At 39.2% G+C, this 144,179-nt stretch overlaps 1 protein-coding gene across 1 annotated transcript; it reads right to left on the reverse strand.

Moving 5' to 3' along the window:
* Positions 1-58,044: 58,044 nt before the first annotated feature.
* Positions 58,045-119,546, reverse strand: LOC308138369 (ryanodine receptor 2-like; the record flags this gene model as incomplete). Its single annotated transcript, XM_080507453.1, has 103 exons — positions 58,045-58,140; positions 59,064-59,115; positions 61,697-61,797; positions 63,055-63,119; positions 63,339-63,495; positions 65,483-65,617; positions 65,764-65,910; positions 66,202-66,262; positions 67,040-67,176; positions 68,517-68,559; positions 68,694-68,824; positions 68,962-69,158; positions 69,601-69,691; positions 69,849-69,993; positions 70,216-70,277; positions 70,444-71,687; positions 71,761-71,842; positions 72,081-72,185; positions 72,732-72,860; positions 72,985-73,073; positions 73,289-73,369; positions 73,772-73,845; positions 73,975-74,051; positions 74,614-74,693; positions 75,303-75,402; positions 75,540-75,593; positions 75,718-75,766; positions 77,000-77,130; positions 77,948-78,044; positions 78,845-78,957; positions 79,621-79,749; positions 80,904-81,062; positions 81,167-81,253; positions 81,384-81,471; positions 81,780-82,017; positions 82,110-82,430; positions 82,512-82,642; positions 83,105-83,186; positions 83,611-83,858; positions 84,279-84,339; positions 84,536-84,585; positions 84,790-84,911; positions 86,269-86,345; positions 86,692-86,807; positions 87,732-87,855; positions 87,935-88,010; positions 88,208-88,285; positions 88,386-88,523; positions 88,848-88,937; positions 89,189-89,267; positions 89,407-89,570; positions 90,929-91,069; positions 91,154-91,244; positions 91,980-92,200; positions 92,501-92,670; positions 92,879-92,999; positions 94,008-94,116; positions 94,301-94,487; positions 94,994-95,129; positions 95,452-95,555; positions 96,128-96,260; positions 96,432-96,546; positions 97,157-97,433; positions 97,714-97,854; positions 97,970-98,081; positions 98,220-98,420; positions 98,527-99,135; positions 99,221-99,434; positions 100,425-100,651; positions 100,963-101,049; positions 101,209-101,368; positions 101,590-101,750; positions 101,994-102,108; positions 102,289-102,433; positions 102,874-103,060; positions 103,225-103,433; positions 103,549-103,723; positions 104,168-104,376; positions 104,618-104,765; positions 105,584-105,743; positions 105,833-105,916; positions 106,037-106,140; positions 106,259-106,363; positions 106,463-106,682; positions 106,873-107,065; positions 107,646-107,887; positions 109,357-109,490; positions 110,712-110,830; positions 111,022-111,117; positions 111,274-111,409; positions 111,523-111,706; positions 112,609-112,730; positions 112,857-113,018; positions 113,305-113,461; positions 114,346-114,420; positions 114,512-114,608; positions 115,234-115,357; positions 116,795-116,907; positions 117,040-117,118; positions 117,214-117,288; positions 117,544-117,648; positions 117,840-117,959; positions 119,499-119,546. The coding sequence occupies 103 exons, from the start codon at positions 119,544-119,546 to the stop codon at positions 58,045-58,047; spliced, it is 14,742 nt and encodes a 4,913-aa protein (XP_080363579.1).
* Positions 119,547-144,179: the final 24,633 nt, after the last annotated feature.

The raw sequence follows: 144,179 nt of genomic DNA on the forward strand, positions 1-144,179 counted from the left end.
AGAGGTCCTTAGTCATCACCTGAATGGTCGACTTGTCATCTATCTGAGAGCCAAACAGCTCATACTGCCATGGGGAACATACTCTCACATCTGCTGCAGAATTAGAATCTCACTTTATGTTTTAATCAAGGATCTGCTAAAGTTATGTAGCTACCATTCCCCACTGGATATTATCTGTCAAAGGGAAGAATGGCATGTCTTCATGTCTAGGGAAGTGTTCATGCCTTATATAGTCTTGGTCTAGTAGCGTTGCCTGCTGCACATAGCTTTATCTAGCTGGAGGCTAAGGAAGCAGACCTTCTGAGAGCTCATTAAAACAGTCTTCAAGTCTTAAGAGACAAAATATGAATGTACTACAAAAGAATGGGCTTGCCATTAAAAATAATCAAAAGTAATGGAGGACATCCCATACCGAAAAAAAAAGAAAAAAGAAAAAGAAAAATGGAAGTAAATGCCAGCTGGGATGAATACATGAAACCGGTTGACAATGAGTGGAAGATGGTCAAAGATGAGCTTAACAATGGTATTCAGACGGTTCAAATACAGCTCGCTAAGCATTGTGTAACAAATGAGTAGCATGATGCTCTACTTTTCCTGGGCAAAATACAAATTATACCTCAAAGGTCAAGTGAGGTACCACTTCTTTACTAATAGGAAAGTTGCATGACATTTCCGTGCAAGGATGAATCTCTTTGCTGTGATTTTTTCTATTTTTTTAGTAATGCTGACATTTGCACCGGTTGCACAATGACTAAAAGAGAAATCATATAAATACCAGCAACAATTATTTTTCTAGCTCATTGTAAAATGTGTATTAACAAGATAACACCAACCTTATTTTACCTTTGTGCTCCACAATTTAGCTGATTCTGCCATGGCTATTTCAAGCCGACTTAACGAGACAATTACCATTTACAAACTTCCAATTCAACAGGGTTTGATTTGAGTCTCAGTTTGCATGGAATGCTCTCTGAATAAGATGGATTTTACGACAAAATATTAAAGTGTAATTATCCCGAGAGAACGTGAATGTACAATAGCTCATTGCCAATCTGCAGCAGCATTGTGTCATATAGTACACGTGAAGGGCACTCCTTTAAAGCAACAGATAAAAGGTCAAGCAATTATATAAGCTCCAGCTCAGTCTGAGTGTGGATTATTCTGAAGGAGGAGACTGTGTGGCGCTCATTTCCAAAAATGAATCTGTCAGGAATATGAAGGAAAACACATGTTTAATCAGCACCGTTGCCTCAGTTCCAAGAAGATGCGCTGAGCTATGTGAGAGGTAGGCGGGCAAATCACGAAACACGCCACCGGCTCCCATCAAGAAAAGTGAAATTAGAAGTGATTGTGAGCTGGAAGGCAGTAACACATTTGAACAGATCTGCATGTTGGAATTTGTAATAAGGAAAATTTCAACTGTTTTGTTCCAGATGTTTAAAAATTGATCAGTTTGCACAGACAGATTTTCTTCTGTGTTGGGTGTTTATGAAAAAAAAACAGAACTTGTGCATGTTGTCCTCATGAGGAGCGCTATCTATCCTGGTATTTGAGCGTTTGTAAGCTTTAACGTTATGTGAACTTGCAAATTGCATAATGATGTCTCTCGCGAGATAGTGATTTAATGGGAGAGTAGTCAACTCAGCAGTGCAACGAGTCAGCGAGTATTTAAATATAGAAGCAAAGAATTACAGTCATATATAATGGACAGTATTGACACATTGGTAAGCACAAGCTGATGGTATCACACATTCTCTTCAGGTATGTGGTTAAATTATTGCAAAAAGTACAAAAAAATTCCTCAGGATTGCTGCATTGGTCATATTGATATATTTTTTTACTTTCAGTTTCCTCTTTAAACTGATCAAGCAAACCAAGCCACATTCTTTGTAGGTTGTCAGTTTGCTCGCTTATCTACATCTTATCTTCAAAGTCACTGGGTGGATTAAACTCTTTAAAAGCAATAAGTAAATCAACATTAAACAAGCACTTCCCTTACAACTTGGCTAAATAGGAGCTTAGCCTAGAAATGGCTCTGTATGCATTATGCAACACTAAAACCTGTCGGCGCCAAGTGAGAAGAACCACCTGTGTAATTAGGGAGGCACATACCGTACGAGTCTACATCCTCTTCAAGTCAACAGAGAAGACTGACAGTTGCAGCACAGGAGCACTGTGGCACGCACTGAAGGCAACGACTTCAACATGATGGACTGGATTGTACGGATTAAACATAAACCAATGTGACTCTCATGACACTTCCAGTCGCAGCCTCACATTTCTCTTCCTTCTAAATGGAGGCTCTTATCTCAGCCAGCACTGGCCCAATATAAACCTACTGGCAAAGCCATTTAAATTTATTGGCCGAAAAACCTGACCGTTTACGCTACCTTGTGAGTGCAGAAAGGCGGGAACAAATATAATGGTGTGAAAAGAAAACTGCCTTTGATAAATGAATTTTGGGGTTTCAGCCAAATTCCCAGTGTTGGTCTCATTTAGGAGTTGTGAGATCTACTGGGGCATAATGAAAAAGACGTCTCAAACATCATTGAAAGCCTCGACAGTAAGAGCCTGCTTTTCTGGTATTAACTATCTAGAAAAACTTAACCTTACTTCAACCTTACGTGCTAATGCTACAAATGACTCAGTGTCTAATCACTTTCTTGTAAAGGCTTTGCAAAAGCCTCTACACCTCAGTCAACATCTTCCAAATGGATTGTTTGATGAAGTGATAGTGCGGAGGAGTGTATATTGTCTCCAGCTGTAACATCCCATGCAGGAATGTGTAGGAGCATGACAGTTTACGTGTGTATGTGAGAGAGAGAGAGCGAGAGCGAGAGCGAGAGAGAGAGAGAGAGAGAGAGAGAGCGAGACAAACACCCAGACACAAGCAGAGGGACGGACAGAAACTGACATTAAGAGTGTGTTTCTTATGCTTGAACTGGGGTTGAGATACAGCCAAGGTCATCCTCTTACTTATGACATACATGGAGCCAGACTGAGCCTCTTACTTGGACGCTCTCCATCTGCTCCAACTGATAAGATTGGCTACTTCATGAGAAGTACACAGACACCAGGGCTTTGTATTGTGTACGATGCAGAGTGATTAAACAAGCAAGCTTCTCTTGGTTCACACTAACAGAGATGGTATTCTCATTCTGACCTTCGACATGTAGTGTAGATTTCCCCTTATCCATATAACAGAGAACAGGAATAAAAACAGCTCTGTTGCAAATTGTTATTCACTATTTACGGAGACAAAAAATAAATCTCTCACTGAAAAAAAATGGAGTAGGAAAGGGAAAAAGACTGAGTGCATCTCAGCTTTTTTTTTTTTTTATCCTTCAAAAGATGTTAAAAGGAACATGTAATTACTTTGAAGTACAATGTTGAGCCCTAAGAGGAATATCAGTACTGGTTGTGACCTAACATAAAAAGTCTCCTACTGTATACCTACTTGTATACAGTATGCAGTGTAGCTATAGAACAAAGAAACATCAATTAGATTACATGAAGGAAACCAAGAACCCCATTCCAAACATGGTTGGAATGGGAAATTGATGTTAAGAGCACCATAAATGTGCACCATGCGGAGCACCCGCACTACTAAAGTACCATAATGGAGTCATCAGAAAGCATATATACGACCAGTTAAGCTTTCCTGTTGTTTTCTACATGCATGAATACATGTAGGAAAGTCAGGTTTGATGGGAGCCCATCTCAATGATGGATGGATGGATGGATGGATGGATGGATGACATTTAAGGCTCAGTAAGTGCATGCTGTGAGGTTTTGGGGATGCATAGGTTATCCTTGGCTACTTCCATTTAAAAAATTTATGAGGAGAAAAAAAATCTTTCTGGCCTATCAGTGACGACAGTGGGGGGTTTTCTGTAAGCCCTCGGTTTTGTTGTATTTTGAGAACCACATGAATTCTACAAAGGGTTGGTTAAGACCAGTGGCTGTTACCGGAGAAAAAAATATTGGTGATAAATACTAAATGGGTGCCACATTACTGTTTGAAGAGATGAGAGAGGCTTGTGCAATACTAGCAAGCAAGGTGGTATTACGAAGACAAGAAAACTGCAGTCAAGTAATGAAAAGTCATTTTCACTATATGGGAATGGCAGTTCATTTCACGCATAATTCTGCACTTAAAAATGGGACATCAAATAAACTCTGTTTCTATGCTTCGTAATAAACAGACACAAGGCTTCTCGATCAATAAACCACTTTGACCTGACCGCAGGCGCAATGTTTCCTTCATTAAACTTTCACGCCGTTATAATGAGTGAATTTTTGAGCCATCTGCTAAAATACTGTTGTTTTTTTGTAAAATGGACACACGCGCACGCGCACGCACACACACACACACACACACACACACACACACACACACACACACACACACACACACACACACACACACACACACACACACACACACACACACACACACACACACACACACACACACACACACACACACACACACACACACACACACACAGTGGCCTTGTAAAAAATTATACCCAACTTCAAACGATTGGTCAAAATCCCGGCAAGCCTCTGTGACTCCGAGTGGTTCACGGACTGATCACCTTAACCACAGATGATGATCTGAACATGTTAAATGAGCCCTGGACCGTGGAGGTGAACCAATTGGCAGGATATGAGACCAAATTGATTGGGAAACAGATGGAAGAGAAGCAGCCACTATAAAACCCACAAGGCTGTACGAGGAGGAGAGAGATGAGGGGTAGAGATGAAAACAATACAGACCTGAGTGGAAGCAGACAGCATGAAATAAAGGCCAGATAAAACTACGGGACGGGAGAGGAAAATAAAAAGTGTTTTCCATAAATCCAACAGGCCGAGAACAGAGATCTATATTTGTCACTTTAACAGCAAAAACCCTAAAACTGATGGGTTCTATTTGTTTTTCTGTCAGTGACATGTTGGAACAAGACTCAATTTTACAGCATCAAGCCTCAAGATGTTTTGAATATTGAACGTTCTTTGCAACACTGTTATTAGCCGTGTATCCTTATGTAATCTTTCGCAGAAACAAGAGAAAAACATAGAGGCCTTGAAAATGTGCCAAAGCAAAGCGTTTTCACCCGCTCACATTTGTTAAACGTCATCTCTCTAAAGACTTCCGCACGGAGACAATGTTTCTGCAGTGACAGCCAGATTTAGGACAGCTTTCAGATTTATACATTCTTTGTTTTCTAATACGTCAATGTTGAGATGGCAGATTGGTTCTCTCTGACCTTCAAAAATAAATAAAAGGATAAATAAAACACGGCATGAATACGAATAGTTGAGTGCTTCAAAGGTAGAACTCAAGATCCAGAAATAAACACAAGGGTCATCCTATGACCGAAACTGAAAAACGACCCAGTTACACAATTTTGATGTGACAGATCTCTGAAAATGTTGACTCTGAAAGGCTAAATTCAAGTTATTTCTGTTGTCAGAAGCTAATTATTATCAGTATTTTGATCAAGTTTTAATTGTAGCGCGAGTTTCCCGTTTGTGTAATGCAATGGTACATATTTACTTTTCTAATGAGGATCAGGAGTGGAGATACACGTCGAGAAGTATTTGCCCTACAAGGCATGTTTAAATGGTAGCATGCACACAAGTTTCATCGTTTTCCAGTAAATGGACTGCGAATGTTAGATAAGCTCAGATGCGAGACAGTGGATGTTTGTTTACACAAAGTTTCTTCGACTTTTCTCTCGGCTTTGTGCGTGTCTCTTTCGCAGATGACTCACTGAAGCGATACATTAGTTTACGTGAAACGAGGAGCTATTGAAATGCCTGCCAGATTAATACAAGCCCGACATTGAATAACCAGTCTGATGCTGAAAAACCTTTGTCATGATTCATTGCCATGTTAATGAATCTTCTCGCCTCAACTGGGGCGGACAAGAACACTCGGGGAACAGGTACACTCACACTCTTACTCCTGTTTATCTAACCAACTTCAATCAGTGGATAACAATATGTCTTGCATAGCCGGATATGAAAGCTTCACATAAATCTCTAGATATAGTATGAAGGTAAAGCGGCGCTCCCAAAATATACCCCACTTCACTCCCTGAGCACACCAGAAGACTTCAAACAAATAATGTTGAGCACTATTGGCTCTGTTCACGTGAAACACACAGCTGTTACACTATCAGTTAGTAATCTTAAAAGAAGAAAAAAAAAAAACAGTAAATAACTTCAGGGGCATGCCACTCCTCTGTAAATTAACTTCAAGTCTCTGCACTACGGGGTGGCGCATTGCATGTCTGCTGCTATTAACAACCTATTGATCCTGCCGACAGACAGTCTGATAATGACAGGTCTGAGCCAAGCCAAGTCAAATTACAGTCAAACGTATTCATGCAGCGTGCTTTAAATAAACAGGTCGCTCGCAAAGTGAAAAGTGCATGAGTCATCAGTGAAAGGAAGAGACTCGCGTGGGCTGTGAGTAGTTATTTGCCCGGAGTGTGAATTAAAAAATCGGAGCGCAGTCTCCACATCATTAACCCTTCAGAGCCACACTGACCTTAGATGTTCATTTGATCTCATCATGTTTTGGTGAGTGTGAAAGCGGTTCGAGGCGGGGGGGGGGGGGGGGGGGGGGGGGGGGCTTTGATGTAGAAATGCAAAATTTCTTTTATCTCTACTGGAGCATTTGAGACCGGGCCGACCGTCAAAAGAAAAAAAAAAACCCTCAATTAGAGGCACTCTGAATGTGAGCCGGCATCATAAGAGAAGGCGTGAGGCGCGGAGGTGCAAGTCACACAGGGGAAAGAAAGGAAAATAATAAATGCAACTATTAAGACAAATGGGGCCACAAACTGAGCAACACAAATAAGAGGGCAGGATTCTTAAAATGAAATCTTCTCTGCTTAACCACAAGGACACGATCATGAAAGAAGAAGAAGAAAGAAAAAAAAAACCCACACCATTGCATCAGCTTGTTTTCTGATGGTGAAATGACCAAATAGTAGCTACTGTAAATACAGGCCTGCGAGTTACTCTGAATAGGCGGTATCCAACTACTTCCATCACTCTGTGGGTAATGGAAGTTGTGCAATTATAGGATATTAAAACATTTTTGTTTGTTTTTTAGCATTTGTTCACAATTTTAATGTTTCCCTGTTTACCTCATTTTGACCAGAGCATTTTTATTTACTGTTTGTTAGAAGATTTTGATCAACTATTGCAGGCGTGTCAAACATAAAACCCGTGTGCCAAAACCGGCCCGCAAGAGATTCCATTTTGGTCCACCAAACCGCCAAACTGTAAACATTTCTAAGACAACATTGATTTTTTTTTTACAAATGTATAAAGAGTAGTGGACACAACACAACACTGAGACCTGAGCTGAAATATCAGCATGAAAGCCAGCTATTTATTGCTCAAAGTGATGTTGTCAGGGTTGTCAGTAATTTTACCAGTCCATCCCCACTAAAAATGAAATTGGCTTGTTTGTGGCCCCTGAAAAGAAAACGTGTTTGACACCCCCAAACTATTGAATTTAGGAAAACGTTGGAAACGCGGAAGTAGAGAGGAGACCAGCTTAGAGTGAAAACTCAAAAAGTAAAGTTCTTTAATACGTACTGTAAAGGTGTATTAATTGCCTTTCGATTTCAAGTTTGATCAGAGGCAATTTGGAAAACAAAAAGTGACACTCTAATAACGCAGAGCATAATCCTCAGCGGATAAATAAATTCAGCTTGCTTGGCAAATGAAGTGTATCATCTGTGCACAGAGTGAAATTCCTCAGCCCATTAAACCAGTCATCATCACAAATACCACAAAGTAGCATAAAAGAATTCGAAATCCCAAAAGCTCAAAGCTCTTAGTGTGTTCATTCAGCCAGAAATGTGTGGGTTGCTGTTACCTCCCTTATGAAGTGTACGGTACCTCAGAAAATGAGGTGGAAAGAGATGGAGGGGGGGGGCGTTAGGATGGGAGGGATGGCAGGAAGAAGAGAAGAATGTGTGGCCGATCTTTTTAGGCATCCATTTTCTGTGAACAGGACTGGCAGACCCCACTGCATTCTTTGATGACACTGAAGAGATGCACTGCAGTTGAGGTGAGGTGGGAGGAATGAGGAGAGCTGAGGAGGCGCAGAGCAGAAGTAGCGGAGGCATGACTTTTTACATTGAACCTTTTCATCTGGCTTCAGCCACCGGTCATCAGAAACGGGAGAACACCGACTTTCGAACACGGCACTTAGTTCCAATCCTGTTTAGCTCAGGTCCGTCTGAGAAAGAGGGCTATATTACTGTGTCCCAAAAGGCGCAGAAAGAATTATTCGAAGCAGAAAAGAATTCAACTGCACTGTCACAGCGCGAGTACCAACAAAAGAATCTCCTTGGTTTTCAAATACAAACGGGTCTCTGTCAAGCACGAGCTATTTGTAACCTTCCTATTGCAGGACCGCTAAGAGTCATGAAACACTTCCCTTGAAGGCTGTTAAGAAATAATCTAAGAATATAGGCAAAGGGTCAGCGCTAACAACATCAAGAGGACAAGCATGATTAAATTCATCCCCATTGGTCTCTTAAATCAGAGCTCACTGTAAAAGCCTCACATAAACAAACATACATATGAGACAAAGTCTTTTCTCACACATCAGTGAGGCTCACTGGGTGATTTTTAATATATTTGGCTCTAATTAAACATGCATAAAGCCCGAGAAGTGTTTATGTTTTCAAGGAATCACTTCAGAGAGAATCGTGTTTACCAGTGCGATGAAACACTTGTACTCAGAAGTTAGGGGAACAACATCTATGCGACATTTGTTTGCATTTTCAAAAGTTATTTGTCCAGTTTGACCTCCTCATGCGAGACAAACAGAAAGGCATAAACAGTGAGGACCTGACCCGCCGTCCTTACTCAAAGGAAGTGCAGCTCAGTTAAAAATCATAATTAAAAAAAAACAATGAAACAAGCAACTTCCTGGTACTTGATGAAAAATGCTAATTGAAAGACTGATTAAATTGTAGATTTATTTCAGAAATGCCACAAATATTTAACATAAATCGATAGATATGTTTTTTTCAATACTAGTTCTCAGTTTTCTCGTGACTTCATCATAAAAAAGTACATTTTCCTCTGAAAAACATGAGGCTGCAGTACAAGCAACATTAACTTTAACGATACACTCAGCGGAATCCACATACTCGATTCAAAGCAGCAGCAATGAGCTGTAAGGATGTTTTGTGCTCAACAACATTACAAAGCTAATCCTTCAACCTCTGATGCATTTCATTTTGCATTGAGATGCCAATAACTTTATCTGTTGGGCATGGTTTATTATTCACTGAAATGATAACGCTGCCACAAGAACTTCACTCAGTTCTCACAAATAAGTGATTTCAAATAAATCCCAGGAAATTATAATACGTTTACATAATCACACACACTTTTCAGTCTATTTAAGACATGAGTAAAGGCCTATTTTTGTAAAACGCGCCTCATATAACAGTGCTTTCCCAAACTCAAGTATTCTAAATGTGTATTTTTGAAAACCGATGATTATGTAAAAGTGAGTATTTCTGAAGAAACTGAATTAGTGATCTTATGGAGAAAGAAGGGGGCAAAGACAGGAGTGTCTGAGTTTGACCATCCAAAGCAGAGGAAAGGTAATGCAAAGTCTACACAACAAAACAAAGTACAAGAGGCTTCAGCGAAGCTGGCAGAGCTGAGGATATCGAGGTTTTCCCTGGGATCGGATTCAGTACGAGTACATTGGAGGGACAGCTCATGTTGGACAGTGTGGTCGGAGAGTGAGAGAGATGGCTTTAACTGTGTTAGTTATGGTTGTATTTAGTGAAAAGGAAGTTGAGGATTGGACTGTGAGCACTGAGGAGCTGCATGGGTGCACTAAGGAAGGATGTGCAGACAAATGGTGGGAGTAGAGAGGATACAGGAGGCCAAGAGTGCTGGAAGATAATCTGCTGTGGCAAATTCAAAAGGAAAATATGAAAAGAAGACGTTTTATTGCATCCGGCTATTTCCACCTTGTGGAAAAAGAAATAGGACGAAAGATCATAATGCATCTTCACATGGATAAAGTGGATTTAGGCGATGGATACAGTGATAGTAATACGTTGAATCTGGTCAACATATGCATGAGCTTCACTCATTTCCAATGTTCTTAATTATCTTAATGGCACATTTCACACATTTCATACTGTACAGGAAAGTCCTCATGCCATGTCAGCGGGGAAAGGCTCCAACGTCCCGTGTGGTTTGAAAGATTGATGGATGTATTCAAATAAAATACTGAGACTGCAATGTAAATTATGAGTAAGTGAAATGTTCAAATTGGATCAACAATAATAAGTTGGAAAAGCTTCTTTTTGAATATCAAAAAGTGTTGTTTTTAATTTTTAATTTTTTTTACTTTTCAACCTCAGAGAAATATTACACAATGTTGAATGGCTCGAAAGCTGTTCTAAATCCTTAAACACAGCCAGAGAAAATTGTTGTTTTGGTATATTTTGTTTCCCCGAGCTGTTATCAGGATTTGTGTGACAACCTTCTACTCCCAAGCAGCGTTATGATTTGTTTCTGCCCATACATAGCATGAAAATAACAAAGTTAAAAAAAAAATGTTTTCAGCAAGGCTACAATATTTCTAATCTTATTTAACTTCATAAATAAATATGAAATCGAAAATTCGCAAGGTATTTTTCTTCATTTGCTGGCGAGTTGACATGCACTTCTGTAAGTACTGTTAAGCAAGGTACAAAGAGGTACAGATACAAAACAAAGTGATTGTTAAATAAATATACACAGAAACTAAATATGCATATGTATAAATAAGTAATTTTCTCAAATAAATATTGTTTTACTCAAAGATTAATTTTGGTACAATTATTTACCGACAGAAAAAAATACAGTAGATGATCATGAAGCCAATTGTACTATTGTTTCTGTTTCAGAATACTAAAATTAAAAGGCAATTTTTGAGGCTAGCTATTTTAAATAGTTAAAAAAAATGTCAGTTAGATGTTTTATCTGTTTAATTCGTCATCATTTTTAATGTTTGTTATTGTTGAAAGCTTTTGCCATATGGATTTTACATCTTTCAGAGATCTTTTAATATTTTACTATTTAACCCTTCATACACACAGACAACAACAGTTTGAATACATTTGAATGTATAGTATTACAAATAAAGGCTGTATTGATAAAAAAAAAAAAACAATTAAATGGAGGCAACAAACAAAACAAAATAAAATCTACCGTCACGCTCCATCACTCACCGCAGATTAGAAAATTATTTCTTGTTCAAAGTATGACGTTACCTGCAGCACCAGTGAGCAGGAGGCTGGGGAATAATGAATCTAACAAAATTATAAGAATTCAAAACACTATCAAAATGATACGCATCAGAGAGAGAGAGAGGTATAACAGCCTCATTAACTCAACAAATAAACAAATTCATGGTTCACTGTTTGGAGAGAAAGAAATACCAAGAGGAGCTCTTGCTCCTTCATTTCTTTGTTCGTTCCCTGCTCAGCTGGATCAAGAGTTGATTCTGCTCTGAGTGACTGACGGCTACAAATGACAGCAGTGAATTAATGATTCATTATTCCAAATAGTGAACCAGTGACAAAGCAAAATAGATAATATATACACACTTCCAATACCAACCATCATATCTATCCACGACGGGAGAGTTTATAGTAATGTTAATGAGCGGGGCCACATGATTTCATATAGTGTTGTCATCAAGACAACATAATCAGACCAGAGCAGCCCAACACCAAGGCAAAACCCAGACTTTAAATGGGGCCATGACTGGTCGTAAGTCTGACAACATTAAATGTATAAAACTCAACAGCAAGAAATCCTGTTTGCACCCAAATAATCACACAAGCCATTCAACTCATAATCCATTATCATGAATGTGATCTCTTACTTGCACACCCTGAAGCAAAATCAATTTTCTATTCACTTGAATTCCCCTCACCATTCCTATCAAAGCTACAAGATATAGTTCAACTGAAGTTAAGATTCGGTTGAGTCTGGGGGATGCTCAGTGCTGGATGAGACATTATAAAATTTTGATAGACCCTGTCAAAAAATATTTCTCCAGCTGGGGATTACTACAGAGAAAACTGCACTGCTGCAGAATGGATTGTACATGCTGGCGGCTCCACTGATTCTGTGCTCCGGGACAGTTTGTGTCTGAAGAAACCAACTTTTTTTTTCTTTTCCTCTGGTTCAGAATTCATGACATGGCAATGGTAGGAATCACAGGTCTCCACCTGTGAGTCTGCAAACCTCTTATGTGTCCACACTTCACCTTGAGGCTGTAAATTCGGCACAGCAACACAGATTAGAGTCTCACTTCTTGGGGGAAGTGGTCATTCAAGTTCACAAACCTTTTATGATCTGTTCCTTCATTCTGTTCTTGAAGGGTTTGCCTCTCAATAGCTTAGTTGTGACCTAAAAGAAAAGCACCTGTAGCTCAAAAAATAAGCAGAAGTAATATAAGATTCTGGAAGCTTGTGAAATATGTTCCAATGAACTCCTATATTGGAGAGCTTGAAATCACTGGTGGCACAAGGATCGTTTCAATCATGTGGCTCGAGAGATACGAGGTTCAAAATTAATGGTCTTATTAGAACAGGACTTATGAGTAGTAGCCACTGATGTCTTGAGGTCTTACAGATGTACAGCAAACTATCTGCATATGTCATTCTGACGGATGAGGTGTGAGCGAAGATCTAATGGCCTCGCTCCTGCACTGACTGATGGCCGCTTTGAACGAGAACACGCCCACACGATAACGGTGGCGGGGATCCGTTAGTCGGAGTGAGGAATATTGTCCGGCGCGAGGTTGCAGTAAAAGCTAATCAATAGAAAGTACGCATGCAAGGCAGAGTCAAAGAAAAACTAAATGCTGTGAGCCTTTGTGCTGGACTTAATTTGAAAACTCGAATAGCCCAACCGCACTGTGTGAGTAAATAAAGTCAGTGCATATTAGGAGATGAGGGATTTCTTATTTCATTCCCCTCTAGTCCTCAGAATTATGCTACGATGAAGGGATTGATTTTCTCTCAGACATCCAGGCCTCTGAAAACCGAAGAAGTTGCAAATAGCCTAAATAAAAGAGGCCAATGGCTTTTACACTCTGAGAAAATATCCTAATATGGTCACACTTTGAAAATAGTGATTCAACAAAAACTTTGTGTCCTAATTGTGAATTATATGCATACTCGCATGTACTGTCATGTATTGCACTCTGTCTCTGCAAAAATAACGCGAGTGCAAACAACATATTTAAAGGGACAGAAACATGGCAATTATTATCTTTGAGGCATTAAATTGTTGTTGTTCGAATGGTGGAAAATGTAATGATAACAAACTTGCACAACTAAACTGAAAATGTTTATGCTTTTGCGAAAGAGATGCCTTAGAAATTTTCTCTGGTGGAGGATGTTTACTTCAGTTGTAATACAAGGACTGTCATTTTATTATCTTGTTCTGTTTCATTGAATAATTCCACAAAAGAGAAAAAGAAAAATAATTGTCCAGTCTCTCGAGACAGTAAGGCTTAATAAATAGTAACACAATGCCTTTTAGGGAGTTGATATAGATTCACTGTTCTCTACAGCCAAGCCTCTAAACACAACGTCACACTACTGTGGGTTGTTCCAGTACACATTTACACAATCTGATCAAATTTTTCAGTCAAGAAGACAAACCAACATACAATGTGGCAAAACTTGTTTAACAACTCTATACTCGACAACGTCAAAGCATGATGGTTCTAAGTTTTGCAAGGACACACATCAAAGTGTGTCAATAAAACCCTTTACCAACCTCTCTCTCATCCCTCCTCTCCCTCTACCTTTGTGCCCCCCTCGCTCTCTCTCGACCACCCCCCTCTGTCCCCCCACCTCTCTCTTCCTCAACCTTTTAGCCCTCACTCCCTCTACCTCTCTCTCCGTGCCACTGCTATCTCTCTTTTCCTTCCCCTCTCCCCCTCTGGCTACCTACTACTATAGTTGGTCCCCACTTCTCTCTCTTTCTGTCTCTGTTCCTCTCTTTCTGCCCCCTTTTCCTCTCTTTGCCCTCTCTCTCTTTCTCTCCCGCTCTCTCTACTCTCTCTCATCTCTACCTACCTCTCCCATGCACCCCCAGTAACTCTCTTTACCCCACCTCTTTGTCTCTCTCTCTCTCTCTCTCTCTCTCTCTCTCCATCTACTTCTCTCTTTCCCCCCATGAAAATGCCCATTACCTGTTAAAAGAAATAATGACAAGACAAGAAACACGGCAAGAAATAAAATAATCAGCATTGACCACAAGAGAATGGAACATAAGTGAAACACTGTGGAGACACAATGCCGACCATGTAATGGACACGTCGCTAGTACATTACTGGGCCAACACAAAAAGACAATCACTAACGCACTCACAAATTCATGCATGCAAAAGTAGAGCATACAAACTCTACAAGTACTGCTCCATTCTGTGCAGCCCAGCATTTTCCCACACAGTATGATGAAGTCACATTGGCCACTCATAGCACATAACACACACAGTGTTTTATTTCACAATTTTGCACTAAGTAGCTTCATTTACAACATCTGTCGGACAATTTGTTCAAATTAAATGACCCGACCAGAGCATATCAGCGCTTTTACAATTTTGACAGGGTTCTCATTTCACCCCTCAGCTACTCTTAGACACATTCTACAGGAAGATAAATACATTTGGGTTTAGACACCTGGCACTGCTAAGCCTAAAAAGAGTCAAAACATGTGAGTCGAGGAATTGTATCCCTCTGAAGTCTCCGGCTCTCATCAGTATTCCTGCCTTGTTAATGTTACTGTTCACTGACAAAGGATATCATGCAACAGCCAAGTGGTCTGAATCCTAACTCCACCAGTCCACTACCAATTAAAAGACATAGATTTGGCAGTAACATGACTACCTTTCCTCATTTTAGCACAGGATACAGCTCGGGAATGAACCATGGAATTAAGAAGAAGCCTAAAACACTGGATGCTGAACAATGAAAATAACCTCTGCCACATCCTGATTATGATATATGGAGAGCAATGCACCGCAGTTAAACTTGCAGCCAAAGCCAAGATGCTATAAAAGGGGTCATTACCAAAGCAAGGAAATGACTCAGACGGAGTTTCTGCTGCTCTCCGCAGAAAGGTCGATCATTGTTAACTTATTATATCACCTCAGATCCTGATATTCCGCATACAAAGAATAAACACACAGGCAGTAAAAAGGTCACAGGGTTATCCCTCTCCCTTGGTGGTTCTCACCAGCCCAGGATTAAGCAGGATGTGACTGATGTAATGATGAGAGCTTAAGGAAAATGAGGCAGATGACTACAAACTCAAACTGCCCCTGTGTGCCTGTGTTGAAAATGAGATTTAATGAGATTAATATAAAGAGCTTTAGTGAGACTAATCTGGATGGAAAAAAAAAAATAAGTGGTTAAATAAACATGAATGGCAAGGAAGGAACAAAGACTGTGGCACAGTCTGAGAAAACTTCAGGCGCTCACTCAGGGTCACTGACAACATGTAGCCTGTTTAATGAAATACCACTGCAAACATCAAGTGAGTGACAGTCAAGGAGGAACAATTCATCCTTCAAGCTCAAAGCATTTCTGTTTTGACAATCCCAGGGTATTTAGATGTGTTGATCGTTTTTTTGTTTGTTTGTTTGTTTCACTCGGTTTCAGCTGTTGGAGCTACTGAATTGTTCTAATTGTTCTGATGAATCAATTTAAAAAAAATGCAATGGGTCTTAGTGCACAATCTCCTGCTTGAGAAGACTCAAAACACTTTACATGCTTTTTCACATCATTCATCCTATTTCTTCACTCAATCACACACCAACAGCAACGTGGCATTAAGCTCCATTAGGGGCAATTTTGGGTTCGGTGCCTTGACCAAGGACACTTCAACATACAAACAATCCAAGAGAGGTGATCTAAGAGCCAACCCTGTGGTTTGGAAGATAACTGCCTCTACCAACGGGACCAAAGTCAATCCAATTCATGCGAGTGGTCTCATATAGAAGTAGTTTCTCCCAAAGAGGTGTACTTTCCTCCAAGATGATAAAAGTAGAGTTTGTAAATTATCACTGGGCGTCACACGTTTTTAATAGCTGTTAGTCCATCACTGACTTTTTGCAATGTTAGAAAACTGTAGCCAGCCAAAATTATTCCAAAGCGGTTAATTCCCACTGACGTCAGTGATTGTATTTTAATCCAGTAACATTATAAGGCTGACTTAGATGGATGGCGAGTCCATAAAAGTGGGCGATACATCGCTGTCCGCAAGAGGGGGAAGTTCACTTTTCATTTCAAATTTACATTCTGTTGTGCATCACATCTGCTATTTTAATCACAATAGAAAGACCATGGAGAGCACAGACATAACAATCTTGTCAAAGATTAATAGACTTCACTTACACTACTTCAGCAATCTCAAAGTACGTTAGTCAAAATGACTCCTAAACACAGACACACGCATCGGTGGAGACAGCTGCCCTACAGGGTGCTGACCCCGCATTGGCAGCAACTCAAGAGTTTAGAGTCTTGCCCAGGGACATTTTGGCACAAGGACGGGTGGAGCCAAGAATCAAACCAAACTTGGGATTGCAGCGCAATCTCTTCTTCCACCTACTTCACCATCAACTTCAACTCATATTTGTCCCCAATTCTAATGAAATTAAGGAATGTTACATTATTGTTGTGAGCACTGAACCAATTGCTTGTGCAATCAAACCATTTTACTCGCAATTGGATCATGGATTTTATTGGCTGACAGCTGAGTGCTGATTCTTGTGTAACACGAACGGTTTTTAAAGTTTTACGCCTCAAAAAAATGATCTATGCCAGTTTTGTGAATTAGAAACGTCATCAAGATAAAATGCAAGCTGTGAAGTGAACAATATAACACACAACTACTTGGAGCAAAGCAAACCACCGAACCATCACAACGTTGACCTGGAAGGCATGCTTCTGCCTAACTGTGTTGTAGGAAAAGGCTGCAGTAAATTATCAGAATATGTTGATCTTGAATTCACCGTGCTACATTTTGACTGTTTTTTTTGTTAGTCCCGAGTATATTCTCGACTTATTTACATTTCTACTGTGATTGTTTACACTTATAATCGGTTACTGTTTTGGGTGGTATCCACCAATAACACCTGATCAGGACTGAAAAGTAGTTGGAATTTCCAACATTCCAACATTTTATAAGGAAAAATCCACAATACTCACATACACTTGTGACAAAAAGAACGTCTGAGTTACACAGACTTACAGAAAACTAATATACAAATATACATCAAGTCCCCTAATCTATATGTTCACAACATAATTTGCTCATCATCCAAAGCACGAGCAAATTTGTTTGAAACAACACCATATCCAAGCTAAAACTAAAATGGTGCCTCAGTTTGTGCTCTTGCCAGCTGCGCTAACTGTGCCTGGGGCTTGTGGCGTCCTTCATCTTCTTCGTCCGCCACTTCATTTGAGGAGATTCAAGATGAGCTCAAGCCAGGAATCCAGACGTATAAATCTCACTGATTTAGCCATTGTATTTTCATGTTTACACAATTCTTTCAGCGGGCTAAATATTGATAAATAATATGCTTTCACAACCCCAGCGTGTTGCCTGTATATGCAATAAATATGTCCAACTTGGGTTATGATTACATTTCAAAGCAACAGAGAGGGTACAAAGCCAATAAACACTACCAACAATACCCTGCCAAAAACCTTTGCATGGAGACATGCCAAGCAATTCCATCCATCCCCTCTTACTTCTCATCCCAAAGACACGACCAAAGTTAATGTACTCTGGCTGTCAAGTCCCCCACCGCAGCTCTCCATTCCTGTAATACCTCAGGAGCTGTTGAGCTCATTCAGCAACAGGTTGGAATTGGATTGTAGGACACACAATAACACTCGTACAACTTTCACTTGACAAAGCTGCCCGATAAGGCTTGTTCCCAGTTTGTTACTGCCAGAGAGTTTTCACCACTGATAAGGACGAACACAAAACAGATGACTGGTCCCAAAACTTAGTCCAGTCATTCATTTCATTGCACCTCTAAAACAAAGCTTTCATGTTATGCCAAGTTCCACACATTCCTGCGATGAGCCTGAGATTATCAGTTTGCTAAGTGGAAGTAATCCCCGAGGAGGTGTTAAAGGTTTACACCGATCTGTCCGCCAAAAAAAAAAAAAAAAAAGTGGTAAAATAAAATAACCAACAATAACTGCTTACTTTGACATAAAAGAACATTCATCATTTAGCATCAGTAGCGGAACCAGACAGTTTTTCACAAGTTTTTTTTACTATTATTTTCATTTAAAGTTCTGGGAATCAGCAATCAAACTGTATCCTATCTGGTTTATCTTACTGTGACTCCGAAAGTTTATTTCACATTCACATGGCATGTCCGAAGGCTCAATTACAATTGTTTTTGCTTGGAACTATTCTCAGCACATTTTTCACGTTGATATTTCAATGCGCCAGTCATCAGATCCCAGTCTGAACAGGCTTGAAGTGACTTGCTGGTACAGAAAATGACTTCACAAGCAGCCAGGGCCATTTCCAGAGGTAAATGCGGAAATAACATGTCATCTTGTGTCAATCAATTTTGAAGATGTGCAAGCGGATCCATGATAAGGCTGAAAAAAGCCCACATTTTCTGTTACCTCTGTTTAGCACTGTCTGGATATTGGATTCTTCCATTGTTTTTTGAGTGATCCCTGTCTCATCTCAATGACGAAAAAAAACATCACAACCATTCATACAACAAGATTCCACATTGAAAAGCATCAAATTTGGGATCATACAAAAGCACATAGATCTGATTTGGAAAGAAATTGATTTAAGCTGATTAAACTGCCAAACAAAAATCTGCCATGGGTCAGAATTGGGCAACATTTTTGCCTGCAGTGTAATTATAGCTTAGGAGTCATAATAAGCCATTTTCATGAAGCTACATTCAGGAAGACAATAAAACCAAATTACTTCCCTTGCTTTATCCAACAGCAAGTGTTATAGGCTACTGTCGTATTAATGGTTTAAAAGGATAGTATGAAATGAGATTCTAAGCACTGTTAAAATACTAATCTATTTTTTATTTTACCATCACTTAAAAAAACACTGCTTGGGGGTATTTGTTGCTTTTCAGATTCTGAGTTCAGTTTCATTAAATAGCCATTTTACAACAAGAGCCAGAGGCTGGTTTTTTAAAAATACATGCTCTCTGGTGAAACTACTCATTTTCCTACAAAGTGTTCACAAAAGCTTCAAAATTCAGTTTGTGAATAAATATCATGCTTTCGTATTTTATCAAATCAACCAGGGTTGGGAGACTCTGAATTATTTACTTATTACAGGTACTAATCATAATAGTCAATATCGTCAATAGTCGTCAATAGTCATTTGAAATGCATTGTAACGGCTTACCTGATAAACACTGCAAGCACTATTGATTAATATATAAACCGCTACATGAAAGCAGTGGTGAAGTTATTGTAAAGGGTTAAGCCTAAAATCAAATGTTCAATTTAGTTAATAGCCTAAGAGGCTTTCACTTACTCTACATTGTTGTAATCAGTTGTTGTCTGTTTGCTGCAATAAAGAAGCACTTCAAATCCCCGTAGGAACGGTGCACATCTGTGTCTCTCTTTTCTAATTGTGGTCGCAGCTCTCAGCCAGTCCAATAGGAGTGCCGCAAAAACAATAAAGCACTGAGCCAAACGCTTCTTTAGACATTCACTGACAAGATGGCGAGATGGCGAGATGGACTAAAACTGTTTCCGTAGCCTTTTGTTGCTTTAGAGTCATGTAAATGTCAAATGCCTTGGAGGGGGTCTGAAGGTCTTGTTGGTGTGGAGAAATTATTTTCTAGAGAGTTTAGCCAGAGGGCTCGCACTACATGTTGCCTTGGCTCGGTGCAAGAGCTACAACTCCCCGTCTCTTTGTGAACTGTCAATCAGAGTCAAAGTGAGGGAAGACTCAAAGACAGCCAATGGGTCAAACTTCCTGGAAAAAAAATACTAGTTCTACATCTTATACCTGCTTCAGAGGGGGAAAAAAAGAAAGTAATCAAAATCTGAAGTTGAGAAGTTATATTAGCTTTACTTTTAGGTGCTTTATTCTAACTTTGATGTTTTGAAGGAGGTCTGGACGATACTAGCAACGCAGCGTCAGAGCAAACAAACTCAATAAAGTGGAATAACTGAACTGGTGTCATAAAAACCAGCTGTGTAAACAAGAGACTACATCCTTGCTGTATATTTGAGGGTCAATTTTTTTTTTTAACCTTGACGCACCAGTGCAGCATGTGCTAAATTCCCTAATAGTGCTATTCAGTTTTCTTTGAAAACTATTTATATTTGGCTGATATAAAAAATACAACATAGCCTTCCATGATTCCACAAGTGACCCACAGACAAGATGGAATACTTAACATTTGCCCTGCCTGTATTTGGGATGATTTTAAAGACCAGGGTTGCATTTTGTGCTGCACCATCTGTGAATATAATGATCACAAGCCCCCCCCCCCCCCCCCCCCCCCCCCCCCCCCACACACACACACACACACACACACACTTTTGTTTTCACAAAAACGTCAATATTATTGATAGTTTTCAGGCTGTTTTTGGGGAGTTGGAAAGAGTTTGCAGCTTTTCTTTTTAACAACAGGTGTCTCCGCCTAGCTGCACGGCCATGAGGGAATGTTTTCTGCAGCACAGACACTGAGCTGTCTGTGGTGGGGATGCACCTATTCTGAATCCGATTAAAAATGTACAAAGGACAAAAAAAAAAAAAAAATCCCTGATGCTTCAGCATGGCCAGGCTGCTGGGCTTGCAATTCACCAGAGACATACACGACTCACGAAAAGCACACCACATCTGAACACAGGCACAAGATTTTGAAACCACAGGACACACTGTGCGATGAGATTATAGGATTGCTGCCGTTTTGCACAGATGCTCCGACCAAACCTTATCAAAAACACAGCTGGCATCGACTCAGCAGAGATATTAGCTCCAACAGGTTGACACTGCAGCCAATCAGCACCACCAGAAATCCTCGGGGGGGGGGGGGGGGGGGGGGGGGGGGGGGGGGAATAAAAGCAGACACTCACCATTTTTAAGCACACGGCTGTGTGAATTATCTCGTAACTGTGTCTTTTATCTACTACCAGTGCTATGATCTTCCCAGCAGAGTCCATTCAGTGTCTCTGGTGCCACATGCTGTCCCTCAAGTAGCTTTTCATTAGTTATGCTCCGGCTGTGGATGGCTCGCCCTGTTTCAATTGTGTAACAGGTGTCAAATGAAAGAGTAGCAAGGGATGACAGCACACCATGCACCTAAAGCAACAGGACAAAGAGAATCAGAAAAGACAGATATGATCCATGAAGGCATGAGACTAAAGTGCTTTCGTTTTCTAAAATAGGGGCCAAATGCAATTCACGTTCCACTCGTGGTAATGTAATGAAAAATTCTTTTTTTTTTAACCTCACCTGAACCTCTGACATGATCTCGAAATGGACTCAAAAATGTGATCGAGTCTGGAGATGCATTCAAGCTGAATGCCTGGCATACAACTTGACTCACTTGACAAGCGATTCACGAGTTGCATTACGACAGCAACGGGGAGTCAGGCAGCACAAAACAACAGGCGAGAAGAAAATCAAAAGCGGTGCACCACGAGTTGGTTTTTTTAATTCTTTTTTCTTTCAATGTGAAATATTTCAACACAAAATGCTAATAAGAACTCACTGATGAAATTCGACAGATGACAGGAGCCACATCACACAGCAGCATCTAATCCAAATGTACGTAAAATAATTACCCTTCACTTTGAATTTAGTTTTAAATTAGAACCTTCTTGTTGTGACATTACTAAAATTTGCCTGTCATCATCTCAAACGGAGACCACTGTCAAAGCCACATTGTTCCGAGCAAAGTGAATAATGACAGATTGGATTGTTCAGTATGCCTGTTATAACACTCACTCAATGGTTTATTAACATAGGTCACCCAAAAGCCTTCACGAAAATATAAATTATTGTTATAGTATAAATTGTATTTTTAAATATCTATATTGTGCAACTATGCTATATTTATATTCAATAGCACGGCGTGGGCTTGCGTCATACCATTACTGAGTATGCACATTATGGTGCACAGTAGGTGGTATTCTTTAGATTCCTGCATTTTGATGAATTCAATGAAATATCCGACTGACAGACGCGATTACCACTTTGCAATCATATCTTCTAACTGCAAATTACAGTCTCCAGTGCTGCATTAATGTTGGGAAATAGCTGCCAGACAATAACTTTGATGAGCTGAAGCATTTTAACAAATTCCAAGTGTCTTTTGTAAGTATCGCAGACGACTGGCTGTCTTTTCCCTGAATTAAAAGAAAAAGTGACAATAAGTTGTATTGCTAGAAGAATGTAAGCACTGCACATGTAGCCTTTGGTGTATTTGAAATGTGATACAAAACACCAGAATGAGTAACGTTCGGAGGAAACTACTTTCAAAAAACATATTTAGTTTGTTCAGAAAGAAATGAAAGCTGCATTGTGTTTTGGCATTGTGTTTTCCATTTCATTGTTCGAAACACTTGAGAACTTGAATCATCTTTGAAAACGGTTTCATTCAAGTATTTTGGTTTCTGACTGTACTTTCCCTTCATCAACAGCAACAGGTGACCCCCTACTTGTAGGCATCTGCTCTCCAAATATGTTTTGTACAAGTGATTTTCCGGATTATTAGCTACACTGTTTTATCGTGCTGAAGCCAATTCAAACATGTCAACATAGGGTAATTGCTATCTTATTAACAACTCCAACCACTGATGCCTCCATAAAATAAGCACAGCAGTCGAACCACAGTTTACTAGGATGGCGGCCAAACCCTGGGCTCACCTTACCTCCAAATGTTTAGGCAGAGGATATTCCTGTGAGGAATCTGAGCTCTTGTGAGGACATTTTCTTGATTAATCAGGGTGCTACGGTGAGAAAAGGAAAGTGTGCCGTGTGTGAGAGTTTAATTACGGCGCAACCTCTAATGTAATCAATACTGTCTGAAACTACATTAACTCAGAATAATAAATAAGCCTGAGATGACGGCAACATTAATCGAAACGAAGACACATATAGCTAAATATCGAGATCCAGGTCGGCTCAAACATCCATCATAATTTATTCATTTCTGCATCATAATTCTCCAACATTTGAATAGGGTTATTTAATTATTTATTTATTCATTTGTTTACTCTGGCTTTGTTTCAGGGTGACAGAGTATAACTCTTCTTTACCTGGACAACTTCCCCCTGGACCGTCACATAAAGTGATGGATGCAAACTTGTTATTTAGGTGTTTGTAAAGTACAGACAGAAGGGCGACAGAGAATGAGAGCAGCTGTATATTAGACATGAATCTGAATTCCCTCGAGTGAGGTTTACTCTGTCAAGCAGGCTGAAACAAAGAGAAAGGCAGTGCGAGAGACGCAGTGACACTTGACAGAGGGGCTGAGATGGGGGGGGGGGGGGGGCAGACATAAAAAAACGGATACAAGGAGAGCATTTAAAAAGACACAAAATAAAACTTTAGTTGCGCAGTGGAGTGCATCAGTGGAAAGCATTTGCAAACTACATGGAAATACTAATTTCACTATCAGGCCTGTGGGCTTTTTACTGGTGCCACATTTATGGAGAAATTATTCAAATATGCACTGAGTGGAGAGAGTATCCAAATAAAAAAAAAAATTAAAAACACCTATGTGTAAATATCATTATCTTACGCTCGATAACTTGCGCTCGTTTTTCTCCCAAATACCTGACCTTTAAACGTCAACTCTCCAGCATTATCTTGATCTGCAGGTAGATTTCTGTGTGCTGAACGTGTACAATATCCTCAGGTAAACAGAGCAGTGTTTTCAACAGCCCTCAGGTGAGCACCTTATTGCCACCAATAAGAGATTGCTCCTGGGAGGCTTATGACAACCAGTAAACTTCAGTAAGTGATGAGTGTCACTTTAATACATGTGATATGTGGGCTATAAACTGCATCCACAGGGAAACATTACTGCAAGTACTATAGTCACAAGAGGACAAAAAAAAAAAAAAAGTCAATAACGTCTTATTTGAATTAGGTGCCAATAAAAAAATAAAAAAAATAAAATAAATGTGTATGTGTTCAACCTGAATTTACAGTCATATAAAACGTATTCCTGCTCAAAACATTGGAGATGTCAGCTGGTTATTAGGCAAATGAAATCTGTCGGTGTCTTCCCGGCACTGAATCTTTGAAGCAAAGCAGGCACCATGAGCGTGGACAACAATAGTAACTGCCCAGAATGTGCAGTACAGACAAAGACGCTAAGCACTCACCTCATAAGACTTTACCATACTCACACCCTCTGACTGGAGGAACACGTGGAGGAAAACCGCAGCGACGCATAAGCATCGCTGTTTATGGTCAGAGGTAATTGAGCGGACACTGATTGGCAGCTTTCAGTTCATCAGAAACAGCTTTCACATCAGTTGTGAGAGACGAGCAGCAGCACAGTATGCAAAGAGAGCCTCTTCTGCTGGGACATTTAAAGCCTGCGTACAGGGAATTTGTGTTATTGTTTTAATAATTGAACTGAGGCGGAAAAGTTTTTGGCCCATGTGCTGTCTAAAGATAGACGCTGTGCTTCACTCTGTTGTGGTCTGCATGGCTGTGAAAGTGGATTAAACAGGCTTTAACATCAAGACGAGCTCTAATGAAACCCAATGGGGGAGTTAGTCGGTCTGTTTGGCCAGCTGACTCCCGTAAAATACCCATCACTGTCTCCTGTTGCCTGATCTAAAAGTAGCCTGGTGGTGCCAGTCGGTGTACACAGCAGCCTGAGGGTTACACCGTTAGATTAATGCCTTTGTCTACAGCAAACATTATTCATATAACCTAATGCTCATGCGAGATTATGGTTTGGGTTTTTTGACGAGTTAAATAAAAACAAAGACGATTATTATTTCTATAAGGTGTAGCCATCAATCAGTAAGCTTCGTGCGATTGGTCAAAATTGTTTATCTTCCATTTTCTTCAATAAAACACCCATTCATCCATTTATTCATCAACTTTTTCCAAACGTGGATCAAAGGGGGATCGGGGCTAGAACCTTAAGAGCAGAATGCAACCTGGACAGGTTGTCAGTTCATCCAAGCGCTAACAGAGACAACGGCAGACACCACACAGAAAGTCTCCGAAGCCTTTAAATGGAATCTTCAGAAAAACATAGAAAATGGACATGTTGGGGATTCATGTGCAAAGCTGAAGGCAGAAATCTCCGAGAACAAAAGCAAGTTCTAACACAAGTCTGGTTGTTATTGAACCTTTTGGAAAAATTGGATGATGTGTTGAATAAATTAACTTTTCATCCTGATTTTGAAAAACTGGATCTGCCACATGACATGCCCCCAAATTAAAATGTGACCCTGAATTTCCCCGAAACAACTAATAAAATGCATGGTCAGAATCACAAAACTAAATTCTGTAATAATCATCTGTAAAGAAGTGCAAAGATGAGGTTTCTCATGATGCTTGTAAACACCATAACCAAAACATGATCAAAAACTTAAAAAATGCATAAATGCAGCTGCACTTTGGCTTTTATACAGATTACTTCAGCATGGCTATAGGTGTCAGAATCAGGTGTGATATTCCGGCTTCCAGGCTTGATCAAAGCCTAGTTTAACAGCTTATTTCTTCATTACCATAAGGGCGTACCAGTGCTATTGATCTCCAGCTCAGCAAGAAAGTACGACTGACGAATATCACCTTACACATCATCCCTCTGTGGTGACTTACTAACAGCGGGTTGACCTTGCAAAGTACTGTATTTTCTTATTTTAACGGCAGCAGTACAAGTTTGGGATGGATAAACCCCAAGTGTCGGCATCTGTGCAATCCGTCAAAGCAGCACCCACACAATACAGCAGATAAAGCTGAGGGCGAAAGCAAAGAGACTTTCCAGCCTACCTGGAGCCACTTCGACCTCCGTCATCATGTCTGCACTATCACTGTACCATCCTCACCCACAGCCCATTTGGGAAAGTCATAACAATGATCAATATGGTAGAAGTGTCCTGCAACAACAAAACCATCAATCAAAAGACAAAAGGCTGAAAAAAGATATTTGTCAGCCAATATTGACTGTGGCTCAAACAATACATCAACTCATGAAAGCTCTGCCGTCCACCTTTCTCTCTCTCCGTGTGTCTTTCTCTCATTTCAGAGCCTCCTCTGAGGAGGCAATGGAAAGTCATAATTATCCAAACACATTCCTCCTTTACTTTTAACAGACCATGCATTCGCCATAACACAGAATTTGACAGTAGTGATCCCTAACATTCGCTTTGTTGATGTGTTGATGTGAAAACAGGCTGCTGCTGCTGTTGACATGTACAACAAATCAAAATGTTAAACTACCTGGGTTTAAAGCCACGCTGAATTGTTTCTGATTCATATGCAACTACTTTACGGTATTGTCAAACTCACGCTGGAGCTTCTGTGATGAATAACTACAGCCGTGGACTAAAAGGAAAATATTTGCACCGGGGCACAGATGCCATTCCCTCTGCTTTTACTCATTAGCCAGCACAATGTCAGAACCCCCAGGTCACTGAGAGGGGACATTCCTTCACATTGCCATCTATGGGCAGCATAAATAAACTGTACACCCCAGTTCATGAAAGCCGTCCACTTGAGATACAAGGACATGATTAATTTGCGTCTCTGTCCACAGCAATGCAAAAATAAATGCTTTATATCTGCTCAGGAAAATGATGCCACTTGTGCGTCAAAGAGGGAGAATGCGCACAGCATAATCGCTTTTTCTCATACCGGTCATTAACTTTCAATTAAGAGTATCCCAAAACTGAGATTTTTTTATTTATTTATTTAGTTTTTATTTAATATAATAACTTCGGAGAAGAATCTTGCAGAAACAGACTATTTTTCTTGTTCTTCTTAAGGAGCGGCATCGGAAGGGGGCTGCGGGTTGGGCAGGGATGCTGCTGCAGGAAAAGAGCAGCAGCTTCTGTTTGCCAAACTTGCCTCTACACAGAAGCACATATAAAATAAGCTCGGGATACCACCAATAACGTATTATATTACCATTGGAGACCTCCACATGAAATACCAATATTCTGCTTTCCCTACAACTTCAAGGCGCAGCGTCGCGCAACGGAGTAAGTGGCCCCATACAGCAGCTAAAGCCGATTCTAAGAGTGGAGAGGGGAAAATAAATAGTTTGCTTGATTAAAAATTACAACAACAAAAAAAACGTACGAAAAAAAACTCTGAACTTATTCGCTCCCCTACCTCATATCAGCAGCGATGAGCGCAGTCAAACGCAGCACAAGTAATGGCAATCCAGTGAAACTTGTCGCGGCTCCGCGTTTGGCAGCGCCGCAGCAGTGAAGCAGTCCAGTCCAGTCACATCGGAAGCGCCACGGCACTCGATGACCGAGGGAAGTCGCCACCTTAGGCAGTCACCGAGCCGCAGACTGGGCGGCGATGCGAGGAGCACGGCAGGATCTCCAAGGGCGCGCGGAGTGTCGCCCAGTCACGATTGGTCAGGAGGGGGGGGGGGGGGGGGGGGGGGGCGTGACGCACCGGCAGGTGGCACCCCCGTCTCGAATGAATCCTTATTTATTCAAAGACAATAGCGCATATGAATCGGAGGAGCTCCAGATGAAGGTCCGTGACAGACGCGCAAGAACTGTCAAGGTGATCCCGCTTCCAGCTTCGTCTGGGACAGAAGTTAAGTCTGGACTCTGTCACGTCCAATGCAGTTCAGTGTTGCGCACAGTGGTCGTTTTTTTATGTGAAACATACTCCGTTCTGCGCTCTGTTGCAAGAAACTAAACACACAGAAAACAGAGAATGAACAGAGAAGTATATCATTATTTTCCCCAATAAAATGCGATGCAGCTTATGTGAATGAAAATTGTATTTGGAACAGACCTGTTGCCTAAGTCTGAGCATCACTGTGCTCAAATGGAAGAGGGAAAACGAAATGAGGTGTTTAATCATGGATATAAAAAGAAAGTCTGTTTACTTGTGGGCTTTTTTCTTTCTTTCTTCAGAATAAAGTAAGTGGAAACAGTCTGTTCTGACACTTGTCCGAGTGTAATTTGGGAAGCCAAAGCAAATGTTTTAATATTTTTCATAAACACAAATAAGGAGTGAGTGTTAATCCTGGGAGGAATGTGGAAGCCAATTACAGCTGGCTGCAGGGACTTGTGGAATGAAACCTCAGAGCTTCCTGCTCAGACTCAGAACAGAGGCTTGGACCACATTTCCCACTCGCAGCGCATGGTCTACGTCTTTATGAAAACATAGAATAATAAGAAACTTGAATAGGATATTGCACTTCCTCCGACATTCATCATACTCTCATCAGGGCAGTGTCTGCTCTCAGCCGGCTGTGCATGCTTTCCTATCAACAGCTTGTTTACATCTTGAGAGTCGTCATACATCCCTTTCCATCTGGAAGCTCGTGCATGAGGAAGTGTACATAATATTATGTCTCTTGTAAATACATAAGAAGGATTGCTGAGGCCGTTGCTGATCTGGTTAGTTAATTTCACAGAGTTCATACTGAGTGCATTATGTACTCTGCTGTGGCTGCAAGGATATTTGCTCATCTGCAGGTATTAATGGGAGCTTGCAAACATTGTAGGGACCAAGTTGCAAATGATCAACAACAAAAATCACATTTATTTCACTTTTGGTTACATTTAGGCTCAGAGCAAACATGAAAACAAAGGCTGCAAATGACATTCTGGATAATGGGGATAACTTCATAAAACAACTATTGAGTTATACATTATATCTTGAGTGGGAACAGCAGGTTAATAGAAAAACCGAAAAATGGTGTTGCGTGTCAGACACTGGAAATTAGATCTACAGTTGGTCTTGTGTCAGAGCTAAAACAAAGGAAGGCATAAATAACATAATCGTGAAGAGAAACCCATTTTGGCTCTTGCTCTGCAGTGGCCTGCAATAAACACCAACTCTGGGCTGAGTGTCAACACTCAATTTCCTGCAATGTCACACTGTCCGATTCCTCAAGAATTGCATGAACACACTGATAAAGTTACCGTAGGCCACTGGTCTACAGAGAGAGTTTTCGCTTTAAAATGGTCTCTCCCGTCCAACGCTCCCTCGACAAAAGTCACTGATTACACAGGAATAATGTAGATGGATGTTTCACCTGAACAAACCTCTGCTTTCTGCTAAAAATTCATGTTTTTCTAGAAATCACAGCAACAGAGATTCAGTTAGAGTGAATCAACTCGATAGATTCTACTTGTGCTAGCACACACGGTTCTCCGGATACACTTTCTTCTATGTAAAGTAACATTCAGTGAAAAGGAGTAAAAAGCTTTGCCCTCACATGCTGCAGGGGCAAGAGGTGCTGCGAGGTGAGCGCACGGTGGAAAAAATAAACCAAGTGTTTGTGATAGCAAGTGTGCACTCAGCCCATTAAAAATATATGATGAATGCAATGGCTCGAAGACGATGAGAAGTAGTAGGCGCTCAGTTTTTCTGAAATTAAATTCTAAATTAGAGTGCACATAACTCTTTTCTGTAAGCACATTATAAGTACATTAAATACAACAGCTTTCTGTTCATTCAAACTATGCTGTAAGTAAAGCCTGAGTGTTTCAAATATAACCACCAAGTGTAAATAAATAATAACTGTATATTTATATTTGTTTTATTTATTTATTTATTTATATTCATTATTGCTGAGGCTTGAGGCAGGAGATTTTCTGAGCTTCTCACACATAAAAAGTAAACCCAGGCTGGCCATTAGCGTACGAAAATAGCATGAAAATCAATGTGAATGATGAAACTCCGCTCTCTGTGATGGATCTCACTGGAGAATCCCAAAAGGGTGGTCATCATAACGTTAAAGACAACAGCTCTTCAAACATCAGTTCAGGTCAATACTGTTTTATAGATAAATGCACAGGCGAATCTCCTGCCTTTTATCAAATTCTTCCACATCCGCTTTCTCTATGAGGGATATTAGTTTTAGCATAACCATACAATCATTGGAAAAAATAAAAAGGTTTTGTTTTGCACGTGGGTCAATAAAATTTGTAAACATTTATATTCTGAATTTGATTATATATTTGATTAAATTATTAATCAGAATGAGAAAAAAACAAAATCAGATTTGGGGTTGGTTTCAGAAAGTTTCGACCCAATTGTACACACACTGGTAGTACTTTTGTTTGTACAGGCAATTTCATTTGTGTGACCTAAAAATTGCGATGGAGAGACCAGTTTGAGATGACTGGAGCTCTGTGACAACTCGTGTTCTCCTGTCAGAAGTAGGACAATATTTCATTTTTAGCTGCTTCCAAGTTGCCTTTCTCATGTTGGATTGCCACTAAATGAATTTCAGATTTTACACCAATTTATACTTTCAGGGATTCATTTTTTACTCAAGGTTACTGGAAGTGGTGTGTTGAATCTGAATGCAACTATACCATTTTTTTTTTTTTTTTTAATAGTTCACTTTGCTTTTTGTATGTGTGTAGACGTTTTGGTTTCTTGAAAGTCCATGTGATAACTATTTTATATACGATACAGCTGAATGTTTTGAATGAACACTAAGATTTAAATTGTACTCTGGAAGATGCTTATATAAAAGTTATGGTATGTTTGTTTCTCATACACAAGATTATTCTGGGCCATAGTCAAAGGAATCATTGGCTTAATGTTTTGTTTCTGATTTCACAGCATGAATAATTTAATTTTAGAAGATGAATACAGCTTGGATATAATGTTATGACATTTCAAATCCCCACAATGGCAAATATTTCCAGGAAACACATCTGGATTGATTAACAAATTACTACCACCAAGCACTAATTATCATATTTTCACATAACCCTTCCTTTAAAATGTGGATGAGCAGCATTTACAGATAGAAAAATTAATACTACGTTTTCACATATTTTGACAGTGTCCACTGGTGGTGATCGCATTGTCTTTGATGTTCTGGAGGGCTTTTTACGTGATAATTTTCCTTGAATAATAATCAGACGCTTACACTCTCAGGTTGAATAGTGTGTGTTCTGTCTCACTGCCCGCTTTCTCAACATGTGCAATGAGATATTATCTCCTGAATACTAATCACATGAAGAATGATGAGGGAATCATATTGCTCTTCATATTTTCTCTTGCTTTTTTTTTTCCTGACATGAATTATATCCAGTCCTGTATTTTCTTCCTTATATAGGCATCTTTTCATCAGCCTCGTCACACGAATAAAACACCTAATCCTCCCACTGCACTTAAAGAATTCTGCATTTTCATACACATTTTTATCTCTGAGCTTGATAGCCTGACTTGTCATGTCAACTGTCATCCTTGTGAGCAAGCAATTCTTTAGTGGCGCATACCAGCAAGGCCATTATCTACAATTTCTTTTACATTTGCCACGAAAGCCCCTCAACGCGCTACATAAATTATCTGAATGCAATTTTATCATCGTGGCACTATGCATGGATTCGGTTCCCGCAAACTAACTTAGACAAGCAGGAGATATCAGGGTGACATCCAGACATTGCATTGTCCAAATCTTTAAGGTGACTCATCTACGAGGAAACCTTGGGGAGGCCAATCAGGCAGTAATCGCTCAGAGGTCAACAACCTGTGGTCACAGCTTTGGCTTTGACAAAGTGTAATCACAATCAAATAGAGCCAAGTAGAGAGAAAAGGCTTCGCTCCGTCGGGAGAAGCGGTGCGTGATGACTAATGGCTGGACTCATTCAACTTTCCACTCAGCTCTGAATCAGAAGGCTGCATTACTTTAGGTTCTAATAAAAGTATAGATAAAGATGGCGTGTAACACTGCATCATGTAAAATCACTGCATTATGAAGTAATGCAACAGAACTTCATTAATTTACACTTCATTGTGTAACACTACCTTTTTGTAATAATAGTAATTTTTGTGATAAGTACCACAAATTCATTGTACAATATATCGAATAAATTCTCACATCACATATTGCAGTGATTACCACATAATGCAGGAAATATATATTTTTTCCTCTGTAAGAATGTTTATAAAAAAAAAAAAAAAAAAAAAAAATATATATATATATATATATATATATATATATATATATATATATATATATATATATATATATAATAATTCTTTATAATTCTATATAATTCTTGCATCTTAATATCAGTATCATTTGCAAAATGTGAAAATGTAACTTCACTTGGCCGAAACTACATCTTGTTTTATATCCGTTGTATTCATTGATGTAGATACTGAACAGCAACAGTTACACAAAAAATATGAGTTAATTAGCTAAAATGTATATATTCTCTCTATAAGCATTATTGGATGTTCAGGCAGAAAGATATACCATATTGTAGGATGAACATATAGACTATTAAGCTTTTCTAATAACTGATATCTGCCAGATGGTTTATGGTATCTCAGTATAACAAAATGGTATAGCAATGGAGCAAAACTCCTATAAATCAACTACTATTACTCTGTAGTGGTAAAATGACCTCTACAGTATTTTATGTGTGCTGACAGGTTGATCCTACAGAAATGAGGGGGTGAAATACAGTATATTGTTTTTAAGAAAGTCAACTTACTTATACTTCAAATGGACAGTACTTTAAAGGGGGCCTCAAAGTCAGAGTAAAACAGAAATAAATCTTTTTTTTTTTCCATTCCCATAGAAGATTTTTCCAAGTTATGGTTGCAAGGTACCAAAGCTGGTCCCACAGATCCACAAATTCACACCTACAGACAATTGAGAGATTTCTGATAACCTAAAACATATGTTTTTGGACTATGACAGAAGTATTCAGGGGGAGAACCATATAAGTATAGGGAGAACACGTAAACTGTGCACCCAAACTAGAACTAGAGATATTTTTTCTTAACTAAAACATCACCATGCAATCAGGTCAGAAATCCCAGCAGGATTTCTGTGATTGAAAAAATTGGCATACATAGAAATTGTATTTTTAAATTGCAGGAAGTCTATCTGTGCTCAGATAGTAAAAACTTCCTTCACCCATTTTAAGATGGCTGTGTATAATGAATAATTCATAGAAAACATTCTATGGTAACCACAGCATCAACAGAAAAACTAACTCATGGTAATTGGAGGGCACCAATAATAACGGGACGAGTAGAAATATTTACGTTAAGTAATTTTCTGCAGAGTAAGGTGCAGCCAGTTATTCTCAACTCAACATCAACGTCAACCAGCAAACTGCCAAATTTAATCCACTACTTCATCTCATAATTTCAAAGAAATGTTTGTTATTTATTCCCTTTTGGGAGCGTCAAAAACAGCAGAAAACAAATGAATAAATAAACTGAAAAATATTAAACGGTCCTTTTTCATATAATTTAAGCACTAGATTTCCCGAAGTTTCGAATGCATTGGAAAAAACATGTATGATGTTGCATGATCCAGTCTTTAAATATAAAACTGGTGGTCATTTCAAATAATAATCTGAACCTGAGTCAACAGGGGAACCCCTCGGTTCTGCCAAATACATGTTTCACTGCTTCATCACACTTGATTTAGATGAATGGCTTGTTATCCAGCTACTGTGGAGTTTGGTGATGGACCATCTATTTCAATCAGGAGCGTTTTAGCAGAATAACATCGAGATCAGGGGTGGGTAACTCTGGTCGAGGGACGCAGTCCTGCATGTTTTAGATGTTTCCCTGCTCAAACACACCTGAGCTCTCATGATGAGGCCCAGGAAGCTTGATAAGCAGCCACTAATTACTGTCAGCTGTGTTGATGTGAGGACACATTGAAAATGTGCAGGACTGTGGCCCTCGAGGAGCGGAGTTGCCCATCACTGATCTAGATCATAAGGTTGAGGGGGGGCCCCAAAGGAATATGGCGGGAAAACGCTGAGCTGACTCACAAATACGGATATGCATTTGAAGAGCTTTATTAGCTTCAGGAAGTTATTTGGGTGCAGACCCCAGCATGAGACTGTGAATGAAGTGAGGCTTAAGAGGCAGATGATTGGCTAAGGCGGCCACGATCTGTGACAGGGATTCGCTGCCGTGGGGGGAGTGCCTGGAGGCGAATGTTGATTGGATTATAGGCTGGAGGACCGTCTTCCCGGTTGAATTAACACTTAAGCTCCATCAACCATTACATCTTTCAAACTTTGGCAGAGGCTTTGCTCAGATTTTTTTCAATTGTCTTCCCAAATGTTGGCGTATGAAATAAAGTGGCTGATTTTGTTTCAACACAAAGAAACATGAAGCTACATGTACTTCTTCTCGCAAAAAAAAAAAAAAAAAAAAAGTTCAACCTTTAAATTATTCACATACTCTGTAGTCAGTGTTGGACTCAAGGTCGAGACAATGTGCCATCGCTGGTTCATTGGGATGCATGTTACACAGTGTCTTTCATAAAGTCTCACATATTCTCACCCTCACTGCAAGTGGATGAATAAAAAAATGACTGGAGAGCAACTTTATGGCTCCAAACAGCAACACATGTGAAGCAGTAGGTAAAGGTGACTCTGCAGTAGCACAAGTGTCACCATGAAGACCCTTGTTTCTCCACGTCCCATCTGTCATAAGTCAGAAGCTATTCAGTGGGAACACAAGTGAGATTATTGGGGAGTTTTAATTATGTCGAAGGAATAAGCTAATTAATTATCATTATCGGTGGTATGGAACATCCCTTCAGATAAAGAACCAGAATCTAATTATCTTTTGACCTCTCCGTTTCCTCCATAAGCTTCTCAGCAAGTGTACAGTCGAAACAACACACGCATACTTGAAAGTCATTCATTAATATTTTGCAGAATTTCACAGCAGAAATTTGCAACAAATCACATTCGCTGGCATTCTCTGTCCCACAATCACATAGGGGATAGGCAGAAGCTTTTCCATGCTTGAGATAACTTACAGCATGGCTCGGAGCTTTGACAGACCCAGTTGGACTAATTCCTTCTCTACCCGCAGAAACGGGGCTTCCCCCACATACAACAATGCCACGCCAAAGTGCATGAATCACTTATTTGTATCAGCATGCCATGAACACACCACTCGGTTGCCATATGCTGCTTTGTTTTTCATCCCTGAGCCCCAGCTCCACTCCTCACAAATCGCCAAGTGCACACCTGGTTAGCCAAAATGCTGATCTCCCAGTCCTCACAAAAGAAGCCCTGCGGAGGTTTTGCTGGGTACAGTTCAAAATCCAGCCACTCATGGGATGCGTGTGTGCATGTGATAAGAATTGAGTGTGACGGTGAGAAAACAAGTGATAGAAAAATGAGTATAATAACGATGAAATAAAATGCAGCGCTATTTCTGCTTTTTGAACCCTTATATGTACTGGATAATAGCTGAACCTTCAGGGCCGATGTACAAGGGCTCATCCTTTTTGTCTCCGTAACAGATTCTTGGCTTGGTTTCTCCTTTTGAATTGAACATCCAGAAGTTCATATGTGGAAAAATGCCAAAGAGATCTAAAGGTTTGGGAGAAGTAATGAAGACAAGCACAGTCAAATGAAGGGATGAAGTACCATAGTGTGTGTGTGTGTGTGTGTGTGTGTGTGTGTGTGTCTGCTTACTGTTGTCATGCGTGCCTTTAAGCAGACACATTTATTCTGTGATCTTTTTGCACTTATGAAATCAGGTTAAGCTGATAAATATCTTCCTCCTCCTCAGCTCTCCTGAAAAAAAGACCACATCTGGTCTTGGTTGTTAGATTCATATTAGCCTTTCATGCAGGTCTAATCAGAGCCATCCCCGACTGGCTTACAGGATAATGCTGGATCATATCGTGTTGATGGACTGGCATCTGGCATTCTGCTACTAGTTCATCGTGTCTCATACCTCGAGGAGAAATCTGAACTGTGAATTCAACAAAATAACAACTAAATGTGACAGTTTGGAAACAAAGCACGAAAGTTCTCAATTGCAGTATTTTGCTGTGACGGGAAGTGTATTACATGCACAAGTTAAAAACACTTAATAAAACAAAAACAAGTTGAGAAATTTAACAAAGTTTTAACATCTTGCAGCACTAAGCAAGTGCAGGGACCACTGGCAGACTAATATTGCTTAAAACAGAAGTTGTTTTCTTGACCTTCTTAGGCCCTTGGCAAAGTCTATTACTGATAGTTGAGTTAAATTTAAGATTGTTTATGAATCTTTTGCCAAATGAGTACAGGCATATCATATGTTGCATATGATATGTTTTATTGTTTAAACTATTTTTGGAATTACCAAGGAGCGATTTAGATTCCTGTAGCATTAGACCACAGGATTACCAAAGCATGCTTGTGTAACCTGAATAACCACATGCTAAATGTATCAATAATCTCAGTGAGGACCAAGAAAATAAACATCTTCTTTCTTCAATTGTGATGTGTGCAAAGTTAAACAGCCACAATCATCATCTCATCATGCAGATACCCATCAGCGTCCTCTAGAGAGTAGTGGTACCTCAATGCTTGGAAAGTCTGCTATCGAACAATCAGTGCACTGCAGCTCAAGTGCATCCGATACCTTGACGTAATACAAATTTAAAACGTGTCTCACTATAAATCTCAGATATCAACACAGCAAACAAGGCCTCAGACATTTGATTGACAGATACATCCATAAATACACTTTTGGTTAATCAAACAAATAGCATGTTCGGATCTTAATTGTCAAGCCTCGATGTAGTTTTGAGCTTCTCTTTTTGTCAAAGTAGAATTTGAAGACAGTGTGAGACATATAGGGTCTCAAACTTTATGAAAATGGAACATTTTATCTGGTTTGGGTACCAACTCAATCATGAAGGGATGGACAAAATTACAAGGCTTTCTGTGACATTTTGCAACTCATTATGTGGATATTTCAGTTTGTACCTAACAGATCAAAAGTATTTTATTTTCTCATGTGCAAAGCTACTTTGTATTCAATGTACCAAACACACACACTTGCCATCGGTATTGTTATTCAATATTAAATTATCTGAACCACACCTAATGACCGCCAGCATTGCCTCAGTCAGATAAATTATTCAATGCTGCACACAAATGTTTTCAGGCTTTCTCTATCACGTATGCATTACATCATGGTAAAATCACTGGCGGGGGAGGGGGGAGAAAAAAACTTGTCTGAAAGCATTGCTGAACCGTCTCTAACAGTAAAGTCTCATAGACAACATGCCGGTAACTCAATAAACATACATGTCAGATAAGGTCATTAAGCTGACAGATTATCACATCACCAGGGGCGATTGACAAAGACAGGTGAGCAGTACAGACAGAGAGGGAGAGAGACACAAATTCATCGCACTCTATAGTGTAGTTCCTTTTTTGTTTTTCAAAGATTCCAGTGTAGATGACACATGTCACATTTTTACTGTATTTCCCTGTAGTGAGATGAAACTGGAACAACTGAACTTTAATGTTCATATTTTTTTGAAATACAGTGTTTGAAGTGCACGAGAGCCTGAAGCTATATCTCGCCGTTGAGTTTCAAAAGGAGTTGGTGGCTCCCCACACAACCAGGGTTCACTTATTGAGCTCTGATTAGAACAAGATTTAATCTCGAGTTAATTACGAAAGATGATGAGATGCAGACCTGAAAAGCCTGCCCTCGTGCAGATTGGGCTTCATATTGTAAATTAAAAACAAGGTTTGAAGCAGACTTTGGATTGGGAGTTCGCAAGTTCGAGCCCACTGCTGACGTGTCACCACTGTGGGTCCCTGAGCAAGACCTCTGACCCTCATCAGCTCCCTGGAGCACCATAATGTGGCTGCAGCTCCGCGTCCTAGAAATAGGACTGGTCAGTGCAGGAAATAAATATAAGAATTTCGCTAAGGGAATCAATAAAGTATGATTAGTTATTTTGGATACAGACTAAACATTCAGTTCATCATTTAAAGGAGGGGTAACAAACACAAGGCCGACAGGCCAAAACAGGCCTGCAATGAAGGCCACCAAATGTAAAATGTCAAAATTCCAACAACAACAAAAACCAACATTTTTCAATTTCGGATTAAGGTTTTTATTCATTTAGCTATTACATTTTCACTGCATTTGCACCAGAAGTGGCATTAGGTTGAGATTGAAGTAATTTTTCAGTAGTAATTCATTGATTTTTTTTATGGAAATATAGGCATTCTCATCATATATACTCTGAGCCACAATAAAGAAACACTTTAAAGGTTTAATTTATTATTATTATGGCACTATTCTTCTGGCCTTGCCCACTAAAGATGAAACTGGGCGGTATGTGGCCCCTGAAAAAAAATTAGTTTGCCCCTCCCTGAGGAAGACTCGGAGAGAATGAATGCAATATTAAATTAAACTCAATGCAATCTGGTTATTGGAGAGTTACAATAGATCCAGTAGGGAAAAAAAGCTCAAATGAACTGAAGGCAACAGCTTCAAAACCTTTCTACAGGACTAAGCTCGACTGTCACAGTATGTAAAGGACTGCAACTTTTTACTTCAATTCTGTAACCTGATTGGAAACTTTGCTTGTGTACAAAGGGGAGAGTTCTTGAAAGAATGCACATTGAGCTCTGCAGGAACTGTGTGGCAGCAGGCTGGAGAGAAAGAAACTGTGGTCCATGGGATTTAAGATTGCACTTATAATTTCCTCAAATATTCTGGTTCCGTGTTTACATTTTTTTGTGTTTTTCTTTTCAAAAAGGAAAGAAAATGGTTCATTTAATGTGAATATGCAGTTTTGCTGCAGTACTAAGCTTAAGCACCTAAAACTAGCTTGAACAACCCTGATCTACTGCATAAGTGTATTTATACATCCCTGCTCCTAACGGCATACTGGGCTAAAATCACATACGTGTATGATTCTCACTCTTAAATGTACTGGACTTTAAGCTCAAACATGTGTAAGTGCAGAATAAGAGTCTGATGGTACAATCTTAAGACCCTTGACAGCGGCATATATTACAGTACTTAAGTGCAGGTATTTTCATCACTTGGCAGTCCTCACAAGTTGTGCACAGACCAAAGTCGTGGCTGCTTCAAAATAAAAATAGGTTCAAGTATACATTTCGGAATATTTGCGTGTGTGTGTGTGCACATTACTGTCACTTTGCCAGGATCCTGATGTGTTCATGATCACACTTCTGTATTACTGGCTCTGGATCGAAGGCTGCCAAGATCCAGCAACCACAGGGAGGACTGACTCAGGATGCAGCACAGGTGCAAATGACATCTGGGAGAGGGAGTCCACAATAAGCAGCATGGACAAAAAGAGACACAAAAAAATAGATCCTGTCGCCCACCTGTGCATGCATGAAAACCCAGCGGTCTTTTGTTTCTGTCAAAACTGTCAAATCAATTTGAATTGTCAGGAAAAAAATGGATACAAGGAACAGCATACCAAAGCCCCTTGTTGTAGTGGCCGCTTCCGGTTGGTTTATTTGTATATGTTTGTAGATATTAATGCATTTGTGCAAGCAGTGTTGTTATGCCATCAGCATTTCATTTGTATACTGGATGGTCCTGCGTCCATGATGCACTTGCTTGATGAACAGTAAACAGTGTGAAAGCCACAGGGGCAAACAGAAATATTTACACCGGATCGAAGAGGGCAAAGCTATGGTACACAGACTCACAGCATGGTCTTCTATTTTCCAATATAACAATAGAGTCGATATTTAGGACTATGGGAGTCCTCTTACTGGTCTGTATTAGTGGCTTTGTGCTGAACTCCATAGTAACCTTGTTGTTTGATGGCACAAATTCTTTGTTTTCACTGTTGCTCACACTGTGGAGACACTGTTGCAAATTGAAGGATGACCTTTTTCATTCATCATTTTTGGAGTGAGTTTGACAAGCAATTTGAAAGGTGCATATTTGTTTTTGTGAATATAAAGATGATTACTTGTAAAGAAACAAAACCCTGCGGTTGAGGATAGTCCCCATTGCATTGGAAGAACCAAATGCTTTTATAGTCTATGTAGACATCTGGTACATGATGAGGCATAAGGAAGAGATCAAGGTATAAACAGTTGATATGTTACAAAATATGTTATATACTGATATCAATTCAAATGGCGGCAACACATTTTCCGCAAAAATATAAAGTTTACACAAGTAAAAAGGAAAATCTGATGGCGTCAGTTTGACGTCAACAGAGTTTGATACAAATTCTGGTTTGTTTTTAAACAATGAATTTGGTGTCATGTTTTTCTGTATTGGTTTATTATCTTTGCAGATGTGATACATTTTATGGGAAGTATATTTTAAAGATTTTTTTCTGGTAGAGTAACTTTAATGTTTACTATTGCATCCCCTAATCTCTATTGAACAGGCCGTACATGCTTCAGAAGTGAGGACAACACGTTCTGGGAAAGGACTATTGTCCTGATCCTGTTTGATGTAAGAATTTAGCTGCTCAGCAAAACTGCGTCTTCTCTGGTTTGGTCCATATCAGCAGCCATGTTGTCCTACTGTGAGGGATGCAGTATGTGGACTGGCACAAAGTATTTACTTCTCTACCAAGATAGATCCCAAGTAAATTATACCGATCTGTGGTCTATTGTATTCTTACCATTTACATTTTAGACAGTCGTCACAAATAATGACAGCTGCACATTGACAATGCACAAATCGGCCCACCTGCCGAACAAAGTAAAATACTTTTTGTATTTAAAGATTCATGAACAACCCTGGAATGAGATGCTTAAGAAAAAATCTCACTGCTCAACTATCAATTTCTTTGGATTATGAACAATTTTTCAGGCTTTTTTGATTTTATAACAAAAGCTCTTTAATATTTCATTCGACAATTGTGGTATGATTATGGATTAAATACTGTAGTAAATGTTAAAATTTCATTACAATCTGTCCAAGATGCATGCCATTTTTTGGTATTTCTTTCCAAAGAACTATGTGGCACATACTACAAAATAACAAAAAATAACAAACACCACATGCCAGATAATAAAATATATACAGTTCTTGCGACTGTAAACAACGCTGAGCCAAGTTTTCAAGAACATCAAATTAAAAAACGGCTTAATTGAACAACTCCGGAATAGTTGATTGTGCTCCTTTCAGTAAACAAAACGCCATAAACAGGCGGGGTGAGATGTTTGTGTTGCTTATTAGAAAGACGGCAGAGGGTTGTGACGTGCTGACTGCTCACTCTAAATTGGACTGGGTTAGGAACCAATTAGTGCAACGTGGAACAGTTAAAACTCTCATCCCCTCCTGTGCCAATCATCATAATGTAATTTCTGCTGACAAATTAAGTCAAATTTATGGAGACAATTAAAATAAGTAAAAGCAGAAATGAGCTTTGGACCCTTTCTTTTCCCACAAGGCTTCCAATAATACGTCAATGTTTTCTTTTCCCTCTTTTTCCTTTTTCTTTTTGTAAAGTAGAATTGAAATGAATAAATCTTTCTCTCAGCCGCACTCTTTGAAACGAGTCCTTGCACTATCCTCTTAAACAGACAGGAGCAAAAGGAGCAATAGAGATGGAGACACAGTTGAGGGAATCGCAATTGGATCCAGAAAGGCTGCATTGGAGATGAGCAGCCACAGGTCAAGGTAACTGAACAATTCCAATAGTGAAGTAACTGTCTGCCTGCCTACTCTGAGGCTTATTTACACCATACAAAGGATCTAGATAAGAGACACAGTGAAGTGTGTGCGAGTGTGTGCATGTGCGGGTGTGTGTGTATGAGCGACGCGGAATAAAAGTGATAAAGAAACGGAGCAGGAAAGCAACAGATCCCATTAGAATGGAAAGCTGACAATGAAAGGCAAGTGTCCAAGACAGATAGTAAGAGCAATCAATGGATGCCTGAAAGGTGGTGTTGAATAGCCACCAGCAGATAAAGAATCATTATTTGAAGGGACAACACAGTCAACCAGACTGAGTGACTACAACTCGCAGACACTTCCTCACGATTCCAACTCCTCTCTCCTCCTCCTCTGCATAACAGAAATAAATATATAGAACACATTTTCTGAGCAATATCCTAAAAATAGGGAGAAGTGCAGCAGTAAAAAAAAAGAAAAAAAGCAGATTTGTTTCAATCACATTTTCTGCAGACAATCCATTGTGCCTGGAATTTCACTTTCCACCAGAAACACCTGCAAGTCAAAACTTTCACTTCTGTTAAGGATAGAATTTGTGCATGTTTTGGAGAGGATTTCACAATTTAAGCGAAATTGTTGAGGTAAATTGCAAATCGCTTCATTAAATATTTTTAGCAATGAATATTATCTCAACAGTGATGTACAGATCAGGTCCTATACTGCATGGCATACTAGTACTCGGCATGTATTATATGAGATCATGCGTCAGCGGCATTTACACAAGAGCGCACGAGCCATGTCATGGTTTGGAGGTTATTTAATATTAATGAGAATGAAAACATTAAGGCAGACTGTAAATGTGGGCAAGTGAGATCATATAGACATGTAGAAGAGCAAACATGCTAAATTAGGCTTTGTGAAAAAATATTTATTATGTTCTCGAGAGTGCAAATGGTAGTTTGAGACTCTGTGGGGATCAAGCCACGCTACACAGTGTCTCTTTCGGACTATGGCCAATATGCCCAAATGAATATGTACATAATGCTATTTAAAAAAAAATAAAATGGAAAAGGATTACATGGGAAATATGTGAGTTGTGACAAATTGTTACTGCCTTTTTCAAACAAATAAATAAATAATAATAATAAAAAAAAGAAGGCACACTGTAAATCTCAAGAGGAGGGGCGAAAACTGGTTCATATGACACCATCAACTTAATCATGAGTAAATGACACTGGCCTATACTGCAATTAATGATCATAGTCATGAATAACACACACTTGAAACCTTGTAATCTATGTTTTTAGTCAAATTACATTGTGTTAAATTAAATTTGTATTGTGATCGGTTAGATTTTTTTTTTTTTAACGAGACAATTCTTTGACTAAAAACTAACAGTGTTACAATCAACTACATTAAATACATTTGCAAACCTATGAATTGACCATGATAAACATATTTTACCTTCATTATCATTCATCATTATCCACTATGGAACATGAACCAGCCCTAACGCACACAGCCCGTATGGCGACTGGGTGCAAATACTCAATTTATTGAAATTACTTATACATTCAGCTTTATAATTATGGATTTGTGCAATTTTCTACTGGAACCACATCCTCCACTTGTACCATCATCATTGTCCCCTCCAACAAAGAGGTTATACAATCGCCTGCATTCATTTGTGTCTGTCTCTTAAAAAACGAATGGTCTCGCTTCAAATGACAAGTGCATTGTGGGAAATGGAGTCTGGGTATATTGGGAAGTGAAGTTTGTTTTTGTCCTGTTGCACCCCGGTGCTATAATGCAGGTGTGTGTGAAATGACTGGTGTCAATACAGTGGGTGGGAAATGAGGAATAAACGGCCACAATTCTGCAACCGGCAGCGTCTTCCCTTCTCTCTCCATCCAACTGCACATCAGCATTAGTGGCTTCTCAACTACGCTTTTGATGATGATGACTGAAGAAAGTAACAATATTGCCTTATCTTGTGTTCATTCAATTTGATGAATAAAATGCAATTGATCTGGACGTAGAATATGTGTCATTTCCTTGTGCCCGTTGGTGGAGGTCAGTAATCTCTGATTGCTCTTTTTCTAAATGTGGTGCCGTTGAAAGTATCCTCTAACAATATTACTGAACTGTTTTGGGTTTGTTTTGTTATACCATTTTGATTAGGCACTGATGCATGGAGAACTCCCACCTATTTAGGCAGAAAACTACCTAAATTGTTAATAAATCTAAATGTTTTTGTTGCACTGGTCAACTCAGGAGTAAGCTTGATTTGGCTTAATCTTAGAATTTTTCATTCTGGAGTGAATGCAGCAAAAAGTCATGTCTTGAATGAAGAAAGGGATGCGACCAGAATATAAATTTGTCAGCTGGCATGACAACATGTCTGTCCTAATCTATGAAGCCAAGGGGATTATAAGGGAGCAATGTCCCAACATTTTAACCTGACATATGCACAGACTGCAACACTCTCTTGGTCCGACACGCTCTATGTTCCTTTTCCTAACTGGAGGCAACACCTCATTCCTCATCTGTCAGGGAGAGTGTATAGAGACAGTTGGACAGACAACCAATCAGAGGACAGAACGAGCTTGCAGCTACACTTGTCTGGGAACACCAAGTCCGACGATGACAACACATTCTTATCATAGCCACACAATGTTCTCAGAGTTGTACTACATCACAAAACATTCCCACAAAAGACCAGTGGCCAAATAAACTCCAACTTTTCCCTTCCTGCTTCCAGACTGTATTCGCAGTGCTGCAAAGTTGTACTTCTCAGAACTGTAAATCCTTTCAGAAGACCACGATTGAAAAATGAGCAGCCTCAGGCAATTGGTCTAAAGACAGAAAATATCTGGATGGTTGCTTGAATTGAAACAGAACAATGCAGAGTTTGTCGAAGTGTCTCATGGCTGTCCAATGCAAAGCACATAATAGCACAGGTAAAAGAGGTCTTTTCACCCCAGAAAATTCTTTATTCAGTGGAATGTACAAAACATTTGGAATTTATGTCACATTCTTTGAGATAAGTTGGCTATCCATCAAACACTGCAGGCTTACCTGAGTTTCCTTTTGTATGCAATCTGTGAAGCGTCCTGTTCTCCTTAATCCACATGCAAATAGACAAGACTCATTCAAAAGAAGGAAAACAAAAAGTAAGAGAGCAGTAAGTGTGGCATCCATCAAGGTTCAAGCTTGAAATTTAAATTTTCCTCCATATTGACCAGCCTTTGAAGAAGGTCCTGATATGCACATATTCTGAAAATCAATGGGAAGCCTCAGAGAGCAGAAATAGTTGAACTTTTCTGAAATCTCCATATTACTGGGGGGATTAGGTGACAAACAAATCATGAAAACAACAAGAGACTTTCAGGCTAATATAACAACATATTGTCCAACTAATAATGCAAGCAGATAGAAAACTTGTGTTGTGAGTTGTGGCTGTGTTGTCATTTGTTGATTACTTTGCTTATTTGCTTCTTGCCTTGGAAAAAAAATCAGTATGTCTTGTTTAGCCCTTTAAATTTGTTTGCTTTAAATTGGCTTTGTTAGTTTTCTTAAGGAGTAGAAAGTTCAGTCCTGCTGTCCAATTACCATAACTTTCACTGTTATAATAAATATTCAGGTATTTTGTAGCTTTTCAAAGGGACAACCAGAAAATGACCACTGACTTTGAACAGAGAAGTCTACAAATGGTTATCAAAGAAATATATATCAGTCACATATATTGAGGTAATTTTTAATAGTGAGGTGATTTTAGAAGGATGTATGGAAAACAGTGTTTGCTAAACATTTGTGTATTGATGGAAATTTGCACTCTGGATTGTTGTAAGTCACATCTGCCACCCCTCTTTTGACTTTAAAGTTAGTTGGCTGTTCTCCATTAATGGTACAATTTGTTTAATAAAGCTTACATCATTCAAGAGGACATGAATTGTTTATTCCCAAAGCCTACATCCTTATCTTCCACCCACATTTGCTGTTTATGTATGCTCACCACATAATTGTAGTCGCTAACTCGGTTCAAAACAACTCTGCTGTATTGACATGAAACTATTTTATAATCGTTCTGTATACAAATATATCAAGTGGTTGAGAGATCATTGGAAAGGAGAAAAAAATGGCTACCAGAGGTAGAACTAATGACATGGTTGTATCGCGGTTAACTCTTGTTCGTGTTTTGCATGTTCCACCAGTGCAAGTTTTCTGAGGTTTACCCCACTTTTCTCCCACAGTAAAAACAACAACAACAACAAAAAAACGATTATTTTGGTGACACTAAACGACCGCTCTACCGGCCGAGCCACAGCCACCCATTAGTTATGGATGTGAGTGTGTCAACTGTCTGTGTTTTCTGTTGAGTTCCCTGCCTTTACCCAGACTCACCTGAGGAATATCTGACTTGAGTTAGAAATAACTTGATATTCATGTCATACTATTTCAAATATCCAAACTTGGCTGGCTGGCTAAAAAAGGTTTCTCTGTGTTTGTGAGAAACTCATATATTATGGTTTTACCTGAACAGTAATTATTGCTTTGAATGGCAGCACTTAACAAAGCTACTGCACATCACTCATACGTTTGAGTGTCAACTTTAATCTATTTAACAAGGACTGCATAGACTTTAATCGCTCCCTTATCATTGGCTCGACTTTGCTTTTTTTCCGCTTGAAGTCACAAAGCAGCCTGCTTTCTCCAAATAATTCATTTTTCTTGCAATCTTCTTGCACTTCTGCAAATTCTTTATAACTGTACATCAAAACTATCAGAGTCCTTGATAATCACGAGGATAAGACATTCGCTTGGTGGCTTTATTCCAAATGACTCAGTCCTGTATTTACTGGCCAATATGCAAGAAGTGATGCACAGACGGAACAAAAGCTTGTTTCTTGATTGAATAAAAATCAAAGACAGTCTGGCTTTCTTGAGGAGGAGCCATAAAAGGTACTTATTCATGGATCAGCACATCCTCGGTTAGGAGGCACAGGCAGCGTGGGATTGAAGGAGTTGGAGGAAGTATGAAGATTTATTTAGAACGCAAAATGGATTTTGCCTCGTAACAGGAGGGTCTCTTAAAATATTCCAAAATGTATGCAGCTTTACCTTGCTCTTTTGTCTAAGTAACAAAATGTTTTACAGGGAGTTGTCCAATTCATTGATTGAACCATATACTGTATTGTGGTCCCTTGAAGCCTGGCTACATTTGGAAGTGAGATACATTTTCTGTCAACAACAGAGATGCAGCGACGGCTCCATGCTGATCTTGGCTCCACTGGCCTGGAGATATGCAGTTTCACAAATGTCACCACACCCAGAATAAAAACTGCTGCCAGCTAACCAAATGATGGTTGTTTTATAATTAATGTCATCACTCTGCCATTATTGACTTGTGGGAAGCTGTATGCCACGGTCATTGGAAAATGCTCAGTTGACTCATGAGGAATATGGAAAGCTCACTAATCACATGGCTATGTCAAGTCAGATGCACACACTATTATTTTTCACACATTACTCATAGGCCTTGTTTACATGAAAACGCACCAATTGTGCAGAAACGATTTGTGTTTGCATGTGGCAACATTTTGCAAACGATGTAGCTAGCATGCCAGGCCAGAAGTTTTCACTGTTGGTTGTTTTTCTCATTAGACCACACAAACAAGCGCAGAAAACAATATGCGATAAACATTAACAGTGGAGTCCACGGACATTCATATGGATGGACGGCAAAGTTGGCTCGCTATTGCAGGAGACTCAACTACAAAACTACCAAGTCCCGGGACAATATGGACTGGGAGCCATGCCACTTTAGAGGCCGCCACATTGTGTGTCCAAAGCCTTGGTTTCCATGCAAATACAGCCACCGCTTCCAACAATGAAGGCATACTGAGTCCCACGGGTTACCTTAAACAACCCGACTTCAAAAAAAAAAAATGCCGACTCATTAAACGGAGACTACTGAATCTTGATCAAAACAGTACAAAGCTGTTCATAATAACTGGTATCAATCAGAGTGGCGCTGTCTGAGAGAAGACCGCAGCTTGATTATTATGAGGACGAAAACAGGCAAAAGGGACAGAGAGCAGTGGCAGTCATCCATCCCAATCACAAGCAAAACAATCAGCCCGTATTTATATTCAGAAACCTCCGAAGGCCACACACGCACGAGAACACACACACACACACACACACACGCACACACCTGCAGCCTCAATCAAGAGGCGGATCAGATTGCAAAAAACTACCGAGAGGGAAAACGTGTGCAGCTGAGAGCCACCGTGACTCCGACTTGTGCTCAGTGTGTTGAACTGATTTGATGAGACTATTGCTCCGTATTTGCACGGATGGACACAAATTTGGGGAAAGGCCGATGAAGCATTCATCAGCATTTTCGCTTAGTTTGATGCCTCCAAGTTAATCTGTTGACACTGAACGGACTTCAGCTCCTCTGTGCAAAAGAAATTCATGCTATTAAATGTGGAACTATTCACTTCCAATGCAATAAATTCAATGTAAAGAGACTGTGAACAAGCACGCTTTGCATATATATATATATATATATATATGTTCTACTCATTTGAGGTGCCAAGTAGTCAATGGAACCATGGAACCTGCCTGAACTGTGACATTGCGCAACTCACGAGGGATCGCCGTCAGTCAGTAACAATGTCAAGTCAATCTGTGATGGGCGACACCATCGCCATGATAACCACCAGCCTTCTGTTGGAAAGGAAAGGACATCCCGATGACCTTGAAAGAGGAGCCAGCCTATTTCTCACCGTGACCGCGTTGCATCCGATTTCCAGAAATAACCCCAGAGAGGTTTTTAAAGATCCAACAGCAACATGATGAAATAAGTCAAGGCCGAGAAACTATGCTGGCTTTTAAAAGTCAATTATTTTGTTTCTTTAAAATGTGAATTTCTAACATTTCTAACAGAGTGTCAGTCAGTTCAGTTGAGTCAGCCACATCAAAGAAAATCTGTAAAATTAACAACAAACAAAATAAATCAAAATAACTTCCAGCATGAAAATAAAAAGCTTTTCTCAAGCATGAACAAGTTGAAGGAAGCTAAATACAATTTTAGCATGATGCCATTTTTACTGGTGCCCCCCTCACTTGAAAAATTCAAATGATCCAAAATATTGTTCATCATCTTAATGAGGTAAAATTTTGTTGTAAAAGAAATTAAAAAAAAAAAAAAAAAGACTGCGCTTGAATCAACAAATATGCTGATGCTTTCATTCTTGCATAAACGATGTCTCAGCTTGGGTTCAAGTGTTGTTTTGTCTTCCACTGTTCCCAAAACAGTCTGATCCTCAGTGAATAAATTAAAAACAAGAGTTATTCATATTGGGGGAAAAAAAATCTAAGTATTTGTAATGTTTAATTTATAATTCTGCCAGCCACATTGAACCCTCCTGCAGCTGGTTTTGACGTATGCCAAGATATTTTCGGTTCAGTTCAAGACCCAGTTTACACGACAGTGTTTAAGTGGAAACATATTGTTTTTGCATTTTTATTTTAAGAAAGGTTTTGCGCTTACACGACAATATGGTTGCATTACATAAACACAACAACCACTTGTGGTTCCACATGAAAAATATTTTTTTTTACAGCATTCGTGAGCGCAGCAATCATTTTCAAAACGTTGGCGTCTCAATGCAAAACTTTTTTTGAAGCAAAAATGCAAGAACAAAGTCAATTGCTGTCGACAAGTGATATGCTGGAGCTTTTTCCCCTTTAACCACAGTCAGTGCAACTGCAGATGTCAAAATGACATGCCTCCATTGTTTTTTTCTTGACAGCTTTTAACTGGTCCACACAGGAAGAACCAGACGTTGACGTCTGTGCTTTATTGCAACACAAGGCTGAAGTATGACTGTGAGCACATGTGGGCTCCTGTTGGCAATATCTGGGTCATTTAAAGAGATAAAAAAAAAAAAAAAACAGCTGATTTGCCAGCAGTGCGGTCATTCACACACACACACTACCACATTTGCCCCTATTCAGCTGTGCTGCCATCAAAGCCAGCACCATCTGCCACCCTTCCCATAGCTTTGCCCAGGTAGGGCAGAAACATTACAGGCTTATCATTTACTCCCAGGCGGTGAGCAAACCTCTGCTTGCTGCAATGTCCCCGTGCGGTGTGTCAAACATAATGAGAATACGGGTCTTCTATTTACACAGACACTCTGGCGAAAGGACCCGTATTTTGTAAATCAGCGCTACCGTGGCGTGTTAGCTCTCAACATTTCTATGCAAACCCGAAGCTCGGGGCATAATAAAGCAGGTTGGCTTCAGCAACCGTGTGCCATCAAACAGGAGCCCCCATGTCCCGCGGCTCGGAAGCGCTCAACACCAACAGTTGGTACCAAAAAGTATGCGTTTGTTCATTTCTGTGATTCTATTTGAAGAAAAAAGAAAGCCACGATCTTAGATCAGCCAAGTGAAGTTACATCATGCTGTTGTGTTTGAGAGGCTGGACTTTGGTGCTTTATCGCCACTTCGATTTCTATCTCTCAAAAGGATTTTCAGTGTGAAAAGAGGGATTTTCAGAAGTCTTATTATATCGGCCTGATTCTTACAGTATATGGTGGAAGAGGATTGTGGTTAAACTATAATGAAAATCGACAGCTAGATATTGGGCAAAAAAAAAGCCTTTCTCAGAGGATTTGTATGGGGTAGTGGGTTTAATTTGAAAATATGCCGTGAGAATGACTATAGATAAACCATTTACAAAACAAATTATGGCACTGTTCTGTTTTACCACATGTATAAATCCTGCTTATAATTGGCCAAACAGAAGGTGGATAGTTATCCCCCCCCCCAATTTTCTTTTTTTTGTCGGTGTTTGTTGTTGTAACTCTGAAATTACTCATAGATAAAATTAAAAAATTTCCTTTTCACATCTTACATCAACCAAGCAACAGTGTTTTCAGTCTCACTCAAAGATGTCGTTTACGAGCATGCATTTGATGAATGTGTTTTAAAAGCTTTGGCCACAGCAGCTTCTATTTCTGATCACAGAGAAGTGCGCTCTGGTATAGAATGAAGATGCCTCTTCAAGGAAGAAGAGTGTCGACCTGTGACACTTTGATGAGGAGAAAACAACAAGAGAGAGTACAATTCAAGAAGATGGCTGGTACTGTGCAGTATTTAACTTTGAAATTTAAATTCATGTATTTATCTGAATTGAAGGTGTGTTATTAATGTTGTTACAAAATATCATTTGATTAATTTGGCGAGTTATGCTGCACATTGGACAAAACCTATGTTGAAATGCGTTACTGACTTAAGGTGGTTAATGGATTTTTATCAAATTACTGTATACATATACACTATGTATGTATGATCATTGTTATTTAATCAGTTCTTAAATATGTCATAGTTTGGTCAAGTGATCTTCCTGTCTGAAGACTGGCGGTTCAATTCCACATCGCATGTGCCCTTGGGCAAGTCACTAAACCTAAAGTTGCTTCCTACGGTGTGTAAGCACTTTGCAGAGCAGCTTTAAGCGTTGGTGTGTGAATGACTGTGTGCCTCTTGGTGATTGTGATGGATCATGTGAAGCAGGTTGAGATTCCTCAAGCAGTAAAATGTGCAGTGAAACTAATTTGCCAATAAGACGTTGCACAACATCCAGGGGAGAGCAGATCTTTGGTCCACGATTACTATTAGTTTTGTTTTTGGTTTTGTTTCAATTATACACATCTCGGTGCTGCCCTGTGGTGTAGTGGTTCACACTTCTGCCTCACCATGAGGTCATCCCAGATCTTTCACTGTGGAGTTTGCATATTCTGTGTCTTTCTGTCCAAAAACGTGGGTTTGAGGCCAACTGGTGATAATAAATTGGCCCCTTGTTGACTGTGATCGACTCCTAATTGGTTTAAGTAGATTACTGGATCAACAGCAATCAGCAGAAATCTTGCAGTAAAATGTCTCAAATAAATAGTCACAAGGAAAATTTTTAGAAAGCAATGAATATTTAAATATTTTTAACTTTGTAATGAAAGTTCTTACACAATGAATAAATAAGTCACTACAGTAAAAAATTCAAGTTGGATATTCCAATTGCATGATATATTAAAAAATACTACAACCACAATAAACGCCACAGTGCCCTGCAAATACCCCCAAAACATTAATATTTTTAAGAAGACTCCAGAACAGTATTAACTTTGCAAAGAGAAAAGCAGACACCATGAGATTACTGGGATGAAAAGTAAGCATGAATGATTTTTGTGTTCAAAGGAAAATTAAAACCAGTGGAGATGAACAGATGGACATACAGAAGAGAAACAAAAACTAAAAAATGGGAAAACAGTCAGATTGTATGAATTCTCACACATACAACACACATGGTTTACAGTACATGTAAATGTGTTTTCATGTAATATGTTGCAAGATAAAAATGAAATAGAACTTAAGTATTTCTAACTGGCCTAAATGCAGATAAACAAATGAAGCTGAAGCTGACACAAGGTTACCAAAGCTTCCCGTCTTCAAAAAAAAAGGGTTTTTTAAGTGATGATGTATCAATATGCTTCAGCCAAAAGTTTCTGATTTCTTCAAACTAATAAATGGGCTCAAGCAAAAGCTTCTGGAGTGTTGGTGAGTGCTTTTATGGTGTTGTGCACTCCATTAGGGAGTAGACACACACCCACGCTTCACACGCATTAACTAAAGATAACAGCTGAACAGGCAGATGTCCAGACAGCTGCAAACACAAAAAACTATTTACAACTCTTTACTTTAAACCAGGCTCGACTTGGGACACTGGCTTTAAGTCTTCAAAAACTGAAAACAGTAATAATAATAGACGAGAACAATATTGACATTCATCCAATCCAATCCACTTTTATTTATATAGCACATTTTAACAACAACGTGTTCCCAAAGTGCTGCACATGTGACTGCACATAAATAAAAAAAACACAACTAAACTAAACAGTCCAACACTAAATTCATTCATCTTACTTGGCTTGAGGCTAGATTTCCTATGTCTATGCAGCGATATTTCTGATAATTCCTCTGGCCAATAAACAAGTGCTCCTCAAACTTTGAGCTTTTGAGTAGCACGTAATTCCACTTGGCTGGAAAATGGCTCATTTCCCCCAACTGTTCAAGCTTACCTTTGGGTGAGCCAATTTGCCAGTTTCAATTATTAAAAAGCAGCACCTGTCTCCTTTCAAAATTTCAGAGGCTCAGATCACTGTGCGAACATCCCTGCAGAGACAGAAATCCACTCCATCTGCAGGTTTTAAAGTAAAATCACTGAAACGTAGTAAGATGTTGGTGCGATACAGCATTTAAAGAGGAGTGACGCAAACAGACCTTATCTGCTGGGGTATACACTCATCTCCATGCCTTTCCCTTTCTGGGGCATCATTGAGTAATTGGCTTTCTCTTGGCATGAAGTTGTCCAATCTAAATGGTAATTTGGGAAGCCGGCCTCTCCTCGCTGGTGGTAATGCTTGTTTACAAGAAGACAGTTACTCAATACGTAAAATTAGAGTTGTAATGAGAAGGCAGGGGATCTGTCTGCCTGACTGCCATGAGACAATACGTATCAGAGGTGAGAATCTGGATCACACCGTGTCATAAACCATGTTGCCGGCAGAGTGACTATGATTTCAGAAAGACAAAAAGTCTAAATTAAAATGTTATTCATCAATGATGGTGATCTCCTTGTTTACCTGTGGTTTCTTAAAGGCACTTTGGTCAAAACATGTGGAGGAAAGAGAAAATCCCTTAAGAGTCTACTGGTATAAATTTTCATTCTCTTTATATTAGCTCTGATGGATGTATCCTGTCCAATGTGCTTCCCCGCATTACACCAAAAAACAAAAGAAACCCTGCTGGGAGAGGACTGAGGACACATTAAATCTAAATGGGAGTAATGGAGTAGAGAATCATGATAAATCAACGTGTTGGGAGAGAAATGAGGCTGCACAAATACAAGTACAAGATTTTGTTATAGATTTTGGACTTTGTCAATTAATGCAAGAGAATTTGTGTCAAATAAGCTCTGTGTTGAGAAAGTAACAGGAAACATTTTGTCATTTCGACAACAAAGCACAGCTGTCAAAGCGTCTAACCTAACCCATCCAGAAGAATAATCTTCCGTCATGCCCTCTGCTCTATTATTTCCCGTTTTCTGACCTTGCAAAGTCCAAGCATCTCACGTCGTTTTTTATATCTTTAGTTTTGGAGAGCATGAAAGCACAGAGAACAAATAGAAAAATAGCAGAAACAGAGTAATGTGGTTACACAGTCTTTTTTTCCCCCCCTTCCAAAGCTCTAGGTGGTTGTCTGGTCAGCTTAAAAGTGAATTGTATCAGTAAAGGGCAGTTTATTAACGCTCCAAAGGCTGAGACAGGATTATTGGAGTTGCCTGTGTGCTCAAAGTTAAATCAGATATAAAGGTGTTGTTGGATCTTAATCTGCTGCACACAGAATTTCATACTGACAGATCTTGTGGCGTTGCCTTATTTTCACTAAAGTTATTAATGAGGTTGCATTTAATCTCTCTACAAGATGCCTCCGGTGTCAAAATGTTATAATATGCAATATCCTCATTTAAGCCCCATTTACACAGCAACGTTTCAAGTGAATTTGCATTTTTGTTTCAGAAAAGCTTTACATTTATACAGCAACATTTTGAAAACAATGTCTCTTTAAAAGTAAAAGGCAGAAATGCTGAAAATTATGTAATTAGCATGTCAGTCCACAAGTTGGGGCAGTTGGTTGTTCTTTATTTACTGAAACTACACACGTGTGCAGAGATTAAAATATGTACACAGACGACCAAGTTGGATTGCTATTATGGTGACTTTCAATGATTAAACTACAAAGTCCCGGGAAAATATGGATTGGGAGTAATGACATGAAAACAGTTATTGTCCATCTATTCATGCATATGCAGAAGAACTGTTTACGATGTTCGTGATGCCTCTGCACAGTAGCAGTATTTTCAAAAAGTTGTCTTTTCCCTCATTACTTTGGGGACTAAGTCGGAGGAATTACCAAAAAAAAAAAAGCAGTTCCAGTGGCTCTAGCATCGAAATGCAACCGAAGTTTTGCGGTTTCCCATTAAAACTTTGTGCTGTAGACGGGACCTAAGAAAGTGACAAAACCCTAATTTACGAGATGGTCTGAATAAAGTTAAGACTCAATTTCCAAGGCTGAAGTTTGCATTGTTGCAGGAACAAATAATGGTAATCATTTCAAATAGCTGTAAAAATGTAATCAGATACCTTGAAGGGCTTCTTTACAAAGCCACGATAAGAATGATAAATATTGGGGACAACACTGTGGGGGGAAAGTCAGTACAGACTGATTGTCAGTGCATGAGTAAGACTAAGAAGTTGTGTGTGCCCCTAAGAAGCCTTCCAGTACTACACAGCAGGCAGGTGTCTAGTGCCTTCCTAACAGGTAACAGAACAATTTACTTCAAGATAGAGGATGACAGTATAGATGGAAAAATAGACCACTGCCCCAGTTTAATCTCAAAGAGATGATTGCTCACTAACACACATGTAGTCCTCACACTATGTACTGGAAAAGATGAAATTGACCATATGTTCATATCACCAAATACATCATTTCATAACTAACATTTTGGTCTTGTTGCTTTCAGAGAAGGACAAAATTACATTTTTCAATTGAGCTACAAAAGCAAGCAGAGAAAGAACGGCCATGTGTTGAAATAAAATCAATAAAGAACAATTACAGAAGTGTAAAAAAAAGGACTCTTATACAAAGTTGTCACAGTTTGAAATGTGATTTAAATCAGTGGCAACGAATGAAATAAATACATTACCCTTGTGTTTGATTTACAACAGTTGGATTCAGGGTTGAGTTCACAAATAAAAAAGATTTTACACTTATAACCTGGCAATTTTGTGGGGAGTTTACATGTTCTTCTCGTGTGCAAGTCAGTTTTCTCAGTTGAAAACAAGTTGTTGGGTAAAATGTGTTTTTTAACTGGTCATAGGTGTATATTTGAGTGTGCTCTGTGGTAGACTGGTGACCTGTGGAAGTTGTACCCTGCCTTCAACCACCATAAGCCAGGATGGCCTTATTGGCCTTGAGATCTTAAGTCTGAGAAAGAGGGATGCTCGGTTTGAATTCTGCATTGGGGTAAAAGCTTATTGTTTAGTAAAAATATGCATATACAAATTCATATCCAAATGAATCTTCATTTGGATGAATGTCTTCTACCACCATAGGCTCTTGACCTGTGTCACACAATCTGTGACGACACCGTTCAGTGCAAGCAATTCCACCACTGAGCTGCGCTACACAACAAACTATATCCAGACCTGCTGGCCATCGCATTATTCAACCGCAGCATGGAAAGATCACATAGCTTAAAAGGGGGAGCTTGGCGGCAACAAGTGAACATTCATCTTATCCGCAATATCCTTTGATCCAGCAAATGTGGCCATAATTGAATGAATGGAAAAATGTGTTTAATTTGGATTGTTTAAGGAATAAAATCCTAAATGTGGTGTTCCGATAAATCAAGTGTTATGCTTCTGAAAGTGCACCCCGTGACTCATGCTGGTCTGCAATGTCAGACGGCTGCTGAGAACGGATGTGGGTTGGAAGTTATGACAGTATGATTGCTATTTATACTTGCAAGAATGGGGTTTTCAAATTAAATGGGCTTTTGATGAGTTTTTTCCTCTTTCCTTGACCACCGGTCTAAAGCTCAAGTCGCATTTTAATCAGCGATGCTCAGTGTCCTATAGCTCAGGGGCTGACAGGTATGAATGGACAACATGTACAATATCACTGAGAAACATGCCATTTGTTGGATAAAACCTTAGTTATTTTTCACTAAAACTAAAATATACCGTAATGAATCAACCAACACAGTCAACTGGGATTAACATATATGCAATTCAAATTTGCTTTATGGTGAGATTGGCGTAATATTCAGTACTAATTGTTTGGTTTTCCAAAAATATAGACATTTTCATCATGTATACTTTGTACTACAATAAAGAAAATCTTTAAAGGTTTCAATTATAGGATATTGTGGCAGTATTTTACCAGTCCAGCCCACGTAATGTGAACTCAGGCTGTATCAGGCTTCTGAACGAAAATGTGTTTGACACGCTTGGTTTAATAGCAAAAAATGACCAGGAAAAAAACAAAAAAACAACACTGCTTACAAGTTTATTTTGTATTGTCATTTGAAATGGTCTTCTTGAAACATTGTGAGAATATATCCAAGCCAGGGTTACTGGTATTGTTTTCATACAAATTGTGAGTTAAGGAAATGGCCAGCAGAAGATTTTTCAAGCGAGAATGTTGGAGCTTTCCCTGACTTTAACAGTGGCATTGCTAAAGCTTCTCTGTCCAATTTGAAAATGAGACCACTTTCTTCTTCTTTCACCACTCCAATCAGTCACAACTGCATGCTTTCAGGTCACCGCTGAAATGCAACATGAATCAGCAGAGCTGTATAAGCACAATACACGACCTTTGCATAATGAGGACAATAGCCATAGGTGGCCCTCCCATGCCTGTCACCCCGCTGATACTCAGAGCATTTACTAGAGCCCACCCTTCTGTGTCAGCCAGTGGTTTGTGTCCAATAATTCCCAAAAGACTTCTGGGCACATCAGAGGTAGTTGTCAGTCATACGGTTCAGATCAGTGATATAATTCCATTTTGACTTGCACATTGGGAGAACTGCTGGCGTCTTACAATACTGCTGATAATGAGGAGGAAAAAAAGAGACGGGAGGGAGGGGGGATAAGAAGTGGGGACAGGAGGAGAGATATCCAGCAAAGATGAACACCACAGACAAGAAGAGAGAGCCTCAAGAAACAGATGAGGGTAAAAAGAGCAAATGCCGCTGGGAGAGTGTTTATCTGGATGTTACACTGGGGGAAGGGATGGGAGGCTGTGAGTAGAAAGATTCCTCCATTTATTCCAAAAAACACACAAAACACATCCGGGCAGCAAAATGCAATGAGGCTAAATTTGAACGTCAGGCTTTGCCTGGGCGAGATAATGATGTATAAAGCAGAGAACCGTCAGATTGCACAGTATTTGTGTTGTACATTCAACAAACCACCTATTGTAGTAATTTCCGACCCACAGGTTACCAAAAACCACATTAGGTCAGTACAAAACAATCAATTCATTCTTACAAACAATTCTTGTGATTTAATAAGACATACAATGGAAATACTGGTGGTTGAGGTTATAGTCACTGCAAATTCAAATATCAATATAGTGGATTCACACAAAATGCAAGTAATTCAGTGAATACAAATGTGTTTTCTGTGTAATGATACTATCTATTGAAACTTCAGAGTGCTCAGATTTCCATTTATCCCAGCTGATCTTCGTATTGCTTACGGAAACAGTCTCCCACTGGAAAGAATTCCCAGCAACGCTCCTGGTACATTTTCCACACAAACGATTCCTGGCAAGTCAACAGAGGAGTAATTTATCCAAAGGTTGTTTCAGTTATTGAATGTATTTAACACTGAGCTCATTATATTAGTGATGTGGGAGCATTAACAGAGTCTAGAGAGAAAACCCTTTGTACTTGCTGCTTTATCAATTTTACAAAATGTCTGGGGTATGACAGTGAGAGAATCTTTACACATCCAACCATCATCAACTTAGACAAAAAAGACAGACTTAATAGAATCTAGAGAAAAGAGTGCAAAAGTTTAGGCACACCTCCTGTCATAAAGCTTTGCTGGTTATTTCATGCTGATTGACCAATCAAAACACAACATCTAAAGTGTGACGAAAAGCAGACTAGCAAACAAAAAGTATGAAAACAAGGAAGAATGTGTATTATATTTTAGATTCTTCTAATTAGCCACCTTTTGCTACTAGGTAGTTTCCCCAGATTGGTTTTCCTACAATCTAGAAGAACTTCCCAGAGGTGTTAGCTGAAGCAGCCAACACCTCAGACAATTCACAGTCCAGGGTGCAACGTCCAACTCCACAGTTCAAAGCACAACTCAACAGTTTATCGAGAATGCAACTTTACTCTCCAAATGATCCTACAAGGGGGTTATGAGCAGAAAAGGGAATTGCAATCGTAAGGGGTAAGTCTGACATGCATATTATCATGAAATGTCAGGAGTGCGCTGACTTTTTCCAGCAGGTGAAAATGCAGATTTTCTGTTAGTGAAAAAAGGTGAAGCGAAAGGTTTTCCATTATAATGGCAAACCTGGAAATTAATAGGCCAACGATAGAAGGGGAACCGTGAAAAAATACGATAAGCAACGTAAATTATATAACCGTGTTTTTTCAAGAGTTTAAAACGTACAAAGATATGCCGAGCTTTGACTTGATCATGCAATTAAAATGGGAAAACAGTATTATACCTGCCCCGTGTGTTCTGTTTCATCCTTGTTGATGAGATACATCAGAAAGAATCTGCAAGGACACAGAATAAGGAAGTTGAAAACCTCCCACACATAGTTGTATTTTACATGGAGAGTTATAAACTTGCATAAGAATTTTGCAGCAATGAAATAGAAGCTTGTGCATGAGGAATGGGATGATGAAGAAGATGATGAATATGAGTGTTGAGTAGTTCCAGCAGACACACAAAACAGAAGTAACAGCTGCAGTTTGACAGTCAGGTGTATCGTTTCATTTATCACAGAGATTGTTGATGATCGGGAGGAAGCAGGGAATCATAGTCCACAACGTGATCATTAGCAGGTGAGCCAAAAAATGTCATATGAACCAGCGTAGTGACGAGTCGAGGAAGCACCTGCCAGGATCTACAATAATTAGACTCAATAAGCCGGAGGCAATTATTGATAAGGTGAAAGTACAAAATGCAACACCACCATCAAAGCATCCATTGCGACTTCCAGTGGACGCAGAAAAGGTGATTATCACTTTTTCTGACAGGTAAAAACTTTTATGACTAATTTGTCCAAGTTTTTTTTCAGTTATTTAAAGTTTTATTACAATTGTCATAATCATGTACAAATGAGTGAGCACTTCTGGCTCCGGTATCCATGAAAACTTGCAACTAACGATGCAAAAGGGTTCAATGACCATCACAATGGTGTGTGTACTGTATATAGGCACAATGCTCTATTTCACTGCTTTCAGGTAGTTTTAAAATGGTGAAGATTTCAAAAATGGTCTCAGAGCTATAATTACGAGATGCAAGCATTCTCTAGGTATAGTTGGCTTGCACAGTTCTTGCCTCATTTTAAAATTCTATTACTTTTCATAATACTGTTTCATATGATGATGTTTGTCACTTAATCCGGTTTGTTCTTTTTTTATATGTTGGCGAAGCCCTTAAGTATTTTCATCAGGGATGCACCGATACCAGTATCAGGTCTGACACTGCACTTGTTCTCGTGAAACATCCCCGATACAACTCAGTGAGCATTACAGGACATCACGCGTCAGCAACGCAAGGTACGCTTCAAGCCTTGCCACATGCAAAATTGTTGCGGGGCTCACACACCACATGATCTGGAGCGAGAGCGTGTGTGTGCAGCGCACAGCAAGCTCGGTCCATTGGTTTAGAGTCCACAGTACACATAGTGCAGAGCGTAGTATGAATTAGGCTTCATTGCATTGCATAAGTACTCCTATTGATACTCGGCGTGGGCAAGTTGCTAAAGGTCCGTACTCATACTTGCAGGCCAACTCCTCTTTTAAAAAAGTGGTATCACTGCATCAAATAAAGCACAACGAGACTTTGTCAAAGAGTCCATATCCTTAATCATTTAAGCAATTTGACATTTATAGCATTATACCAAATTATGAAATGTTGAAATGTGATGTCAAAATGTTCATGTGTGAGTAAAAATCTGAAAGACATATTTGAATTATGAACCCATACACCACAGCATATGATTGAGGTATTTCCGTTAAAAAAAGAAGTGCAAGAAAAAGAAAATCAAACAATGACTCAGTGCTGACAACAATAGTTTATAGACACACACTTTTTAACAAGTAGATGAATGATCAACCAGTAAATCAACACTGGTGCAGATATTGGTGCAGCAATGAATATTTGTGCTTTGTTAGTTATAAAGGTTTAATGAAAGCAGAGAATGCAAGTGACTTGCATACCTCAAACGTCTGCAGGCACCAGGGGGCCTTGCTTGTGCACTGTTTTTCAAACAAGCGTTTTGTCACACAGCATGCAAACAACTTATTTTAGTGACGGTACATTTTTGTGAGGTTTTGCACAGCAAGTTGAATGATACCTTTGTGTAGATAACAATAACAAATGCAGGCCTTGTCAATAATTTTCTCATAGTATAAGGTTTCAGCTCTTCTATGAGGCTGTTGATATCATGCTGAATGGACAATAAAATGCTGAAAAGGTAAAACATGAATTTGTAGAGATATATGACCGTATATTTACACAGGATATGTATTGATATACATGTGGGATTAGATAAGCATTTATTTATAATTAATATGAAATTAATATTGGAGTAACAGCGAGTATTCAATAGCTTCTTTAACATTTCATAATGCTAATTTGTTTCTAAATCTACATATTAAAATGAAACAATTTGCTGAATGTTTTCAGCAGCTTCCTGATTAGTAATTTTTTAATATCGCTTTGTGTTGCATAACCTTGTCTCTCTTCATAACTGTAATTTCATATGTAAGTACACATATGTGAAGATTAACAATTTATGAATATCACATGAAGTTGCAAAACCATGATATAAAAATCTTCCCTTTTTGAGTCAAGAGGAGTGATAATCTTGACCAAATGATAATGAATCTATTACGCTTTGAAGAATGAACTAACGTACAAGCTTTTCTGTGCTTTAGTTTAACCTTCTGATGCTAGGTTTTGCGTTGCAAAATCCTCCTCTGTATGTAGATGTATCAGAATGAATAAGGGTGTTTTGCCTTTTCAGCAAAGTTACTTCGTAGATAGTTTTACCATTTGTTAGAACATTTCTTTTATGGCATCAAAAAACCCAGGCATGAAAGTACTATGCATGAATCAACTCACAGATAGTTGGCCAAGTTGTGCTCCTGCAGAGTGTGAGTCTCAAAGCCATGAGGGACCGTATCAAAGTACTCACTTCCTATTCCACATATGAAACATTTGGTCTGCAGAAGGAAAGATGGAGGCAACTTAATGATTCATGACAACCGGATTCAACAAAGCCGTCTTGAGAGAACAATAGAAAATAAAACAAAATAAAAACAGCCAAACCTCACGACCGGAGGCCCCTGTGACTCAAACGTGGGATTAACGTTGCTCACACCACAACATAACACATTTTTTTTTCAATGACACTTACACCCACATAAGGAAAAATAAAGCAATCTAATACTCACTTTGTAAGGAGGAGGACAAGTATTTCAGCTGAGGTTTTGCAACATTTTGTTGATACTAAATAGCCTGATGGTTACCTTTGCCCATATTTTTTTGCTGGCACAGAACCTGAAAACAGCCAAGACTCCAACGGGTGTTTTAGGTGAGCCTTCTGATGGCTCCTGAAAGTAACTATAATGGTATGAAAGTACAACCTGAACCTGACGGGCACGAGTTCTTTTTTCCAGTTCATCCTGCTCCTTGGGATTTATGGGAATTGTCCTACATTTTACATTGTTGCTCGGTCTCGTCTCTTCACCGTCGTTGATCTCAGTGTCTAAATCAAGGTAAATTTGCAACCCCGCGCAATTTGTGGAATTCTAATCATGATTGAAGGAAGCTTGCATCTTCATTTGAATTCTCTTGCTTCTTCCCTTTTGGCTTACTGAGCCCCAAATAATGGCACAAACAACACGACGCACATCAGTATGCAAGCATGAATGAAACTCGATGAAACGAGGCAGTGAAGATCATTTCTATAACTAAAACATCCAGTACACATCCGAGAGTGTACTTTCAAACAAATGATGAATTTTGTATGTGCACGAGTAACTCTTAATGATTGATTATGGGGCAAAGGGATTTTGTTTTGAACTCGGCCACTAATTATCCACAAGAAAGAGATAATGGTATCATCTTATTAGGACTAATGGTGTGTTTCCTGTGACACAAGCTGCCAAAACAACTGAATCGACTTACTAATGTGCAAACCACCAAATCTCTACACACTCTTAAGTTACAACAGGCCAAAAACTATGACTCATGTCCTTTAGTGAACTTTACTCATATCTCTTGGGCCACATAAACCAAGTTTAACAATGAATTTCTTGTGGAAAAAGAGCTTATGAGATAATTTCAGACAGCGTCAGGTACAGTACATTGTACAGCCTCAGTACCAAAGTGTGATTGAAAGAGGTTTTTCTGTTCTCATGTGTGGAAAAAACGTTTTAAATGTTTTTGTTTGTGTGAAAGACATTATAAAATCTTACCTCCATATCTTCTTTCACCTGTTCCTGTTGGTCCCGAAGCTCTCCAAACGCATCAATTATCAAACCTGGCAAAGGACAGAATGGTGTGTCTTTATGTAGTTATGCATGCGTGGTTGTGCTACACTGAGAATGACAGCCGTCACTGAAACTTAAGAACCCGGTGAGAATAAACACATACTTGGATGCTTTCCAAATCCACATGAAAAATGCATGAGCCATATTCCACTGAAATGTTGTGAATAAAATGTATGCGTGCAGAACTGCACTTGTAAAGCATGTCTCACCCTGGATGATTGCCAGCAGGATGACGATGACGAAGAAAAAAAACGTGATGTCAAATACGATTCGTTCCACCTCAAACTCGTCTCCAGCGGGATCCTCAATCTCGTCGCCGATGCCGCCGCCTGCGCGCACTCCCACATACATGTGGAACATGTAGCACTGAAAGAGAGGACGTGTTGCATTGACACTTTAAGCCCAGGAAGGCTAAACCATGGGAAGATCACCAGGCCACAGCAGCTATTTTGTGACGTTATTTCTGAAAAGGGGAGCATGTCGAATGTACGCAGTAACTTTTTCTCAACCAAAGTCATTGTAACTTAACATTCAATCTGCAAACAATCTGTTTGCTTTTATCAAGCATTGAAAAGTTTAAAACTTTGAGAATATTTAAACATTTTCAGAAAATATAGGCTTCTTTTTTTTTTATAAATAAATACATATTCATCACCTCAAACAAGGCATCCCCTCAAGGAAAGAAAAATTAACATTCAAGCTGTCAACCAAGGACTGAAAGATGCCTTTAAGTGTGGAGGAACGGTATTTCCCTCCAGGAAATTGAACAGGGGGGAAAGAAAGAACTTTCAAGGAGCCGTTATACTTTCAAGGAACATTAAAAAAACTTTGTTTTCTTTATGTTTGTTATTTCTCAACACACTTGAAAGAGATGTTTTCTGTTTATTGTTGAGGTTGGGTTTCTCCAACCAAATGTCCTGGTATCATAATAATAGTGAAGGGATTGCAGAGAACAGCCGCTAAAGTGCTGTTGAACATGAAAGGCAAACAAAAACAGAGTCCGTGTGGAAAAAGATCGAATGCATTATCCCCTGCCTTTTATAATGTGGGGGGGGGGCTTTTTTTAAAATACCATCCTCATCCATTCACCTGAATATGTGAGTGACATTGGACTGCACATTAGAATGAACATGCTGCCAAGCGTTAATTTTGTGAATGGTCCAACAAAGAGCTATATCGCTGCTTCATGGTTTTGTTTTCGCTCCATGTGTCCATCATTTTGAGAATAGCGTGGTGGCAGGGCTAAGACAAGAGGCCTCTTTCACTTCAACAATGGGGATCACTGTCAGAATCCTCCTCTATCCGCTTTCAAGTCTGCAGGCAGAAAATGAGGCGCCTGCGACTGTGCCTATGCTGGAAAGATAAACAGAGAGATCGAGAGGATACGCAGAGGCAGGAATAGTTGGAAAGACAGCTTCAACGTGTGTGTGTGTGTGTTAATATTTTTGCAGTTGAATTGTGTTTTATACAAAATTGTTCAATTTCTCACCAAAGGCACATTTTTAGGTTGGACAGTCATTAAGGGGGCAACAATAACCCTGGTTTTGGTTTCAATGTGGAGTTAGCGTGTTATCTGCATGAATCCACATGCAAAATATACAGGTTATCTGGTTGCTCTAAATTGTTCCGCGCAAATGAGTGTGAGGCCATTTGTTTCTTTATCTGGCAAAAATGTCCAGGGCATTCCCTAAAGTCACATGTAGTCATATAAGATTAACTAAGCAGTGATATTAAAAGCAGTTGTTGTTGTTGGGCAAATAGTAGATATAACTTTGGTGTCAAACCGATGGTCAAAACCAGACCAACAAACCACCATGCAAATGGTGAAAATCTTCAATAAACCATTGTTGTTTTAACTCATTTCCAACACAACACTGAGACCTGAGCTGAAGCATCAGTAATGCTGTCAGCTAGGAAGCCAGCATTAACCTCAAAGTCATGTTGTCAAGTGGAATTTGTAAAACCATGCATAATGCAACAGCTATAGGTGAAGCATTTTTGACATTCCACTGTATTGTGCACCAGAAGGCGTCATTAAAATCATCTTTATGTTGACATTGTTTACATTTACAATGTCTGTTTATATACTACAGTTTCATCGTGTATACTCTGCACCACAACAAAAGTTAAAATTTAAAGTTTATTGTGGCACTATTTTACTGGTCAAACCCACTCAAAATTAAATTGGGATGTATGCAGCCCCTGAACTAAAAATGTGTTTGACAACCCTGGTTTAAAGTACTTAAAGTAAGTCTGCAAGAAATGAATGTGGGCCAATTAAAGGGTCCTCTAAGACATGGAAAAAAAATGCGTGTCTGTTTTTTTTTTTTTTAACAATGAAGATTTAACTCACAGTGAGCATGTCATTGCACTTCATGTCTTGAATGGCACCGTCGTCGCTCTTGTTGTAAAACTTCCTGAAGAAGTTGAAGGCTACGACAGTGTAGAGATACACCACAACTGCCAAGAGCCCCACAGTCAGGACCAGCTGACAAAGGCACACAATACAAACATCACACAGACAGAGGCAGATGGGTCTTAATGGAGGTCTTCATCTCGCAAAGGCCCAGTATAACTACACAGCATGAAAACAAACACCGGTCTCCCTGAATGCATGCATGAACACACACACACCTGTTTCCCATTGTGTGTAACAGAAGAAAGGATGGTACGAAGTGTCTTGAAGCCCATGGCGATGTCCAGAAGGTGGGCAGCAAAGAAGAAGTTGTTGTAATGACCCAGAACAGACATCATCATGTACCAGGCCAAATACAAGAAGGACTGGAAACACACACACACACACGTAGGGAAACAGAATAGATCACCAGAACAGATAAGGATGCATGTGTGTTTTAGATAAGAGCGAATGACAGGATATTACTACACTCACTTCTGCTGCGTGAATATAAGTATCAAACAAAATCTTACAGCTGTAGAACAATAGATTCTGCAAATCGACAGTTTAATGGCCGACATAAATTGCAGCATGCGGCACCTTTATCTTTAATTTGTAGGATTAGGAAGTAATCAGCAGATCAAGCAGATGCCATAAAACATTAAAAACAAACTTACGCCGTCCGTGAATACGACTCCTAATTTCCACACCTGGTACTTCACGTCAATGGAGTAGAACCTGAAATAAGAAGTAGTGCCACAGTGATGAATGGCAAAACGTACCTGTAAAACAAGGTCAAAATGTCTGCGGCTAAAATCAAACTGTTGAGCTACAGTATCGTTTTGAAAAGAGCCTTTTTGTATGACATCCTTTGAGAATACCGTGTTCTTCCTTAAGAGTTGCATCATGTTCTAGGACTGCTTTTGTCTGGCCACTCATTCGGACACACGCACGCACGCACGCACGCACGCACGCACGCACGCACATGCACTGATAGCCTAATTATTGGCACCCTCTATTGATCACTATTGAATTATTACAAGGGGCGATCATCGACCATTACAGAAGAGTGAGATGTAAACGATGAAGGGGATGTGTATTAGTTGAGTTAATTTAGAAATCCCATTAATTAGTACAGGCCATAAATGTACGCATAAAATTCCTCCAACTTTTCTTTAATCAATACCAGTATGTTTGCACACAGGCAGCTATCCTAGAGAGAAACATGCTAAATTATCGCCATCACTGCTTTGGGAGCAGCCGTCTGCTCACTTGCATATCATAAAAATGGCCCATTGGAAATATTAGCTATTTAAAAGATCAATGCCTACATTAAAAAGTTTAAATTTAAAAAAAATACAAGGCGATATTTCTTTATCTGTCATAATGATTCAGATTAAATTAAACGGCAAAGACTCCAAAACTAAACCAAGCCAGACATCTACAGTTCCAAATGGATCATAATGAGATTTAACATTTGCGAAGACACTTTTTTAAAATTGGTTTTATACTCACAAAGCACTCCAGGCAGTGTCTCTCTTGAGCCTCCTCTCCTCCTTTCTCTCGGAGCTGAAGTCTAATGCTGCTTGGTCCAGACCTAAGAGTTCACTGATCTTCTCACGGCCGTAAAAGTCACCGTACTTATCCATCACCTGACAGGGTGAAGAGACCAGAGCTTCACACAATGGCACTAACTGCTGTCTCCTCAGTGCATGTTTCTCTGAATAAAGCACGAGATACTATTGGATAATTAGCCGAATTCCTCTGCAGAGCCATAATGAGGTGGAGGCTTGGATCTGCTGACACCACCAAGAACTTTCCGAAACCTGTATTTCAGGTACACTCTTCCTTGGAGGCACAGCAACTGTGGTTCCCAAAGTACAATTATAGTTCAATTGCATCTTTGGTCTAAAACGGATTGATTCACGCAGAAACTTTTACAATGTGTATGTGAATGTGTCTTTTTACAAAACCTTATCAGTTTATTCCCATTAGGCTGCAATGACTCATTGACAATTTCCCACTTGCTTTATTGATAGAAAACAAAAGCCAAAAAAGATGAGAGCTTAAAAGCATTTGGAGTAATGGCACAAAATCAGATGGGGATTACCAAACAACATTACCTTGAAAGCATTATAACATCAATATCACCTCTGAAGCAACGACAATGTATATTAAATCAGTTGCAACAATTCAGATATAAAATCAAGCAAACATCCTGTTTAATGGCAAAAAGCCAAAGTACTTTAAAACATCAATTCAATGAAATTCAATGTCAGAACATGTCGTTCATGAGAAATTATAAACTGAGTCTTTGCTCTCACTTCTTTTAATTTGGATGTTTTTGAGGATAACAACTCTTCAAGAGGGGTCACACTTTAAAGGTCCTCGAAACTTTGTAATCACGAATGTCTCTTGCGCTCCAGCCACACAATCTGCCCTCTCACTCAAATTTACACTCCACATGAATGAGCAAAGATTTTGAGCCATGAAAGAAGAGAATAAAATGGGAGAAGAGGTAGTTATAGTTTACAATCAAGCAGTGGCGAGTGTTCATTCATGCCATTCACATCTGATGTGGGAAATGCAAGGATGAATACAAACTTTTGAAGATGTGGAAAGGTGAGCATACAAACTTGTATTAAGTTTGAATTAAAACGTTCACATTTTCCTTTTTTAAACAATACTTTGCTATGTTTCTCCAAAATGAATAAAGCAAATAATCTACAAAGAAATGCATCCGTATTACTTCATAACGTCAGAAGTAGTCTGAATGACGAGACTAAAAGCATTGCTCTGTCTCTAGAGACAATAAACTAATTGTGGCACTTGACAGGGAAATAATTCTACTTGCCATTAGATGGTTCATTAAATTTCATTTAGTTTGTTAATGCAGAGCCACTGACTGGAATATGCAGACAATTACAGGGATGGATAGATGAAATATAGACTGAAAGCTCTGCTATACAGAACCAGAATCTGCAGTCCTCACCTTCCTCTTGACAAACTTATCCCAATAATTGCTGGGAAATGATCTGGAAAAGATTAGGAAAGTTTGAGTTAAATATCTTTTTTGACGGCTTAAGCCTTCACATGAGCAGGTGAAACAGCAGGTTTCAGTAATGTAAAGTATATAAAGCAATTGACATGTAATATTAATAGAACATACGGTGTGTTGATAAGCAGTCTGTCCCACTGCCCTTTGATGTCTTCCTCTGGGGGTTGCTCCGTCACATACAGCCCGTCAAACTCCAAACGTCGCGCCACCTCCTTCTCACGTTTGAAGATCACTAATGGTACCTTTCAATAAAACCCACTCAATTCATCACTTGTTTCTTGGTCTAAACAAGTGTGTTGAGTTAATTTGACTGAAATTGAACACGGTCTAATACATAAAGATTTCAAATTTAACTCAATCAAATTTGAAAGTGGCACACCTTGAGGCAGTAGTAACCAATAATACAACAAAAGGAGATGATTGTGTGTGCCACAGCGAGCAGGAGGAGAGAGGGCTCCATGTAGCCACTATTCTCTTCCAGGACAAAATAATCATGGCCTTCGCTGTGGTCTTCGTCAGAGGAGTCCATCTGTTCACTGTACGAAGATGTGACCGCTTTTGACGCAGGCACTGATTCTACCTGTAAGGCGAGCAAGAGAAAACAAGTTTACATAAGAATAATCATACTCCGACCTTTTTCATGAACATGAAATATAACCGTGCTAAACCACCACATCAATAAGGTTGGCAGAGCTGGATCATTTTTGCATTTTCATTTCAGAAAAGGTTTAGCGTCCACACGACAACATTAAAAAAAAATTTAATTAGCATGGAGAATCACTAGTGGATACTGATGTTTGTTCTCGTCATGAAACCACACATCCATGTGCAAAGAAGAATATGGGTTGTGTTTTCCCTCGTTTACATCGACTCCTAAAAAGGTTTCCCCTTGGGAGTAGTTTTTAAAAAGGTAAAGAGGGCCTAAGTCTCTCTTCAAGTGAAGAATATCCCTATACAAAGAGGTTATTTATTAGGTTACTTATTACATATCACAGTAAATAAAACTGCAGGTACACACTGACCTTATAGAACAGAAGGATGAAGTTGATTGCAAAGGCAACAAACAAAGCCAGCAACCGCATATTATAAAAATTCCTTGCAAAGTAGTTCTGGGGGGGAAAAAAGAAAAGGCGTTCAAGAGTCATTTGCCTAATTTTTTTATTTTTTTTTTTACTTGAGAAAGTAAATTGAAGTGGATGTAAATATGCATCCTCATCTGTGTCGGTATATGATACATGCACAAGCATGTGTGTACTTGTACATTACCAGCAGTCTCTTGTTATGAGTGCTTATCATCTCCCACAAGGCAGAATGTTGGCTCAGCGGCTCCTTTGACTTATTGTAGCATCTCTTGGCTCTCCACATTTCCTCTCCTTTCCCATCTTCAGTTTCCTTCTCAGAATTCTTCGACCTGGAAACAATCCAAAACAAACAGATGGAAAGCCAAATGTGTTTATTATGACAATTTGTTGCCTGATTTATATAAATTATGCAAAATCCGTGGATAACAGTGACACGAGTCACTTTATTCAAAGAACGAGGGTCCCCCCCCCTCCCCCCCAAACATAAAAATCCTGATTTACATTGTATTTTCTACTCAGAGTCCTAAAATGAAATGACACCATAGACTCACTCTATGTCCTCAGGCATGTCCTCATTTCTATCTCTTTCCTCTGTGGTTCTGTCATCTTTAAACTGCAGTCAGTCATTGGAAAAAAAATGTTAGAAAAAAAGTTAAATCGCATTCAAAGCAGTACAAGAACAAGAGTGATGGACGCAAAAGAATTGTGGGAAATTTAACACCTTGAGCATCACAGAAGAAAATGTGAGAATTGTCACTTCAGAGAGAGATAATTCATACCGTTGTCTGGCGAGTCTCGGTATTATCGGATGTTCTGAACGGCGTGTTGAGCAGGTCAGTCAGACTGGTGGTGAAGTCCTTAGTTAGAAGTCTGTACTGTCCTTCCTCCTTCTTGAGTTTGAGACCAAATATGTTGGATAGTATGTCCACTTCTCTGTGGGAAGTCACAGCTGCCCCCTGCCCGATGGGTCTCAGGTCTCTTTGGGATGAGAAACTGGCAGAGCGCTTTCTCAGTCGATCCGTGCTGCCTGGGACGTCCATGACCTCGTCAAGAGTTGGCTCTGATATATCGCAGAGCAACTCCAGTACGCTCGTCATTTTGGCTCCCTCTACAATCCCACCATTAATGAAGGCTATGTATAGCACATTCAGGATGCTGTGGATCACAAAACAAATGCACCTGATCTGAGCCAAGCAAATCAGCCTGATGAACACCACAAGTGACATGACGATATCTTTCAGACTCATCTTCATTAGTGTCTTGAGGCTCTTCATTGAAAGTAAAGATGTCAGCAGGTCTTCCTCTTTGCTGTCACTATTTTCTTCTGCTTCCTTTCTGCCGCACCTCTCTCCAGGGTTCGAGCCAGATATTTGGGCCGCGAGCTGCATTTCAAAGATGGTGTCCTCACAGAAGTTGACAAACATCTCCATCTTCTCCTTCTCGCCACCCTCGTTGACCACGTCAAAAATGAACTGTCTCTTGGACTCTTTGACCTGCGGCTTCTCCCACTGTGTGCGGCTATATTCACTGATCTCAAAGTAGACTCGCTCGAAACGCTTCCCGCTGCCAAGGATCTCGATCCGGCCTAGAGAGGGCTGGAAGTAAGTCAGCACACACCCCGCCAGCTCCAGAAATGTCTTCAGTCTTGAGTCGTTGGGCATATGTTCGGACAAATTGGTGAGGAGAACGGCGACGCTAAAGCCGATGTCTTTCGCCGGCTCATGGAAGCGATTAACAAAAGCCTCGTAGTCGACAATCTCGGTCTCATCAGTCTCTGTGCAGGAGAGAAGGAATTGAGTCTCATCTTGGGAGAAACGCTTGCAGTTTTCCATGGCTTTCTGGAAGTCCTTTTTGGAAATGCTGCCCTTCTGATCAGAGTCGTACTCTCTGAAGGTGTCCGAGGAGGTTAGGTCTTTCAACTTGAGGAACATATCAAAAAACTTGAGAATCATCTCCACATTGTTTGATGATTCCACCAACATATCCACCATCTGCTTCCCTATTGTCCCATTCACAACATTTCCTGCAAGAAGGACGGAACTTGTAAGAAATACAAGCCACCAAAATCATCAAAAACAAAAACGGTAACTATTTACCTTCTAACATTGAAAGCAGAAATACAACCATGTCCTTCTGCAAATCCATGAGCTCTTTCAGAAGTTCAATTTGCCTTGAATCCTGCATATAAAAAAGGGTATTACCAATTACAATTTTAGTAAATTGCACAAGTCATTTCACATTCTGTCTTACACGTACAGTGCACATTACCAGAGGCATGTTTAATATTAACATCAAAAGCAGCCTAAACTGCTGAGGTGGAAGCCCTCAGGTACTGTGGCACCTACAGTATAATCCATGTTATGTTCAGTGAATTTTAGATTGAAATATACTACATATTTTTCAAGTTCATCAATACCTGAGAGAGTTTCATTTGGAGGTGGGCAAAGACATGGAGAAATCCCACTACAGCATCCCAAAGTCGACTGTGAGCGAGACTCTGTTGGTTCCCACTACATGGACCCTGAATAAACATGCAGATAATATGAGTTGTTCATGGAGAAAAAAAATGAGAAGTGATTAAATACTGGATGCCATCATGAATGAATCCCATTGATATTTTAACAGTGAACCAACATGTACAGCTATTTCCTGGCAATAACAACCATTGCCCCAGCAACCAAATGACTACTATAGTAGTTAATCAATCTTGGACTAAAATTACTTTCTTATGATCATTTGCCTCTGTGGCAGAGACATTGAGGCGTGTCCAAACTTGCATATGCAGAGAGAGTATTGATGAAGTTGGTGAAAAGCACCAAGCTTGGCCAAGATTTAGCACGCATTTCACAACCGAAGCCTCAGTAGTTTATCTTGAGAGCATGAATGTGTGTCCAAAAAAAAATGGAGAAATCTCTTACAGCCATTTTAACAAGAACAGGATGGACCGACAACTTCAAAGCACCCGAGGAATGAAAATGATGGTGTTACTTTTGAAAGAAACATCACTTTACTGAGTGTTCCTGAAACATCTCAACACTTTAATGTAAGGGAAAAAAAGCTGACTGACCTGTATGTACTCAGTGAGAGTGTTGAAGACCTGTTTCGCCACCTCAATGGCCTTGGAGAAGTTACACTGTCCTTGTGCATCAATCACATCCCTCCCTGAGTAGTACCAGTAGAAGTCACTGATTGACTCCTTATTGATATGATGCAGCAAAAAAAAAAAAAAAGGCATAACATAAAACGGACAAATATAAATAAAATGTGAAACATTGCAGTGATGGCCAATTTATTATGCATTAACATCATTGCAAACTCACCTGCACTCTGAGTAAATAATCCACCGTGGAAATAATGATGTTGACCGTGGTATTATTTCCCGTTTGTGTTCTCAGATAATTCTGAAAGTCTAGCAGGTATCAAACACAAGTCGGCGTTAATATGTGGAAATCCACAACTACTGCGCAACATATCGTGAGCACACATTCTGGGACAATGCGATTAGGAAATAATAAACTTAATTAGTTTTCCTCATTATTAGCCATGTTTTAAAATCTAGGACTAATTTAGAAAGACAAAGATATACTTTTAGGTGGCCTGAATGTGTGTATGCATGTAAATAACCTGAGTTGTGTCCTTCACAGAGCAGCTGGAGGAAACGGAAGAGGTCACAGGTCAGGTCTTTGTCAGGCATCACCTTCTCTCCTGAGATAACAAAACAAAAGAGCAAAAACACAGGCATGAAGTAAAAGTATAACCCCATGGACAGGCGAACCTTTGACGCAGAATTTGCCGTCTTTTGAACAATTTCAACTGGGATCGGCTCCAGCAATCTGACATAGCGGACACATCTATCGTGTAGTGATGGACATATTACAGTAAAGATGCTGCAGGGATTGTAAAAGATTTAGATAAAAGATCAAATTGGGCCATATAAGAACAACTATGAGTAATGTTTGATTAAAAAAAGGGGGGAAAGAGAATTTAAAGTGTGATTTACTTGTATGACCTGAGGCCAGAGATCTCACAGCTGTCTCTCCAAAGACATGAAATCAAAGTGATGGATCTCTTTTTTATAGATGTATTTTTTCCATTGGAATACTGTACCTGAGCTCTCATCCATGGCCATGCCTAATCCCTCCGCTTTGTTCTGCCTCTCAAATGCATTCAGATCCAGAACACTAGATAGCAAAAAACACACACATGGAGGAGGATAAGCAAATCCCCGGCAGCCTTCAACATTCCCATTCATCAGTATATAAAACCCAGCATGTGTGACATTTGACTTGAATTGTTCTGCATTCACTTACCTGCATGACCGCATGAGTCCAGCCATACTTTGAAAGAATCCAACATCTTGCTTCTCTCTCAGATAATCCAGCATTTTCTATCACACAAAAGCACCACAGATAAGTTTTGATTTATAGAGTAGGAACTCCATTGCATCATGCAATATGTTAAAGATATCATTTTTACTGCAAGCTTTGCGGCAGTGCCTCTCTGCTAAGGGAAACCCTAAAAATGAAAGTATTTAATCCATTAAATTTGAGCCAAAATATCCCTGTAGGATAGTCAAGGTCATTTGTATAAACGAGTGGCTCTGCAAAGAAACTTGAAAACTATTTAATTATCACCTGCTCACCACTCATAGATGAAGTGAAAACCAATCATCTGAGAACAACAGCTTGAGTGAACGCCCAGCTGTTCTCATCAAGACCTGATAAGAGTCAAATCTTTATGACCAGAAAACCAGGTCAGAGCATTAAAACAAAAAAAATACTACAGCTGTTGATCTACTGACAGCAAAAATAAACAAATACTCAACTAGTGATAGGATGAGTAGAATATCATGCAATAAATACTCTAGCCAGAACAGATTATAATTGCTATGACTTTTAGCATCTTGGAAGACTACAGAGTAGAAAATGTATGATGGTGCAGTATTGTACCTGCTGAACAGTAGCGTTTCCTCCATTTAGAATAGCAATACCAAGCTTCAGCGTTGGGGAAATCATGGAGCTTATGGTGCCTGAAAAGTCACACAGCTGTTATTTGAAATGGTGCTTCTGGACGAAGCACATTTAAAAGAAATGTACATGCATCTACTAATCTACCTGAACGGTTACAATATCTCAAAATCACACATCACCACACAACAACTTGACTGGCCCACAAAGCATCTTGTATTATATTTGCTCAGTATTCAGCAAAGGTTAGGCCTATAAGAAGAAATATATCTGTATATAACTGCACATTAAAACATTTTATTAGCACCATTAGCAGAAACCAACAGGTTTGGCTGCACGGAGGAGCAATGCTTCGTGAATAATGTGGGATTTCAATGAATTAGCAATAATAATAACAATAATAATGATAATAATGCTTCAGCCTCACCACATGCCAAATTTTTTTTTTTTCCTTTGACCACAGCTTTTCTTTCCAGAGAAATAATTAGCTGGTACTCTATGGAAAATAACACACAGCCAGAAGAGAAAATACTTTCTCAGACTGTTCCTTCACTCACAGTCGATGGCAAAAAATATTGAAATCCGATTCAAGTTTATCAGAAGAGATGTTTTTTTCTCTTTCTGCAGCACACTACCGAATGTCAGAATCTGTCAGTTAAATCCTTTCCTACCTTTGCTGGCGCTGATGGTTTGCAGAACCATCTCAGAGGCTCCACGACAATGCAGCCTGGCTTGCTGGTACAGCAACTTCTGTTTCTCCATTTCCTTTTCCTGTTCAACAAAAAAACTTTTTTAATAAAGACTATGATTATAAATAGTGATTAACCTATTTGAAGCAGAATGGATGACAAAGAAAGACCTTAATGCTGCCGGATGAAAAATTTGGCTTATATTTTCAAAGTACTTACTTCAAAGCTTTGCGCCTCTTGTTCTTCGTCATCATCATCCTCGCTGCAGCAGCTCTGAAACGGCCAAGCAAACATTAGAAATGATATATAGACCAATTCAGACAAATGCCACAATTTTCACGAGTCTATAAGTGAATTCTGTGCAATAAATTCAGAATATCCAAATCTGACAGGTCACCTTGGCCATGATAGCAGCATAAGACTCGTAGAGGGAGTCATTCCCATTACTGTGAATGGGGAAAATAAATGAGATTACTGCATGTCAAGACATTAGTAAATACATATGAGAAATGAAGGCAAATACGAACCCCATGATTATAATGTTGAATGCAGCACAAACATTTAAAAAGCAGGTGAATTTAACAAGACAAGTCAATGAAAGCAGACCTCTGAATCGAGTGCCCCAAGATTCTGCATGACTTCATTATATATCAGCAGATACTTCCCCGCAGCTCACGAACCCACCAAACAAAATGTGAAAATTACAAAAAAAAGAAGTTTTAACACAGCTTTATTCTTCAGAATCGCGCACACAATGAAACACTGAGGCCCGAGCTGAGATATCGGTGATGCTGCCATAAAAGTGAAACCAAACTAGCAGTAGCTTCAGATCCATGCTGTCAGGATGAGTTTATAAAAACATGCCATACAAAAGGCCGCAAAATGCAACAATTCTAAATGTTTATTTGAACATTACACCATATTTTGCATTTTTAAAACTGGAATTATGTTTGCAGTTATTTTGGGTACCAATTCTTCCGATTTGAGAAATAGACTTTTTCAAAATAAAGACTCTTTGCACACAACATGAAAAAACTTTAAAGTTTATATTTAAAGGTTATTATGGCACGATTTTACCAGTCCGGCCCACTCAAGATTAAATTAAGCTCTATGTGGCCCATGAACTAAAATGTGTTCAACACCACTACCACAGTGCAGTAACTGTCTACTGTGGTTCAGAGTAGCCACATGAATTCAACCTGTATATATCCCCAAACTACAAACACCTATCAGTAAAGTGGTCATTTAAGGTAACAATTTTTCTCAGAGTTCTTGCAAGAACATGGCTGCCCTGTGGGTAGCTGGGTCGTATACAGGAATACTTTAAGGATAATTTGTTACATTTTTGCAAAAAGCTGAATGAGACTGAAAATGACTCACCAAAGGATGCTGTATAATCAAGCTGACAAATTAAAAACCCTTGTGTTGCGTAAGCACAGCCTAAAACTAAAGGAGAAAAATACAGACCCCTTGAACTAGTTATTATTCCTGCGGGGTGGAATGAGTTTCGATTCCGAAAAACATATTACAGGCTCCAAGCTTTAAGTGAACAATGGTCTCAGATGCTAAAAGTGCCTACAATCATACCTCTATAATGGCTTTGACCACTACTAGAAGCAAACTGGAATTTTTACAATGTGGCATCATCTTATAATGAACACACACACACACACACACACCTGCTGTCTGTCAGAGCGCTTCGACTGAAGAGTGTAATAAGTTGTAGGAGGGGATCGATTGGTTTGGCCCCCTCTTGCACCTCCTTTTCTTCCTCTTTGTCGCCTCCACACAGCTCAATCATTCCTCCCTTCTGCAATCCGGGGAAGAGAGAGAAGCAACTAACATGTGCCCTTCAATTATGTCACACACACTGCAGGTGGCTGAATAAAGGCGACACACTGCACACAATAGTCACCAACAGTGTGTGGCACCCTTTAAGTGCACACTGAACATAAAATATATTCTCAGGAGTTCTGTTTCACATAAAACAAGACAAAAGCCCAATCTGTAAAATGACACATCAATGTATGGACAGAGAGATCTGGTTCTCACACAGCATAATCATAGGAACACTGACCAATCCATATCAAATTTGATAATAAGGTTGAAAAAGAAACAGTACATATTGAGATTTAAATAAGAAATACTTCAGTGGCCCATGAAATAAATGTTGCTTGACAACAGTTGAAGAGCACAACAATTTACCTCTGGAATTAAAGAAGTATTAATATGAATAAAAAAATATGTATATGAGATATGAAACATAACCTGTTAACAGCCGCCGATCAAATGGTGAATATCTACTCTGTTGGGTTTATAGATGTGTAAATCTGATTCAGCTTCACCAGCCATGCATCTCACTAGATTATATATATATATATATTTTTTTTTTTACAGAAGGTTAAACATCTGAAAATGCATATACACAAAAGAAATGGTGCCCGTTTAAATTTGTCTAAGTAAAATTATAAGTCCACATTTTGAGTCACAGTCAAGACAACTCAAGCTCTATTTCATATTGTGTGTAATTGCTTATCGGATAATGATTCAAAAACAAGGCACACTCTTAAGTTACTGAATTCATTGCATACGTCAGCTCTTGCTGACAGTCATGTTCGGTAACTCACAGCTAAATCTTCTACAAGCATCTCCTCGAAGCCGTGGTCCTCAGCTAATATCCAGGATTTATTGTAGCCTTGGAGGAAAAGGTTGATGGCCCGGTGCCTGCATAGAGAGTGTGAAGGAATAAGAGTGTTGCATTTGTCTTTTCTGCATTTCTTTAAATGCTAATTTGAGATTGAAAAGCAGCAAATATGAAAAGTGATTGGACCCATTATTGTTTTCTCATGGAAGGTTCCTGTGCCTTTTCAAGGTTATGGTTATTATAGCCACAAGAGAGTCAAGAGGTGAATTACAATTATATTTCACAGAAAACAAACAAAAATGGTTTCTATATCACCACCGGACCACATGTGTGCAGAGGGTTTTCACATGCCAACAACTCTTCCCTCTGGGTGGGACTTGGCTGTGTTGGGACATGAAGCCTAATTAAAATGTACATTCCCTCTTTATCACAGCAGTGTTTGGTGTACAGGGCGGAGCCTCCATTTGCACACCACAATATAGCAATGGGTCCAGTTCAGGAATGATATTTATTATTTGGTTTTTTTCTAATCTTCACAAAACAGCAACAGCAAAAGAAACTAAATTTGAAAATGTGAGAAATAATTGGGGTTATTTGGCTCATTTGGCTCATTTGGAAGGAATCTGCAGATAAAAATAACTTCAATGCACTACCAGTCAAAAATAACATGACGATTACGCTTCATTTCATCATTTTCCTTCTCGTCTTTCTAGTCTTCATGTCAAAATTGTGATCAGTCAGTGAACATGTGCTCACGCCAGCCGTCCAACAGACTTTTTAAAAGTGCATGCTCTCCAATTACATATTTTAATCTTCGTGCCAGACTTCTGTTGAATAAGCTATTAAGTTAACATTTGAGAGGAAGGTATCCTCGTTTTACCTGGGTAGGTTGTAGAGGGGAGTCATCCTGAGGCAGGCCACCACAGCACGTTTCCTCTGTTTAGATAAGACCTTGTGCCACGCTGGCTTTTTACTTCTGTGCGGGTACTCCACCTAAATTCCAAACCAAAGTAATAATATAGTAATTGTCAGAAATATCAGAAATGCATTTCACTTATATTGCACTTGAGCGGCCCTGAAAGTGACTGTTAATCACATTCATATACAAATGGATCTATCTATTGGGAGCAATTTTGGGTTCAGTGTCTTGCTCAAGGACACTTCAACATGTGGATATGGGGAATTATACCTGAAACACCCTACTAACTGAACCACAGCTGCCCCAATATATTGAATTCTCCAAAGCATGGGAAGCTCAAAAACTAAGTGGTATAAGGCAGCAATAGGCAAGGATCACAAAAAGAAAAACAATCTGGTCATTTATTATAACATTATCAATATTTTTGCTTTTTGCTGCAATATAAAAGCAGAATGAAGTACCAAATGAGTGTATAACATTATCCTCTAAAATTCTAAATATAGTGTAGTTTTGTAGCGCAGAAACAAACAAGGTAAAGACAAAAACAGATAATGATCTTTGCTGAAATATGAAAAAGTTGCTTTTCTTCACTGCTATCTGGGGACTGATGACTAAAGTATAACGAATCTATTGATTGTGGATAATGGATATATGTCACCCCACTTTATAGATATCAAGCCAAATAGTCAAATGACATTTAAATCAGAGGTGATCTTTCGCTGAAGGGAAAAGCTCACCTGGTCTAGGTAATAAAGGACTCGAGCTATTTCCAGAATCCTGCCCACACGCCTTTGTGCATCGCTGACGGTCTCATGCTGGGATAGACGTGCAGAAAGGCTCCCCTGCCTCAAGTCGTTTGTTGCCTGCTGTAATGAACAAAAAAAGCACAAACAATGGTACAGCCATTTAATTTGTTCCAGGGTGCTGCTATTCAAACCATTCAATTAAAAACCAATGCAGACACCTCCTGAAAAACTCTGCAACTCAATGACAAAACACTAATGATGAATACATTTAGAGACAACACAGACAAACCCACAAAAAGAAGTTGAGCTCATAAAGAGCATTAGTGAATGAAGTCTGTTACGACTTTTGTTTTCCCTAAAAGTTATTTTCTCTCTCTCTTTTATTTTAATTACATAATGGAAATCAATACAGATTTACTTTTGGAGGTTTATCAGAAAAAAACAAAAAAAAAACAAAACAAAGAGCAACCATTCATTAAATCATCTGAAAGTCTAAGCCAAACAGAATCAAATTTTGAAGTTTGAAAAGTTTAAGCTAATAACAAAGCAGTATTGTTCACCACCGACTTATGAATAAACATATTTATCACTGGCTTATGAACACAGAAACACTGCCTGCATATTTGGTGCAGCGCAACGAGTATGTCATATTCATGTCTCCAGTGAACAACGAGTCACTGAGATTATTAGAAAGACGGCTTTGGTTTTAACCGGCTCCGACAACATTTTCCAATTCAATTTACCAGACGCTTGTTGCCCAAATTAAAAGTTGCATGTACTCAAGCATGTGAATGAATATGCAGAATGTCTGCCAAGTGTGGAAAAGATATCCAGTTGTTTCCAAAGGATAGTCCAAAACAGGAAAAAAAATCCCAGCAGTTTGCTTGTTTTTTTGTCATTTTCAAGCAACTTTTGCTAACGAATACAATTCATGTAGTGAAGACATGATTCACTTGTCAAAGAAATACAAATAATGTATTGCTGAGCTGGCCTTAGATTTCAAAGAAAGTATTAAACTATATCAAATGCAAATGTATATACCACTATAATACATTGACGGTCTTTACCTGACTCTGAATGTGCCTTAGACATTCGGAAATATGGTCTTGAATCTCATCTTCAGTGTTTTTCTGTGGAAAACAAATCCAGATTAAATTGAGTTTAATGAGATCAAACAAGTGCACTGCCATGCACACATGTCATATATCACTGCCAAAACAATTTTAAGACAAAGGGAAATTTAAATGTTTCCACTTTTCATGTTTCAACCTGACCTGAGCAAAGCCGTTCTTCGCCAGCTCAATGAGGCTCTGGTCACTCGGAAAACAATTGCTGAGGCCCACAGGGACCAGTCTCTTCACTGCAGCCACGATGAGAGAAGTGTGTGCAGAATAACGATCCCCCTTCCTTTTTGTCCTTCTCTCATTTCTTACCTGAGTGTTGGACAGACTTATTAATAGAACTATTAATCATATACAAGTTGTAAAGAGTTGCAGTGATTCGATTCTCTGGGGTTGAAATTATAACTATGGCAAACCTTGGACATGTTGCCATTATTGACCAAAAAAGCCAAATTGTTAATTTCATTTTGGACCACATAGTTCTGCTCCTCCCATTTGAAATTCTGTTGTGGGGGAGAGAGGGGGGGGGGGAAACAACATTCAAAATTATTCAAAAATGAGCAAAAATGATATTAATTTGCACGACATTACCATGAGTAGAATAACTTAAAAATAAATACATGTCACTCTCACATGAGATTTGGCCCAGAATATAAAGACCTCTGCCACCATGCTGAACAGCTGCTCAGCCTCGGGGTTCAGCTCTTTCAGCCATCTGGCTCTGTGACAAGACAGAACAAAACACATCAACATCACAGAATTTACTCCTGTAAAGCTAACAGGCAACGTAAAAGCATACGCCTGAGGTCACAACTGGAATAACTACACTCTGCAATGCGTCTCTTTTCAAGTCTCCAAAAAATCCTACATTTAAAAGAAGTTGAATGCAAGCAGCAATATGTTGTAAATGTGGCGTTACCAAAAGGCAAACAAAGTAAGGGATCATATCAGTATCAACACGTTTCAAGCTTTTGATGTCCGACATTCAATTCGCCTTTCTATATGCCAGCTCCTCTGGGAAAGCCTCACCGATGAGAATCCACAAACGGGATGAGGAGGGGATAGAAGGCGTAGAGGTCTCGAACCAGGACAGCAAACCTCTCCTGTATCTGCAGTTCTGCTTCAGAGCTGAAGGTCCCATCTGCCTTCATTCGCTCCTCCTCCTGCAGCACACACACTGTCCTCTTCCTCAACTTCCCCATGAGAGGCAGAAAGTGGCTCTTTAACAGCTCAGCGTGCACTTTGCCGATGACCGGCTGAGAAAAAACTGACACATGAATGACAGCTGTTAGTACCCCGCATCATGCATAATGAATTGAGAAATAGATCCAAGTGGCCAGCGCAGCACAGCCAGAGTACCTGCCAGCTGTTTCATCCAATCTCCCTGGCTTGATCCCACGTGGTTGTGGATGATGCGGAGAACGTGTCCAAGTAGGTCACTGGCATGTTGAGGAATGACAGAGGTGCAGATTGGGTTGTCTGGCTGGCCCTCTGGGCCCCAGCGCCACCAATGGGAAATGTAGCTGCACAGCATCGGCAGGGTGACCTCCGTGACATGGATGTAAAGAGTCTGGCGAGCTCCGGCGCCGGCACTCGCCAGCTCCTCCACCTCCCTCAGTGAACTTTCCAGAGACGGCAGCAGAGGACACATGTCTTCCACCTGGTGTGGAAGGCCCTGGTCTGACAGAGGCGAGAGCCTTACCAGCAGGGCAGGACAGAAATGTGAAAACTGTTTATGTATGCAGTGTGTTCCTTTCTTACCTCTCGCCTCAACAGCACTCATGCTATTGTAGATGGAGTGGGGATTGTTTGGGTTTAGAAGAGGCTCCAGGAAGCATACGGGAAAACAAGCACTCAGCGCTGCCAGACAAGCTCCTGCTGATGACCTCTGCCTGCACAGAACTACAGTGTTAGAAATACAGTGCTAACACATGTGCATAGCAATGATGTAGATTTGTAGGAATAGACTTCTGGGTAAGAATGCAAGTTATCTTGCTCATACACTAAACAAAAAAAAACTTGAATGTAAACTTTTTTTTTCTTATGATTTCATGTTTATTTTACCATTACATAGAGATGGAAATGTTTTATGTATTCTGATCTGCTTAATGGTATCAGTTAATTCATCATACAACATGATAAATCACTGTACAATAAACTCTAAACGCTGCAACAGTTATTCTTTAACATATCTGCAATTATACTTCCAGATTTATTACTGAATATAGGACCTATTCTGCATGTGAGAAGCCAGATATAAAACATAGCACACAGTCACTGAAATGTGACATTTTCCTACCAAAAAGTACACATAAATAGACAGCTTGAGAGAATTACTCATAACGCCAATGTACCCTTCCATGATGATTTTGCCATTGGTTCCAAGAGAGTAGAGGCTGTTCAAGATCCTGTAGCAAGACATCTGGATACCGTCGACTGAAAAGACAAGGTCATGATTTCAGATACAATCCCACAAGCTTTCATTTCATATACAGCCAATGACACCGAGCACAGAAGCTGATTCTGTTTAATCACAGAGAGATGGCTAAGCCGGATGCCTGCTGATTTAGGCAGGAGTGATTCATAGAACATTACAATATTAGTTTGAGTTACGCTCTTACTGTTCTGTGACCATGACTGAGACACTTAATGAGAGCCGATTTCAAAGATGTGGAGGGTAAGCAGTTGAGACAAGGATATGCCCAAATGATTACACGTGTTTGAAACCAGCTGTTCAGTAGAAGCGAATTGGGCTCTTGAAAATGCAGATGACGAAAGGTGAGAATTTCATTATAATACATTTGTCGGTGCCTTTTTTTTTTTTTAAAAAGGAACGTGACCTTGTAAAGGTAGGTCTTACCCAGGAGGTCCGTTCCATAATCATGGTTGCCAAGATGACGGAAAAGAGAGGTGAGTGTCGGGAGGAGGACGGAGGTTGTGTAGCTGAGAACTTTGGCAGCTCCTCTCGCCAGCTGACCTCTGCTCTGAGGTACAGAGACCAATGTATCTGAGAGCTTTTCCACAGTCATCTCCAAATCCGATGCAGAGGCCTCAAAAAACGAGTTCAGCAGGGAGTGTGTAGACTCTGAAGCCGATTTCACCAAGGCCCTACGAAGACAATATTAAAAAAAAAAAAAAAAAAAAGGATACATTTTAATTTGAACTTAGGAAAGGAACAACAATAATAGGAAATGTGAAGTGTACATAATCCGAACATTAAAAGTTCCACATTTGCAATTTGTTCAGCTGGCAGAAACGGACCATTTAAATTGACCAAATCAGTCGCTAATCTGTCCATCAGACATGTCTAAATGGCATCAATCTCAGCGAGGCCTAAATAGTACCATCGTCATGCTTCAGAGGTATTGTCCTTAGGGAGTAAAAGTGATATCAGCCACAATTAGATAGCATCAGTAGCTCAATTACACCAGTCATCTCATCCTTAGACATGGTGGTATGACTCTGATGTGACTGCAGGCACAGCAAGATCGATTTCAGCGGAGTGTGACAGGAGTGCCATCTAGCTACCTGGCGTCCAGAGCCCGAGCCAGAACGTCGAGGCAGCTTGCGACTGATGAAGCTTCGTTCCCTGATGAAACACAAACTACGAGCGTGAATGCACATACATATTTAATCAAGCTGCAAAACCATTCACGAGTCCATGAAATGGAGACAGGGATCTGAATTACCGAAATATTGACAACCACAACACAACCCATGCAAATGAGCCAAAAAAAAAAAAAAAGTATGAAATAAATACATGCGCTTTCTCACAGCAGCCTTACCAAACAGTGAGATTCTGTGCCTCGCCAGTGCTGCAAGCTTAAAAAAGAGGCTGGATGGGAGCAGATAGTAGAAAGAATGAAGAGGGGAAAAAAATGGGAAAATATATTACAGGACAGAAAAGTACCAGATTGACAGTAAATTGAAAAACAAATACATATAGCTTCTGAAATGAAAAAAAAAAAAAAAAGGCACGTCATCTCATTAACAATGAAGACCAACATATAAACAGAGTTTTGTTAGGTGTAAGACATACCAGGCAACCATCTCCTTCTCTTTTTTGGAGGCATGGCTTATGTTATACGTTGAGCAAATAGAAGCAGACAGGAAGTACGGATGGTGGCTTTTCATGTATTGTTCCAAAAGAGGGAGGATCACCTGTTGAATGGAGTTGATAGGTGCTGGTCACTGCATATACATGTCTCCATATATCACAGCTTCTTTGAATTAATACATTTCTCACTTACTGACAAAGAAAAAAAAAAATGATCTCAAATATATAACCATATATCATAACATTATATATAAACATCAGTCGATATGGCACTTTGGGGCCATATGGAATTTTTAAAAATGGCTACCAAGGTGAAACTTTTTTAAAATGCCCCGTCTCAGTGCAAACAGGGCTGGGGATCATGTGTGGAGACACATTTCATTTCTTAAAAAGAACCAGTATTAAGTGGGCCAAAACAACGTAGAAATACAGTTGAAAGAGGCTCACATTTTTGCAACGCACTGTTCTGTGTGGCGAGAAGGAGCTTTCGTCACATAATGCTTTCAGCATCCCTGATATTACCGTTTGAATCATTTTCAAAATGTTGCCGTCCAAACGCAAAGGTTTTCCGACACATTAACGTGAAAACTTTTGTATTTGAAACGTTGTTGTGTAAACGGAGCCTCAGTTGCTATCAGAATGTTACCTTCGTTAGACTCACTCAAAGCTTTACACGAGGCTATTTGTACTCAATTCTAACAAACTGACATATCAAGCTTATATAATATATCCCACACACTCGCAGGTGCCAATTTTGAGAAAGCGTCTGTGTTGTTCACTTCAACTGTGGGATAAAGATGCAGATGAAGGAGACAAAGAAGTCAGTGGCTTGATGTCATAATTTAAAATAAGGTTCGCTTCACAGTTTTTTTTTAATCTTTCTTCTATGAACATATTAAGTTATTGATCAGAGTATTGGTATTGTATTATTTTAGTTTCTGTATTACAAGCCTTGTGATGCAGAAACTAAAATGAAACAGAGATGCTCCAAAATACTGCATCAAACACATATAAAGCACCGTCGCCGATGAATAGCCAACCAGAAGCAGATGTGGGAGCAGGAGTCATCGGGTACAATGATGTGAGGTAGAACTATTCACGGTCTCGACTGACTTGACACGACTCATGAGGGAGAGGTTCCTATTAACAAAAAAATATACCCTTTTTGTTACGTGCTCTATTGTATAGCAGTGTGGGAAGCTTTAATCAATGTGCTGATGGCAATTGACACGCCCACATGGATTTTCAAAATGGTTAAATAAATTACGTTGTGACAATACGCTTTAGTGAGCCAGGTTGCCAGTGGCAACTATGAAACAAAACTAATTAGGTGGCATAAATGGAAAAATAAAAAGCTCGAGTAAATTGGGAACAAGTCAATGCAAGAATTCAATTGAGTGGGAGGGGGTCAGTATTTTTTTTTCACAAGGTGAACAATGTAAATGTGAAGCAGAGACAAACCTTGTAGAAGAATATTATTGGTTGCTGTTCAGGCATCGTTTCTCCTTTAGGGCTCTGTCCTCGAGCTTGCATCACTTCTGGGAAAACCACAATAAAGCGATTTGCACACAATAATAGCAACCGTCCTAATATTATGAATTATACAAATAAAGTACATATAATCTGCTCGATAACAGGTTCATATACTGAGACTTGATGTGCACCATCCTGTCATGGTATAAATCAAAAGTAGCCCGAGGCAGACCTGCTGAATGTTTGTTATTCAGAAAATGATCTGAGAAGATTCAGGGATGTTCCACACCTTACAGCATTGATGGCGTGTGTGAGCAAAGATGGTTAAAGTAAAATTTTTTGTTTTTAATAATTTCTTCCCACCTATATATATATATATATATATATATTTTTTTTTTTTTTTTTTTTTACCCAGTTTTAGCAAGTGCTCTTGTGCCTCCTCAGTGTGAAACAGCAGCCGCTGAAGGAGAGTGTAACCAAAGCAGTTGGAAATTGCCGGAAAGTCCATTTCCAATGTCTTCCGATCTCTTTAGAATGAAAACAAACAGGATAAATTTTTTTTTTTTTTTTTGATGTTTCATCCAAAAAGAAAGTCAACTTTGATTTAAAACATTCCATTTCAAGAATATTTATGCAATGTTGCAAGAAAACAAAGAGGAAACAAAACCATTATCTTCAGTATATGTGATCTACACTGAACAAAACTATAAACACTTTTGTTTCTGCTCCCATTTTTTTATTTTTCACTTCTCCTTTGCTGAGATGATCCATTCCACCTCACAGGTGCGTCATATCAAGGAGCTGATTAGACAGGTCAATATTGCACAGGTGTGCCTTCATGTGGCCACAATAAAAGGCCACTTTGAGGCCACATTTACACGTACCTGGGTGTCTGAAAATATGATATTTCTGTGCATTTGGGCCGCACATTTACACATAAATATAGCTACGACTCACCACAAACGATGATTCCTGAAAACTCCAGCCACAGTGGAGATCTGGATAAAATCCTTGTCTCTGTTTGCATCTAAAGGCAGGTAGGCAGATATTTATGTCACATTGCATGACATTCTGGTTTTTTTTTTTCCAGGATTCTGATTGGCTATCATGGCTTCATACTTCCTGCTACACTGCCCCCTATGGGTTTGGCATACTCATAGCAGCTCTGAACCAGCTGTATATGTGGGTCAGTGTAAATGAAGATAGTGAATTTCTTCTCAGATTTGTGAACAATATTTGAGAAATAGGTCTTTTGTGTTTTACATCTTTGAGTTCAGCTCATGAAAAATGGGAGCAAAAACAAAAGTGTTGCGTTTATATTTTTGTTCAGTATATATCCGATTCTGGTATGAAAATATGTAACGCTGAGGTCTGCTTTCTATAGTGCTTGCTAAAAGTTTTCCAACAGCAACACCATTGCAGAATGTCACTCACACAAGTCATTGTCTCACCTCCACACAGTGAACCCATTGAGCTGAAAAAACTTCAGGACATCCTGGGCTCTCTCTCTGAATTTGGACTTCTCCTTGGTGGTCAGAGTATCATAGGGTACAAGGATTGAGTGGCCGCCTCCTCCTGAGAGCCGTAAAGGGGTCAAATGCACTTAAAATTTCAGAGCAAAGAGAGCAGGAAGCAGTCATTTTCTTTACGATACCTTTACTTTCAAGCTCCAATTTCTTTGTCTTAGCCCAAGCATTGTGATAGTTCTCAGACAACTGTTCAGCCATTGCCTACGAAAAAGAGCATGGGAATAAATCGCATCAATTTCAGCAGTTTAAATGGAATATTTGTGTTTTTCTTGGGAACTGCACAATACAAAAGCACCACAGCCAAACATTAAATCAAACTTGTATTGCTGCTTCTTTATTTTGGTGCTACATTGTCGTCAAGGTTTTTGTTAAAAAGGAAAATGCATGGCTATACGTACACACTGGTCCCATGATAACGTGATGCTGCTCGTGTCCATAGGTTTTGGGCTAAAGGTTGATGCTCCTTCAAAAGACAGCTAGGACAGAAAACTAATTTGTTCCACTTGATATGTTAAGGTAGTAAATACAAAACTGGTGACCATAAGCTATGTGATTACGGCCTTTGAGTACATATACCTGTCCAGACTGAGAGACCCGGTGCGTACAAGTGTGTATGCCAAATGCATCTCCTTCTTTGGTCCTCTCTATAGTCCATCCAAAGGCCAGCATCGCCTTTATTGTCTCTTTGATGACCCAGCGGTATGCCTCCTTCTCCTGGAAAAGTCAGAGTTTCATAGAAGCACTCATGTGAAACTGCACGTAATGAGTCATCAAAGGACAGCAGAGGAGCAGCACGACTGTGAACTTGATATTTTTGCCGGAAAACTTCATACCGAAGTTGTTGTACACTCAATACAGCGAGATTAATAATGAAAGAAATGGAGTCATAATTCAAAAACTACAAACCACGGTGTTTTAATTTTTTATATTGCACACAACACATTCGGTATGCAGGCACCTCTGGGATATGTCAGTTCACTGCTTTCGTTACTGAAGTACATCTGTACACACAGCATAGAAATGGACTTTTCACTCTACCTTCTCCGCCAAAGCTCTGTATGGCTTCAGTAACGGGTGAACCTTGGTGTTTTCACACAGCTGCTCTCCGTGAACCCAGCCAGAGGCAAACTAGCAGAAATAACCACATTCACAATCGGTTATGTGTTGGGTATTATATAGACATCAATAAGTCAACAAAATGTTATTTTAGACCAGGGACTTTGAACATAAGGTCCGTGAGCCAAAACTGGCATACAAGAGGCTTCAATCGCCAAACTTCCAGGCAAATTGTGTGTCAAACGTCAAAGAAAACACATTTACTAAGCCAGGAGGCATTTTATAAACCAAGTACATTTAAAAACTAACTATTGTGAAACTACCTTGTTTAGTGACCACTTCTCATGAGTATGCTCTGCATACTTGCTCACAACAAACTCCAGTCGCTCTGGCACCGACACTCTAGTGCAGAAAAAAGAAATGCTTAAACCTGAGCAACGCCTCTATTAGATGCTGCCCACTATAAAACAAACACACAAAAAAGGTTTGGGCAAATAATGTCAAATCAGACATAATCAAATATTCTTAATATGTGGCTTACTCTGAAGTATCCACAGGTTGGGGGTCAAAGTGTCCATCCGTGTCGACGGAGGTTACCCTCTCCATTTGAGACAAGCAGCTTGGGTCCGTGTGATTGGGAGGCAGAGCCTTTGCAACTGCAGCCAAACACTGCACACACAGCTTAAATAGCGGAGGACTGTAGGGCTTCAGAGAGGTAGAAGAAAGAAGGGACAAAATGGAGCATAGTAGACAGTAAGCTTGAGAAGAATTCAATTGTAGGAAAAAAAAATTATGTTGATACTGCCTGTCAACATCCAGAAAATCTAAAATAATAAAAAAAAAGTTGGGCTTCAAGAAATTGATCAGACTAAAATTTTCAGATCGGTGCAGATATATTGCACCCATAACCCCGAAAAACAACTTTTGTCAAGTGGCAGGACTCTCATCCCATGACAAACAATTTTCCAACAAAATGCTATTAAACCCTGACATCGGTTAATTTAAATGTAAATTAGTAACGTGTAAATTAGTTTACTTTGCGGAAAACAAAAACATTTCAACAAATACTAAACAGAATTGTATTAATGAAGATGACTAATTGGCAGGCATTTGTTTGAGCACCAGGTTCTAGCAACCATCAAATTATACTTTATCAAATGAAAATGTCACAGTAATTTTAACAATTAGGTTGAGAAAACTTTTGTTGTTTCATGTTTTTTTGGTTTTTTTTTTTAAGAAACTCGACGACAGCAAAATAGGGCGTTTTGTTGCTATATCTAACATTTTCTTTCAGAGATGCAAATGTTTCCATCTTACGTAAAACATGAGGAGTGATATACTGTGTGACTAAATAACAGACACTGAAACTGAAATAATTCTGTCAAACGCTGAGAGCGTCTGAAAAGACCTAACACACATTTTTCAGTTTTACTCTGCAGAATCAATCAGGTAAATGTCTCAGAAATATTTGTATAAATAACTGTACAAAGAAGATTCTGTTATTGATTATATCTCCCATATCTCAAGCCAGGCTGTTTAAGAGAGGGAGGTTTCATACCAGGGTATGAAAAATTAACACTTTTATCTCAAGTCTGTTAAACCGTCCTGCAATCCACTCTGGCTCTCAGAGCACAGGACGGGAGAACATCACAAATGCATTTTGCCATTTCTCCTGAAATAGACTCGACGAGTGGAAGAAGGAAATACAAGATAAAGCAATGAAAGGATTCCTGCTAGAATAAACATGCTAAATATCTTTGTAAAACCATTGAGGCACTTTGGAAAACCTTATTGAAGCTTTCTACTTGTTTACCAAACACCACAACACTAAAATCCCTCCGATTTGATAAATGCCATATTTTTATGGCCCCAAGTTTTTCTTATATAATTGTGAATATTTTCCCCAGTCGCGTTCACACAATAGATCAAATTTCTGTCTAACTTTACAGTGTCGACCTACATACATACTTTTACATACATTGCAACAACTAAAATAAAGTTTTCTCCTCTAAAATGGTTTTAATATGATTGTATGACTAACGCAAGTATTCCTTACGATTTACCTTTTTCACCAAGGCATTGAACAACCCCCAAAACAACTTTCTCGACAGATGGAGTTCCTCTTCGGAGGCCAATTCGTGGTCGTCCTGACCCACCGCCTGGAAGTAGTACTTCCACTTCTGCTCGAAGTGGCTGGTCAAGAGCTGGTCCGTCAACAAAATAAATCATTTTGGCTTTGTATATTGACATTTTCTAATATATCAGTAGACTGAAATTTGTGCGGCTACCTTCAGTGGCATTTTGCTGTGTTCTGTGAGATGCGGGACGTCAAAAACAAGCCGTCGAAGGAGAGGCTGCATCATGGACGGCTGCAGTTTACTGAGGACACCAGCGCGTGCAGAAATAGTCACATGAGCAGCAACATCCACAACCACAGACACGCACAGGATGAATCATGGTCTGAGTGATTATTACATTTCAGGAGAATGACAAACAATTCCATGGGCATGATGCTAATTAATCTGTTGACTTATGAGGAAATTATACTTGAATGGGGGGGGGGGATTCATTAACTATAATGAGAAACACTAAGAGTGCACTAATGAGGAAGAATTTGTAAGTCGGTTTTATTTTAGTCTCAAAATCATTTTTCAACACAGCAACATGACAGTGGATTTTACTTGATAGACAACTGACAGCTAAAGGGGGAATTATGCATTAATTCAGAGCAGGGATCTTTTTATTCTATTACATCTTGGATTTGGTCCCATTTTGATGAAAGTACTGCATTTTCTAATATATCATTTGCATAATGATGTTTTTTTTTTTTGCTGGCATTGAAAACATATACTCTTAGTGATTTTGCTATATTGCCAAATAGACTATAATGTCAATACTTAAGGGAGGATGGAACTGTGCTTGTTCAAGTACACCAGGCACATATGCAGGTTGAATGTCACATAAAAAATTAAAATAGTTTCTTGTAAAAAGATTTTTTTTTAATTATTATAAATGTACTAACTGTAGCAACATAATCCAGTATAGTAAAGGGTTTCTTCTCATCTGATCACTGAGAAAATAGAGATTTTACATTTGATTGGTAAAAGACCGTACCTGCATACAGCCAACAAACAATCTTCGGTAGTGTCTCTCTGGGCCTTGGTCAGACTGAGAGCCCTCGAAAGCCGGTAGATTGCCTGAACGAGACAGTCAACCAGCGAGTTGTGATCCTCTAAACCAAGAAAGAGATCTGAGCATTTGCTCAGCAAGGGAAGGACGGCTGCACACAAGTATCTGTTGAGGGCCAAAGCCATATCCGTAGATCCTAAGTCAGCCTGCAATGAAAGGGAAAGACACTGTACTTACAAAAAGTCTAATTAACTGAGTGAAAAAAGAGGCAGGAACCACAATGAAACATTTTTTCAAAATACCTGACCGCACACATAAAGGATTTGGTTGAATTGCGGCGAGTGGGTCTTAAGTAGGAGTAGCAGTTGAACAGTCAAGTCATGTTCACCAGTGGCGACTAAATACAGCTTTCATCACTTCCTAAGTCACCCGTCACTCCTGCAGCCTTATTCCGAAATCTCTGAAGTAGCTGATCAAGAGAACAAAATGAAAGCTTCTCAACTCACAGTGTCAAGAGAGACGGCTGTCTGAAGGTCGGGCAGGAAGCCAATTTCTAGAAGGTGGAGAAAGAAACTCTGGCTTTCGAGGCCGTAAACTCGATCCAAGAACAGAACCATAGCTGCTTTATGGTCAGGACAGAAAACCTTGGATAAGTCCGGCGCCACCAACAGACCATCTGGACAAACGGTTCAAAAGAAAGAATATGTTAACATATTTTCTATAGCACATGTTAACTATGTCTTGTGGTGATCTCTGATGGGCTCTGTATGTGGCTGTGGATGCTTCAAGCAGATTGTGCAACGTTATGTCGCATGAATAATTAATACCCACATAGGGAAATGTCTTAACACCGACCGAAATGACTGAAGTGAAAAACATTTAACCTTGAGACACTGAAGGGATTTGAAAGGAGATGCTGATGACTCCAACTAGATCCTGAATAGAGATGAGGGACCTCAGGATTTCCCTGACACGGATGGCTTCTCCTTTGCCTCCGTGAATCAACTGAACAACAAATACAGAAGAAAAACTTACTGGCTGGCAACTTACAACTTGGAAAAACAACTATTTCACTGTGTTGCACAGTATGTCATCAGTCAATATAGTATGTTATTAAACAAAAAAAAATGTAGAAATGAAAATTAATATTAAAAGGAAGCTTATAATTTCATACCTTTGACAAACCTATGCAAAGCTTTACTGGTGGCTTTATGTGTAGATTGATTTATACATGGATATATTCAAACAAACTGCAAGTATATATTTTAGATTTACTACATTACGTTGATGTTAATAGGATGAGCGTCATTTTCCTGATCTTAGCTGAACGTTATTGTCTGGTGAACATCAAGGTTCAGCATGTTGCCTTCCATTAAACCCCTACAATGTTCAAACCAACTAAAGCAGGGGTGTCAAACACATTTTAATTCAGTGGGAACATAAAGCCCAATCTCATCTTGAGTGAGCTGGACTGGTAAAATTTTGGCACAATAACCTTCAAATGTAACTTCGTCTTTGTTGTGGCAGAGTGAATGAAATGTTTCTATTTGAACAAAAACCAAGTACTAACTAAAATTACTACAATCGCAACATGAAGCTAAGATTAATGATACCTTCTGGTGCAAAATACAGTGAAATGTCCAAGAAAATAATGTTTTCTGTTACATCTTTACAATTGGCTTGGTGGTTTGGCCATAAAAGAGCCTCCTGCACGTTTTGGCCCACGGGTCTCAAGTTTGACACTCCTGATCTTACACATCTTTCTTTTCTTATATTGATTCTCAGTTACATCCTCAGCTTGCCATCATGACTGCACCCATGACTGAATTGCACAGCCACAACAACAATGGTACTGAAATTGCAATTGTGAGGACGAGTGTGAAGGGATACAATGACCATCAGATCATAACATCAGTTGAAAACTTTCTCCATTTCAGCTACTTTCTCCATATTGTTCAAGCTATCACTGGCTATTGACTGGAAAGGGCAACTGAAGGCTGCAAAAATACTCACGTGCATCTCTGGAGCGCAGCGGCCCAGCAAGTCAATAAGGGCTGAGTAGAAGGTCATGATGGCGTGACCCATGTGAATGGGGTCATCGGCATTGTCCTGAATGACATCTCTGTTACAGGAAACAATTCAAATCTTGCCATGAGCCAAGTAAAATCAAGGACTTAGAAACTGATTAACCCTGCAGAGGCCAACCAATTCAGTGTCAAGTGTCAGAGGTTTTCATGCAATTCATTCAAAATGACAAAAACTCTGTTCCAAAGAGTTCAATTCATGCACACGCATCTTATACTGACAGTGCCGTGTTGGATTGGTTGGTGGCGCAGGGTCCATCTATAGAAGGGTCTTCCAACATGTTGATTGCTTCCTCCATGGCTGCGAGGAGACCATTTCCTCCATCACCTTGCAGAGCGGGGCCAAAACACTCGGGCCGACGAATCAACAACCTCAACACCACATAAGCATTCTCCTCCACACTCTCACCTGTGTTGAAGGAGTTCACACAAGATTAAAAAAAAAACACACACACACACACAAAAAAAAAACCCCACTATGGGAGAAGAAGCTGTGGCAGAATCAGACATTTGAGAGGAGCTTCACTGAAAACAATGCGAGTACAACTCAAAGGCTAAAGAAAATTGGTGTCGTCTTATTTACTCAGAGGTATGTGTTCCAGGAAGGCAATGTCATTTGACAAAGTTGTCAACGCCCTCAAGGACGACTTGAACAGATGACCTCTGGACACCGCTCGAGTAAGTTAAATCAATAAAGCAATTACAGCTATAGCTTTTCTGTAGGAGACTAGAGTCTATAGGAAGAAGGAATAAATACCCTGAACAGTTCACGTATAACCAAAAACATACAGAACTGATATGTAAAGCTTGATGTCTACAAACATGCAAGACTGATGATTTTCTGTAGCAATTTGAAGCAACGTGAAAAAAGACCTCTAATCAAACATGTATCCAAGTATATGATTAAAATGTTACCATTGCAGAAGACAGCAAAACGTAGAAAATCCAGGTAACGCTCCCCCTCCACAGGGTTCCACCCAAAATCAGTGTAGCCTTTTGAAACCAGTATCGAACAGCTCTGCAGACCACATCCTGCGAGGTACTGAACCACCTGGATGGTTGATTACAAATTATGAGAAACTTGGCTCACACAGAAATGAGAGATGATAAATGCAAGATATTTATCTTCTTGCAGCAAACATGGTTAGCATTGTGTCTTTTTGAAAAGCTGAGCCAACATCAGTGACCAACTTGGAGAGAACAGACCATTCAAAAAGTGAAAAATGATCAAACTATATTTAATTCAGCTGTCATAAACAAGAATTCAAGTTTAGTAACCTCAGCGACTAAGCAAAAGTGAAATAAAGAGAAAACGAAACATAACCGCAACGCAAAAGCAAACATATGTGCTTGGACTACGTTGGACAGCTCACCTTCTGCAGGTCAGATTCCCTCAGAGCTAAGGCCAGTTCGTTATTATCCATGACAGAGGCTGCTGCCACATCCAGAGGAGTGGCCCCACGCATGGACGGGGAAGCTGGAGGACACAAACAGAAAGCAATTTCAATACCATCTAATAGTACACAGAATATCAGGTTTATTATTTTCTTTTATTGACAGCATGCAAACACCTGCGCAAGGTGTCTGTCAGGGGTGTCCAGTGTTTTCCCGCCCACAGTGACAAACAGAAGAACGTCTCACAAGAGGTGAATATTCTGCACTTCCAGCAGAAATCAGAAGAAAGAACTCGGTAATAAGATTTCTCCTTAATTAGCCTTGTTTTGTAGCAAAGCCAAAGTTCCAGAAAGTGTTAAAACTCAGAGGTAGAATCCAGTTAAGTGCAGGTTTGATCTCAGTAAGTATTTTGGACTCATCTGGCATATACAAAGCAACCTTTTCCAAGCTTTGATCTGCTTTCCACTTTAAAACATAATATCCACAACATTGAGTTCCACAGTCAATTTTGGCTGCTCCACATGACATACCTGCATAATTCAATACAACTCTTCTGTGGAAAATTTAAATGTAATCCGCATTTGTAGCAACACTTCAAATCTCACAACATTTCTGGCAATAAAAACACAAAGCAAATGAAGTGACGTGATTCACCAAGTCCAACACTGCCGTTTTCCAGTAAGTAGCTGAGGTGGTCGAACAAGGCTCCCTGATTGTGACGGCTGATGCGGCAAAAGTAACACAGGAATCGACAGCAGCTGGCCACCATTCTGGGAAAGGTGATCTCCTATGAGGGGAATTTTAGGTGGCGGTGTAAAGGAACAGCATAGTGTAAGCTTAATTAATGCACATGAAACAAAAAGCCTTGCATTATTTGGAGTATTATAACTGTTTTGCAACTAGATTTGACATAAATTTCAGATCATATCACAACAAATGTAATTATATATATTTTTACCTTTGATTCCTTTTCTCCGAGAACATTTACCATCACTTCCATCACCGTCTCATGCATACCCAAAGCCCTCATTAGGTCAGGGTGTTGGTAGAAAACTTTATTGTTCATTATGTCTCTGAATATGACGAAGAAGAAAGAAGACACTAAGAACATTTCTTTATATCGCCTTCAACATGCATCTGCAAACTCTTCATTCTGCAACGTGTCATATTTGTTAACTTTTTCTTCTCATTGGTTACTACTTAACTAAAAATAGTCAATTTAAACACATATATGTTTACTATATTGTGCTGAATGTCAGTTATTATTTGGCTACCGATTAATGACATTTTTGTTTTTGTAAGTGTGGAAATTGACTCTGCAGTTCTGAACTTGTATATAACATGTAGCCTTATCATCAATCACTATTTAATTTAATCCAGATTGCCATTCGTTATAACAAGTAAGTTTATTGTGTGTTTCTTAATTTAGAATAAAGCAGGACTGTTATACTGTGATTTATGTCATATAATCTGTAGCTGTATAAAACTATACATTGTAGGGCAAACAGCAACTATAAATTCACATGAAACACTTTTCAAGAGGTTAGATTGTAAATGAAATCACTTGCAATAGTTTCTTTACACTGAATTTGTCTTGCAGATTTGAAATATTCAATCACAAAATAAAGTTGCAATTCTCAATCTGCACACGTTTCTAAGTATCCCACAAAAATCTGTTCTTACCCCAGTCTACTGATCATTAGCCTCTCTTCTTCTTTGCCCATGCAGACACTGAGGAGTGAGCGGATTTGTCCCAGGGACGTCAAGAGGGCCATGGTGTCCTCCACTGAAGATGGGCTTATTGTGTAGGCCTTGCAGAGGGATCCCCCCATTTGCCCACCGAGGCCCTGATACTGTCGGTGCAACAACGAGAAGATGGCAGCAACAAGCTCTGGGTCCTGTATCTCTTCCTCCTGAGCCCAGCGCACCATCGTTTCAGAAATCAGTGTTTTGAGGGACTCTGGGAAGGTAGGGGACATATGTGATATAATCAGAACAGGAAAATCACATATTTTCTTTCTGTCAGATGTGACACTTCCAGTTCAATATTTTTTTCATAGATTGCGGGGAATCGTTCAACAGGAATATATATATATATATCACGAGCGCAAAGCAATGCAATTTATATTCGTCAGGTTTATACCTCACAATGATAGTCACTTAAGTAAATCACACAAGCAAAGGAATGCAAATGTAGTCTGTAAAGTCTCTCCCGAATTTAACAAACAACCTGCACTTACTGGGATTCTGTGATCTGCAATCCTTTTCATCTGTGGGTGTCTTATGAAGCCCAACAACTCTTGCCATGAGACTGAGAAGTCGCTCTTTGACAGACATTTCACCGACCTCTTCAGCCTCTGAGTCACAGTCCGATTCAACGCCTGCACAATGACGGCAGAGTCAGATAAGATTTCCCAACTTAAATTAACTACATTCTCAGAGTTTCTTTCCTGAATGAAAATTAATCAATCAGTGAAAGATAAGGGGTGCTCCAACCGCAGTGTGTTTCGAGGAGATGATGAAAGTCTTGCAGGAGACGTTGAATTTCCTCTGGACATGGACACTCGTCCCGTTGTTCTTCCTCTCTGAAGCTCAGCAGCATATTAATCTTTTAAACCAAAAAAAAAAAAAACAGACAATAGTGTAACAAATGCCAACCACCTAGAGATTCTCTATAACTAACATGGGTGGTATCACATTCATTTTCATTTCAAAGGATGGAAAATGACTCAATCCCCAAATTAACCTGCTCCTTTGGAGGAAGTCTGAACTCCTTGGTTTTGCGAGCAGTGAGGGCGGCTGACATGTTGAGCGCTTCCATAACCTGGTTGTAGCGAAACCGCTGGTTCTCCTGTAACCGACCCACGAAGTTGTCAGAGAAGCCAATCACAGCCTCGACCCTGCGGCGCACCTGGCAATCGCACAGGTAAGACAGCAGCTGGCAGAGCTTGAGAGAGAGAGCGCAAAAAAGTGTAGAAATGTCACTTAATAGTTTCTTTTGAATTTCTTTCATCACAAAAAGTACAAAAAAATACTGTTTTTGGTTCATTCACCTCAAGTTTGACAGCTTCTGGCAGCTTCAGTTGAAGGAGCCCCAGTTTGTTTTCAACTTTTTTGTCATCACCAACTTCTCCTTCATCTTCCTCCTCTGTCTCGTCCTCCTCTTCCTCAGAGGTTTCAGTATTCATGGAGAACACGTCTGGCTCCAACAGTGTGAGAACCTTGCAGAAGTCCTCATCGCTGAATACCCCCATAACCAGAAGGCTATAGAAGAGTCGCAGTAAAGGTACAAGCAGAAGCTCAATGTTGCCTCCCGCAGGATCCCTCACCTCCTGCCTCACAGCACAAACTCCAGCAGTCAGCATTTCTACAGTCAGATTTTTCAATATGTCCAGAGGGATTTCTGGGCTGTCTGTGCAGGGTATTTCAACTCCGCCAGCTCTGTCCACACCATCACTCCTGACAAAACAAGGAGATGAAAAATGCATCCGAGGTTTGAGAGAGGTGCTATGACTGATGCTGGGAATCCCCTCTGGAGGGAAGCTTTCCTCTTGACTATCAGAACTGGAATAAAGGGTGATTTCTCCGATTCCTTCAGTCATAGGAACGATGTATTCATTGTTCATCATCAGACATGCTGTAGTGTGGCTGCTGAGAAACACCTGGAGGAAGAAATGTTATTGAAGTAAGAGCTATATTAGGTCCATTCAAATTTTTATAGTATAAAGATAGAGCGCAAACAGACACCTGAATCAGCAGCTGATAAAACGCAGAGCGGAGCGGGCCGGGAAGGTGTGGATTCTGAATAGTATGAAGGATCTGCGACTGGTCCACATAACTGCAGAGTGCGTGGCAAACTCTGGTGTTGCCGAGAGCTCCCAAAGAGCAGTACAGGAGGAGGGTGTGACGGTGAAACGTCAAGAGGTCTTGAAGTTCAGACAGTTCCAAAATGTCTACAGACCTGCGTAACACGAAAAATTTATAAATAAAACTCATTTCATCGTTGCGACTTGTTTGAAATCAATTCAAAGTTCTTAACAAGGGTGTCAAACTCATTTTCATCAAGCGCATCACCATGGGATTTTTGAAAGGGCTGGTTGAAGCTTCAGAGTTAAATAACATAGCACAGAGGCACACTAGTGTCCTTGCAATTAACCTTTTTCATTGTTTGTTTAAAATACATTTCTCTGTTACTAAAATATGAAAATGAAATCACTGTTGTATTCGGCGCTATATGAATAAAGATGAATTGAAAAACTTGAAAAAGGTGAAAAAAAATTTGAAAAATAAACCTGTAGATTCAACGTCACATAGCGACTAAAAGATCAGACGGAAGATGCCATGCCAACACATTTCACTGTCACTGCAATCTGCTTTTTAAATATGGGTGAATTTAATGGGTATTTTGGTATTTTAAATTGAACACACCTTACGTTATATGTGATAACATTTGTTTGTTTTTGTTTTTGCTGATTTATGTCAATTCAGTTGCTTACTACCAAAACTAAAGCTAAACATCAAGATGGAAACATTGCATGCTCATAGCAGGGTAGTGCCCTTTTGGCCACAAAATCATATGTATTGTGATAAGTGTAGTTTATTGTTACTTCTAGACTTTTAAAGAACTATTAGGTAAATCTCAAGCTTGAAGTGGACACATGAGGCCTGCGAGCCTCGAATTTGATGCAAAGCTATTCAACTGAATGATCACAAAACAAAAGTTTCCAGGTCGATATAAATGATTGGATCCTCAACCTGTGAATGTGTAGTTATATGAGACTCTGCTCCCAATAGTGTGCAGGTGTGTTTTGAAGCGGTTGTCTGGTGTGCGAGTTGGTGTGAATGGGTGAATGTGGCAGAATAAAACATGCTAAGAAAGTATTAAAATGTCATGTTAATGTCATATTGGGGTCAACAACAAAATAGTGTATTTATTGTGGACTTTTTTAACCTGTTTTCATCGGGGATCTGAAGAGCCATGACTTGCACTGGATCATAGCATTGGATTCTCCACCCATGGTGTTCGTCCGGCCAATCAACGAGCACTTTCAAAGCACATTCTGGAGCTCTCGTCCAGGAAACAGGCCTGAGGTGCTGGACCTGAAACCTTGGAGGACACTGAGGACTGGCATTCCTTCTTTGGCTGCGAAGCAAACCTGACGAGAGCGGCATCACATTCTGGATGCGGAAAAACACACAAGGATCACGGATGATTCCTGGAGCGCCTGCTCCAACACCCTTGATTGCATTGATTGTATTGGATAGAGGTTTTCTGCAGTTTGGATGATGGAACACTCATTTGTTTAAAAGATGTGTTGAAGAAGACAGTGGAACAGCAGTAGACCAACAGGAGCACAATTTTAATAAATTATAATTTGCATACAGAGAAATGAAATCTACAAACTCAAAACCTTGTACTTTGAATGTTAAAAGTATTTTTTTGTAGAATACTGCAAAATGCCTATTAGATATGATTGCTAAGTGATTACCTTGATTCGTCCGAGCTCAAACTGAAACATGTTGGTGGTGGTGGGCGTGGCGAAAACAGCAGGGAATAGCTTGGTGCTCGCCTCCACCTGTTTCAAAATTAAATAAAGTCAAAAAAAATATGATAATAGAATTCAATTATTTCTATGGGTTATTATCTCAAGAATGACATCCATAAGTATTACACTTTAAGAAATAGTGAATACAGTAAATGACCAGATAAATCAGTACAGTCTGTTGGGACCTACTTGATAAAAAGTGGACATCTCCACTCCATTGGAGGTAAAGGTGAGCAGACCAGTGGCTGTGTCAATTAGGCAGCCAATTTCCAACCCTGCACTCCTTCGACTCTGAGACAGGCCTGTCGCCTCTCCAGCACAGATCATGTAACAGTTACACCTCTTCACACTGTGCAGAAGGATAGTAATGTGTTTTCACTATCATGATTTTGTTATCAAACTAAGAGAAATGCTAAACTGTGCGTATCAGTTGTTCTGTAGTCCGGTAAATTGAGTAAAATATCAAAGACATAATCACCACCGTGATCCACAGCAACTTTGACAGCAATTAGTGTTTAAGTTTTTTGGCAAATTCTGCCCACACTAATCTCAGCGTTGCCGCACACTGACCTTTCCCGGACTTTGCCACCGTCATCTCCCAGAGTGACAGTCACAGTCGAGACATTGTTGGGGTCAAACGTTGTGTCGTGCTGATGAAAGTCAGAGGTCACCCAGCCCACCCACACGTTAAAGGGCTCCTGGCCTGGAAGAACCCTCACCGAGTAGTAATACTGAAACAGCAAGGTCCCTCGTTGTCACCGTTTGATATTTGCATTTTGCTCGTTTGATTAATGTGGCTTGTAATTACATCTTAAAGCAAAGGGAGAATGCTGCATGTAGATGAATATTGCTTAATACAGTTAGATAACTAACTGGTGTATCACACAACTCTTTATTAATAGCACCCATTCATTTTTATAAAGGGTAATCATTTAGTGATGAGATTAGCTGAGAAGAGAAATTAAAATGCTTACTCTGGAGCTTTGAATGAGTTGATCATGATTATCTTTGTCAATGACAACATCTTCAAGAAGCCGTGCAGATGAGTTGCTACTGACTAAGTCTGGTTTGTTCCTCTTCAGCATGAACCTAAAAACAAAAACATATTTTAATCCCTGCAATAGAGCACATAACTTTTGACATTGTGTATCATTTCCAATCAAAAATGTCCTGACCTTTAAGTAATTTTAATTACAAATGAGATATGATGCATCTAAATATAAAATGACACATTTCTGGTGAAATATCCTCAATATTTTCTATATCTACCGTTGTTTCAGTTTGGACGTTTTATCTTGGGTATGGTCCTTGTAGTTGAGCTCATCTCTTGATCCTGCAAAGCCGTGGGCCGACTTCATCAACACTTCAAAGTCAGAGTCCACCTCCTCGTGCTCTTTCCTTCCTGAAACGACAACTGGCATTAATCACAGCACAGCACATTGGGAGCTTAAGCAGGACGATTTATCAAGGTCAAAGTGCCAAAGTGTCAGTGATCGAGACAGTGGAGGATTTGGCTAACACCTGCTACCATGGACACAGATTCTGAAATCAATATTTCAATACCAGTCAATGTTTCTACGTAGAGTTTGTTTGTTCTCTCTGCGCCTGTAAGGATTTTTTTTCCCCTACAGGTATTCTGGTTTCTTCTCACAATCCAAAAACCATGTTTGAGGTTTATCAGCAGCTGGGATATTAATAGGTTTAAAATTGAGCTTGTGCGACTGTCTGTGTTTTCTCTGTGATTGTGATGCACCCTGGATGGATGAGTGGATGGATGGCTTAATAGGTGTAATACCAGATATTGTTAACTTCATGATAAGCAGAACATGTCTGAACATAAATACTTGCCTGCACCTGGAGAGAGAGCGCTGGAGGCCACTGGAAGCACACCGCCCGCAGGGCTACGAAGGATAGCGGCACATTCGATGGACATGCTGAGCCGGAAAAAGCCCATCTCACCCCCTCCACCATGGTGAGGAAACAAGCGCTGAGACACCCTCAAGCTGGATAGAGAATCCGTTGAGCCACTGACTCTGGTGACCTTGAAAAGAAGATTTTAACAAGGTCTTCAGAATTAGTCTTGCGATTCAACTCTAGAGGCCTCCGTAGAGAAAATGCAAAGATTATTGCACCGTACTTTACATGTGCAAAGGCATTTTAATTGAACTATTGGGTAAAATAAAGCTCAGAGGGAGGTCAAATAACCTGTAAGTTGTGATCATCGGGCAGGATGGAAGCAAACTGCGGCTGTTTCCAGCTCATCCACAGGACTGGGTCTCGAGCCATGTTGGCAGCGAAAGGCTTATAACCTTCCTGCAGGCCACACGTCGTAAAGTATTTCAAAGAGCCCACCTGACAGCCCAGATTTAGTCTTCCCACCTGGTTCACGCCCACACTAATCACGGGTAACAATCCTGGAAAGTGTGGGGAAGGATAAAGGTAAAAAATACTGCCAAAAATAATAAACTGGACTTTGTTCAATAGACAGTATCAGTATGTAATAGAGAAAGCTGATCAAGAAAAACATACCATCTCTGATATCAAAGTCCTTGGCAGCCAGCTCTGATCCCCTGTCATTAAACAGAGCCTCTCCGTTGAGCGTGACCATCATGGTGCGTTCAGTCATGTCCACCATGCAGCCCACCACATCACCTTTGAGCCACAGACGGCCCAGAGGTTCACTCCCCTGATGGTGCCACTGAGCCTGAAAGCAACAACAAGGCAAGGAAACAAACCTTAAGAATGGGTAATTAGGCAGAAAACAATCATCTCAAATTCAAGCAAATTTAGGCATTCATTACGCATGGTCATTGTTGAGGCCAATGCAATATAAACCCTGCCAATTGTATAAGGATAAATGCAAAGACAAACAGTTGAATTATGCAAGACATATTAAGGATTCAAATGACGGTTATACTTGTTTCACCTCGAGCAAATTATTGCCACAGATAATTCTGTAATGATCAAATAAAAGAGAACAAGATTTGGAGTCAGTTTAAATGTAAATAAAAATAATTCTCGTTTTAGATCACCTCTAAAATTTGACAAAAACTAAAATTCAAGCTTCCCATTAAGATTTGCACAGACTGATAGAGTGATTCTGACTGAGATTTCACTGGCAATTTTGAGAAATGAGTTTGAATCTTACCTCGGATCCATCAAAGGCATATGCCTGGTCATCTGAGCCGAGCTCTTTATCTGGAGTGCAGCCTGGCCGGACCCAGCCCACTCTCATATTCCCGACTGTCAGTATTTCAAATTCAAAATACCACTTCCCCCGGGTCACAGCATAAGATTTATCTGGTCTGAACACTCTGCACTTCTCAGCAGAGAGGAGACATGGCTTTGATAATGTGGCTGCAAATCCAGGAAACAGACACAATATGGACATCTGCTGGACTAAAAAAATTGATTTGCACTACAGTCCCATTAAATCATGTCCTCGCCATACAAAATCTGCTGTATTTTGAATGCTCATCAAAACAGTACAACTATGAATCTGTGTTAGGTTCAGCCAATAATACAAGCTACACGATGTTAAAGTGACATTGACAAAGGCGTAATTGATCGTTATTCTAAACAAGATTTTGGGAGGTACTTTGTTCGTGGTTGAGTGGCTCCAGACTGTAACCATATGCCAACAGGGTGCAGACAGCCTCTCTGACACCGTCTCTGCCCACTCTCTGAGTCCTTTCATCTAGGAGGCCGTAGGGCACGAGGTGGGGACTCCGCTTTGCTTTTACATCCTGAAAAAAGAAGAAGAAAAAAGATCCAAACAACAAAATGGTGAAACAAGAAAAAGAATGAATGTTTAATAGGTGTTTGTAAACCTGCCTGCAATTATGTATGGTGCGTGGCAAAATAAAGACTACATATACATATATATATATATATATATATATATATATATATATACATATATATATATATATATATATATATATATACATTTCTCGAGCAAAAAAAAATACATATATACAACATTTTTAGGCCACTGGAAGAACAGAATGCTGTTAAAGCAAAACTAAAAAGTTTCCATGAAGCCCAAACTCAAAAACAAAAATCTCCAAAACACACTTTAAATTACAAGATTCACTGCAGAAAGAGTTCAGAGTGTCGGCTTTTCTCCAGTCCCTCACAAGTTGTCTTCAGAGAAACTGCTACTGTGATGAAGAAAACAATAGAAAGCTAATCACGGACTAAAAGCATGACGGGCAGAACTGAGGAACAAATTCACAGATGGGTTTTGGAACAGCAGCTGCTGGCCGAGGCTTATACACGCTCCAGTTATGTCTGGGCATGGAAAAACAAATTCATGTTATACACTAGTGCCACTAATACGTGTAATTACTTTCCCTCTTCTTAACACATTTCTTTTATAACAGATGATACTTATACTCAGGTGTGACTTTGTAAATAAAGTACTTGATATTCTTCATGCAGACACATTTTACATAAGTACACCTCGACACTGCATCATGACTCACAAATCAATTACACGTTCAAATGTATTTTCTACTGAGGAGTAACTGATCAGCATGATATCCCAGCAAAAGGCAAAAACCTGCTGGCTGCCATAGGTCCATCCCTGTTTGATACGCTCTCTGGCCCACACGTTGTGTTCATTCTCTGCCAGCAGGTGCACTATTTCTTCGTGGTCTGGGCAAAGGAATACCCGGCTCAAATCCACCGGAGCAGGTCTGTAGCCACTCAACTGCTCATATCTAAGGATGAAAAAAGAGGAAACAGGCTTCTGAAACGTACAAGTGTTTATGATGTATTTTCGCATAACATGAAATGTGACTTTGGTTACTTGGTTGGAAGTCGCGTGTATTTGACGTGCTCTTCAGCATGATCGTCCCTTAAGCCAATGTGGAAACCAAGAGCCAGAAGAGTCCTGATGTACGAAAAGGAAAGAAAATCAACTACGCAACAATAAGCACTCATTCCCTTTTCCAATAAACAAAGCAGGAGGTTTGTTGATTATTTTGTAAGTGTTATTCACGATTGAGCTCACCTAATCGTGTCCTGGGCCATCTGGAGATTCTGATTTCTTTCTTGTTCTGGAAGTTTGGAGAACTCCACGAGGCATGGTTCATGCTTCTTCCCTTCATCCCTTACCTATTTGACAGAGACATTTTTTTCCCCACTACGCAAGCAGTGTCTCATATGCAAAAGGTATGATAGACTATGCAATGTACTGTAATCTATGTTTTTGATGCTGTGCGACTTTTCTTACTGGTCCGTACGTCCAACCAAGGTCAAGCTTGTCTTTTGCCCACAGCTCATGAATATTCTCTGCCATTTTTTCACGAATATCTTCAAGTTGGAGGGGCAATACCACCTATGGAGGTAACATGGATATGAGAAGGTCTGTCGGCACGAATCAGATGTAAATATGTATATATTGGCAAATAAAATAAAATCTATCTCTGTTGATTACCTCACTGAGGTCAATCGGTGCGGGACTGAAGGTGGGTGGAGAAACAGGCACCAGGGGGCCAATCAGTTTTTGCTTCCCTTCTTCACAAGCCAAGATGTATTTTTGACATGGTTCAACTTTTAATTTGACTTTTGGAAGTAGAGCTTCAGAGCATGAAGCGAAACCAGGTGGTGGCAGAAAGCGAAACGCTCCATGTCTCCCCCCAAAAAGAAAATGAACCCTGCTTTGCAAGAAGACGACAGCAGAGCACAATTACAGTTAAACAGACCGTTTAAAGTTTGAAATTAAATCCATTCATTCTCAAATTGTTGCAGTTGTCAAAATCAATGCACTATTGACTGCAGAATGACGGGTCAAGGTAAAACACAGCCTGTCAGGCCGTCAGTCCCATGGATGCTGTCACCACGGACCTGACTCCAGCAGAGAAACTGACGACTGGATGAAGAAGACCTCCAACGCTGAAGTCCTCCAACATGCCCTGCACAGGCAGTCCGTTCACCCGGAATGAGATGCAGGGGACGGTGAGGTCGAGACAGCAGCTCACCACATCATCGTTTCTCAGCAAATGAGGATAGGGAGAGCTGACTTTGCGACCCACGCAGCCTGTGATTCAGGAGACAGAAAATCCCATTTGCATGTAATTTGCCCTTCTCTTTGCGTACATGTTTTAATAAAAAAGAAAATGCAGAAATGTTGAATGGGTGCTGCTGGAGGATCAAGCATGACTGAAGAGGAGCTGAGAGCCACACGTTGGTTTAATGGCACACCCACACCTTACTTTGAGAAAATCCCTGCCTTTAGTCTGGGCTTGGGAGTTTGTATGTTCTCTTGATGCATATATGAGTTTTCTTTGGACAAGTTTCCTCCCACAGTCCAAAAAAACAAGCATTTGCCTGAGTTTCTCTTATATCAGATTGGCAGGCTGTCAACTCAGATGGGTGCACTTGCCCTTCTCCCATCACAATTTTCACATTTGATGTCATACTGGCAAAAAACTATGTAATTTATTTGGTTTGCAGATCTACATCAATAAAAAAAGGGGAGTCAAACATGTTTTAGTTCAGGGGACCACAAACAGGACAAATTACTCTCAAGAGGACCAGACCGATAAAATACTTTAAGCTTGTTTTTGTTTTTTTTTTACTTTTTACTTTACTTTCATTTCATTTTAGCACATCCTTACCTGACCAGAGGTGAAGTCCATCAAAGCCATACGAGCAGAGGTCATCACCCACGCCATTGCCGCCCCACCCCTCCCCTCCTGTGGGTCTGGGCCGGTAGCCTTTCGCGCAAGCCCAGCCTACGCGCAGGTGTGTTGGCTCCGATGTCAGGAAATGTTCCACATGGTCCACAACCAGCTCGTAGTACCACCGCCGATGCTGGACTGAGTCTTCCCCCATAGCCAGTAAGATGTTTGGTCTCATGCTGAGGTGGAGTGAGTTGTGTGGGGATAACGATAACCAATGACAAACAAAATGCATGTTAAACACTCATACACAGATGAAAATAACAGTCTCGTTACGAGTAAAAAATACAAACTTGGATATGGTGATATTTCTGAGGAGCAATGATTAAAGATTATCTTAATGAACGTGTAAAGAGGAGCTGTGCCACTGCCAAATATTTGTCCATTCTGGAAGCAGGTGGCGAGACGGACTCAGTAAATCACTGCGGTGCACTGAGTCAGAAAATGTTTGAGGTGAAAACTGGCTTCAACTTCAAAAAGCAAACTTTAAACAAAAAAGATCTCAATCAATCATTTAGTATTTGGAGTATAATAATATAATTTGTCCCAAGTGTGCTGGTTATTATGTTGTGGGAATTTATATTTGACAAGTATTAGGCACTTTGTGACTGTATATACACTTCTACTTTTTTATTTTAAATTCAAAGAAAATTAGTGTGGCAGATTGGATAACATAAATGGAATTTGAAAAGTAACGAGAAAGGACAAAAGAGCAGCTGGAATATTGGACAAAATGTGGCAGGCAATAAAGAAAAAAATGGAAAAAGAGAAGGAAACCCGACGAGATAAAAGGAAAAGAGATGGAAAGCAGATTTACTAATAAAGCATTTAGTTGAACAAGCCATAAAAGTGATAGATCGAGACATGGCTTAAGGAGAAAGAGAGCTGGGGAATGGACTGAGCAGGTGTGAGGAATATGAAACAAAATAAGCTATAAGGCCCAAGGAATCGAATGGCTGCTGATGGAGGAAAGCTTGATAAAAGAAGGCAGCTGCTGACAGAGAAAGGGCAGATCGAGTAAGAAACAAGCTCAAAGGGAAAAGGAAAGGAAGAGGGAAATGGAAACTGCCTGGGAAAAAAAAAAAGAGTGCCACAGTGTGCCAAAACATTGAAAATGCAAAAACATATGAGGAAACTTCCGCAGAAATGTCCACAGAGTGAATCATTGAGTCATAGCACCTCAGGCTTTGGGCAACTTTCCAATGTCTCATTGGACAAGGCCTAGATGAAGACATCTGTGCTCTGACATTATTGGTCTCATCTATTCAGACAAGATGTACTGGTGCAGCAAATGAAGGGGCGACACTGAAGGAGGACAAGTAAGTCTTCAATTAAGTCCAACAGAGTGAAGCAGATAGCTCTAATAGAGAAAATAAAATCTCAAGTGTTTCTTGAAACATTGTACAAATGTAAACACAATGCATGAGGGAGCACGAAATAATCCAGGGAAATAAGACCATAATATTTGTTGCAATTCAATTTTTGCAATTCATTTTTGTTGTTACCATTTCACTCGACTCTGGTGCAGTTTGAATGTTTGATTTGGCGTGCGACAAGTGATAAAAAAGAGACACAATCAAGAACATACTGAACAAAAATAAATACAAAATGAGAGGAAGACAAAACAAACAAACAGAGTGAATTATACCTGGTGACCTGATTAACCAGACGTGTTTGGAGTAGCAAATCTCTGTCTGGCAGCAGACTGTCACAGATGAGGTTCTGATTGGATCGCACTGCCACACCATGGCACGCACACACGGAGCACAGCACCTCCAGCACCTGGAACACAACCTGTCAGCGCTTCATGCAGGAACAGCTCAATAAGCAAACAAGAAATTATCCCAAATTATTCTTAAAACTTTCATATCAATCCTTGTTTTTGTTTTCATGCCACTCAGACAGCATTACCAATTGTTGATGATATACTGCTGCTGATAAAACACACACACACACACACACACACACACACACACACACACACACACACACACACACACACACACACACACGTCAGTTTTGTGTTGAATGTTAATGAACCACACGCAGAGTAAAATTTACCAGCCGTGACTAGTGGTGCAGCTCAGATTTGTATGGAGCCTCGCGAGCCGGGGTGTCAAACTCATCTTACGTCAAGGGCCAAATAAAGAGCAATTTGATCTCAAGTGGGCCAGACCATTAAATAATGGCATAATAATATATAAATGAAGAGAACTCAAAATCGTTGTCTTAGTGCAACAAAGTAGCAGTATATCATTGAAAAGTTCCTATTTAATGAACTATCCTTTCACGACACAGCAAACCTGAAATTTGAATAAAAGCATTACAATTTCAACAAGACTATACTTCAGTTAAACTTACAGAACACAGTGGATTTTTTTTTTTTATTTACTTCTTCAAAGACATAAAACATGTGGCTGGAGCTCAAAATTCTAATAGTTGAGATCATGTTATGATCAGAATAACTCGAATTCTAGAAATTATCTTTAATGAAAACACATTTCTACGTCCTAATTCTGATCACTTTAATACAACCTAAAGTTTAAGGAAACTAAGTTATACCCCCTGTGGGTCAAATCTATGTATGTCAGTTAATGTCATAATTTCTCACAGATAACAAATGTCACCTTGTTGGCCAGATTACGCATGCCTTTTAATTGCACCTAAAGTTAGAACAAAAACCCATTGTGACACATCATTTTATAGCTGTGATATGCATTTGTGGAACACCCTCAATGAAGACAGCAGGACTACACAAAGTGTGAACAATAAACTGAAGCCAACATAGCTTTTCATCCCGGCTTGTAAGTGAATTTTATATTTTTAGGATAATTGCGTGTGTGGTATTAGTGTGTGGTTACCAGAGTCCCACATTAGTGCACAATACATTTTGGCGTCTTTACAGATTCACTGTTTTCACAATAAAAAATAAAAAAGTGCGGAATGCCATACCCTGAAAAATGTGCACTCAACCCCCTTAAGGGATATCATGCAACATATTACCTTGTGGTTGCACCCATGCCTGTCTAGAAATGAGATGATAGATTGAATGTGTCCATCTCTGATGATACTGAGAGCTTCGGGACTTTCTTCAAGGACACAGTGCAGAACCTCCAAAACCCCTGTGAACCCCAGAATATCAACATGTATATCTGCTGTTAATGTAGACACATGTTGACAGTGTATAACAGAAGCATTTCGCTGTAGAATTGTCGACGTAAAAAAATTAAAACAAAAACACAAAAATTCATATTGCATGCATCATATGTACTTTAACTGGTATTTTTAATTAAATTCCTAAAATCCAACCGACCAGTCGAGGCCTCCAATCTGTCCAGCCGGCTGATGAGCCAATCTAGAGAACTTGAAAAGTGTGCACAGTTTGTCCGGTTTCCCCGAATCAGAGCAGCTTTAGGGGGAGAGAGAGAAAAGGAAAGACCAGCTTGGTGCAAGTGAATGTTTCCAATTGGTTAAATATCAGAAAATGTATGTATCCAAACTATATCAATGAGATTTGAGAAATGCAATATTTCCCTAAATTTGACAGGATTATGCCAATGCTCACCCAGAAGGTCATAGAAACAGTTGAGGATGGTCTCCCATTCTTCTACTGTGTCACTCGGAGCAGCTTCTGCAAAATGCAAAGTGCCTCCGTTCTGGTGGAGGCGGTCAATGCAATCCAGGACCAAATCTATCACACCCTGAGAAGAAAAAATTATGTACTTCAAAGAGGACAAAGAAAAAAAAATGTGGGGGGGAAAAAAAAACCAAAACCCACATCAAATATAATGAAAATTCACACATATAGACTGACCTCCTCCTGAAACATATTCTGTCGATTCTTCAGTGCTGTCATGTTGTTCTGTTTCGCTTCATGGCTGAGCCCATCCAGTGGAGGCTGGAAATAGTTTATCAGATCCTGGAGACTACATGTCACCGTCTCCATTGACAGGTTGACAGAAGGAAGATTTCCTTCTTGATTAAATCCATCCAGCTTCCTGCATGAAGGGTGAGAAGTCGTTTTTGTCCCCCATTCTCTTTTTTTTAAACTAAAATACCTTAAATCCTATTGTGTGAGACACAGATTTATAACCAAGTAATGACACCTGAATTAATTCTTCTATAGATTTTTATATAGAGACTTTATCAGGTTGAAGGCATTAAGATGTGCTAACTAGTTGCCAATGTAACAATGGGGACAAACTACTACACATTTCAAATATAATCATCAGTCTGACAGACAAAAAGCACATATTGCACATTACAGTGAAGCAACATTACAACCACAAGATGGCAAAAGCGTGCAGCGGTAGACACAAACCCAGCCATAAACAGGCAGAAGCAAAAATGTATCTGGACTTCCCAGTGCCAACCACACTAATACAGTAATGAAGAACTTCATACTGCTCGGTACATAAAAACCATTTCAATGAATACATTATAAAATAATTCAAACGAGTATTACTCAGTATTACTCAAATGAGTGTTACTCACAATATTTGAGTAAAACATGATATCAAGTGTATAGCATAACTCACTCTCGTACTGAAATATATTAAAAAATCTCATATATACCATTTTTGCATTAGCTCTTTATTGCACTGCCAAGACAGATTTAGAAAATCATTAAAGACAAAATGTGAAATATTAATTTATCAAGTCTGGGTCGATTTAATGCATTGTAAGTAAAATGATCTCTCAACATTTTCAGTTAAATGTTGCCTCACTTTCCAGTCCTTTCAATTCACTCACAGACGACCACGTAGTGCAACATTCAGTTTCCATCCTGGTATTGGGGAGAGTCGATGCCGCAGCAAACATTCTTCAAACTGTCAGACTGTGTTATTGAACCCCAACCCCACTCCTGATTGACTGAAGGTCTTAATCCGGCTTCCAATACCTTATGAAGCGTGTGAGGAGGAGAATGGCACTCCGGATTAGTCTGGCAGTGTGAGATTCTTCCCTCAGAGAGCGAGATAATGTCAGTCCATCGTCCATGTGGCCCTCGCTGTGCAGAATTGCCTGAGAACATTATTCAGTGAATTTTACTGTGTTGAAGAAAACAAGTGTCTGTCCAGTTATAGAAAATGACTTTTTATACTTTTGGGTAATCAATAATGAATATATTTATTTGTGATATTTCGCTACCTTTCGCTGAGACACTCCTATGCGGGACTTTGCATCAGCAGCCTGGTACGTGAGCCAAAGCCCAGAGTCCACATGTTGAACATAACAAATGGAATCTCCATACTTTATTTCCGGGACTCCCATCCCATCAACATTAGTCTTTGTGCCACTGTCAAGCTTCTCCTAGAGGGCGGAAATATTAAAAACATATTTTATTTAAATCACATTGCATGTGTCACATCCGGCTTTATTAAACGTTTGTGTCGGTGCATTACAGATGTGATACTAATGATGGTTTAGTGTAAAGTTTTTCATCTTTCGCCCTTCAGGGATCATCTCTGTCCTTATCTATTCGTTTTCAATCCTCTGGTCACTCCCAGTAAATATCTCAGCATCTCCATTGACATATGCGGATAATGAGCTCAAAAATCATAAAAACAACCAAGGTGCTTCTGAGGCAACTCCAGACCTTCGATGATCGGAAGCAGAAGGAAGTGGTGTTAATGTCAGCCTTGTCCTGGTCCACCAGGCACAGGCCTCTGTCCTCGGTCAGTCCCAAGTACCTCCCAGTGGTCACATGACACAGTCTGAACGGCTGTCCCCAGCATGTATGTCTGCCGCTCCAACTGAGAAACACCAAAAGTGAGCATTTATTATTTTTGTTGCTTTAAGTTGTGATTTGAATGAATAAGAGAACAAAAAACAAACAAAAACATGGACTGTCTTTAAATACTTGGAAATGATGTTGCATTCCAGCAATATTACATGGTGCGAGTCTTTTATGAAACAACTATACAAATCATGTGACTTGAATTGTCTTGAAAAGTAGCTTGATGAAATGTATTGTTTAATGGTACCTTATGAATGGATCATGACGGCGGCCACTATTTTTCTTTAATTTTTTTAACATTCATTCAAATATGTGTTGGAATGATCATGTTGAAGTTGTAATTGTCTGAAATGTCTACATAGGAGCAACCGACAAAAAAGACAATACGATTTGCCCACTTTGTAAAAAGCAGCTGTCTTTCACTTGAGTTTCAACAAATCTGTAGGTGGACATTACAATATATTAGATTAATTTAGCACGGCTGTCTGTTCCATTTGACTTTGCGACGTTTTTTTTATTGCAAAGCTGTCGGAGCTGCTTCGTGTTGTATCAGTGGTCTATCCCTTTCTGTTCAGGGAGACGTTTCATTCTACCGTGCGTTCTATGTACCAAATACAAAAGTTTCTCAATTGAAGTGTCACCTTAAGTGTTTTAGGGATGTTTTATTGAGAGCAAGGTAAGGGCGACAAACAAAGAAACCCCAAAAAATCAATGCATTTGTTGGAAGGTGGGGAGGCAGGGGTGGAGTGAGGACATTGAGTTAATAAAGTAAATAATGAGGTCATGTTGCACTGTTTCAAGGATTATTATTATATTTATTTATTTTTCAGAGGCTATTTTAAGTTCAATTGAACCACATTGTTTTAAAGAACTGACCGCCCTAACCCCTCATACTCTTACACGACACGATGAATGTCCAGCCTCCACAGGGAGCGGGCATGGCTGGACACCGATCCAATCTCATAATGCATTATCCTAGAAGAGGAACACAGGCATCGTCACGCTCAACACGTGCAGGACATTTTCAAGAGCTGACACTGGAGGACACTGGTGGTTGTGACCTTACCTCTGACGCTCGTCTCCTTGCTCTGCAGAGGGAATAGTCAAACAGGCATCGCTATGGCTGTGGAGGAGCCGCAATGTTTCGCCCCCCTTCAGGTAACCTAGAATTAACACAACAAAAATACACTTGAAACAGAGTTAGGGTTAGCGACAACTGCATTTCAATAAGCTTGTATCCAATCTGCAGCCACAGTTTGCACAACAGAACACCATTACATGTGGCCTTAGTGCCTTTTTAACTTTACAGTTCATTGGCACGTTATGTAGTCAGCCCAGGTTGTGTTTTGTTCACTTTATTGAACTGTACAGTCAATTAAACAAGACCAATTTAATATTTTCACATCAATCTAAATTTGCAAGCAAAATACAAGTCCAAATGCACCGAGAGAGAAAGCATTTCAAATTCTCAAAACTATTCAAGGCCTTCACTATAGCGCTGTTTTAATCTGTTTGATGCTGCTTACTGAATATTCTTTGTATTCATCCGAGATCTGGCTGGAATCTACGATTTGAAAAACGACCTCATACAGAAACTTGGGTGTTCATAATTTACAGAAAAGTTTTGGAAACGAAAGTTTGAAGTTGTCTTCTTCACTTAGTTTTCAAATACTTTAATAAACGTATTCACACTATGGGGCTGCCAAATTTACAGCACATAAGCGGGCACAAACAGAGTCTGAGCAATTTTGTGTTTGTCTATGAGGCATAAACAAAAAGAAACCTTGCCTTGAGCCACTGCACCTCCGGAGCAGATGGGAGCAACACTCCAGAGCGTCTGCTGGAAAGCTGCATTCACAACCAAACTATCACTCAAGCTTTTGTTGTCACATCCAGCGCCAAAGGAGAGGTGCTGGGGGGGGGGAAACAGAATGGTACAGAATGTTAATAATAAAAATCAGGGTAATCAACAATAAAAACAACCGCTGATTTTCCCTTCACAAAGACCGTTATCATACGCTGTTATTGTAAATAATCAGGGGCAGACACACCACATGTTGCATGAAATTAGAAGAGATAAAGGTCATTGACTGCGGTGGAGTGATTTCTAAACAAGTAAAATGATTGTGAAAGATGGAAGGAAAAAAGGCAAGGGGAAAAAAAAGTACAGGTAGCATTTTATTATCCATTTTAGTCAACTTAAGGTATTAAACATTGTGATGCCTACACATTGGGCCGCCCAGTAAATGCCAGGGAACTCACAATGGCTTGCTAGGATTTCTAAGAAGCCAATAATAAATACACCACAAAACAGTTACTATTTGAATAAACATTCATGATGTTTATATGCAAATTCTGCTTCTGAAGCCAAACTTTATAACGGGTTATAAGTATTCATTCTCAATTACCATATAGGTCCTAATATATAACCACGGTTTTGGTTTTTTTGTTTTTTAGCAGAAGAAATTGGTCTGAAAAGGTGAGGTTTTCTTACATTCAGGGTTGAAGGAAAAAGAGATATCTGGTCTCCTTCGTCTTGTAAAGGTCAATAAACAAAGTGTGATAGAAATTGCATCTTACAAAATAAAAATATTCCTCATATCCAGATAACGGTATGTGTTAGTGATGACTGCAATTTTTTTACCTGATGGCAATCAATGTAGCTGAAACTTATAGCTGTAACTACTGTGTTTCACTGAGTGCAAAGTAAGAAGATTCAGAGCACAAAAGGTCTGAAAAGCACAAAGAGTCCGGGGAGATTGTACCATGGCCCTGAAAGTGGTTTTACAGACAGAGAGAGGAGAGGGAATCTTTACTGACTAAGAATCATAAAGACAGAATGAATCGAACTAGAGCGGTTACTCAGCTGCAGGCACGGAAAGCCTTCAAAGACCTCAACGTCCTCAATACGGAGTTTAAAGTCGGTCGGGGCTGGTGGGGAAGGTTAATGCAGTCGGACGGACTGTCTTCACACAGAAAAACAAGTGCGGTCCAGCCTGAGCTCAGATCACACTAAGAAGCTGTTGTCTTTACAACCTCATGTCATCAATCTGAGGACAAAAACACCCAGACACCCTGAATCAGGAAGGAAAAATCCAGACCAGATCATGATATGTGCAGGGAAATGGCTGCACGGAACGTGCGTCCTGAAAAAAATGTGAATGTTTATTTGGTCACATATGTGTTCAGTTCAATGTGATTCAGACAGGAACCACGAACCCTGAGAGACATCCACCAACACAGTCTACATCTACAACTCTGATGCAAAAGACCCTTGACAATAGATAATGTCCACTGACACACCATGCCAGCTCAACAAGGTCCATTTTCTACTCCTTGATGAACTCACCAGATATCTTTCTGAAGACACGCTGACGAGTATGAGGTCATCTCCAACACGCACCTTTTCACCTTCTGACCGCTGTCTAGATGCTGGGTGGACCGTCCACCAACATGCCTCGCCTGAGTCATACACATGCACATACACCAAAAAGAAACATGAATTTAAAATATTGGCAACAACAAAAACATACGAATTTTTTACCTGCACGGACAACAATTTGGTGTTTTTAATGTTTCTGAAATGTCTCATACCTCCTTTGTCCTCCTGCAGACCGACATCAAAAGCCAGTTTGTCAGTCGAAGACTGCGACGAAGACAAGCAGCTGAGATACTGGGAAGGAAATGTGCAATAGATATCTCAGATACCATGACAAAACAGAACTGCGTCCTTGTGATGAATGTGTGGAATACATGAGAAGGGCTCACCATGCCACTATATAGGTGAAAGAACAACACCGCCTGGCCATACAAAAGAGTGCGATGACTTCCTCCAGTCCCCGCCTGAAAACCACAGTTTGTTATCAAATGAATGGCCATATTCAAGTTTTCATGCACTTTATCTTTTATAACAATGGTGTGAGACTCGGCTTACTTCTGAATAAAACACAAGGCTTCATTAAAATTAAGTGAACGTGCAGAAAAAATGAATTTAAAGGAAAGGATGTATGGCTAGATGTTGGCTATTTCTGCAAAACATTTTTTTAAATAAGTTGTGTTTTAGAGTGGGTGTGTCCTGGCAATGAAAGGAAGACTAACCTCTGCAGCCAGGTGCTGGCTGTGGGTGAGCATCTCCTGCAGGGCTCGGACAGAGAGACACTGAGCCAGGACAAAGTCACATGTAGACAAGTCTGGTGGAACATTCTTAGAGAGAAAAAAGACAAGATTTGAGTTGTGTAGCAAAAATTGGAAATCTTAAAAAAAAAAAAGTGTATTCAATTAAGCTTGAAAGAAAGAAATTAAGACTATAGAGATTTTATATCATATTATCCTCAAACATATTGTGTACTGGCAGTAAGGAAGAAAGCAGCAGCCACCACGTTGGAGGTTTTTACCTTGCAGTTGGAGGTGGGCTCAAGCCTGCAGAGTCTGCTGCCAAATCCCTCGGCAGCGAGACAGAGCTTCACATGTTCCTCGTGGTAGGTGAAGGTACTCTGCAAAACCACCTCATCCCCCTGACAGAAACATGCACAGCGTTGTCACTAAGACAACTATATCAGAGAAGGAAATGTCCTGCTTGGGATTTAGATGACATCTCACCAAATTAATATATTTTGATTAAGAACAGGAACCAGCTTTGGCTCAAATATACTATTTGTGGTTGCAGCTAGATATTTAGACATTTTTCCGCTTGTGAGCTCGATGCAACCTGATTTTCTCGAACCAGCTTTTACGTCTGCTGTTCAGGAAGCATTTCATCTTTTTTTTTTTTTTTTGTTCTTTTGTCATTGTTTGAAACAATGGTATAGTCAAAAAAGAGACAGTGGCATGGATGGCTTTCGGTATTACCGTAATTACTTAATGACCGATGTCGCATAAATTTTTTATGCATTGTACAATAATAGCATGGCCTCAATACAACAGCGGGTACAGTAGCTCTCCGTCACTTACCATTTATCTTATCTCCATGTCAGTGTCACATGGAACACATCAAATAAATTAGGCATCTCGAGCTATTTAAGGAACTGTGGACAAAAGCAACAGACAACCGGTCTCTGGACCTCAGCCAGGACACCTCTCAGTGGCCAGGCTGCAGCCCTCTATTTTGGGATGATATTGCACTTGTCTGACCCGTGATTCAGCCCCTCTCCACTTTATCAGCAGTACTCTGCAGTCAGTCAAACACACTGTCTATTACAGAGACACTGAGAGGCATGCGGATGGTCAGAGGACCAAGTCTACATTCTAGGTTGATTATTGCAAGTGAAAACTCTTTGTCCAAAAACAATTAACCCAAATGTCACTGGGGGAAAAGCTGTGCAGGTTTGTCAAAAGGAGGCTTCAGCATGTCTTCACTATGCTTATAAAATGCCCTTTGGGAACTCTGCATTTCATCCTGAAACCATGAATGATATCCGATAGAGCAAACTGTCTTTGGTTCAGTCAAAATTAATGGGGCTAGTGAGTAACCCATGTATGCATTTCATCTCCTTGCCAGACGCTCTGCCAGTGACATGCCCTTATCACAGGGCAAAGATTACAAGCTGTTAGAAGAAAACTTACAACCAGGGATCAATGATAACGCCTTGCTGTTTCAGTTCAACAAGTCCCTTTTGGTCTTTCTTTAGCATCACTCAATACACGAAAACAGCACAGTACACTTTATATTAACAATGACATCAAATGTGGGATTTTATTTTAATCGAGTTCCTCACTGGATTAGGAGTGATGGACATGCATCATGAAGTTACACTTGATCCTAAACAGCAGATTGACGTTATTACAAGAGCAAAAACACAATATCAATAACAAAAACAACTACAAGGCCAGGATAATGAGAGAGGGATACCATAATGTGACCAATGCTAGCTGTATATACACTCACCAAAACCATTTAATCCTGGATTACAGAGGTATTCATCAAAAAAAAAAACCTCAATGGCTTCCCTACCAGCTTTGATTCGTAATTAAACTTGTGGGGCAATTTGGGCCACAGTGCATGACTCTGATGGGGATAATTAATAAGCCTCACATGTTTGAAATTAGTGACTCACCGTCCGTAGAAACAGAAATTCCTCTTCACCCTCTCCAGCCTCATTCATTATTTGTATCTGAGCAGCCGCATTAGTGTCACAGGAAAAACGAGCACAACTGGAGGCGCAGGAGCAGCAAGGTGCAGCAAAACTGTGGGTGGAGTCCTCTGAAGAATTTGTAATCCTACTATGGCAGGGCCAATCAGCTCCAGGTTTCACTGGGAGCTTCCTCAGTTTTGCTCAAAATATAATTTTACAGAGGCAAGACACATTTATGTCATGAGCACCATTCAGACAAAAGGCAATCCACTGTGCTTATTAGGACCCTTATTCAGACACATTGTTTTCTTATTTTGATGCTTTTGACATGTCTTGAATTTTATTATTATTATTATTATCATTATTAAAAAATAGTTAAGAAAAGTTTTTCTTCTGAAGACTGAAACTTGCAATGGATATTTATTCATCGAAAACCACGGAATTAATGTCGAGCCAACACACTATATTAGACTATATTTAAATTCAAAGACTATCTTTATAACTAATAGTTAATTAACATCTAACATAAATATGGGGGGGGGGGGGTAATAGTGCAGGTCCACCACTTTGAGGATTTTAATATTTCTAGAAACAAACTTGTAAACGTATAACATGAACTAAGTGGCAATAATATACTGTAATATTTACACACAAGAGAGAGAAATTAGCAGGCATTGAGAGAGAGCAAGAGAGAAAGAGACTGCACGCAAGCGAGTTCTTGCACACGTGCAGTGCTCGCCGCGCGCGCGTACACACACACACACACGCACAGTATACAGGAGAGCCTGAGAAAGAGAGAAAGATGAGAAATTAATATATTACCTGCAAGTATTTCCTCCAGCTTTAGCAGTTTGATGGATACTGGTCAGCCATCATGGCAATGCTGCGATTGAGCTGCAGAATTTCTTCTGTTGTCGTTAAATTCGGTTTTTCAAAGTAAAGCTAAGGATTTTCACTATCTCAATCAGCCATCAGGCAACTTTTTAAAGTGAAACTTTTTGCCTTAGTATTATTCCACTCGGTATTGTGCTGCTTTTCAGTCACAGTGCTGCACCCAGAGATGCTGCACATGTTGCTGCTCCGGTAAGGGAGTACAAAAAACCCGGAAGTAAAGAAAAATACGTTTGTTCCATTAATTTATTTTATTTTTTAACAAATTAAATGTGTCAAATGAATAAATTAAATTAACGCGTTTTTTTTTACAGCACTATTAAAAACACAAGTAAAATTTTTTATTGGAAGGACTGAGCCAATAATAGTGTTCTAAGGTCTGATTGTGTGTCTGCAGTTTCTCAGGAAGTTTGCTTCACAGGTGAGGAGTGTATGACCTAAAAGCTGCTTCAGCTTGTTTGCTTCTGACTCTGAAACACTGAGTAAACCTCTTTCTGGGGACCTTCGAGATCTGGATGTTTCATATCCAATGACGAATTTGAGATTTAGGCCCAGGACCATTCAGTGCTTCATGGAAAAGTGGATCATTTGACACACAGGCAGCCAGTGCAGTGATTAAAACACAGGTATGATATGCACCCTTTTTGTGTTGGTGGGGACTCTGGCTGTAGCTTTCTGGATAAGGTGCAGCTGTTTAACAGCTTTTTACAGAGACATGTAAACACACCATTAGAATAATCAAGTCTACAGAAAATGAATGCATGAGCAAGTTTCTCAGGAGAATAGTTTGCCATGATTTTCCTAATGTGAATTTCTGAATTTGCAAGAAAATGCTAAAGAATATTTGTCTTGCTAATTCACTGTCATATAGAAAAAGGTTTACTTAGATGTAAACAGGTGTAGATTTCTTTAAACTTTGACCATGTTTATGTCAGGGTTTGTGAACTCAATTGCGCGGCAGACAAGAAGCTCAGTTCAAAAGTGTTTTATTTTCAAAAACACAGCAGAAGCAAAGTCAACCAGTCCAAGATCAAAAACCAGAGCAGGCAATGGAGGAGGAAATCCAGGAGGCGAGGTCGGGCAGGCAGAAGGTCAAAACACACGAAGGCAACATGAGGGGGAAAAGGTGGGTACGAATGGTGTAGAAACTCAGACGAACTGGCAACAGAAGCTGGAAGAGAGGGAACTAAATACACACTAATGACAACGACAAACAGCTGTGATCAGGGGAGGAGGAAGCAGGAGTGCACAGGGGCGGAGCTAAGGGGAACACAGGAGGGGAGGAGAGAAGGCAGGATCATGAAAGTTTTCTGCAATTGGGGTTGTTTATTTATAGCACATTCGGGGTTTCACTCACGCACTCATTTTCATTCATATTTGTAATCATCGCTTTCCGTCCTGTGCTTCAAGATTAAGGAAAAACAGCTTCACATCAACATGACACTTTGGATAAGCTTTAAAAAAGACGTCTCTGTTTCTTTCTTTCTTTATTCTTCCTTTTTTGAGCATTGAGAATTGTATGGGTGAGCTGGAACCAGCAGATGGCGGTAGTGCAGCTTCAAACCCAAGTGAAGAAGAGGAGGAAGAAGACGAAGAAAAAGAAGAAGGGATGGAAACAGCCATCAAGCACATCGAAAGAGGTGGGAAACAAATGGCACTTTATGGACACAAACTACCGTTAATCACAAAAGAAGAACAGATGAGAGGAAAAAGATTAAAACATAAACAAACAATTCAGATTAAATTATTACATATTATCAAGGGAAAAAATATCAAATCATAAGTTTGCAAGACAGTGCCTTGATGGACCTGAAAGCCCGCCACAGGATGAGCCACAGTTGCTCACAGCAGATAATTTACCAAGAAGACCAAATACCGTTTTAGATCGTGCCTGAAATCACTGAAAATCAAGGGAGAGAAAAATAGTTCAACCAATACAAATAAAAATCTATATTCCAAATCGAGACCTGCATCCATTTTGGATGATAACGTTTTTTTTTTTTTTTTTTAGAAGTATGGTTGAATGTGACCTTTGTGAAAATACAGTAACCTGAGAATGAAAACTCACAAAAAACTTAATGACTTAATTACTGATTGAGATTATGCAATGAAGTAGATTTATTGAGTGATTAGAGAGAACTTCAGAAACAGAAACATAGCTAACAAACTGATAAACCACACCCTCAGAGTTTATATAGGCTCTAGAGTAGATAATCAAAAAGATTTAGCCAAAACAGAGAAGTAACTAAAATGAATGACACCACAGGCAGAAATGTCAAAAACAAATTTAAACAAAACCCCTGGGATTATGATTGGCAGAACAAATGTAGTTGGAGTAGCAATTGATGTTACTCAGAATGAATCAATCTTCGTGGCTGTGTCCGCTGTCGTTCTGGTCGCAGGAGTTGTCGTCGCAGGAGTTGTTGCAGCAGCAGTCGTTGCAGCAGCAGTCGTCGCAGCAGCAGTCGTCGCAGCAGCAGTCGTCGCAGCAGCAGTCGTCGTCGCAGCAGCAGTCGTCGCAGTGATTTTTTGGAGGAGTTGGGTAAATAGTTGTAGTTGTGTGAGGTGCTGTTGGAGGACCTGTTGTAGTTGTTATGTAAGGAGTAGTAGTGGTTGTTGTAGGAGCTATTGTGGTAGTTGTTGGTGCGGTGGCAACATGACAAATTGGATTGCGCCAGAGTTTTCCCCCTTGCTCGAGGAAAGGCAGGAAATTCAGGCCTACGGCATCATGACACACGTTTTGAGTACCACAGCCAGCGAGGTGGATAACGTGGAAAAATATTTTCACTGGGGAGGAAAAAAAAGGGAATTATATATACATTAGATCAACAAAATTGAAGAGAGCTGTGAAAGTCATTAAATGTTGCCTTTGCTGCCATCATGATGTCATCTTTAGGTATATTCTCAAAAATTTCTTATGTGTTTATGAAATGTGTTGCTCTTAATTAATGAGTAAAATAATCACATTCGGTGACTTCCAGATGTTTCGTTCGAACTAAAAGACACATTGCTTAAAAAAAAAAAAAAAGCTTTCTGAAGTCATCCAGTGAGAATTTATGGCTTTTCAGAGTTTCAGTGTCATTTTGTGACACAATGATAATAATAATAATAAGAGTCACTCACCAGTAGCATGGAAGCAGGTGTTCTCTGCCCCTCTACACTGTACCAGAGACTTGCAAAACTGGGTGCTGGAGATACAACCTGGACACTGTAAGCCGTTTTCTGGCTCAAGAGTAGGACCTGAAACACAGCAGAAAACAAAATAATCTATGATCTGATCCTAAACATTTCATTTGAACTGTATTTTTCCTTTTGTAATTCCTCTGTACTCACGAGTTATTCCTAGTTGTTTGTTGCAGTTATCTGTGTCACAGCACACAGCATTTGCAACTGAATAGACGCCGCCCAAGTTGGTTGAAAATACACGACCGCCTCTTTTCGGACACGCCTTCCTTTCTACACAATCCTTGTAGATCCGACGAGTCACAGTCCCAGAAATGTTGGCTGCAAATTCAAATCACAGGTATAGAATGTTCATTAAGATCCCACATAAAACGATCATACAAATGCTTTATTCAAAAAAGTGATAACACAAACAATTCCTTACTCAGAATGGAAGCGGACATGCACATTGTCTTGCGGCGACAATTATGAAGTGTTGAGCCTGTGCAAAATGGATCGTTGAGATCGTTGCACCTTTGACACTGGATGGCTGCAGCTGGTATAGAAAAAAAATAAAAAGTTTGACAATTCAACACATTTTGCTTCTTCAATTCACAATGGTTTGCTCATTTGTGCTTTTATGATCAGGCTCGATCACCTCTTTAACAAAGGCAGTAAAGTTAACACTATCTTTTACGAAATGCCTTCATTTTAGGGATATTTGAAGATGCAATTAATTTTACTCAGCGTCGCATGACACCCAAACTCTGTACTGGTGACTCCCTGTTCTGCTCACATGTTACAGAACACCCAAGGTCCGATATTTACCGCGATAATTAAGTGACCACTAACAAGTATTGCTCATATAGTAAAAGAATCCTACAATTGGCGTGTCAACCCCACCCCTCTCAAGTGACCATATTAACATTGTTAATCAAACTAAGAGACACACAGAGGAGCAGCCCATAACAGCATTACCTCGTTGAGGTAAAAGACAAGAACGTGCACGTCATGTCCCGGGGCAAAGTTTGTTCGCATCCATTGTTAGCAAATCAAGAGTATCTACAAAACCAGTGGCCAAGAACAACATTGTTCACACCGTTGATGACAATGGGCCAGGCATGGCTAACATGAGCTTTGATGACCAAGGACACGGCGCCAAGCAGCTGAAGCTGGATGTTTTTGCTTCCGGTCCACAAAAACGTGTGACACAGACGGAACTGAATGGATTTTTTTTTTTTTTTTTTTAAATAAACATGTCTAAAACATTTTTTTCAAAGTAATGCATTAGTTACTTTCTCTGATAACTAGTTACCTTTATAGTGGAATAATTCAGTTACAAACTGTTACTTTTTGAATTTTCGAATGAACTGTAACTGCAACTGTGGCAGTGGAGCGAGCCACCACGGGGTTCCCCCACAGAGACATGGATTCAGAAGTTTCCACCACCATAATTCTTTTATTAAAGTAGACTCACACCCAAAAGTCTGCACACAGGCCTGCAGCCTGTGTCTCAGGCCTGTTCACTCCCGTGTCTGGGCGGCTCCTCCTTTTATGGGCAGAGAGGTGATGCAGCATACCTGAGTGCTTTCAGGGGCTTAATCACCTCGCTGCCACCTGCCCGGCTCTCCTCCGCTCGGAGAAGGTCTTCCGGCATGTCTCCGCCGCCATTTTGGTCGTCAACGCCGCCGTATGCTGCTCCAGGGCTCCGGAGCGACACAGCTGCACGCAGCTTTTCAGCTTGTGTATCCCACCTGTCACTACGTCTCTGGGCGGCTCCTCCTTTTATGGGCAGAGAGGTGGTTAAGCCCCTGATAGCACTCAGGTGTGTTACCTGAGTCCTATCAGGAATTTAATCACCTCTCTGCCACAATAACTAATTACTTTTTTAAAAGTAACATGCCCAACACAGCTGATTACATTTTTCAACAGGTAACTGGTGATTGTAACAGACTACATTTTCAGTGTAACCAAACAAATTGTTTAATGCAATTTCTGTATTGGTTTGCCTGATTTTATTAGGTCATTTAAAGCATTGTTGTCAACACAATGCTGTTTAGAAATATTCTATTTAAATGGATTGGGCTCAAATTGGTATTCTTTTTTAATAATTCATTATTATTTCAGAAGACTGCACAGATTTTTGTTTTTCCCAAAATGTCACCATTTATAACTTACCTATACCAGCCAGTGCACAGAAGACGGTCAGTGAGATGATCAGGTTCATGATGGCAAATCCACACTATGATCACCACTTCTCTTTTTATATGTGGTCTCGATGTTGCATACTAAAGTGAAATTAAACTGAATTATTGGGTGTATACTTATTTTTTCTAGCATTATGTCCATCTTACTGATTAGAAAATCATCACTTATTCCCACACCCATTTTTTATTTAGATACACCCTTTTTTTATTTTCGGAAAGGGTGTCACGCAAAAAAGGGATGTAGTTAGAGTTTTGTACAAGTTCATGGAAATCTTTGCAGCATTCATATAAAGGGTTCTGCTTTACAGCTATGAATAAAATGTCATGTTAATTCTTTGCTTCTATATTATCATCACCCCACTCATTCAAGCTATCTCTTTTTTGTTACCCTAAATCTTTAATAATAAAGTACTCTGAAAAAATAACTTCGTGATTCGCACGTGATCAAAACATCATCAGATAAAATTTGCAACATTGAACTGAAATCGGATATAGAAAAAGATAGTTAACTGTCCAGTCAGAGGTTAAGATTGGATTAGCTTGAATTGACTGAACCACTTGATCACATGGTCCATATTACTGAAATACAGAGTATCCTTTCATACGTATTTAGCACTTATCTTTTCATCCATTCATCATTTATACCACTTTATCCTGTACAAGATAGCAGGGACTAACTATGGACGAGGACAGGGTACATCCTGGAAAGGTCAACGATCCATTTGTGCACACGTTGATATATTGAAATTACTGTATAGGTGACAGTTAACCCTAACCCTAACTTTGGATATCAGGATGGCACCAGGATGACATTTTTTTTTTCCAAATGTCAAAACTAATAAAATTCCTGGATGTGGTGCAAATAGAAACGGCACAAATGATTTCTCAAGCCAAAAACATAATCATTAACAACAAATATTCAATGATTCATCTCTAACGACTAAATAAGTCATAATTTGCAAAAATAAATGTTTCAACTGCTTTCCCAGTGGGTTCTTGATATCTTTTTGATTCCTGTTTCTAGTAATATTTTTTTTAATCTATTCATATTCATAGCCTGAGTTCAGTTCAGAATCTTTTTTTTTCAGCTTGGTGTCCTCTTCCTTTTCTGTCATGTACCCATTGGTTATTGTTTTTTGTTTGTTTGTTTGTTTGTTTGTTTGTTTTTAATCATTACTGACTTTTAATTGTATCTGTTTCTCTTGTCATCCCAGCATCTGGATTTTTGTTTTTTTTCTTTTGGGGAGTTGTTGGGCTTTGGTTTTGTTTTTTTTGTTTTTTAAACATTTTGTTATGGGAAACTTTCATCATGAAATTCCATTTCTTCAACACAAAACTGTTATGTGTACATGACATTTCAGTTTAATTTTGAAAGTTTAATGCTACTAGTTTTGATCACGTGTTATTCATATAATTTTTCCTTCCAACAACACTATTATGATTCATTTATGTACTTGAAAAGGACAACGCTTGAGGGAGAGGTAAATTTTTTTTAGATTAGAACTAATTAACTTGTATTTTTGTTTATAATTGTATGCGGACTACGTAAATACAAGGAGCGTGGCTGTTGAAATTAAAAGAATAAACAAAACGTCATTTTTAAAATTTACTTATCTTAATAAACAATGCACTAATGTGGACTGGAATCCTGTTCTCCCCACATGGCAGGTAAGAGAATTAACTACTGGACTACAGTGATTTGCACAGATGAAGCAGCTTTCAAAAAAACCTTAATCATCACTTAACATACCAGCGATCTCAAGTAGCTGGCAGTGTGGTCAAAGGCCGATCAGTAAGAACAAACGTACAGTTACGCTCTCTAATCTGACAACAGTTGTGTGTCAGCCTCAGTGTGAACCTAATGGAATTCATAACACACTACAATATTCTTTACTTAATGCTCGGTCTCTGTCGGGCAAGTCACTTTTAATCAATGATTCACGTTGATGAAAACATGCTGAGTTTTCGCCTAGACATTCACTAGCATGACAGCTCTGCTCTATCAACCACCTTGTAGAGAACTTCAGAGGTGAAGAAGTGAATGACCTTTGTCAGCGTCGTTCCTCCACACGTCTGGTGATTGCTAGTGACGGTCATCTGCCGTAGAGGCAAATATTGTGTTTTTCCTCCCAGGTAAAAACAACTTGTTACGATTTGTAAAAGCATGTCATCCTGATTATAGTTTTAATCAGGTGCAAGTCGTAATTTTTAATTTTCAACAATGCCATTATGATTAATTTATGCTCATGAAAAGGACAATGCAGGAGGGAGTGGGAAACCACCTAATTTAGGCCTAATTAACTTTTAATTGTCTCCTTAACGGTAAGGTGGAGCCCTGCTGCACAGAATGTAGACCATGTCAGTACAGATTTTATCAACAGGTATTGAATCTTTCTTGCAAAACTAACGAAACTCTAAATACATCTCTTTTGGCCCAAAATGCACAACATTGTTCATAATAGAAATGGGTGTATCTAAAAAAACACGGGTGCAGTTATTAGTGTACATGGTCATTTTCCTTTCAATTAGATGAAAATAATGCTAGAATAATAAGTATACACCCAATAATTTAGTTTGTTTGTCATTAGTATGTAACATCAAAACATATATATAGAGAGAGAGAGAAGTAGTGATCATAAGGTACAGTCATGAAGCTGATCATCTCATTGACTCTCCTCTGTGCACTCGCCGGCATAGGTAAGTTACCTTTTTCTTCATAATCAGAGAAATTATCTAGTTTATGTATCCATTGAAGTGAACAAGTTTTTTTTTTTACCTGGTTAAGAAATTACATTTATGATCAACAATGGATAGATTTATTTTTTTCTCTGCTGGACAATGTCTGATTTATATTTTAAATATATTTGCTGATAGTAAATGTGGTTCCTATTCATAAAAGCACTTATGATCAAAAAATTCTAATCAGAAGGAATTAAATATGTTGATGTTTCATTAATTGTTGTTTTTTTTCTATCTGTTTTTACCATTACAGCTGGAGCTACCCGGTGTGAAAGGTGTGAAGACCCTGGAGATCCAAGGTGTCAACGCACACGCTCTATACAATGTCGCCGCGGGTTAATGTGCATAACAGCTTCCATTCGAAGTAAGGAAATCCTTGCATTATTCTTGTTTCAACCAAATATTTGTTTGAAGATTTTATGTGGGCTTTGAACATTCTTAAAATGTGATTTCACTCCGTAGAAAATCTTTATGGGACAACATCTTTTGGAATCTACAAGGGTTGCGCATCAAGGAAACTGTGTCCATACAGAGGCTATCGTGTATTTTCAGTCAACTTGGGTCCCGTAATGTCAATTGCAAATGCTAAATGCTGTAATAGCTATCGCTGCAACAGTAGGAATGTCCAATGTAAGTACAAATGGAAGTTAAAACACAGTTCAAATTTTATATTTTGTATTAGATTGCACACACCAGATTGTGTGTGTGTGTGTGTGTGTGTGTGTGTGTGTGTGTGTGTGTGTGTGTGTGTGTGTGTGTGTGTGTGTGTGTGTGTGTGTGTGTGTGTGTGTGTGTGTGTGTGTGTGTGTGTGTGTGTGTGTGTTTCAGATCCTTCTGCTCCATTGGAGAACGGTTTAGAGTGTCCAGGTTGCAACCCCGCCTTACCCTTTTGCCACTCCACGGTGCAGTGTCAAGGACGTGAGAACACCTGCTTCAAAACTATAGGTCGGTCATCATTTATTCACAACAACAATAATGATATGCAGTTTTACTCTTTTATGTATTTTGTTTTTAATTCTTCAAAGCAAATTTCTACATGTTTTGTCAAACTGAAGTGCTTTAACCTTGATGAACTATAAAACCGTAGGTCTTTATTGCGGTGAAATTGTAAGAACAGGTGCCACTTTTCATGAAGTTTCATGACTAAAGAACCTCTATCTCTACTTCACCTTGACAAAAGGTAAAGTAGAGGTAAATAAAGTGTTCACGTGCAGCACAAATAAACAATCTTAAGTTGATGTTTTCAGCACATGTTGCAATGAAAGGCTATTCTGTATGTGACTTGGAAGAGCATTCCTTTTTTGGCAACAAAGACTTGGGGCTTAAAATACTTTGTAAACACCAAAAAAACATAATAAAACATTTTCATAGCTGTCTCGGAATCTTTTAACATGGCTAACTTATATATTGTACTGATTTAAAGTGTTGAAAGGAAAGACATTTTTTTTTTTTTTCCAACAGTGATGAAAGAGTCGGGTTCGTTCACCGTTTCTGGCTGTGGTACTAAAAACGTGTGCTTAGCTACTGGAGACCGGAATTTCCTGGGATTGCTTCATCTACTGGGCAAGATCGAACATCAAGCACAATGTTATTATGCTCCCAAACGAACAACTACTCCTCCTACTACAACTACTCCTACTACAACAACTACTACTCCTCCTACTACAACAACTACTACTCCTCCTACTACAACAACTACTACTCCTCCTACTACAACAACTACTACTCCTCCTACTACAACTACTCCCAAATCTGTGCCTCCCAACAACTGCTGCAACAACTGCTGCAACAACTGCTGCAACTGCTGCAACAACTGCTGCAACAACTGCTGCAACAACTGCTGCAACAACTGATACCACTACTGTTGTCTGATCGACAAAGATTTATGCATTTAAAGTAAGAACTGTTGCTCCAACTACTATTGTTCTATGAATCACGGCAAATGCAAATTTTAACCATGTATTCTTTCTTTGATCAACTTTTGGATGGGGAGGTAAATATTTCTTAGATTTATTATATATTACACCGGAGCCTATTTAAATTTTGTGGGTTTGGTTTCTAGATTTTTGTTGTGTTTCTGTTTCTCAATTTTTCCTTCTGATTAATAAATACATTTTCATGCATCATCTCACTGAGGCACTTATTATGTTTTAAGTCTTCATTCTCATGTTGCCTTAATTTGACAAAGGTCATATCGACTTAAATAACACAATTGTTTTCCCTTTTTTTTTCTAGCACTCACTGTCTCCTAGGGTCAAATTCAATTCAGCTGACTGATGTTACAGCAAAAATAAACGGTTCAATTTTATTTCTAGAATGCTAAATACAACACAGACATCTCAAGACACTTTTACAGAGGAAAAACCCAACGATTCCACTTGAGCAATCAACGGTGACAGTCGAAAGTTAAATCTTGGCAGAAGTAGACTGAGAGGTCAAACACTTGTTGGTCAGGTTAGACATGTATTAACACATCACTTTTTTTTATATTTCACACATTCCCCTTTAAGGAGCCCCCCTTGTGAAGACTACTCACTTTACTGCGTCCCCAGTCAAAATAACACTGCGCTAAATCAGCCAGAAACGTGTGAGGCACACACTCTATCCGGCAGACAGCAGGTTGCAGGATAGAGTGTGCGCCTCACAAGTTGCGCCTGTGTGTCTTATCCAGTGGGTAGAAGAAGAAGGGGTGGAATCCGGCACAATAGTTCCCCTTGACATTCACAGAAACTGTTTGGTTCTCATTAGAAAAGACATTGCTGGAAAAGGGAGTGAGGAAGTCTTTGCAGCAATTTGCAGCCTGGGAAATAGAGAAGCTTGTGATAACAGAATGCAATGCAGCTTTCACGAGGCAGTTTGATTATAACAAAGTATTAAGCTCAAAATATATTTTTTTTACCATGACAGGAGGTAGACAGATAGCTTTGCTTCCCAGCTCAACTCCCTCTTCACCACAACAGTCCAGTGCGGTGACTATATAGCCGCCTGTTCAAATCTATGGCTGAGCTCATGATCCCTCCTCCCAGCACTCCTGAATAAGTTATGTAAACTCCTCCACCTGAGAAAGGTCTGCAAAGCTCCAGCGTTGCAAAAGCAACAGCCAATCATAACTGTCGAAGACTTTAAACAATCATATGTCCGATATTTGTTGCCAGAGATCATTTTCTTATTATTAGTACTTATTTGAGCAAATGCTCATAACTAAAATCGCAGGGAATGAGATGCTTTTGCAAATAAAATCATAAAATTTTTTCCATCTTTGATGAAAGAAATATTCACTGACTTTGTTTTACTTACTTAGAAGGGAATTAATTATCAGGGAGTGTATGATGGGGCTATTTGTCTTTCATTTTCTATCTATGTTACAACACTTCATTTGGGTACCTATAATTGTTTGAAGGTGTGACATGATTATTGAACTCTTTAAATCCATGCATAAATATCTGACCATGAATAGTAATAAGTTGTGTATCGTTTTTGTTTTCGTAGATCATTGCATACTTAACACATTTAGTACTTTCAATCCTTAAAGGGCTTTTTTTTCTCTCTCTCGATTAGAATAAATTGAAAGATTCTTTTGTTTCTCTTTGTTTTTACTTTCAATCATTCGTGAATGACTTACAACTTACACACCATTTTTTAATCAACCTGTTGGCTGGATGATGGTACACAATGCCATCCATCAGAGTGGCCCATTGTCTCATGAGAAAGGAAAGAGCGAGGCCATGTTTCATGTTACATATTTCAATCTTTATTCAATATATCAGAGGATTTGTTTTTGTGACCATTTCATTTGAGTCTTCAAATTACGTGGACATAAAAACTCTTGCAGGTGTATTGATAAGTCTGATACAAACAATGTTAGAAAAAAAAAAGATCTTCAAACCAAAGGAAAGGTGTATTACATAATCATAGTGAAAGGAAGTGAAAAGAAAAACTACAGTCAGATGATCCAAAGTGCCCCCCAGTTCACATAGATGTGAGAATTTATAGTGATGCTTGTGCCCAAAATCCATGTTACTTCTGAGTAAATCCAATCCAATCCAGAGTTAGAACAAACCCAAAGCAGCTTAACTAATCAGAATCAATGTTTTTCAATATTTATTTAATCAATGTTTACTGTTGATTCATTCGTAAGGATAAAGCTGTTGTTCTTGTGCATGACAACTTGTATGAACATAATTTGTTAGTAAGGAAAATGCCCTGACTATCTGACTTAATGATTTTATAGAGAAGAATATTGGTCAAATAAGATAAACTGTTGAGGGTGAAGAGTCATCCCGTTTTCAGCTTTCAAAGTTGCCATTTCAGCAGGTGTTGTTCTAACAACAGTTTTTGTTGCTGTTGCCATTGTTGTTGTTGTTGCAGTTGTTATTATTGCAGCAGTTGTTGCTCTGGCAACAGTTGTTGTTGTTGTTGTTGTTGTGGTTGCTGCAATTATTGTTATTGCAGCAGTTGCTTTTACTGCAGCAGTTATTGGTGGGGCAACAATTGTTGTTTGGACAACAGTGGTTGTTCTTTGGGCAACCGTCGGGGTGAGTTGTTGTGGGAGTTGTATGTGGTGGTGTATATGGTGGTGTGGTAGGAGTTGTATGTGGTGGTGTATATGGTGGTGTGGTAGGAGTTGTATGTGGTGGTGTATATGGTGGTGTGGTAGGAGTTGTATGTGGTGGTGTATATGGTGGTGTGGTAGTAGTTGTATGTGGTGGTGTATATGGTGGTGTGGTAGGAGTTGTATGTGGTGGTGTATATGGTGGTGTGGTAGTAGTTGTATGTGGTGGTTTGGTAGGAGGTGTATATGGTGTGGTAGTAGTTGTATATGGCGTTGTGGTAGTAGTTGGATGTGGTGGTTTGGTAGGAGGTGTATATGGTGTTGTGGTAGTAGTTGGATGTGGTGGTTTGGTAGGAGGTGTATATGGTGTGGTAGTAGTTGTATATGGTGTTGTGGTAGTAGTTGGATGTGGTGGTTTGGTAGGAGGTGTATATGGTGTTGTGGTAGTAGTTGGATGTGGTGGTTTGGTAGGAGGTGTATATGGTGTGGTAGTAGTTGTATATGGTGTTGTGGTAGTAGTTGGATGTGGTGGTTTGGTAGGAGGTGTATATGGTGTTGTGGTAGTAGTTGGATGTGGTGGTTTGGTAGGAGGTGTATATGGTGTGGTAGTAGTTGTATATGGTGTTGTGGTAGTAGTTGGATGTGGTGGTTTGGTAGGAGGTGTATATGGTGTGGTAGTAGTTGTATATGGTGTTGTGGTCGTAGTTGTATATGGTGGTGTATATGGTGGTGTGGTAGTAGTTGTATATGGTGTTGTGGTCGTAGTTGTATATGGTGGTGTATATGGTGGTGTGGTAGTAGTTGTATATGGTGTTGTGGTAGTAGTTGTATATGGTGTTGTGCTAGTAGTTGTATATGGTGGTGTATATGGTGGTGTGGTAGTAGTTGTATATGGTGGTGTATATGGTGGTGTGGTAGTAGTTGTATATGGTGTTGTGGTAGTAGTTGTATATGGTGGTGTGGTAGTAGTTGTATATGGTGTGGTAGTAGTTGTATATGGTGTTGTGGTAGTAGTTGTATATGGTGGTGTATATGGTGGTGTGGTAGTAGTTGTATATGGTGTTGTGGTAGTAGTTGTATATGGTGGTGTATATGGTGGTGTATATGGTGTTGTGGTAGTAGTTGTATATGGTGGTGTGGTAGTAGTTGTATATGGTGTGGTAGTAGTTGTATATGGTGTTGTGGTAGTAGTTGTATATGGTGGTGTATATGGTGGTGTGGTAGTAGTTGTATATGGTGGTGTATATGGTGGTGTGGTAGTAGTTGTATATGGTGTTGTGGTAGTAGTTGTATATGGTGTTGTGGTAGTAGTTGTATATGGTGGTGTATATGGTGGTGTGGTAGTAGTTGTATATGGTGTTGTGGTAGTAGTTGTATATGGTGGTGTATAGGGTGGTGTGGTGGTAGTTGTATATGGTGTTGTGGTAGTAGTTGTATATGGTGGTGTGGTAGTAGTTGTATATGGTGTGGTAGTAGTTGTATATGGTGTTGTGGTAGTAGTTGTATATGGTGTTGTGGTAGTAGTTGTATATGGTGTGGTAGTAGTTGTATATGGTGTTGTGGTAGTAGTTGTATATGGTGTGGTAGTAGTTGTAGGTGTGGTTATTGATCTGGTTCCAACATAACAAGTTGGTTTCCTGCGGATTCTGCCCACCTTCTTTAAGAATGGCAGGAATCTCAGGCCTTTGGCAGCATGGCAGACGTTTTCAGTACCACAACCAGAAACGTGAAACACACCAGAATGTTTCTTCACTGTGGAAAAAAAGGGAAATTTTTATATTTTGACAATTTTCTTTATATAAACTTCATAATTTATAATATTTATTTCATAATTTAAGATATTTATTAAAGTCATGAACATTTTTCCTTGCCACCATCATGTTGTCATTTTTAGGCATGTATTTTTTTATTATTTGTGTTTATGAAATAAGTTAAGCCCAGCATTGCTTCTGTGTCACAAAACGAATGCTCCTCTAACCCACTTACATTATATAATTGGTACTTGTGCTTTTTACAATACTTCACGATGATTTATTGTGAAATACAATGTCAGTTTTACAGTTTCTGACTGATATTATAACATGTTGTCATGTCTTTGAAGACTGTCTGTAAAAAGTCAGAAACATAAAAAATGAATAATGGTGTCATTCCCACGTGTGACAGACGTCATCAGACTCCAGCTACCCATCTTAATATGTTTTGGTTGTGCCCGGCGTTACTTATGAGCCGCAAATATTCCATTTCAATTTGTACCATGACACAATTCAAACTGACAGCCCTCATGCCATTATTTGGGGTTTTGCTTCCTACTCTCTCTCTCCCTAAATATAATGCAGACAGCGTAGCATTTGTTACCTTGTTAGCAAGATGCCTAATTGTATTAAAGTGGAAGTCTCTCGCTTCTCCCTCTCATTTTTTGTGGATCAGGAGCATTCTTTACTTCGTTTGGATATAGAAGATCAGGTGCACGTTAAGTACTTCTCTTGTCAAGTTTAACCAAAGCTGGAGGACATTTTTTCAAACAAATGTTTGCTGCTGTTCCAGACTGACTAATTTCACTAAAGATCCCCGATGACATGTGATGCTCATGTGTGCATGAGGTGGCTATATAATGTTTTTATTTTTGTTTTTTGTTTTTTTTTTCATACTGTGTGCATTTTGTATTTCGACATGATCAATATATGGTGGAGTGTTAAAAAAAAAGTCTGAAATATATAAAAGCATCAAATCAGATCTTTTAGACCAGACAATTGTGGGTATATAGTTCTGATAAATAAACAAATTACAGTTTGACCAAGTAGCGAGGCAAGTTGTAAAAAAAATGTCAGCATTGTACTAAGAGAATGAGAAATTACTGAAATGTTCAGTTCAAAAATGTGTTGAAGGCACTTCTAAAAATTTAAGAGTAACTCAAATCAGACATTTCCCCCCCCCAAAAACTGGAAAAGCAGACAATGTCACACCAAATTGAGTGCTGTAAAAAATGGGGCCATCCCATGACCAGTATTATAAAGAATCGGAATATATTGTTATTATTATTATTATTATTATTACTGACCAGTGGCTTTGAAGCAGGTGTTCTCCAGCCCTCTACACTGCACCTTGGACTTGCAACGTCGCTTCTTGGAGTTACAGCTTGCGCAGTGTATTCCGTTTTCTGACTCCGGTTTAGGATCTGAAAGATGGACAAAAATATAATCAAGCAGTGAATAATCTCATCCCGCATGTTTAATTTGAAATTTTTGTTTCGCTATTCATCGATACTTACAAGACACAACTCTTCTGTTGCATTTATCACTGTTACAGCATTCAGCAGATGCAAGGGAACTTAAGCCAGCTATGTTGGTTGAAATTACACGATGGCCTGTGGTTGGACACAACTTCTCATCTGCACAGTTCTTGTAGATTCGGCGTGTTATGGTCCCAGAAGAATTGGCTGCAGAGACATATCACAGTTTAAGAATGCTCATATAAAATCTTGATAAAAATCTTTTATTTAAAGAAAGAAAAAGTGAATAATACAAGGATTGTCTTACTAAGAACGGAAGCCGTAATGCACATTGTCTTGCGGCGACAATTGCGAAGTTTTGAGCGTGCGCAAAGTGGATCGTTGGGGTTTGTGCACCTTTCACACCAGATAGCTCCAGCTGTAATGGTTAAACAAACAAAGAAAAGTTAATATAACATTCAACACATTTTGCTTCTTCAAACCACTTTTCTTTGTTAATCATTTCTGTTTTTTTTATCACCAGGATTTATCTTTTGTAAATAAATCAGAGATAGTTGTTAATACTAGAGTATGCAATACATGATCCTGTTTACACTTATTAGTATTGTTAGATGTGTACAGACATGTCCCGGCATAGATATATCGATACCAGTATCAGGTCAGACACTACATGGTGTACTTGTACTCATTAAAGATCCCCAATACAACAGTGAGTATTATGTGATGTCATCCATCAGCAATATCAGCAGAAGACAAGCGGTGTCCACAGCTTGGAGATTTTTTGATATTGATGATAATATGAATGATAAAAGTAAGGCAGACTGTAATTTATGTTCTGCCAAAAAAGCAAGAGAGTGGGCAAAAGCTTTGTTTGGCAATATCAACTTAATCACCCGTGACATTTGGACCAGTAGAGTTTGGCCAATCCAGGAGGATTGTCAATCTGACAGTATTAATGTCATTGAAAAAAAAATTATCATCACAGTATTGATGTGTTTTGACTGAAATAAAACGAGATTTAAACTACATAATAATAAAAACATTAGCACAAAAACTAAGATGGATATAATTGATACTTTCTTTAACAAATATAAAAGAAAAGATAATTATTATTGAACAGAAAAAGACAATTTAGTTTGGATGACAAACTCCCTGACAACCTCACAGTACAGACCCATTTAGTAAACCATTGGTATAAATTGATGTAATACAGGTATACTTAAAATGTCTGGGTTTTCTTATCAGATGTGTTGCAATGCCAAGGTTCAGAAAAATATACAGTCAATGCTCAAATGTCAGTTAAATGTGATCTGAAATATGAAACCATCAGATGAAAATTAATCATTTTGAAACCAATTGTAATTGTCATTACATACTGTCACCACATACTGGTACTCACTATTAGATCAAGTTTAGTACTTGTACTTGTATTCGTTCTTTAAAAAGTGGCATTGGTGCATTCCGCCCTTCAACTTGCCACATGGGCGAAGATAAATTTAAATGCTTACTTTCATTTAAATCGTAGGGTTGGAAAAAAGTCACATTTGACTTTTGATCTATATTACTTACTGTTCAGGTATATCATTGTAAGTTGTTGGCCTCACAGATGATATTCAAGTCATTAAACTACATAATTTTTCCACACTAGCTAATATCAACACTATTAGACATTTGACTTAATATTTTTTCAAGTGAATATTCTTGCTGTTTTTACTCAAAATTATTTTATGCAGTTTGTATATTCTTTTAACATATTTTGTCTGGTGTCTCTAAGCATTTTAGTCAAGGTTCTTGTTTATCAATATATATGATATATTGATTTTACAATTAGAGTGCAACTGTTCAATGTAGAAAATGTGTATATATTTTTTTTAACCCAGTAAAGTTTAAAATCCCTGTTTATTTCAATTGCACAGATACTAGAGAAATGTTCTGGTAATGTAAAAATATAAACGTAACTTACCTATACTGGCGAGGGCCCAGAAGAGAGTCAGTGAGATGATCAGCTTCATCGTGGTAACTGTACCTTATGATCACCACTTCTACATATTTATAGTGTAAATGTTGCATACTAATGAGAAATTCATCTAAATTATTGGGTGTAGGCTTATTTTTCTAGCATTACTTTCTACCTCTTGCTATCATTATAGAGTGGAAAGTCGTCATGTCCACTTTTCTCACACCCTTTTATTTTTAGATACACCGTTTTCTGTTTTTGACAAAAATAAAAAAAAGGTGTGGATTTCTGGCCAAAGATGATGATCACCTGGAATGATTCAATACCTGTTTCTGAGTAATGGAATTAGTTTTACATGGGTCACGCAATCATTATCTACATTTTATGCACCGTCATGTGAAGGGCTCCATCTTACAGTTACAGCTTACTGAATAAAGATACAAAATGTATTCATTTTTCATCATTTAAAATTTTTTCCACTCCATTGATTTATTTTTGAGGGATCATATGTTAGTCATCATAATATAGAACATAAATGTTGTACAACTCTCACAGGGCAGATGTACCAACATGTCAAACATTTGTAACACGAGCTTTTCAGTACTGTCAAAAATACAAATAGTGAACAACTGCCAGATATTGAAAGTCGAAGTCGTCTTGGTTAGTCATTGTGCAGTTTCTCGTTCTTTTTTTTTAACAGTTCTACCGCTGTACGATATGAATAGATCCATGTCATGAAGCGTTAACCCCAAACAATGATATTGTAATGTGTGTTTTTTTTTTTATTGTTTTGTTTTGAGATGAAACCATCAGATCTGTGTTACTTCTCATAAAACATCAAATCAGAAAACAGAATATAATCATTGTCAGTGCAAGTGGTTTCATATCAAGTTTCATTCAAGGCAGTTTCCTTTGTTTTGCTGTGTGAGAGTGACCAAGCAGAAAATATGGGCAGGTTTTACAACAACTTGTGACGACTAAATCTCTGAGTCAGAGTTTCTGGGCAAGTTAAGCTCTTTCCTGGTTAAGCTCTTTCCTGCTATCGTGGCAGTGACTGTAAACAGTAAACAGGACAAAGGATCCCTAATTAGCAATGCTCAAAATCATTGGTTGCCAGTAAACCGTTTATTTCAAGTGAAAACGTATTGTTCTTTTCTTTTAAAAAAAGCTTTGAATTTACACTGCAATGTTTTGAAAATTTCGGTCTTTTTCTCAACGTATGGTATCAATTTCTGTTCATAAACTGTGAGATATCAGTATTAATCTGATCTTCTCCTGAAGATAAGACCCTTTTTTTTTTTTTTACAGTGACCGAAAATGGCACAACTTTCTAAACTTCTGGGTGTGGGACTCCAAAGTACGTGCTGTGGATGAGAGTTTGAATCACTTGCCCATCTTGGATGATGTGGGTATATTTCCTGGTAAACCAGTGTGGACTCTTGCTGCTCCCCAGAAAAACAAAAAGCATTGCTGTAAGCACTTGTTTTAAGAGCTTTACTTTGCTTGCCGTGGGATAATACACAATTGTGTAACTTGCGAAGACGCTAAACTAAACCAAATCATACATTATTACTGTTATTGTGGAAATTTCTTTTTTTCCCTCCACCCTTCCAATAATGGTGAGCTGTCAGCTTTATGATTCAAACCTGCAAATTCCCAATCCTAGATCTGGCTTGATAATCTCTGCTGTCCCACTAAACCAAAGGACGTGCCTGCCACATGTAAGGTGCTCTATTCACTTGGAGCTTATCGCAGCCATGAGGTGAAGACAATCAGGTACAGGTCAAACACATACGCATCAGACACATCAGACACATCAGACTGATAGGGAGGCCCAGTTCTGTCTTGGAGACTCCGCCGCGGATCATTGAGGACCATTGAGGAGGTGGATATTGAATACCGCCTGCCCATACATTTTGCCCCCGTATTTCCATATATATATATGTGGATAATTGGGCACTGATGTGTTTTTCCCCACAACATCCTGTTGTCAGACCACTTCCTGATGTAATTTAAATTTACATGAACTGGTTTAATATCCCCTGAAAATGTACTAATATATCAGAGATTTCTATCAGACAATGCTGTAGCCAAATTCAGGGAAGTACTCCCATCAATATAATAATGTATAACGATAACTTGTGAACATCAAAGAAATGTTCAAGAAAAGTCTTACATTGATTGATTGATTGATTGATTGATTGACTGAAAAAAGGGAGGGGTTTCCTGGCAATATATCTTTTTACTCAGGAAAATTACAAAAATATTGTAACATCTCTGCAGTAGTGTTATATCTTTTCTCATTTGTGTGGGATGGGACTGTGGAAGTGATAGAAAAAAAGAAAACGTAAAGATTTGTACCCTTCTTTGATTATTTTCTTTGTTTTAGTCTATTACTTCCAAATAAAGATTAATCAAAAAATATGTATGTATTATTTTTGAGGAAATGTTTGCTTATAATGGACTACATCGCCAATTAAAACCAATTCATGTTTTTCTTTCATTCATTCCATTTTTGGCCTTTTTTTTTCTTTCCCTTTAAAATGGGCTTTCTATTACACAATCTTATCAATTACACAATAAGTTATGCATGTTTTTATTGTGTTTTGAACTTTTCTCAGGCTTTTCTCAGTATCTATGCGTAAGACAGATTGTAATTAACACACCCTCTATTGTTACTTTTAATGTGAAAATTATACTTTGGCACTAAAGTGTCATGAAGTTAAGATTTATGGGAAACCACTTTGGTATGGTGATTAATGTGTGTTGATGTCATTTAGTAATTATCATAAAGAGAACTACTCGGAAGTGTGTGTCTGTGTGTGTGCGCGTACACGCGTGTGGTTCTGTTCCTGTATGATTATTTTTTATCCCATGTTTTAAGAGCACAATGTGAAACAAAACACCAGAGCGCAAAGAATTCATATCATTTTTAGGTGAAACTTACAGCAGAACACTTAATCATACTTTTGAACAGGTATGCTCAAATGTTTATACTGAGTTTAGCCAAACTCCATTAGAAATGTAAACATTATTTTATAGGCATCATCTGGGGATTTGTTTCTTTTGAGTAAGTATGCAATTATTATATACATATTATATACAATTCCATAATGTAAAATCTAAATTAATATATGACCCATTCAGTTTCTTGCTTATTGTGTTGCAGCCTTTCTTCTCGAAAAACCAAGATGGAATTGATATATTCTCCCTGTACAGTTTTCTTTAGGCACTCCAGTTTTCTCCTACATTTTAAAAGTTTTTATTTAAGCAGGTTTTATTGAGTTTGTCAAAACCTCATTACTGCATTGTGAAAAGGGAAATGTGGAACGTTTATAAACGGAAAAGATGTTGTATTTCAAAGTCTTGATTCATTCATCTACTTCCTCTCATGAAACAAAAGTAGACATCTTTCCTTTTCTTTGGTCTGGTTTTTCCCTGTTAATGTTTTCTGAAATGGTTGAATTTCATCAGTAATCTTCATATTATTTACTTTAGTAGTTTATAAGTAAGCTCAGGGATGCATCCAGGCCAAATAAAACAAAACTACTCATGTGAATGGCGTGAATAACTTAACTGAATGTTACATTTCTTTTTTTTTAACTGAATTTAAAATTTCTTTTTTTATATATACAAACATTTGCCAATTGGACATGTGGGTTTTCGGGGAGGGGGGGGGACCCCCCAAAAAACATCTGGGTGTGAGACAAGTGAAAGGTAAGTTTCGAGATAATTGCTCAGATGTTTTTTAGAGACGTGAAAGTTGGGGTTTTTTCTGTGTCAGCCCATTGGACTACAATTCTACTTCTGGTTACTTTCTTAGTTCTACTTTGTTGTTTTTAGCTACTGCATCTATGTTTTCTATTTTTGTTTTATCGAGTGTAAACATGGACAAAATACAAGGTGTGAAATTATACTTTTCAGTTAGTTGATTATAATAATTGGGTTTCTTAAAGCCCTTTGTTGTATCTCTTTTTTTCCATAAAATATTCTCTTTTTTGACCAATGTTAATCATAGTGATTGTCATTATTACCTTAAAAATGTATTTTCTGTTCAACACTAAAAATGACTGTAGAACCAGAAAATTACAGCATAAGTTGCACTTTGTTCAATAAACAAACAACAAGTACTTTATTATTCTACGAGTACAAGATATATGATTCACCCCATTTACTTTAAAATTCACATACATTGACTGTATTTGTCCAAACCTGTAGAGCAAGCATATGAGGAAGAGGCACCATAGCAGATGACACAGACCATATCAGCAGTGTTATCCCAAGAGGTAAGAAAAGTAATCCACTCTGGAGATATACAAGTATAATAGTGTAACATTTTAAGGGATGTTTTCTGATTATTGAATTATTCTGATTATGTTAATTGCTATTCGATGTTTGAAATGTTCCTCTGCTTTTTCTCATCGTCGATATTGTAGTAATTGCTTTGATGATTTAATGTAAAAAGGTCTCTGGTATTTAGTGAAATTACCAACTTTAAATGGTTTATTCCACAGAATCACATGAATGATTTAAACCCCACATCTTGGGATTGCATTCAGCAAAGTGTGGTCTTGGTTTTCATACAATAAACCTGTAGTACTGTTACCATTTCATCTATATCAAGTATTTTCGTATGAAAAGCCACATTGTTTATGTCCTGGATTATACGTCAGCTGTTTGTCACAAATAGGCTGTGATGCTTATAAACAGTGATATAAATCCTGAAAAACAGGAATGAGGAGAGGTGAGGCAGACAGTTACAGGGACTTCCTCAACATAATGAGAGACTTCAACATGCTTATCTCAGTCTCACTCTGCCACCTTCTGTCTGGCAAGAGGTAACGCACACATACGTTTAACCTTCCACTCAACTCAGCTTGCAAATTAAATTCAAACTGATTCCAGAAAGCGGGTTTTGAGAAAACTTGGGGCATGTTTACTCCATAATGAGGGAAACTCTTGAGTTATCTCTTCCAGAAAGAGCTGAATTACGCTTGGGGTCAGTCACCGCCAGTAACAGACTCTGTGAACTCGACCTGCTGGCTTGCAGGTTTTGTAGAGCAAAGACAGATTTTCTACCTGGTTCCTCCTTCCTGAAGCAGCTACCAGAAATGGATCTTTCACTTTTCCGTAATCCAATTAACATCGAGTCACAAATATTTTGCAATGTCTTACGCTGTGAGAGAGTCTTCCGGCCCACATAAGATACATTGTTGTTCCCACGTTTGTCGAACGCTCCCACTTCTCTTTTAGCGGCATTACATATTTGAACAACTTCCTCCATCCACAAATTGGTAACCTCACACACTGTGGATGTGACTCATAGCAGAGCAGATTTTATGCACAGCTTTACGTTTTTTTTTTTTTTTTGCAAATGGCAGTTTTCTTTATAATATTGGGGACACAGAACAGTTGGTGAAGGCCACAGTGTGAAGAGCAAAGAGAAAAATCACTCTCACACTGAAATGCCTGTTACAGTTGATGGTGGTGCTCCTTGGATCAAACCAGGGAGAACCATCAAGGAAGAATTCATTTTGTTAGGGGTTTCAGTTACTACTTGAAATGAATATATATTTTTTTCAATTTAATAGCCGATGTCAATTCAAATCCAAAACTTAAAATCAAAGAGAGGTGCAATCAGTGGCACTAAAATGGCTCCAACTAGTAATGCTGTAGGTATAATGTAAACTATAATGTAACTATAAGTAATGTAAAGCTTACACAGTGTAGGTTTTGCAGCCTACAAGGGCATTTCTCTTGCAGGTGTCAAAGTAATGACTTATTGTTTGTACAACTTGAATGAACATGAAGACATGCATCCTGTCCTAAATCAAAAGGCTTTGTCTAAACAGGTTTTTTTTTTTTTTTTTTCAGGTCACAAGGAAAGGAGAGATAATACATTTCTTGCTTTCTCCACATTAACTAC

The sequence above is a fragment of the Blennius ocellaris genome (assembly GCF_963422515.1).
Source record: "Blennius ocellaris genome assembly, chromosome: 13".
Classification (NCBI taxonomy): domain Eukaryota; kingdom Metazoa; phylum Chordata; class Actinopteri; order Blenniiformes; family Blenniidae; genus Blennius; species Blennius ocellaris.